The sequence below is a fragment of the Eucyclogobius newberryi genome, unplaced genomic scaffold (assembly GCF_026437365.1).
Source record: "Eucyclogobius newberryi isolate DKJ021-1_F unplaced genomic scaffold, fEucNew1.0.hap1 SCAF_1, whole genome shotgun sequence".
NCBI lineage: Eukaryota > Metazoa > Chordata > Actinopteri > Gobiiformes > Gobiidae > Eucyclogobius > Eucyclogobius newberryi.
In genome coordinates, this window is record NW_027315723.1 from 19,309,696 (window position 1) to 19,450,288 (window position 140,593).

At 46.3% G+C, this 140,593-nt stretch overlaps 3 protein-coding genes across 5 annotated transcripts; 1 reads left to right on the forward strand and 2 right to left on the reverse strand.

Annotated features, from left to right (window-relative positions):
• Positions 1-3,531: 3,531 nt before the first annotated feature.
• On the reverse strand, positions 3,532-23,022 carry LOC140354805 (uncharacterized). 3 transcript variants are annotated; one of them, XM_072440047.1, is made up of 7 exons: positions 14,444-14,651; positions 10,979-11,182; positions 10,291-10,399; positions 7,332-7,430; positions 5,876-5,907; positions 5,686-5,712; positions 3,532-3,909 (listed from the first exon to the last, which is right to left on the reverse strand). In XM_072440047.1, exons 1-7 carry the CDS (start codon positions 14,625-14,627, stop codon positions 3,623-3,625), a joined length of 942 nt encoding a protein of 313 aa, XP_072296148.1. In that variant the 5' UTR covers positions 14,628-14,651; the 3' UTR covers positions 3,532-3,622. The 3 variants fall into 3 exon arrangements, with proteins under 3 accessions (XP_072296148.1, XP_072296140.1, XP_072296157.1); XM_072440039.1 differs by having other exon boundaries at positions 3,537-3,909; positions 7,332-7,433; XM_072440056.1 differs by lacking the exon at positions 14,444-14,651 and adding an exon at positions 22,816-23,022 and having other exon boundaries at positions 3,569-3,909; positions 7,332-7,433.
• A 13,339-nt stretch (positions 23,023-36,361) lies between these two features.
• Positions 36,362-99,529, reverse strand: LOC140354940 (uncharacterized). Its single transcript, XM_072440119.1, has 9 exons — positions 99,465-99,529; positions 50,006-50,805; positions 48,809-49,312; positions 47,615-48,110; positions 46,929-47,296; positions 44,927-45,086; positions 43,545-43,624; positions 37,680-37,771; positions 36,362-36,637 (listed from the first exon to the last, which is right to left on the reverse strand). The coding sequence occupies exons 2-9, from the start codon at positions 50,783-50,785 to the stop codon at positions 36,445-36,447; spliced, it is 2,673 nt and encodes an 890-aa protein (XP_072296220.1). The 5' UTR covers positions 50,786-50,805; positions 99,465-99,529; the 3' UTR covers positions 36,362-36,444.
• A 34,689-nt stretch (positions 99,530-134,218) lies between these two features.
• Positions 134,219-135,157, forward strand: ora6 (olfactory receptor class A related 6). The gene has a single exon (XM_072449249.1). It carries the CDS (start codon positions 134,219-134,221, stop codon positions 135,155-135,157), a length of 939 nt encoding a protein of 312 aa, XP_072305350.1.
• Positions 135,158-140,593: the final 5,436 nt, after the last annotated feature.

The following is a 140,593-nucleotide window of genomic DNA, read 5'->3' on the forward strand; positions in this document are numbered from 1 at the left end:
GCCGTTCATTTTACCTTTCGCCTGTAATGCCCACATTTCCCCAAGAGATGGCACTGTAACAGTGCCACTGTTCCCTCTAAGCTGCGCCTGCGCAATTGCGCACTGCTCGCACTTAGCACACAAGAACATCTAAGAAAATAAAATTCACCACAAACGGCCACCGGGGGCAATCAAGCAGGAAGCGCCAGAGTTTGACACACTGTAGAAGACTCTTGTGGACAGTAGAAGCACTGTCCAGGGGACACGTCGTGTTCTCTATAGTTTTAGTTTCAAAACGCTGTGTGTTTTATTACAATCAGAATCATATTCACTGAGAAATTAGTCTTATTAGTCCCGCAGCGCAGGGGACAGCGGACGCATTCAGAAGACTGGCGTGTCACTATTGTGTCAATGAAACTTTTTTGGCCAGACCTGACTCACAAGTCAAAAGACACATGTGCATCATTATCTGGACCAATTTCTGTGTAAATATCTCATGTCACAACGTAACAGTCACTCGATGAGTACGTGCTCAGGAGCAGATGATCCTGATGTGAAGACACAGGTAAATCAGCCACACAGAATTATCAAGGACAGAGGACATGCGGTTGTAGTTGTAGTGAGACTGTCATCATGATTCTGGAGAGATTTTCTGTCTCGCAGCAAACAGTCTACTAAATGTGTTGGCCCAGCGGTTAGAAAAACAGACCAGCATGTGTGAAGTCTAGAGTTCAACTCCTGCTTTTGGCACAGTTAATTTTTTTTTCGGGTTTAAACATTAAGGTTTAGGCGTTAAGGTTAAGGTTAGGGTTAGGGTTAGGGTTAGGGTTAGTTCTGTCTCACTACAGCTTCATGTGGACAGAGGGGACACTAGAGACAGCTGTGATTTGTTCTAAAGCAGGTCTAAAGCGGACAATTTGTACATTGAGCCTTGCATTTGTTTGCTTTGTTACAGGTCAAATCTTGCGTGTAATTTATAGTAATTAGTTCACACAAACACACCATATTTTCCTGGCCCGGCCCCCCGGTCAAATTTTAGAACCCAATGTGGCCCTCGAGTCAAAAAGTTTGCCCACCCCTGGATCAGACCCTAAAGTAGCTCAAGTTATAGACAATCTAAAACAGAGAACAGGGACAGGGGGAGGGACCTGTTTGAACCAGCACACAACTGTTTCTGTGAGTCAGCTGCTGCCCTCTGGAGGACACATGTGGATTCATCTCCTGGGTCTTTCATATAGTGGAGACTTAGAACCTTCTTCTCTCTCATTTTACCTTATACTGTTGGTCACAATGAACATAACTCTCACTTGACTCATTCACTGAGATAAATGACCACTTCATGTGGATGGAAGGCTAAAGAAAGACAATGGTATTAAAAATAAAGATTACTTTTAATTTCCTGAATATTTCTCAGAAAATGGCAAACAAGTGATAAGATAAAACGGTCTCTTTTTATTTAGAAAAATCAGGCAGTTTAAACCATCACTCACCACCAGAGGGCACACTTGTCCCTTTATGATATCAAATCAAATCAATTTATTTTTGTAAGGCCCAAAATCACAACAACCGTTGCCTCTGAGGGCCACAGGGAGAAATGAATGATACTCGGCATAAAACTTGGCTCGAGGTCATTTTCAATTATTATTCCAAACAACTATTAGTGTTTTCTGTGTACATTTGTTGCAATCTAAGAAGAAGACAGAAGTCTGAAGAGAATAAAAGTTTATTTTTACGAAAGTGGAGTCCCAAACTAGAGAGATAAAGTCTATCATCTGCACATTAACAGAGAAGAAGAAATGTAGAGGAAGAAAACACTTCAAAATAAAACAGAACACACAAAAACGACGCAGAAAACTAAACAAGATAACAGATGAAATAAACACATTTAAACACTACACCATGACAATAAAATACTGTTTAAGCTACTAAGTCAAACCAATCATTCTATTAACTAGCACAAAAGACATTATTCCATTTTTACTTCCTCTCCACGTTTTCAGGCAGGTGGAACCAACAGAAAACTATTCAAAACTAATAGATCACATGGTAAATCTGCCTCTTAATAATACATTTTTAAAACGTTTAATTGGACCACCTCATACTTGATGAATATGTGATTGGAAAAGCGTTTCAGTGAGAACCAGACCCACTTTGCCAGCAAAGTGAGTTTGATTTTAGATCAGAGTTTTATCATTTATTAGTTAGATAAAACACACATGTTTCAAAGTGGCATTCAACCTGAGGCACAAGCTTTCAAATATGTGTCATGTTTTGTCATTTTAGGAGAACACACTGAAAGAAATATCACTTCCATCTTTATAATGACGTACTTTTAAATATTCAGTTAACTAGACGCACTTTATTTGCTTAATTTAGTTTGACCGTCTCAAGCAGAATGACCAGTGGAGTTAAAGAAAAGCACTTGAAATAAGGTGAAATTCTCACAACAGAAACGTTCTGATTAGCTATTTAAACCTCGTTAAAGTGACATACAAAACTATCTTTTGTTTGTTGGTCAGTTTGCTCTCTCAACAGGATATTAGTTTTCACTTGTAGAAAAAGACTCAGTTGTATCATCTGGACACTATTTTTTTTTAGAAAAACAAGACGTTTCAACTCTCATCCAAGAGTCATTTCCAATCTGCAGATTTAGTCTAAGAACTAAATTTAGATATTTATTCTACTCTGAGAAGGCCCTGTAGTGTATTCTGTCCAATGCAGTGAAGAAAGTTATAAAGAGCGTAACAGATCAGACTAAACAGCCACTGCACAAGAAGACACTAGAGTTCAGGACCACAGAGCGCCGTGCCACCGCCACAAACCACTCCTTTGAAGACAGTGAGGAGAATATTTTTGTTAATAAATAGAATCCCTCTTTCAACTGAAAAGGAGGTTTAAGGTTCAACCTTCAGGTCGTATACAATAGCGTGTTGAAGCCCTGGAGCGGGAGACGCCCGGGGAATTCTGATGCTAATCTGGTACTCATACTCATCAGTGATGAGGGAATGAAAGCCAGTTTACAAGAGGATTTGATCGCCTATTACAGGGCTGTTAGGATACATTTTCAGGAGGCTCCGCCCAGTGGGCGGGGCTTACTCAGATGAGAAAAAATATCTGAGTTCTCAGACTAGATCCACAGATTGAGAATGACTCTTGGGTGAGTCGAAACGTCTTTTTTTCCTAAAAACAGTGTCCAGATGATACAACTGAAGCTTTTCCTACAATGGACCCCTCCTGGACGAATGAGGAATTACACCGACTAGTTTTAACTTATTCACAACATTGTCCAATCTGCACCTAAAGTTGTTTTATTCTTTTATTTAATCAACTTGAATCCATAGATTATAATTGAACTGTGTCATTTCAAAAGCCGTTTTCTCAAAATACCTTTTTCGTTTTTCTGACATAAAGGTGAGAAGCATCTACAAACTTTAAACTTTATAATCTTGTACTTTTACAGAAGGATTTGTTGATATCTACTGTAATCCAAAGTTTATTCAAATCAAAACCCTGAGTTCATGTGATTTATAGATATATTTTGCTTTTAAGATTGCCTTTCTGCTTGGACAAGGCCAGGATATGGAAAAATCTCTCATGTCTTCACATTTTCTTTATATCATATTATCTTTCCTCTGCCTGTCACTCAGTAGCAGATCTGGAAGTACTGACTGGGCGACTTGACGGGGCTTTGGTAGCTGGACGTCTCCTGAGGCGCGCTGTTGCTAACGCTAGTGCTAGTTTTCTGCAGGTTCAAAGTGAATGAAGGGTTGGACTTTTTCTTCTCCGCTTTCGTGCCGTTACTGCCAGTGCCGCTCCTCGTTTTGGGCGCGTTGGGCGGATTGGTTTTGGTCGTCACTGTGGTCGCGGTTTTGGCCACGTCAGAACATCCAGTCTTTTTTGCGAGGGGGCTCAGATAGATCTGCATAGTCACTAAGTGAAGAGGTGGAATGAGGAGGAGACGAGAGACGAGCGATCATGGGATGTGACCAAAGGAGAGGCACGGGAAGAGGAACAGATTTTATGGTGAGATACGGGGAAAATGAAAAATGGCCATAAAATAACACATCACAACAGAATTCATAAAGATCAGCTGAGGAATTGTTGACTTTGGATAAAAACAACAACAACAACGACAACAACTTTGAATAAATGTATTTTGATTCCAATTTGACTTATTGATTTTTATCAAAAGCGACATAAAGATAGAAGTGTCTAATGAACGCTAATGTTAATGCTAATGCTAACCTAAATCAAATGTGAAGAGGAAAAGAAACAATGGGCCTTTTTCACAAACTTACAGTTGGATAATCACAGTCACATGTTCAGACCTTTAGTACCATTTAAATACTTCATCTGGAGACTTTTGTCTCCAAGTTAATCGTAACATACGATAAATGTTGAAATAACGGCACAAACAAAACTAATCTGTTTACAAAGGCCGTGGCTGCAGAGCCGCGGTCAAATAGTCCAGCAGTTTCAGGAGCCGTGGCACAAAATAACATGGCAGTTCCGCGGCTCTGTAGACACTCCCGTTTACAAAAGCACTCCACATTGCATTCTCTATACTTTCATCAAGTTTGTTCTATATTTAAGTGTGTTAGCCTTTAGCTTTGAGACAAAAACACTTTTAAAAACACGTAGGTTTCCACTGGTGACAAATTTACATCATACGTAGAAGTCTTAACCCGCTGCAGTAATTATCCATCTGTAACTCGCTTTCTGCTGTCAGTTCTTATTTTATTTTCAGGACTCGGCTAATTGACACTGATCTGCACTGTTACGGCAACAGGAACTAGCCGGGCGTATTGTTATTAAAGATACACTTGGTCGGACAAATCAACTGTTTTAGTTTGCAATTAATTCAGACGGTGGCGCTATTTCAACTTAAATATTTGGACTTAATTCAGGTTAGCATTAGCATCGAAACGCTAACACTAACCAACCACAATGAACAACGACATTGTCTATTCTCCGCTGACGTTCTTAACGCGCCGTCTGTGATTGTCCATCTGTAACTCGTCCACGGCGTGCTCTTTCACTCTTGTGCCTCACTCAAAGATAGAATATGTATTTAAAACAAACCCGAGGGGGGAGGGAGGTGTTCTACTACAGACACAAAGATAGAGATCATAAGAAACAAAGAGGGCAGGAGGAGACAACCAGTCAGCGGAAGTGTCGCTGTGCAAAGAGACAACATCTCCATGGAGACGAGGAGGTGATACATTTAAAGTCAACATTTCATATTTAGATTTTACTACTACATAACACTGCAAGAAAATCTATATCTACAATAAAGGAATTTAAATTATTTTGATTTAACCTTCTTGATTTGAGTTTGACGAGTTTAGAGTGACTTGTTTTCAATGCAGTGCTTCATGTGCATTTTTATCATTTTTAATTCATTATCAGAATTTAGGGGAAATTATTTTTGTTACAGATGAATAAAAAATGGAAAACAATGGGAAAAAAAGAATCCGTCTGTTTTCTCAGCTTACCCCACTGGTCAAATCAAAACACATTCACCTTTTGACTAGGAACCAATTTTTTGTGTAAAATAAGACGGAAATTGATTTAAATGTTAATTGACTTCATCGCATTAATCCAAACTACAGTCAAAACATCTCAAAAAGAAGAACAAAATCATCTCAATCCCCTCAGTTCTTGCAGTGTGCCGCGCTACACGCTTCTGCGATCATCCGTTCCTACCTTTGCAGTGCGTGACACGTCTCGTCCCTGCAGCAGATAAAGGATGGATAAACACCGGGAGACACAATGTTATTTTGGAGCTAAATCTCTTATCTGTCCTTTCACTATGACGGATGGAGAGCGGGGCCGCGGCTCGCAAATCTCATCCGATCAATAAAAGGCCTTTTGTGTGAGAGATGGAGACTCTTACCTAGCGCTACCGCGGCCTCTTTGGGTTTAGCGCTGCGTGGACAGAAACACAAAGGAGAAAAGACGATGAGTGGCACATAATGTACACTGAAAATGATGTGCGCGAGTCAAGATCCCAGGGGTTTGGCTGGATATCACTTGCAAAAACATCATCCAATCGGGGTTGTCAGTTTTTTCAAGCAACCGACAAAAATAAGCCCAAAAACGAGATGATTAATGAGGTGTGCGCCTGTTAAACTGCATATTTGACATTAACAACGTCTTTTAAAACGCTAACGACGTGCGTTTCGGCCATGTCTGGGTCTGTAAACGCCAAGAAGAACTGCCAAAATGCAACACGCGACTTCCAAAAAGTGTTATGGCTGCGTTCAGGTTCTGGTTTTAGACTCCTGTTCTAGTCCTGGTTTTGTTCTGGTTCAAGTTTAGTTCCAGGTTTAGGAGAAAAAGAGGGGAGGAATTAAACCAGTACCAAATCGTCGCATATTGGACCTTTAAGTCATTTCAGATATTCAATTTTTGCAGTGGCGTAACGGAACCATTCAAGCTGACAGTCTGATTCATAGAAGAAAGAAAAACAAAGGCCACGGCTCAATAAACTACATATCAAATACAAGTGGATGTTCTATCAGTCTAGGATTCAATGACAAGGCCAAAGAAATCCAATAATATTAAAACGTCTAAGACGTTTGTACCTTGGATGTCTTAAGAGGTCACACTTCCACTTTTTAGGCTTTTATAGGTTTCTAGAACTATCTTTACGTCTCAAGCTTGGCAGTGGGACCACACCCCTTTCACGCTCCGCTTTCGTGACTTCAGGACCTTCGATCGACGATTGCCTAGTCTTCCCCTCTGCTGGGGCACCTCCGCGATCCTCCAGGACGGGACGTGGCGCCTCCCCTCAGGACCCGCCCCCTCGCTACCGGACGAGGCCAAATCGCATCCGTTTCCGGCCTCGCCCCTTCCTTCGAAAGTCGATCCACGAGGAGTTGTTGAATCATGGGAACGCTGGTCCTCTACGGGCTTCGAGGTCTACGCCCACTATAACCTCCACGACCTCCAGTCCTTCAGTTGGGCTTCTCCTGGAGGTATCGCAGCCCTCATCGCCAGAAACCCCAGAACGACATCCACTTCTGTACATTTGTGTTTTTCATGTTTCTCATATGTCAATAAAACACTTTGCGTCCAAAATGTTGTTGTCCTGTCGAGTGAACGTGAGCCTAGCTGAAGAGTTCCTCGTGCTTTGAGTTCTTACAAGAGAAAAAGTCCCTCTCACTATCGACACTCGCCGCTAAAGCTCGTATGTCGTATGTCGTGCCGTCCATATCCTCTTTATACAGTTCAGAATGTTGTGAAGACGTGTGAACTAAGGTGTGTTTTAGCAGGACACGGGAGCTTTAAACACATGTATTTGCCTCTCAAACGCACTCTGAATTTGAAACACGTGCAGTCGTTCTCACCTCTCCTGGTCGGACTTCTTGCAGGAGGAAGCGGCGGAAGAGGGTCGTGTTCTGGCTTTACACGGACTGTCCTTCACGCTGCCCGGAGGACTCCTCACGCTGCTGCAGAACAGGACACGTTCAGCCATCACCAATCAAACAGGACGGAGTTTATTAGTCCGGTCATGTCTAATTATGATTATTTACAGGCAAAATGCTCTCCACGGGGAAATTTACAGCCGTTTTGACCTTGTTTGTGGTTCACATCTTTGTAAATACTGGATTTTCCTCGAGTTCATTGTCTTCTCCGTCAGCATAAATAGGCTAAAGTATAATTTTCTTACATTAGCTTCATAAAGTTTAATTTTTGTCAGTTCAAAGGACTTTAAGCCAGAATATTAATGAGATTCATCCCTGGAGCCAGTTCCTAATGAATAGTATTGACATTTCTTTAAAAAAAACAACTAAATCTTCCATCGAGTTTTGCCACTGTGACGTCGTTAAATCAAGAACGTGAACTCAACCTATGGCAATTGTCTTCATCAATATCGTCAAACAATATTGTCAATATCTTTCGGTTGAGTTAGATTTGTCGGCAGAGTTTGACCTCGTGATCTTTTAAAGTCCGTTTGACACATTCGACAAATAGAATGTGATTATATTTAAGACATGACCGACATTCTGCCTGTTTTTCTCCAATTTAGCATTTTTTGGTGACGTTTATAATGTCACTTCCTGGTTTGAGGTTACTTAGCTACCAGATTGTAAACAAGAGACAAAATCCATTTAAATCATACAACGGTTTTGATTTGACAAATAATTACAGCTGACGGCACCTTTATTTTGTTAAATGATCGTCATGAAAAAGTTGAGTGCAAATTGTCTCTCATTTTGGATGGGATGGCGCTTTTTGATGACATCACAGAGGTTGTACTACTTCCTGTCATTTTTAACTTTCAACTTGTCAAATTTTCCTCACAAATGTCAACTTGACTGATGAAAAACCGCGATAATCATCCACCACAGGGACAAACTCACCGAACGACGTAGTAAATCAAAAAAGTAAATCAAGATGTACTTTTAGAGCGAGAAAGTAGACGCTTCTCAGTCAGATTTGCAGAACTATTAAAGCGTAAAGTACATTGAGCTTTAAAAGGCACTGATTGGAAAATGTTTAGATTTCTCACATCTTACAGCGCAAAGTTTGGTTCTCTCAAAGTCGGGACTCAAACCACAGAGAAATACGCCGCCGTCGTTAAAACGCGTCGCGGCGTAGAAAGCGCAGAAGCTCGCACTCAAACGCAGCGAGTTAAAGTGAAGTACCGACGCCTAAACACACATTTAACCGGAGTGCGTTTAGCGCGTCGGCGGCGTCGGGGGGAGAGACTCTGTCAGCGGAACGAGTCGCGCCACGAGCCGTTAGCTAAACACAGCGCCTCATTCACGCTCCGGCTCGTGCGGCTAATGGCGGGATTATCGAGAGGCAATAGAGAGGAAGAGAACAGTTTTCTGCTGCTTTGAGAGAGAGAGATGGTAATGGGATGGTTATGGCGCATCTGTGGAGGGCGGCGTGTCCGTTTCCATCAGGGAATGATACAGGCCACATCCTGAGCGACAGATTATCCGATGGCGGTCTAAAAATACTATTATTGCAGTAATTAAAATGTGACTTGTGCTGTTTTGTCACGGTGCAGCGCTTTAGCCGGAGCAAGTGAAGTACAAAACACTTTAAAAGTGTTGATAAAAAGGAATAAAGAAACTGCGCCGATAATGAAGGGCGGGACCGATGTTATAAGTGGCGTTATGTTCAGGAGAGTTTTTATTATTTGCATGCTCTCTCTGTGTCTTGATTTTGTTTGTTATTTTATTTTCTATTGTTAAAAGACACAACGCAGCAGTTATGTTTAAATCATTGTTACAGTGTTTGTCGAATTTGACAGTTTTATTAATATAATGTAAGTCTTGCATTGTGTTGATGTCATTTAGTAATTGAGCCCTGTCCTTGAAGCAGAACTAAGTAGTTTAGAGCGCCCCCTGCTGCTACATTGTGAAAATACACTGTCAGAGAACTTTTTTCTTTAATAACCACGTACAAAAACATTTAACGTTGCCGATATAAAGGAAAAAAATGAGCCAGTGTTTCCCAGAACAGTTGTCTTTGGTTTGGCAAATGTTGCAAGACTGGTTTTACACTTAGAGACAGCAGGGGGCGACGACAGACACTTCAAACGCCCCGGAAATCAGATGTGTAATCAGATGTGTAATGAGATGAGTAATGAGGTAAAAGCGTTACTTAGTTCTCCATCAGGAGTCGGTTCTGTCTGAGTCCTTCGTTTCTTTGTAATCGCCTTCTTTCCCGCTGCCTGAAGCTCAGTAAACTCCAATATCCATCTATTGAATCCATGGCAGGGGTTTTGTCCCAAATACATTATTTGTCTTTGTTTGACAATGTCTTGTCTTTACTCCTCATGTTCATTTGGTCCTGTTCCAGTCCTGGTTTAGTTCCAGGTTTAGTCCCAGTTTGGATTTTAGAGTGTGAAGATATTTCCGGGTTGTTTAAAATATTATAATTAATAAAAAATAAAAAAATTACAAAGAAATGTATTCATAATTTTCTCAGTTTTGAGTGTCAATACGTTTTATTCATTATTATAATTTATTTAGTATTTAGTAGTAGTAGTAGTAATAGTAGTAATAGTAGTAGTAGTAGTAGTAGTAGTAGTAGTAGTAGTAGTAATAGTAGTAGTAGTAGTAGTAGTAGTAGTTGTCGTTTTGATATTCTTCTTTGCTCGTTTATAAAGACAAAAAGACAAAAATAGGTTGTTTTTTTATCTTGACATGTTTCTTTCACCTCAGAAATGTTTCTTTATCTGACACTTTTACATTACTTAAATATTGTCTTAATCTGTAGCTGTTTTCTGTACTTCCTCCTGCACTGGCTCAAAGTCACATGGAACATGAAACACTCTGTGGGACTGACCTGGAGGACGGCGTGGGGCTGTAGGTCCGGCCTGCGCCGCTGGAGGGCGCCGTAGAGCTCTTCTTAATTGTAGTGGATCTGGACGGAAGCGCCAGAGACACAGGTCTGGCTGAGGACAGAGGACAAGACGTGCTTTAAGCTGGAGCTGACCAAGGATCCTTCCTCTGTTTGGTCTTTCATCATCATTTTATTATCAAACCACTTTTTACTCTTTATTTTCTGTCTGGTGTTGTTTGAATCTCTAAACTCTGACACATTATGACTACAAATGTCAAGACGATGCAGCCAATCGATCATCGCGATTAATCAGTCACAATCACAGGGCTCAAATATAATCATAACCGCCATTTTAAAAAGCAGAATTTAGTCTCATAATTCAAGCCGCACTCCAAAAACTCCCTTTTTATGTGACTTTTTCTGTCACATAAACTTTACCATTCAAACGTTTGATTTCTTAAGGAATGGTAAATCTTTGAGACATCTGTAAAGAACATGGGGTCTTAATGTGCAATAAACATTTGGAAATGTTATGTTTATGTTATTTATTTTACCACTAAAATGTGATATAGTGACATCATCATCATACAGGATTCTTTAGGTCTTTTATTGTGAAGAGCTGTAAATACTAAGCCGCATGAACACATCTGCCAAAGCCGACAGAGCTGAAGGTCGTTGTACTCTCGTGTACCTTTGGCCCCCGCCCTCCTCCCGGTTGCCGTGGCAGCAGAAGAAGCAGACGCCTGGTGCTCCTCAGTGATGTTCAGCCTCTTCAGAACATCTGCCAGAGCCATCTTCAGCAGCTGGATCTCGTCCTCCTGCATCTGCATCCTCTGCTCCAGGTACGTCAGCCGGTCTGCCACGTCCAGGCCCGAGGCGGCGGAGCTGCGGCCGTCTGCAGAGGGACACATGAGGGGACACACATCAGAGATACAAGAGGGGACATGTCAGGGGACACATCAGAGACACATGAGGGACACGTAAGGGGACACATCAGGACACATCAGGGACACGTAAGGGGACACATCAGGACACATCAGGGACACGTAAGGGGACACATCAGGACACATCAGGGACACGTAAGGGGACACATCAGGACACATCAGGGACACGTAAGGGGACACATCAGGACACATCAGGGACAGCTCGCTCACATCGAAAGCCTGTAAATGACTCTTTGTCTCGCTGTGTTTGTAAATAGATTTTAGTGCAATAAAAAGTGTTCTTTCCTTGAGCAAATTCACTCTGCTTCATTAACGATATAAAAGAAGATGAACAAATGTGACACGTTTTCAAAACTAAATGAACTCTTTTTGTATTTGTATTTGAAGTCTGGAGATTATAACGATGGACATGAAACAGTTTGAAATCAGGCTTCCTGCACTGCACTTTTCTGGACCGAGATGTCTGATGTTTTTCCTGGATCTGCTCAAGCCATTCCTCCAGTTTGGGGGTCACTGCCCCAAGAGCTCGATCACTACAGGCACCACCGATACATTCACGCTCCAGGCCTTCTCCAGCTCCTCTCTTGAGGCCTTGGTATTTCTCTAGTTTCTCATGTTCCTTTTTCCAGATGTTTCCATCCCATGTACTGCAATGTCCACCACCACGTCTTTCCTCTGACCCTTGAGACCACCACTATGTCCGGTTGATTCGCCATTACCATTTGGTCTGTCTGTATCTGGAAGTCCCAGAGGACCTTGGAGGTGTTTCCCACTTTGTCCTTGGGGTCTCCAGCCCGTGCTCTGCACAGATGTTTCTGTACACTATGCCAGCTCCTGGTTATGGTGTTCCATGTATGCTGTCCCTGCAGCATCTTACACCCTGCAATATATATATATATATATATATATATATATATATATATATATATATATATATATATATATATATAAATATATATATATATATATATATATATATATATATATATATATATATATATATATATATATATATATATATATATAATAAGATAAGATAAGATATAGGTTGCACACAAGATTCTAATGATTTGGGAGAAAGAGAGAAGCATTTTCTCTATAATAATAAAACCTACATTGATTTCTGTGGCTTTAAGTGACTTCTGCTGATTTTTGTTTTATATTTTGAAAAAGTAAAGGACAAAACACTTGTAAATAATTGTTAAAATGAGTTTGAACTTTCTAAGCCCAAACCTTCTCTATTTGAGTGATTTTCCCTTCAGATGTGGTCACATGACCTATAGCCCGCGGCGTCGCAATCACGACACAATCGTCTGAACCGCATTCAAATAAAAACACTGTGAAACAATACAGAAAATGACACGGGCCAAATGCCAGCGCAGCCTTCGGAGACAGCGCCGCGGTGATAATCAGACATCTTTAACATTTAAAAGCAGCACTCGCTCAAACTGGGATAATGAGGTCAGTGCACAGCTGGGCCCTGATCTTCTGCTCGGCCGTGTAAACAAAGACCCCCCTGAACCCCCCTGAACCCCCCGGAACCCCCCAGAACCCCCCTAGAAGCGGCACAGTCACACCAGACACATCCAGGTTTGTATTTACTCTTATTAAACTATGACTTTATTTTACATTCTGCACATTATAAACGGCTAAATCGATCCAAAATGGGTTCGTATTTACAACTGGGACAATCGACTTTCTGTTCAACTAAATCTCCAATGAGCAGTGACTTTACATTTACTTGGTTTTATTGTTGTAAAACGGCTACACAACATTTCTGAACCTTGTGTATATGATCCAGACTCACATTTAAATATATATATATAAATAAATAAGTCGTGGAGCAGGTGAAAACAGATGCATTTTCTGAGCACTCGAGCCCTAAATACAACTTTGACGACACTAATGATGAATAAACACTGTTATAACGAGACTAAAAGCTCATTAAAGCTGATTTAGCCTGATATGCATCCTTTAGATAGACATAGGCAACCGTTGTGGCCATGGTAACGACTAATGATGAATGTACTTTATGCCACAGAGACACGAGCGAGAAGCGGGAGGATCAATAATAATATTATTCATGGTAAATGCACACGATTGTTATGTTAAAAATGATGGACATGAATATCATCGAAACAAAAGAAATATAATCGCAATAATCCACAATATATCACTAAAACCTGAGTTAGAATGAGATCTTAGTGAGTGCTCCAGTGCTTTATCGTACGAGAGTCAAAAAACAATACAACAACAACAAACAAACAATAAATAAAAAACAAATTGTTCTTTCTATCGTACATTGAATCATTATTATTTATGTGCAGCATTGATGACACTCGGGACAGTTTAAAGGTGCACTACGTAGCTTTTCCTGGTACACCGCAAGCAGAACCGCTTCTGCGCAGATCTGACATGTAAGTTACAAAGTGTTAGAAAAGATAACGTTCTGAAATAAGAGTTCAAGAAGAAAAACTATGATTTGTCCACAATGAAGAAACAACAGAAGAAACAAGAGCAGACAAGGTAAAAACAATCACGGTTTTAGCTTCCTGCTTCCTGTTTCCAGCTTCCTGTTTCCTGTTTCCTGTTTCCAACTTCCTGTTTTCTGTTTCCTGTTTCAAGACATTTTCACTTTCAAACAATATAGTATTTTGTTATAAAATAGTAAGGGACATAAAGTAAATTTCCCATCATTCTGAATCTTATTTCATCCAAGTTTAAATAAGTGACGAGAACATCTATCTCCATTTAAAATATACATATTTTTTTTTTTTGGGGGGGGAAAGCTGCGACTAAAGATGACTTTCGTAGTCGATTAGTCAGTGGTCATTATTGTATTAGTCGAAAAGCCTCTCTATTGTATAATAATATATTTAAATCTAATTTCAGACAAATAAAGGTTGAAATATAATGACTGACGGCCGCTGGATAGAGAATATTTACCCAAAAAGAAATACAGTATCATTGATCAAAATCCAAAATCCGTTGTCCAAAATGAAACCGTCGCTGTCTATCAAAGCTCTTTCATCACGTGTCGTAGCGTCTGTATTTTCCCAGATAACGATGATCAAAACACGACTATGCTTCAGATTATCCCGATTAATCGCTGCAGCCGTACTTTTCCGATACCGTACTAATGACATCATAGTTGAACTCTCCACGCATTCAGGTGAGTACGACACAGCTGTAAACAAGTGTAAGCGTTGTACCCTGCTCGTCGCCGAGCGGCCAGTGCGGATTTGTCGGCCTGTGATGCCCCTCGTCTCCCGCCATCGCAGCAGTGGTGATGGTGGCGGTGGTGGTCTTCCTCCTCTTCCTCTCCTCCCTCGAGCACAGCCGTTCGTTCTTTCTTCCCCCTGTAGCGCCATCTGCCTCTCTCTGACGTCGCTCCATCACGTCCACGAGCTTCTCATGCTCTGCACCTCCAGACTCGAGGTGGACGTTCTTCTCCGTGTGACGGCAGATCGGAGGTGGATCGGGATTAAATCTGCGCTCCGGACAAAACTGCGTGTGTGTGTGTTTGAGGGAATACAATGATAATCCCACGGACTGAGCCCCTCAAACCCCGCCCACGGACGTATAATCCCATCGAACGGCACAAACCAGCGACGGACCGGGACGAGGAAGAGCCTGTCCTGCTGTTTGAAGCGGAAATATGACGTGAAATCAGCTTTAACGAGCTTTTAACTGTGTGAATAATAATCCTTTGTGTTGTCCTGGGTGCTCGGATAAGTCCTGTTCTCACCTACCCCTTATCTCCTCCCCCCGTATGTGTGCTTTGTTGTGATTATTGGAAAAATAAAGACTCTGAGTGACACGTGCAAGGTTTCGACACAAAACAAAAACTTATAAATAAGGATGTATCAGTGACCCAAATGTCATTGGTTTGTTTTGCAGCAACAGATATATAAACAAACTACATAGACCATGATCCTTTGCGACATTTCAGTGCAAAGACATGAAGAAAGTACAGTTTTTAAGCAGTTAATTCCCTGGAAAATGATTCACACAAATGCTTGTTGGGGCGTTTTGGATGGACAAGTAGTATTTCTACAATATCACAGTAAATATCGCACCGTGACATTAATATCGTGATAATATCGTACCATGACGTTTGCATATTGACATATCACTACATATAAATGATAATATGCAGCTGGTTAAAGGCTTGCCTGTTCTGCAGTTTCGAACAGGAAGTCGATGGAACTGTTTCTGAAATGAAGCCGTTTTGGATCAATATTGTTGTTTATAATGAACAAAATATAAAATGATACGTCTCCTTTAACTTTAAGGGCCTTGTCTTGTGGATGTGGTCTCGCTTTGCCCAGAACGTTCCGCAGTGTGGCATTAACCACTTCTGTCTCGCAAGTGTTTTACGGCTCAAAAACATTATTATTGGATGAGATTTGACTTGTGAGTTGACGGTTGTGTCGCCAGTTTTAATGTCCTAACGTGGAACATTCCAGGCAAAGCTACGTCATCTCCACCAGGGGCAGCAGCGAGTCAACAGAACAACTGCAACTTGACAACTTCAGCTATGACAATAACTGCAGTTGTACTTTAATCATTGTAATTATCTAAAATATACAGCTAAAAAAATGAACTTTTATAGCGAAAAAAGTCCATTATTAAATAAAAAGGTCAAAAAAATTATCTATTATTTCAGATTTTCATTGATAATACAGTTTATTTGCGCATATTCTTCATCTAGAAGCCTTTAGACTCTACATTTCAACCTCAATTTGGTTAGAAATGAATTTTAAACATCTCTAAATGTACAACAGACATAATCTTTTGACTTCACAAGCGGTGGACCCTTTAACTGCACTTTTAAATGCAACAAAAACGCTTGAATTAGTCGTGCGTTGTCCGCTGTCACCGGGGAAACCTACTACGCGCTCACGATAACTAATCTTGAAGCGCAATTTATTCATCTAATGAAAAACACTGCCACAAACGATGACGAAGAGACAATAAAGCCGTTCAAGATAATCCACGAGCCGCAACGAATAAACAAATAAACAGCAGAACGAGACGATAATTAGCCATCAAAGTTACTTATTCCACAGCTCAAATCTTACATAACTCTCCCAAAGATATCTCGTTCCATCTGCCGTCAACAGGAAACCCAAATCCTCTTCTCTGTTGACGGGGAAATCAGAATTCAGCGCACATTTTTGACCCATCGGTGAGCAGTAAATATGAGATAAATAGACGTTGTATTTTCTCGTTTGACATGGTGTTTTGGAGGAAAGAATCAAAGTGCAACGTCTCTGTGAGTGACGAGGTTTCAAAGGCGCTGGAGTGTTTGCCTGTTGTATCATCGTGGAAAGACTGAACAGAGGCGATAATAAGTGAGATTCAAACTTCAAAAAACTGTGTTAAATAGAAGTGAGAATCTGTAGGAAACGCTGCATCTGGACAATATTTTTTTAAAAACCCTTACGCTTGGGGATTATTTTTCCTATAAAGCCTGAAAAAATGAGCCCCAGATCTCTAATAGAATTTTCAATTCTAATAGAATTGAAGACGACACCGTTACTTTTCGTAACAAGAGCAACACAGATTTTGGGAACGGCCAAGGTTCCGCTGTTCGCTACAGTTTTGAAATGTTCCGCTTCACTGACCATCCCTATGATCTCTTTGATTTTAATGACTAGTATCAATGAACCTTTTGTTATCATGGGGTTTGAATATCTAATTAAATAACAATGTAATGTATGTAATGATATTATTGTGGGCTGCCGACAGCACCTTCTGGCAGCTTCTTATGAGCACTAGATCTCATACAGATACAGTCGGATTCATGAGCTGAGCCAATCCTAAAGTTGATTTGCTTTTGGTCTGAGACACTACACAAAAATGTCTGTTCAAAGTACATTAACCTGGCCTGTGAGTTTGAATCTCAGCTGACAATTTGCTGTATGTCCTCCCTTCTCTCATCCCCATTTCACGCTAACACTGTCTGTTCTGATGAAGACTGAACCACCAGTAGATGTAGCATTCAGAAAGCAATATTTCCCAATAACGCTTTTTGTTGTTGAACCAGATTGTATCTTTTCAACATTTTATTTGGCATTAGATATATCTTGTATTCAACTTTTTCTATTTTGCAGGTTATTTATTTACGGTGCAGTTTACTATTGGATCTAGACTGTGTAGATAGACATTTTAATAGGAAATGTGAAAATATGCAATAACTCCACTTGTTTGTCACTCTCTGTACACTGCACACTTTAATGAAAGATGTGCTCACTCATTAAAAAATAAACAAATAAAAAACAACGAGCCCCATTTCAAACTGAAGCTGTTCCTAAACATTTTGGAGCACAAACGATTGTCTGGAGACTTCGTGAAGCTGAGATTTTGGACTTTGAGGTCTGTTTTACTCTAATTATAAGTAAAACCAAGCTGTGCTCAGAGGAATTCCGACCGTTTCAATCTGAAGGACTGTTCTCTCCTGAGCTCTGATTGGTCCAGGCCAAAGGGAGGAGTTACAACTGAAACATGCCCATAAATCTGACCGTTTGGGTCGTTTCGATGGAGCTCTGATCATCTTTGAGTTCCGCTGAGGTTTTATCAGGCTGTTGTAGACTGAAGGGAGGTTAGTTAGAGTAGTTTATTTCAAATACAGGTGTTTTTGGACATAAGACTCAGAACTCATGTATCTGCTCAAAGTTATGCATTTATACAAGGTCTAACTCCACAATACAATCACATTTTATAATATTTTGCTGTACTTGTTTCTTGAACATTTCCATCTCTGATTTTGACCATTTTCAACAGTGATTTTGGCTTTTTTTCCTTCTCGATTTTAAACTTTTTTTCCGACTACTTTTGAATCCTTTTCCAACGCAAAAACGCTCCCGGACAAACAAGGAATTACGTGCACTTTGTCATCAACAGGGAGACGTTTCCAGAAAGCCTCGTAAACAAAGCGTGGCGAGCGTTTTCCCGCGTTTCTTTGACCTTTTCCGCGTTCCCAAATGTCAGCGTTCAATACACATCTCTCACACAACGCCGTAAGTCAGCGTCAAATTGACCTCGAACTCGCCACGTTTACAAGTTGTCAAAGCATTTTTACTCAACCGTTATCCGTCTACTCGAGCGGGCGTTTGGATAACCCGCTTTGTTTCGCCGAACAGTCTGTTACATTCCAGAAAGTGCCAGAAGTGGATTGGTGCCTGAGCCGTTGTAGAGAGTGGAGAAACGCGCCGGTGTTTGCGGCTCGTGGTGGAGGACGTCTTAATCTGGTCTCCAGGGCCGCGATGACATCACCCTCGTGCCTCCTCCACACGACACATACGGGATTGGGATTAGCATAGAGCGTAATCCCGGCACCGCGGAAGGGAATTAGAGAGCAGCGAACGCTCGGTCTCTCCCTCCGCCTCATCGAAAAGGCACCGGCGAAACTGAAGGATGTCACGGTTTATCTTCATTAGAGCAGTTTATCTGTAGAGCGCAATTCATACACCAGTCAATTCAACGTACTTCACACAACAAGAGAAATATACATTCAAATCACCCAGAGTCAGGACTAAACATGGACCGGCCTCCTGCTGGTGCCAGAGTCAGGACTAAACATGGACCGGCCTCCTGCTGGTGCCCAGAGTCAGGACTAAACATGGACCGGCCTCCTGCTGGTGCCCAGAGTCAGGACTAAACATGGACCGGCCTCCTGCTGGTGCCAGAGTCAGGACTAAACATGGACCGGCCTCCTGCTGGTGCCAGAGTCAGGACTAAACATGGACCGGCCTCCTGCTGGTGCCAGAGTCAGGACTAAACATGGACCGGCCTCCTGCTGGTGCCAGAGTCAGGACTAAACATGGACCGGCCTCCTGCTGGTGCCAGAGTCAGGACTAAACATGGACCGGCCTCCTGCTGGTGCCAGAGTCAGGACTAAACATGGACCGGCCTCCTGCTGGTGCCAGAGTCAGGACTAAACATGGACCGGCCTCCTGCTGGTGCCAGAGTCAGGACTAAACATGGACCGGCCTCCTGCTGGTGCCAGAGTCAGGACTAAACATGGACCGGCCTCCTGCTGGTGCCAGAGTCAGGACTAAACATGGACCGGCCTCCTGCTGGTGCCAGAGTCAGGACTAAACATGGACCGGCCTCCTGCTGGTGCCAGAGTCAGGACTAAACATGGACCGGCCTCCTGCTGGTGCCAGAGTCAGGACTAAACATGGACCGGCCTCCTGCTGGTGCCAGAGTCAGGACTAAACATGGACCGGCCTCCTGCTGGTGCCAGAGTCAGGACTAAACATGGACCGGCCTCCTGCTGGTGCCAGAGTCAGGACTAAACATGGACCGGCCTCCTGCTGGTGCCAGAGTCAGGACTAAACATGGACCGGCCTCCTGCTGGTGCCAGAGTCAGGACTAAACATGGACCGGCCTCCTGCTGGTGCCAGAGTCAGGACTAAACATGGACCGGCCTCCTGCTGGTGCCAGAGTCAGGACTAAACATGGACCGGCCTCTTTCAGTTTTATGGAGCTAAAATCTGGAACATTCTTCCTGAAGATGTGAGACAGGTTCTACTCTGTAATGTTAAAAACAGTTTTGTTTAGCTGTACATATGACTGAAAGGATTTTTCTTTTCTCTCTTAAACTGTTTTGCACTTTGAATTGTCTTGTGTCTGAAATGTGCTCTACAAATAAATTTGCCTAAATGTTTCCTTTGTTAATAAACCTGTTGTTTCGGAATATAAATACTATTAACGCTAACATTAGGTTTGTAACTCTTCTGTTGGAGAGTCCGCAACCTGCTTGAGATGTTATTGTGTTGCCTGAAATGCTCCTTAGTACACTCTGCTTTAAAACGATTTATCTCCATGGAAACCGGCAGCTGACCCCAACCGACCAAGTTACAAGTGAGATCTGCGGAGAGGCAACTTTCCGAGGGTTGGGACTAGGGTTAGTTTAGGAACCGTTAATCTGTTTAAGGTTAAGTCTTTAGGACAGGCTAGCTAGCTGCATCCGGCTAGCTCACTGTTAGCGCTAATGCTCGATTTGAAGCATTATAAATATCAAAATAACGTCACAAACTTAAGTAATCTACATATCAAAACAAACAATTGGTCAGACTTTGCGTTAATGCTTTAATACTTTATACTTTACGTTTGATATAAATTAGCATTAGCATTGAGACACAGTGAGCTAGCCAGCGCACAGACCCGATTGAATAAGATGCTAGAAAGTTTAATGGCATATTGTGGAAGATTCCAGGCAGAAAAGTAACAACTCCATGAAGAAAATAAAGCAGAAGACCCTTCAGCAGAAAAGTCACATGACGTTTTCTAGTTTTAGGCTTTTTCACTTCGTAATATTTGTTTTTTATTTGAAGCTAAATGATCAACACTGCAGCTTCAGCACTGGCACTCCATTTAACTTTGGAACAACACATCCCAGGTACAAAACTCCAGCAATGGAAGCAATGAGTAGAATAACCAAAACACACAACAACCGTTATTTCCACTGATTGAAGACTCTCAGGTTATATACTGCACTCTACTTCATTACCAGCGCTTTTTACTATTTTATCATAAGCAGTTGTGACTTTTTAAAATCTGGTCTCCCTAAAATGGATCCCTATAAACAACAAGCAGTAACAACGAGACGAACGAGAGCGATGGAAGCGACTCTCAGGGACTGGACTGGAATGCCTTTGGACATGTATGAAATGGACTGACAAATTAACCGGACATCGGAACGAACGAAACGGAAACGTGTTGCTCTCTGTATCTGGTTCTGTTCGGGGTTTTTCTTTTTTGGTTTATGTTTAATTCTAAAACAATAAAAAGAAGTTGTAGGCCCGATTGTGCTGCGAACACTCTCTAATGTCTGAACAGAACTAGTAATTTTCACCTTTTTGCAGTGCATCGGCAGATCTCCCATAATGTTCTTGTATCACATAAATGTCATGGCAACAGCAGACATTAGCAGCACATCTCTGACATGTTTAAAAAGCATATGGCCGCTTTATGTCTCGGCTCAGTGAAATATGTCGGCCCAGAACATGCTTCACAGATGGTGTTTTTGGATGAAGACGCAGCGTCTGTCGCCTCAGAACGGCTCCTGTTTGACCGTACACGAGGTGATCCGGTGTTTGGTGATCCTGTGTTTGGTGATCCTGTGTTTGGTGATCCAGTGTTTGGTGATCCTGTGTTTGGTGATCTTGTGTTTGGTGATCCAGTGTTTGGTGATCCGGTGTTTGGTGATCCGGTGTTTGGTGATCCTATGTTTGGTGATCTGGTGTTGGTGGTGTTTGGTGATCCGGTGTTTGGTGATCCTATGTTTGGTGATCCGGTGTTGGTGGTGTTTGGTGATCCGGTGTTTGGTGATCCTATGTTTGGTGATCTGGTGTTTGGTGATCCTATGTTTGGTGATCTGGTGTTTGGTGATCCGGTGTTTGGTGATTCTATGTTTGGTGATCCGGTGTTGGTGGTGTTTGGTGATCCGGTGTTTGGTGATCCTATGTTTGGTGATCCGGTGTTGGTGGTGTTTGGTGATCCGGTGTTTGGTGATCCTATGTTTGGTGATCCGGTGTTTGGTGATCCTATGTTTGGTGATCTGGTGTTTGGTGATCCTATGTTTGGTGATCCGGTGTTGGTGGTGTTTGGTGATCCGGTGTTTGGTGATCCTATGTTTGGTGATCCGGTGTTGGTGATCCTATGTTTGGTGATCCGGTGTTGGTGGTGTTTGGTGATCCGGTGTTTGGTGATCCGGTGTTGGTGGTGTTTGGTGATCCGCCGGTGCTGATGTGGCGTGGGGACGAGCGGCGGTTTGGTTTTTAAAATCTCATGCTCTACATCTGGTGCAAGAAAGGTTTATGCAGCGGCTCAAATGACTGTCTTATAAAAGTCTGAAGAAATATCACAATAAACCATGATATAAAAGTACATTACACTTTTGATATAATAACCCAGTGATACTTTATAGTGTCACAAGACTACATGAACAAGACTTAACTCGTAATGAATAAATTGTTTATTAAGAATTATCCAGGCTTAATTACTGCATAATTAATACTCTTAATCTGACTCTTAATCCTTTTAATTAAGTCGTTACTAAGCCTGAATTATTTATAATAATCATCTATAATTTAACGCTGAATCTTAATAAATTGTTAGTTAGTCAGTTAGTTAGTTAGTTAGTTTGTTATGAATTAGGTCTTCATTCATGCTTTATTAATTATATATAATATTCTAATATAAAGTTAAAAAACATTGGGTCAAGTAAATGTAAAAAAACGAGTTGTTATGTAGCATCAATAATGAGTGGTGAATGTATATTACTCTTCGTTCTACAAATATAGTCATGTAAAATAGTACGAAAAATGAAGAAAATGTTTCCCCTTTAATGCATTACAATAAAGTTTCCCAAAAAATATTGTTTCAACTTTTGTTGAGACTCAGATGTTTGTCTTTTAGGCTTCAGTCTCATCTTCAGCCGGTGCGTGGGGATCGTTAACACGACGTAAAAACATGATCAATATTAAAGGCCATTTTGTCTTCTCCAGGTGGGTGCACAAGACTTCCGCTGTATGTCTCTCACCCCCCGTCGCGCCCCGTTTGCTCTCACCCGTCATGAAGTCTGCGTCCGGGGCCAGCAGGGAGTCGCTGTGGACACTCTCCTTCAGCGAGAGCCTCCTGTCCGGGCTGCTCCGATCGTCCCCCAGATCCACCAGCAGCTCCATGTTTGGGCCCTCGTCCGCCGCTCCCTCTGCCATGGCCTCGCTCCGACTGCCGCCTTATCCCGCCGTGAGCCTCCTGTGCTGCCCCCTAAGCCGGCGGGTGACACTCGCCCCCACCCGGTCCTTCTGCGTATGGGATTTGTACATCAGTGCGCTGAACGGGGTGATGTCACAGATTAAGGGCCCGTTAAGCATCTGAAGTCATCTGGAGACAAAGCTGGACCGGCCGGCTGTTTGTGTGGCCCGCAAAGCCTCCTCTGAGCTTTGCTGCGTCGGCATCAGTTTCATACAATCAAAAGTAAATAAAAATGTCCCGTCGTCGAAAACGTACCTGGAGTTTAGCTTGTTTTGGCGAGTTTGATGAATCTTCAGAACGTCTTCTCCACTTCCGGCGACAAAAGCATTGTTTTTAGGTCCATAAATCACGGTCAGACTCGTTTTGAGCATTTCTGCCTCAAATCATGTCAAGAAATTACACATGAATCAATGCTATTATTTAACAGTCAGAGAACATAATTCAACTTAGAATATTAAACGACACAGAAACGTCAGTCTTTTGTGTGGCTTGCAAGGGAGAGGAAGGCTTAGCCGAGTCAAGATGTTGTAGGCAACCTGAACGACTTTCCAAAATCACTCTCAGCGTTCCTCCCTCTTACAAGTCATTTTATTAAAATCACACATAAAAAGGAGGCGGGTCACATTTCTCATTGGTCAGCTTCACATCAAGGCACTTGTCTTTTACGACTCTTTGGTATTATCTTTAGAGATAACAACCTTGGTGAATGTTCTACCCATCTGGTCCCCAGGATGGGAGGAACATTCCTCACGGCTGCTTCTACAACATCTTCACACATGTTATTAGAAATACATGCCTTTCCCTCCCCCCAGGCTAATGATGCAGATAACTTTTAACACACAAATATAATCATATATTTACATTTTATCACAAATCATGATCATTACAGCTGCGTGGCTACGTTAGCATTCCCGATGTATGTTCCCTCTGAAGCCAGCAGATGGTGGGCAAAGGTCGTTTCCTGGCGCGGGAAAAGCTAGACTGACATGAAGTAATTTGTTTTTTTGTGTTTAATTATCTTTTTGTTCTAAAACATGACGCCAAAGTAAAGTATACTCAAGATACGAAGGACAAAATCATGCATAATATTTGTCCTTTAAGAAGAGTTTATTCCTTTTTGTCCAACATCCAACAAAAGAGAATTATCAAGCAAATGAATGTAAAAAAGCTCTTATTTCCTGTCAAATCAATCCTCAGAGTCAGGTGGCGGAGTCTCCACCACAACAGTCTCATGAGATGTAACGTAGTGCAGCTTTAACACACCTGTACAAAAATAAGCCTAAAACGTGTAAACATTTATATTGGCCTTTGTCCCTGATACTGACACTGAAGCAGCTTTACTCTTTATATTTACCCTTAGATTGTTTGTTTGTTTGTTTGTTTGTTTGTTTGTTTTGGAGGACTGAACTGACAAAACCAGCATTTCTTTGGTTTTGACCAGTGCCGTTCCAACACTTAAGCATACATGAAATAAGAAATAAGAGGCTCGGTGCTGCCGGTGATGCAGTGGTTAAGACACATATGCCAGACTCCAAGTGCAGCCAGCCGCAGTGTCCAGAGTACAAATCCCAACTCATGTCTCTCCTCTCTCTCATCCCCCATTTCACACTGTCTTTTTCTGTCTAATAAAGGGCAAAGAAAAGAGATTTCGGGACTTGTATTATAGATGTTTTTTGTTCCATACAGAATACTTACATACGGTCTATTAAAGTATATTTTTTTTATCTGTGTGTTTAGATTATCTATCCCAGAATGATAAATCTGACTGATGTTTGACGTGAGTTGGACAAAAGGGAATAAATACAAACAGACACACCTTAACAGATGTGTCGTAAGAGTTCATTCCCCAATGTGAAAGATTTCAGCCATAAACTTAAAGAAAAAAAGCATTTATTTCATTGTGAGAGTTTTTAATTCATTTCATTCTTTCTTTTTGAAACGGGCCCAAACCCCCTGAAGCTCGCCGCGAGGCTCGTCTCCCCGCGGACCCCCTGACTGTGAGGATCTTTCAGGTGCTCCTGATCCAGCAGGAGCGGCCGCACGCGCACAAACTGCTCCGCCCAGAAGAGCTCACGCGTCCGGCCGAGAGGGCGTGTCCCGGGATTAGAGCGCGAGGAGGGCGGGGCCTGGACTGGGAGCCGGACGTGCTGATTGGACGAGCAGATTAAGATGGAGGCGGTCTATGAGGACGCTCGTCTGCTCTTTTCTGTCAACAAGATCCAAATATGTGCTGACGTCATGACCGGAAGTGTGGAGTCTTATCTCCCGCGAACTCTGACAAACCAACCAGCTGGTCTCCATGGTGATTGTATTGTTTTTGCCTTGAAAGCTCCACAGTGCGGCATTAAACTTGTCCATGATGCATTTGTTCAACTGATGATGCAATTCTCCACAGATCTGACGTGTAACTTGGGCTGTTGGTGGCATCTGCTTGTATGGGAAAAGAAGAACGACAGCAAGAAGGAAAGAAAGAAAGACATACGGAAAGAAAGATATATGAAAAGAAAGAAAAAGAGATATACAAAAGTAAAAAAATAAAAAAGCAAGCAAACGTGAATGAAAAAAAAGCAAGAAAAAAGAAAGGAGAAAGAAAGAAAAAGAAAGAAATATAGCAAGAAAGAAAACAAGAAAGTAAAAGCGAGGAAAAAAGAAACAAAGAAAGAATGAAAGCAACAAAGAGGGCAAGAAAGAAAAAGCAAAAATGGAGATGGAGAGAGAGAGAGAATGAATTAAGGAATAGAAGAAGAGAAGAAGTGAAGAACAGAAGAAGAAAGGAACAGAAGAAGAGAAGAAGAAAGGAACAGAAGGACAAATGCTGGAGTGAAAGAGAGATCAATACCCGGCACAGCAGCACTGAACAGAGATGAAGGACCTTTAACACTCCCTCACGTCTCCAGAGACCACCGGGCAGCAGGGGGCGTGGCCAGTCCGGCACACATCTGTCGGATCAGCTCACAAAAACAACACTTTTCCCCGTCTTAATAAAGGTTAATTGTGTTAATTTTATTTGAAGTTTATTGTTGTATTTTTAGGTTATTTTTTTTTTCATCCTTATTCAATATTACAGTTTTCCCCTGCAAAATTATAATATAGAAGAGACGGACAGAGTGAGAGAGGGAGATGAGGAAGAGAGAGAAAAGATAAAGAAAAGAGCAGAACGAAGGAACGCCAAGTGTGATGAACAGAACGGGGGAGGAAGAGGAGAGAAAGAGGAGGCGAGAGGAGAGAGGGGGAGAAAAGGGGAGGAGGGGGAGGGAAAGAGGAGAGAGGGGGAGAGAGGAGGAGAAAGGGGGAGGAGGGGGAGGGAAAGAGGAGAGAGGGGGAGAGAGGAGGAGAAAGGGGGAGGAGGGGGAGGGAAAGAGGAGAGAGGGGGAGAGAGGGGGAGGGAAAGAGGGGGAGAGAAATAGAAGGAAAGAGGAGAAGAGGGGGAGGAAGAGAAGAGAAAGAGGAGGGGGGAGGGAGATCAGGTAGAGGAGAGAAAAGATAAAGAAAAGAGCAGAGCGAAGGAATGCCGAGTGTGATGAACAGACTGGGGGAGGAAGAGGAGAGAAAGAGGAGGAGAGAGGAGGGAAAGAAGAGGAGAGAGGGGGAGGGAAAGAGGAGACGAAGCAGAGGAGAGAGGAGGAGAGAGGGGGGGAGAGGGGGAGGAGCGACACAGGGGAGAACCCTCCTCCTCCCGCTTCATTAAAATGAACAGATGAGGTCGTGCGGGGCTCCATTGTGAGGATCGCCCCGCAGAGGTCACGGCGCTTGACCCCCGGCTGGGCGTCCCGTCTCAGTGCCATGCTCAGTGCTGACCCCCTGTGGACGCGCGTGCACACGACCGGCAAAGGCGGTGATAGCGTCATAGCAACAGGTCAAAGTATAAGACGCGCCTGTGGTCATAAATCTGAATATTCAAACTGCAAATGATCACACAGAAAGGAATATAATTAATACTCTGATTAGGTTAATTAGGACGTAGGATGTAATGATGCAATCGTCTCCGAATCCAAGAACTCAAATGAAACCAAACCATTTCAAGTTTCGTCAATTCATTATTTTCTTTTAGCTTATTCTAGTTTATTTAGAGTATATTATCAATCTAAACTCCGGAACTTAGATCTACTCTCTCCACTTGTTTCATTCACTTATTTATGTTTAGTTTTTTTATTCAATGAATAGTTTCAGTCGATGAAAATGTATGTAATTTAAGTTGTCGCTTTAGTCATTGTGAGGTTTTTTCACTAAATTGACTGACAAAAAACATTGTAGTTGAGGAAAAGAACGCGAGCGTAGAACCTGGAACCTTCTTGCTGTGAAGCGAGAGTGCTCTTGTTACACGTGCAGAGGCTTTTGAACAAAAGTGTGTTAAAGTGCAAATATGTAACGTAAAATGAATAAAAATGAATAAAAAATAAATAAAATAAATAATTCAAGAAAAAACAGTCACAAGCCGATTTTTCACAAAGGACTTCAAATTTATAAATATTCTTTCCATGAACAGTAACTCAGTGGGGATCTTCAAAAGGAAGTGTGACGTTCTGACACACACATACGTCTCTACTTCCAAAAGTATCTAAATAACTTTATATAGTGCCTGTTTCTCTGCAAATACAGTATTCCAAAATATAAGTTCCACACAATAAGCATCGATACAGAGCAGCAAAGCAGAATGACACAGGTCAGAGCAGTTCGGGTGAAAATGGAACAATAATGCAACATCTGCTTCAGTTTGAATGACTTATGGTTAATAATGGCAACGTTTTATAATAACTACACTTTAAATAGCCTTAATAAAGCATGAACAAAGTTATTATTCAGGCTTAGCAACGACTTCACTCATACTCACAGTTACTAAGGCATAAACTCTTAATTAAGTCTTTGCTCATGTTTTATTAAGGCTAATTAAACGTCACCGGAATATTTATCTTCAGCTGTTTTGACAAGTTAGACATAGAAATGACAGAGACATGTAGGAAATAAATAAATCTTATCCAGTAAAAGAGTAATTTAGGGATTTGCGATCAATTGAACCGATGTATGTGTTTATTCTGTTGTTAAAAGTGCTTGGCGACGCCCTGATTTCTTTGTTCTACTTTTGTCAAAACAATGGGACAACGTGAGGACGGGTGAGAGGAGGTTCGTTATTGTTCTAGAGCAGGACGTTTCCATGGCGTTGGGAGAGCGAGCGTCCAAAGGTGTCCTGCTCTCTAGGGGTCCAACACCAGCGATGCACTTCTGGGAGAGGCGGAAAAAAGACGTGATTTGTACTGTATGTGGAGCGAGAACGATAATCGGAGGCGAAATCTGCTCAAAAAGGACTTTTAGGACTCGACAGGTCAAAATAATTAATATGGCGATTTTAATTACTTCACATCACATTATACAATACTTTTAGGAAGTCAATATTTACCATAGATGTGGGCAATATGTAAAAATTTAGATGATAACCTTAAAGTTAAGATAAGATAAGGTTGATATTTCTGCACTTTTGTGATTCATTTTCAGACATTTCACGTTTGTCTGACGCTTATACCTCGATTAATAGTTTTTTTCTGTTGGATTGACTGAATCTCGTGTGAATATTATCAGGATACTTCTGGCATACGTGTGCTTCTTTTCTTTCCGTCGACAGGGAACTTTTTTGTCATTTTTTAAGTTGTCGAGGGTTAAAAAATTTACAAATATGACTCATAAATTATATTAACCAACTGTTTTAAGTGGTTTCATTCTAATATTCATTTAAAAAAGGTCGGTTTTCACATGATTGAACAGCGGAACGTTCCACGGGATTTGAGCGCGGCCGACGTCGGAATGGAAAACGTTTTTTTTGTCGTTTCAGTTTTTGCAGCCACGGTGGGTTTCCTATGTGCGAGTCTCTCCTCCGGTAAGATTCACTCTGTGGTTCATTTGGAATTGGGTCAACTGGGATTAACCGGCTTTTATGGGTCAAAAGGTAGTTTCAATATGATCTTTTATCGTGACATTTCCTGTAATAAAACATCACACAGCAACATTTTGGTAACACTTTAGAATAAGACATAGATCCAAAACATAAATAAATGTTTGTTAATCATCTGATGTTTAATCATTTACATTATTTACTAAGCGTGAACAAAAATAAACTAATGATTAACATTACTAACTAGAACTAACCCTAGTTTTCTTCTTCCCGCTCCTTTTCGAGCTTGAATTATTGATTATGTGATGGGATTATATTATTATCAAATAACTGGTTTGTCAAAGATTCATAAATATTTATAAATGCTTTGTATCTAAGCCTTATTCTAAAGTAATACCAAAATTATGATCGTGACGAAATGTTAGTTTCCCAATTACTACAAGTTAACTAATACAAACTCCAGTCCAATAACAAGACAGTCCTTCTAGTTTAGTTTAGTTTAATTCAATTTAGTTAAGTTTAGTTTAGGCAGTTCAGTTCAGGTAGTTTCGTTTAGTTCATTCAGTTTAGTTTAGTTTAGTTAATTGCTTATCTAGTTTAGTTCAGTTTATTTAGTTCAGTTCAGTTTAGGTAGTTCAGTTTAATTATTTAGTTTAATTTAATTTAGTTGATTTCAGTTTAGTTTAGTTTATTTAGTTTAGTTTAGTTCATTCATTTTCATTTAATTTGACATATTTACACAGGGTTTTACACGATTTTCATGTTCAAACACCAAACACAGGACAAACTTCTGATTCAGTCCCAACTAATTTAGACACGGACAAAACAAATGGAAGTGAGTTTTAGTCATTTGTTTTATTTATTTATTTATTTATTATGGAGGTAATTTAGAAATGTCTCCTCACAAAAAAAATCCACAAAAAACATACATCTGACATTGTGACATCCGTTCGTATCGGTGCGTCTCCCTCAAACGGTACAAATCAATTAAACACGTCACCGCCGCGTCTCCCAAATGTCATCTTTAAGGTTACTCGGGTGGAAGTCGGATTACCATCGGTTTAACTCTGGTTTGGACAGGATTTGAAAGGGCATCGGACCAGCGACATTCTGGACACATTACGCAAGAGAAAAAAACATTATTGGCTTTAATTCCACCGCGAACATTTCAAAAATTTTAGTTCACGCTTCGTTCTTTAGTAAATTTACTGCTTTTTCTGACCTTTTACTGACCTTTAAAGCCGTTTCGCGATCTAATTTAAGTGTTTTCATAACATTTTTGTGATATTTTCATACTTTTTAAAGCAGATCAAAGTAAAAATTAACTTGCGGGCCAATAATATTAATCTCAAAAGTTGATTAATACTCAAGTTTTGCCAAAATGTCACTCCCGTCCGGCCTTAACTGATATAATTGAACTTTAATAATCTTCCTCTCGCGTTGCCAGCGTGTGCTTTGGTCTGGTCTCCACCTCTGACAACCACAAATCCATAATAAACATCTAAACAATTAAACCAATCAACATTTCTCCTTAATCTCTAAATTCATAAGTTACAAATAAACAAATTATTTCTATCTCGCCACAAAAAAACAAACATACTTTTTTTTTTCTTCCAATAAGTTAAATTGAAATCTTAATATAATGTATTGTTTACTCCATTTAAATATTTCATCTTATTTAAATATAATTATTACAGAAAAATACTACACTGTGCATTGGCTTTTCCCGCTCGCTGAAAGAGTGTCCGGTACTTCCTGGATCCAGATATGTACATTTCATTTGTGAGATCTTTCAAATCAGGGGCGTCCAAACCGCTTTTTTCGCCGACCGACTTCGCCGCGATTCCGTTTCAGAACCCGTTTATCGCCAAAATGTTAGAATCTGAAGTTAGAATGGCAGAGAAAAATTGCTGTAAAGAAAACAAAAAAAAAAACATCTAGAAATAAGGATAAAGCCTGAGGGCCAAGGAAAACTGGTCCGCGGGCCGCATTTGGCCCCTGGGCCGTGGTTTAGACACCCCTGTTTGAACAGAAGGAAATCATGACGTCATCTGATTTGGTACACTCTAAAGGAATCGAACTCAAATCAAATTAAAACAATGGATATTCTCTTCTTTTCGCGAATCTCCAAAAATAGTAATTCTAAAAATATATTGCATATGCCATCTTAGGAAAATCGATATAATAAAATATAATGTCATAAGTTATTACAGGGCGTTGTGGGACGTTGTCCAATCGTTGAGGAATTGTTTTTGGGGAATGATCCTTCGTGATAATCTAAATTTGAGCAAAAAAGGGGTCAAAGTTGTGTAAGAAAAGCAATCGGGAAGTGTAACAGTTCAACGGGGATGAATAGAACTCTAGAGCGCGATCACGGCGTCCATCTTGTGACACTTTGCGGGTTGTAAAGGCGCGTTCCAGGCAGCTGAGGGCGCTTGTTTCGCATTTGGAGATCACAAATATGTAAATATGTAATTCACCGTAATGGGTTTATAAGAGCTTTAGCACAAACTTTCAGAGGCAAAAGAGGCGTTTTGCCATCACGCTAATGCTAACAACAACTAGCATGCTAACAGCGCACCGTTCAGCGCCATTTCCTGATTCGTTGCGGTTTAAATAAATCAAAAACACTTTATATTTAGATGCAGACGGCACACAGCGGTCTCATTTTCACCTTAATATATCGGTAATATATCTGTACTTCAAAGGAAAACTAATATTACTTGATTTAAATTATTAAAAAGTTGAAACAGCCTCTTTAACCTGCTACTGTACATTTACAGAAATAAATAGCCCAGACTTTCTTCGTGAGGCATAAATTAAATTACACTAGAGCATTTTATAGTATAACTACAACCACTATCTTACCACTGTCAACAACATTAGAGTTATTAGAGAAACATTTCAGATTTTCCTGGTTTGACAGTTTTACATACGGTTTAAATTTGACTGGAACGCACCAAACATCAACACACATTTAATATTAAGTCATAAATTAGATAGTCGTTCATAATGTATAATAAATTGGAAGTGCTGCGTGAAGAAATAAAGGGGAACTGACTAAATAAATTAAGAGAAAGCCAGAGTACAGCCTCAAGATGGATTTAAGTGGCTGTAAATCGCAGTCAAACGTCCGCTCTAGAGTCCCAGTCATCACAGCGCTGCGACAAACCAACGTGACGGTAGAACACAGAATAAAACGTACTCCTTCCTCCTCTTCGCGTCATCAACGACGTTTGGCGCGGTGCTACGTTTGTCTCTGCGCAAAGCCAACTCTCCCTCGAAATCTAATCACATCGAACGTTGCGGGTACGGTACGTAAAAAGCGTGTAAACCCTACGGTCTATTCAAAGTATGACCAGGGTGGAATGATTGAACAGCGGTACATTCCACGGGATTTCGAGCGCGGCCGACGTCTCTATGGGCGACGGCGGAATGGAAAACGTTTTTTTTGTCGTTTCAGTTTTTTGCTGCCATGGCGGGTTTCCTATGTGCGAGTCTCTCCTTCCGTAAGATTAGCAGGTGGGTTTGAATAAAAGTCGCACGTGGTAATTAAGGAATGGATTAGTGCAATATAATGAGGGGTCGGGGGCGGGGGAGCTGACAGCGAGTGGGAGGGCGGGACCATGTGACATCCTTTGGTTTAAATCGGGACGGCGAGGGGGACGGCCGCAACGGGAGCTCGGGAGAAGGCGGAGCCCGGAATGTGAGGCGAAACAGAATGCAACGAGCGGCTCAGTGCGTTTAACGAGGCCGAGAGAAAGGAAGGAAGTCCAAATATGGAGCGTTAAATTTGTCTCTGCGCTTTACTCATGTGTTCTTTTAGATTGGGCCTGTGAGTGTCAGAACCGGGAAGACAAATGTGCAGGAAGTCAGATCCATTCGTTATAGTTTTGAGACAAATCTGTTCAACAATATTATTATAGTATAGTATATAGTATTATATTTTGGTTTATTTAGCATACCCTGCCATTGTCGTTTAAAGATTGTGTGATTTTGCATTGAAGTTATCAACCTACTTTATGTAATATTTTAAAGACTTTATTAATAATAAATAATATATTAATAATGTTTTTATTATTAAATATTGATTGCTTCGTATAATTGATCTGATGAGCACAGAAATATGGGACTCTCCAGCTTAAATAAAAGTTAAAAATGAAATAAAATATTTTTATGGAATTTAGTCCCTTTAAGCCTGGTTTATAATATAACTTCTACTTCCTTTAAGCCTGGTTTATAATATAATGTATACTTCCTTTTAGGCCTGGTTTATAATTGAATTTTCACTTCCTTTAAGCCTGGTTTTTAATAGAATTCTACTTTATTTAACCTTGGTTTAAAATAGAATTCTACTTCCTTTAAACCTGGTTTATAATAGAATTCTACTTCCTTTAAACCTGGTTTATAATAGAATTTCCACTAAACTGCACATGAAGCATCGACGCGCTCTTTTCGCAAGTCGATTCGCTGCATTCTGTTTTCACTTTCATCAAGTCCATCGTTTCCAGTAAAAGAAAAGTGAGTTTTTAAACAGGCGCTCCCCGGACACGGCGACGGTTCTGGTGGCTGTGGTCACTCGCTCTGCCCGTCAGCAGTTCTGGCGATGTCGCACCGTAAATCTACGCATCGCACTACCGTGTTCGTAAAGTGACACTAGCTGCCTAAAGCTCTACCTGCAATGTATAAGGCGAGTCGCAGGAAAACTAAGTACGGAACAAAAGGAGCGCGTCGACCCCGCAGCACGGGCCGTTTCTTTTGGGCGAAAGGTCCGGAACGCCAGCCAATCACCGCAAAGTCATCAGAACAAGTTAAAATGACTTGAATTCAGATTATTTTTGTCGTTTTGACTGAATTCGACCCATTTATTTAGTGATTTGATGGCGTCAAGCTCAATCTGACTGACCTCGATGCATTTTTCACTTAGTTTAAAGCTGCACCGTATCATGTTCCACGATACGGCATTAATCTCAGTTTCATTTTGCTCGTATTCAGTGACATAATAAGAACATGTTTGGCAATAAAGAAGATATCTAAGTTCAGTCAAATTATCTTGATTTCAAAAATAAAAAGCGTAAATGAGAATTCACCGAAATGTTACGTGATTCTTTGAAAGTCGAGGGTCACATTTCTGTAATCAAACAGTAATCTGCAGTCAAACAGTACGATCAATTTAGCAGTTAACAATGAACAAAATGTCAAAAATAATGGTCTAAGCATGCTGTATGTTCAAAAGGATAATGTGTCTTCTTTGCTTTAAACGATCTACCACTTGATAAAGACAATAAAGATGAAGCGATTTGATTCTGATTCCAAGTCATTGTAACTCGTGCATGTATCGTTTGGACATCATTCCATGCTTCTCGTCCCCTCTCAATCTCCTCTTTCAAAAGCAATAGAAAGATGAGGAAACGCCTCACTAGCCTCGCCTGCGCCCCCTCCTGGTCGGTAAGCGCAAATGCTGATCCGATAAGTCTTAGGCAGCAAAAGACGTCCCAAAGTTATAACGACAGATTCAGAGTAGATCTTGATTTTTGTCATGAATAACTGTTTTACTGGAATTTCCATAAGGATCAATAAAGTAGTCATGTATCGATTGATCGGTTTAGAGTTTTATGCTCTTGATTTAAGTCCTCTTAAAACTTAAAATGTCGACAAAATTCTACAAAAAATCTCGATGAACAGATAACTTAGCTGGAAACAAATTGTACTGAAACAAGCTTGAAATAAATTGAAACGAGTAAAAAAAAAAAAGAATCTAGTCCTAAATATAAATAATTTAAAAAACAAGATTTGATTGTTGGATTTGTTTCAAGTTAATTCCGTGGAACAAATCCCCCCCAAAAAATCCAATTAAGTAAATAAAAAAAGATTGATATTCTGAATTCAAGTCATTTTAACTCTTCTGTGCTTGTTGCCGCGCTCTCGCTCTCCGGAAGCCGCTTCGTTCGAAACCCTGAGCTTCACAAACCGACCGAACGCAATTGTGCCACAACGCTTTGGGGGCGGGGACAGTTTGCTGCCAGGGAAACCGCCAAGAACGACCTCGTCACGCCGCGAAAACCAAACATCTGCCCCTCACGAGAGCACGATCCAGAGATGAGCCGGATCCTTCGAGCCGAGTTCACCTCGGGCTCGGCGACGCCCAGAAAAAACATTGTCTGCTCTTGAGAGTTCACTCTTTGCTGTGATTGGTTTGAGCCACTCAATCGAAGCGTGGCAGAGCGGGTCAGATAACAGATTTTTACCGCCATATCGCCCAGCCCCAAGTTAAAAGTATGTATTTAACAGGTTTCTACATTACTCTGATATTCAATTAATACAGCAGTTATTATTTTTGATTAATCGCTTGGTTCTTTTGATCGCACAGAACTTGAATAGAGACCATTTACCAATTATTCGAACCAGAAAAAGCGAAAGTGAAGCAGACTATATCGGGTTTTCATAATATTTCAAATTTCTTGTGTCATTTTTGCTTTGTCTGAGCCATGAGACCTCTTTTCGCGGCTCAAAGACAGGTTTTGAAGTCTGCTCGTTGTCCAGGTAACGATTACGCGATTGCCAATGTGGTCGGCGTTTGTCCCGATCATCATTTCATCGCGATTGATCCGTTAGACATTTTTGAGGGGAGTAAAACATCAAAGTTCATTTTTCTCTCATTTCAGGTGCAGTTTTCTAACTACTGCACCACGCCTTTCACTCTGATCAAAACAGCGGATGAAGAGGGTGAAGTGTCTCGCCGATGGACACGAGCGCAGTATGTGAGGTTTAAACGTCCTACTCAAATCAAAACACTGAATTCAAGTCATTTAAGCTCATTTAGATATTAACGTTTTGCAGTGTATTTACCTCTTTATAATAATTACACCGTATTAAGTCTTAATAAAGCATGAACAAAGGCTCCAGTCATAATGAGCAAATCCTTAATTGAGAAGGATTCCGGCTTAGCAACTACTAAGTTTACTTTAATGAAGTAACTTTTTCAGTACCGGTAAATTCTTTCTACTTTCACTACATTTGAGAGCAGGAATATGTACTTCTACTGCACTACATTTTTAAACTGGACTGAAAGTTTTTTTTGGGGATTTTCAGAAAAGGCTGAGCAAAGAAAAATCTAAGCCAAAAATTGACCAGGAAAATTGCTTCTGATGATCAATAATCAGGACTATTTGATGCTAGTTTTCTAAATCTTTGAGAATTACTTTCACTTTTGACTTTATGTACTTCAATACTTTTACTTCAGTATGTTTACCTCCTGTATACTGCAGTTTCTGAGCCTGAATGTCTCTTCATAAAGTGCTCATGCTGAAGGCTGTGCTCATGCTTTGTTATAAGTGTAGTTATTCTAAAGTCTTTCCGGCTCTGGAATGCCCTGGACAGTCTAAAGGGATCTGTGCTTCATCTGTTTGCGGTCACTTGGTCCTCAGCGTTGGGCCGGCCTCTCGACGCGCTCCTTCAAGCTCCTGGGGCGCCCGGGTCGCCCGCGGAGCCAAACGCGATGATTCGATTCATAAATAGTTGAGAATCCGTCGGCGCTCGCTCTCGGTCGCCGTGGTTTTACTGCAGGTTCTTGAGGATGCGTCCGTAGCGGAAGTCATAAACATGGCGGCAGAGGTACACCAGGTCCGGGTCGACGTCGGAGGGCACGCAGCGGTGAGTGGGCGGGGCAAAGTCGGGGCGAGACGGCACTAGGCGCCCACGGCAACCGGGGGGAGCGCCTTCAGCACGTCGCTTCACCAAGGCACAAAATCTGACCAGAAAAGAGAGACAGATTTGTCATCACAGTTTCACACTTAAAAACATGAAATGACTATATTTAAATAATATAAATTTCTCTATATTAAAGCCCCAGTACGTCACTTTTAGCCAGGAAATAGACTCCTCCTGCTCGTTTCTACAGACATCTTGTTCCTTTGGATATAATATTCCACAGTGTGGCATAAAACGTATCCATGGAAACTGTAGCATGGGTCTTGATTTCACTTTCTTTCCCCATGAATCCTGCAGGTGACATGACACCTCAAGAAAGTAACAAACTGTTTACTTACTAATTTGCATTGATTATCTTAAAATCTAAATGATTGAACTGAATTATTGACATAATAAGATGGAAAAGGTGAATAATATATATATAACATTAGATAAGATATTCCTTATTCTAAGTTCTAAGACCTTGAGGTTTATTCTGTAATTGGTTCTGAATCAACCTACCCAGATAAATAAAAGTTGAATAATGATTTTTGTTGAAGGATGGTTTTTGTTGTTATGGATTTCATTATAAACTAAGTGCTAACTGTAAACACTTAAAAGTAATGTCCTCACCTATAATTTAACAATTTAAAGTAATATAAAGCTGTATATAAACATTTAAATATGATTTAAATAAGATGAGTATGTCTGCATAGTGTTGACACACTGTGTCTGATGATCATGTTTGTGTCACTGTGGTTGATATAAATCTGTTGTTCAAAAACACGGCTCTTTGTGGTTTCTTTGTGACGTAGTTTTCTAAACCCCGATGACTAAACTCTAAATATAACGGCTCATTGTGTAAATGCAGCTCATGCAGTGAAATCAAAGACATTTCTATCCTCGCTCTGAAAACACACAATGATGTTCCAGAGTCACATTCAGCTCCATCAGTCTAACCAGTGCCCCTCGTCTCTCGCGATGGGCACTTTCCTACAGTACTGGGCGAGACACGAGGGATACACTTGCCTACAGTACTGTGCAAGGGGGGGAGGGGCACACTTACCTACAGTACTGGGCGAGGGGGGGAGGGGCACACTTACCTACAGTACTGGGCGAGGGGCAGGACATAGCATCTGTCTTCGATACAGGCCACACTATTCTCATCCTGATGCCGCGAGGCGAAAATCTCATTCTGAAACAAACAAAGTAAGAGTGTAAAGGCTGCAGTTTGCGCCGCGGCCACAGCACGGCGCTGTCTGAGTCACAACCGCACTCTCCTGAACACGGAGATAAAACATTCTCAGAGAACCTCATTTGATTCATAAGGTACGTGATATTCTGATCGTGAAAGGAGGAAGTAGATATTTGTACTATCTAGTTCTTAAAGGGGATGAATACTGAAATACTGATAATGACTAAATGACTAATGACTAAATTTGGTAACCCCTAACCTTAACCTTAACCCCTAACCCAAAGTTTTTGTAGTAGTTAGGAGAAGAGGGGAAAAAAGGAACAAACTAGACTGTGCAATCTATAAGTTAAAAAATGTAAGCACAAAAAAAATTAAGGGTCGGAGTGGTAGTCGAACCCAAAATCTACAGCATGGCACACAGTGATTCAAAACGCTGGGTCAAATGATCAGGAAATTTCCTGCTGCAAGACAGAAAATATACCTCGCGTGTGATCTGCCCGCCACGAGGGCCACCAAATTTGTCACTTCCGGGACCGAATTCGTCACTTCCGTGAGTTATGAGTGTATGACCTAGTGCTGACCGTTTGTGGAGTTGTTTAGAAGTGACACAGAGGAAGAAGAATTCAATGGATTTAGTGATTTGGGGTAAAACTGATGCTTTGGTAAACTTGTTAGCATGTTCTTTATGCTATAGTTATCTGAATAACGGTTCATATGTTACGTTAACATACCAGACACTTACCACAGTTCTGTCTGTGCCTCATGTAGCTGAAGGTGTTAGCGTTAGCATACGTACACCTATTCACCATGTTCTCTAATCTGTTATTATTTTAAAATGCATTTCAAGATGAAACGTCTGTTCTTGGTCTTGGATTTGATCAAATAAATTTCCCCCAAAAAATGAGACTTATACTCCAGTGCAACTTATATGTATTTTTCTTCTCTATTATGCATTTTTGGCTGGTATACTCCAGAGCGACTTATCATCCGGAAAATACAGTATAGGTTATTACAAGTAATGCTAAAATGACTAATTACAAGAATATACGCCAGTTATAAGAAGTAAACGGATTTGTCCAACAACCCATCACAGTCGGTACAGGATTCATAGTAATTTACAAATTTTGTTTTAGGATTCAACGATTCATTTAAACTTCAAATTAAAATTGCAAGTTGGTCACGGTTAGAAAATTGTTAAGACTGCTGTAACACTCTGATGTAACGGTCACAACTTACAACTCAAGAAGAAGAAGTGTTTTCCGTTTAAAATTCCCAGTAAAGCCTTTAATTTGAATAATTACCATCACGTTGCAGAGAATGAAGATAAACGTCCTGAACAACAGTTATTTCTTCACGGAAACGGAGCAAAGGATCATGGTCTGTGCGGTCCCATCTGTTTTTAAGAAGTCGATGTAACAAAAGGGGGCTCAACGATATTACTGTATAGTATATTTCAGACTCTAACGGGCTCGTATCATGTTCTTTAGAGAGAGAAAGAGTCAGAGGAGAGAGAGACGCAATGGATAATGACGTCTCTCCAGCTGTAACGCAGATTCTCTCAGTTTGCACGTTTTCACCTCCCCCTCGGCCATTGTTCCACGGTGACGCCGCGGCTCCTGATAATTACCAGCTCAATCGTTACACGTGCTACTGCGAAACGACCGCGCGCACTTTCATTCCACAGCCTCAAAAACAACCCTAGAGTTCGGTTTCGACAAGTAATTATTGAGATAAAAAAGGTGTTTAAATGAGTCGGGAATAAGCCGGAGTGGCATTTCACCCGTTGCGGCGAGCGTGTCTTGCCCAAGGACGAAACACCAGTGTGCAGTTCTGACAGCTGGAGAATGGAGGCGCCGTCCTCCAGGTCAAAGGGCAAACGTCTCTGCTCGTTTCAGTGTTTTTATGAGATAATCCCGTTCCAAATCTGGTAAAAATGTTCACGTGAGATAAAAAGGACAACGCTGCTGGTACTTATGTCTGTAAACTATATTTTAATGAAAAATACTCTCCAAGAAGTAAATAATAAGCATTTTTAATCGTTAGATTTACTCTTTACGGCTCTGCGTGTGTCGTTCACTTGCTGAATGTTCATGACATCCTAAATATTCACATTAAGATGAGTTTGTGAGCACTTTTCATGAGTCTTTGAGCCCAGAATGAGTTTTAATGTCTTGGATAAAGCTGAAAAATATATATATATATATATTTATCTATATTATAATATTTCCGACCTGTTTTTTTTTCTTGCATGAAATGATATTGGGTACAGCAGGCTTAATCAAGATTTTAAATTCAAGCCATTTTAAAAACTGAATTGACTGTAAAGTGGGTATGATTTTTATAAAAATTACAGGTTTCCAATGATGAGGTATGGAAAGCTAATTATGTTTGTGCTGCAAAAGAAGAATTAAAACAGACTTTAATTATACATAAGTTTAACTTTAAGTGTATGTGACAGGTTAGACTGCGCGTTACACTCAAATGTAGTCGACAGGATTATTACGTTTAAGATTTAGCTTGGGGAGTAGGGTCAAAGTTCATAATTGTACTTCCTGGTGGGACATAAGCAGCAGATGTGACACACACAGAGGTAATTACATAACTGTTACCTAGTAACCAGACTGTAAACAAGAGCCAACGCTCGTCTAATTCACACAATAGTTATTTCAGGACGAGTAAGAACATATGACAGTGCCTTTATTTTCTCAAAACTGTCAGAAAATCCTTGCTTGTAAATGATCTCTACATTTTGAATAGAATGTTGTGTATTGATAATAAAGAGGGGATCGTTTTGTTTTTTTTGACTCTGGAATTTTAAACTTGTTGTTTTGATTTTCTCTTCACAAACTGCCACTCAACTGATGTAAATATGATAAATAGTGGAAATAGTTGAAATATCTATAACACGTTCTGACAATAACGGGACAAGTATAAATCACCCAGTTGTATTAATGGTCCAGCCGCTCTCTTTGAAACACTGACAAAAGGTGTTGGAAATACAATGTGTTGTTCTTTTCTCCAGCGTCACATCCATCACTCAGCTGCAGTTTGGCAGCTTCACTCTCGCTCTCAGAAGTCATTCAACACAGAGGCACAAGCGGCAGGGTCAAAGCCAAGGCCAGAGTTTTTTAATTTATTGTTTCACAGACTTTCCTTGACGGAATAAAAACAAAATTTTATTTTCACATTATCAAATCACATCTCTACCATCCAGAAGTCGGAGTTGAATTTAAAAATAACATTTTATTCTAAATAAATTTCTTGGATTCTTAGAATATAGGCCCAACTCCCACCTCTCTACATTATTTACAAAATTATAGTTATCAATACAAGACATTTAAAATAATAAACAATATTCTGAAGTAAAAATTATTCTTTGAGAAACTGGTCATTTTAGACAGAGCTACAAGATCTCTTTGTTTTTATTTTCTTTTAAATTTACTTTGATTCACCACTCAACCCCTGGAGCTAACAGCTTAGCCCCCGGGGCCCGAACTCAGCCTAGCCGGAGGCAAAAGGCAAAAACTAACACCAAACCACCATAGAACACACCCCACACGACCCACGGGTCAAGAAATATAGAACACCGAAAAATAAGCCGCAGAGAGGCCGAAGAAGAACAACGAAGAAGGCACTAGCCTAGCCTAGCTCCCAACTTAGCTTGCAGCAAGTGATCTCGGAGTTGGAGTTGCCGGTGCAGAATAAATTTTCATTTTAATTTTGATTGAGGTTTTGGCCAAAATAACTGCGGAAAATCCGCGGAAACAGAATATTTATTTTATTTTAAAAATGTATTTGTTTTTTTTACATCGACAGGCTCGCGAAACAATGGATTAAAAACCTCTCGCCGAAACTGAACCGGAAATTATTATTATTACTATTATTATTATTGTTATCATATTATTATTATTATTTTTTATTATTTGATTATCATATTGTTATCATTATTATCGTATTATTTTCATCATTATTTTATTATCATATTATTATCATTATTATTATATATCATTATTGTTATTATTATTATTATGTTATTATCATATTATTATTTTATTATTATTATTATTATTATTAAGGTCAGTAAAACACAATTGGTTTCATCAATCCCGCATTAATTATATGGACTTTTGGGAGGAAACTGGCAGAAGGAGTTTCCACACAAGTTGAACTAAACGTTTATCTAAAACAACTGCACGTTGAGAGTGCACTGTTGACTGATCGAGTTTGACATTTAAATAATGTTAAAACCAGTAATTTATTATAGTTAAAAAAAAAGGGTGCAAAAGAAGGAGATTTTGTTACAGATGAAGAATGGGAACATATTTATTATAAATCTCAATGACGATATGAACACATTTCAAACCACTATTTTAGAGAGTAAAACGTGTTGCTGGAGAAATGGTCAGTGACTGTCATGTGACCCATCATTACCATTTGTTTTGTGATTGTTCAAAAATACTGGACTGAGATTAATAAATACAGCAAACTTTTTTCAACATTAACATCCCAATTGACTTGCAATGGAAACAATAGATGGATACATTTGGCACAAGGAAACAATGCTATCATAAAGAAATGGATAACACAGAAAGGACCACATGTCAAGGACTGGGCTCTAGACATTTGTAAGGTCTCTAATTTAGTTCTAATCTATAACTGTGGATCATTATGTTGTATTTTAGACATCTTAAAATCACAATATTGATCTAAAACAACTTAAAAAAACAAGCGAATAGAGGAATTTATTCAATTTGTGTCAAAATGTCCATGTGACGCTGCCGAATCCTACGTGTGTCACTAAGAACATGAAATTGCTGAGTAAATGTGAGTGGGCGTGTCACGAGGCACGGCGTCTGGTCAGATGACTCACATAGGCATGAATCACGGTAAATACGGCTTCCAGTCGTTTAATGACATTTTAATACGGTTAAAAGCACAGTTTGAAACCGTTTTCCCAGCATTTATTCACGCTGTAACCGTGTTAAATCTGATCTTAAAACATACTTGACGTCTGTACAGTTATAGCTCAAAAGCACTGCACAAACGCGAGGCACACGGCTGATTCATGCAGCTCACAAGTTCCACCATGTGATTAAGCATCACTTTTCTACACAAAAGGCACATGTATCAAAGGCACCTCGTGTGCTTTTAATTCACATTTACGCTTTAACGCGTTTACCTGATGGAAGAGCATGACTATGGCGAAGATAAGATCGTATTTTAGTTTTTCCTGCAGCTTCAGACCCGGGCCACATCTTTACAGACGCACTCCACGCAGGACTAGAACACGTTTAATGTGAGATTGCACTCGAGGACGATGGCCATGTTTGGATCATATTCGCCGTGTGACTGGATGTGGAGTTATTATGAAGCACTGCACAGACTTCAGACACAAGGCTTCGCTCTGAACACTGTATATTCTGTAGTTTCTTCAGCTCTTGTGTTTACTCTAAGAGCAAACACAGAGCTTTGTCTGGTGTCAGCGCTGTTTGTTTTTTTGTGTTGTGTTTGCTCATTGACGCGGATATATAACGCCAAGGAACTGGAAGCTACCACGTGTCCAAGCAGTACTGGAACCGAAAGAACTGTATTCCTTCAGGTTCCAGTACTACTTGGACCTTTTCGAGAAACAACAGACAAAAACGTGCAATCTTGTGTGTCATCGTAGTACATAGACTTGTATCATTAGATTTTGCTTTCATTCAACACAAAGACCTTTCCACGTTGTGTATCAGACAAATGCGTACGACATGATGTGTGTGGGACCCCTCACCTCGCAGTGTGCGCTGGGGTCACGACCTCCCTGTGTGTGCTCCGGTCGATAGTACCAGAACAGACTCATCATCAGCTCCCCTGTAACACAGACAGACGCAGCACGTCAGACTCACACACTTTAGTCAAAGAAAACACATCTTTCACGGCAAGTTTACTTCTCAAGCACGACAAATCCCTGAAAGACTCGAGCGGAGAAGAAAAGGGAGGGAAAGAAAAGAGATCGACTTTGTGAAGCGTTTCAAATGAGGCTCAAACTCGCCCAATAATGTCCCTGCACATGATGTAAGGTTTAAGTGCAATAAGAAAAAAAAGTGCACACGTGTTGATGCAGTGACCACCAGGATTCTTTGGTCACGGTGATGTTGATTTTAACGCACTGTGGGTGATGCTGTGACCTCTGTCCCAGGACAAATACAGCATTATCTTATCTTAAAATATTCAGGGGAAAAAAGTACTGTTCTACTACTGTTCACACTAAAAATACTATGTTTTAACTATCTTTTTGGCATTGAAAAGGGTGATTATTCAAGCATGTTCTTAATATCCAAAGAGTTTGAAATGTCATGATCATGAAAACTCTTCCAGGGACAAAACAACAGTACGTGTGACTTGAACTGGCCACTCTCTGATTGGTGTCTGAACACTTGACCCACTGCACCACAGCCACCTCACTTACCTAATCAATAGCTAAGAATTCAAGTTCCTTTAGTTATTTTTAACTTTGAACTAATTTACTTTATCAGGGACTATGCACAAAAACTCACTCACATATCACACAGTCACTCAGCGTTCACACATTCACTCACATATCACACAGTCACTCAGCCTTCACAGTTCAAAGATTCACTCAGCATTCACACAGTCACTCATATATCACACAGTAACTCACATATCACACAGTCACTCAGCATTCACACAGTCACTCATATATCACACAGTAACTCACATATCACACAGTCACTCAGCATTCACACAGTCACTCATATATCACACAGTAACTCACATATCACACAGTCACTCAGCATTCACACAGTCACTCATATATCACACAGTAACTCACATATCACACAGTCACTCAGCATTCACACAGTCACTCATATATCACACAGTAACTCACATATCACACAGTCACTCAGCATTCACACAGTCACTCATATATCACACAGTAACTCACATATCACACAGTCACTCAACGTTCACACATTCACTCATATATCACACAGTCACTCAGCGTTCACACATTCACTCATAGTTCACACAGTCACTCAGCGTTCACACAGTCACTCATATATCACACAGTCACTCATATATCACACAGTCACACACATATCACACAGTCACTCACAGAAAGCCCTTCTTTCTGCCCCCGGTGAGCTGTACCTGATTTGGGGTCCTCCCACAGGGCGGAGATCTTGGCGACGTAGGGGAGGGACTTCTTTCGGGGGCCGGAGCGCAGCAGCACTGTGTCCCGGATGTGGATCACCTCTCCGTCCCGCTCCACGCCCTCGTAACACTGGCGCAGGGCGGTCTCATCTTCCCCCTTAGAGAAGACAACCGCACATTGTAAATCATATATTCTTGCGTTTATGGATTTCACTTTGAGCAGACGCACATTTGACTCTCGGTCTGACGGCATCACCAGCTTATCTCCATAGATATATGTTTAATGGCATACTGTGGGACACTCCAGGCAAAGCAATAACGTCTCCATGGAGACAAGGAGGAGGCGTACTACCTCAAAAGTGACAGTGCACCTTTTAATTTAACTTTCTGATTTGAAATGGTTACATTGTACTCGGAATGATATGGATGTGTTCAAAGTGAATGCATCAGTTTAGTGCATTTTTCAGTCCCTCCTCAGTAAAAATCATGAAGTATTAGTATTTGTGTATATATATAATCTATATATCTATACCAGAACCGCCCTGGGGCAGACTGACAAGAGGCCTGACTCTGACCCTTCACACCATAACTCTCCAAACGTACTAATAGAACTTCGCACATGAAACTACCACAACATAGTAAACAGTGCTTCTGTTCTCTCATTGGCTGCTGTAAAGTGATCATGGCTGGATCCGTGTTTACTGGCCTCACATTGAAATGTAAATGAGTCATGAAAAGAGGAGTTAACTGTCGTAATATACACATATTAATTACAGCAAATTCACTTCAATCGTTTAAATCTGTCTAAAAGACAAACTTTCAGCCAATACAATTCACTGTTAGTCGAGAGTTTTTTAATTTGTTGTTTCACAGATTTTCCTTGGCATTTTTAAAAGGGGAGGACGGAATAAAAAAAAATATATATATATATATATATATATATATATATATATATATATATATATATATATATATATATATATATATATATATATATTTTCCCATCATCAAATCACATTTCTACCATAAAAAGTCGGAGTTGAATTTAAAAATAAAAATGTTATTCTAAATAATTTTGGGATTCTTAGAATATAGGCTCTACTCCCACCTCTCTACATTATCTACATATTTATAGTTATCAATGCAAGACATTTAAAATAACTCTTATTATACTGCAGTGTACAAAAGTACATTCAATGTCATAAACTAACCCAGACTGAGCTTCTCAGAAAATGAATCATCCCGTGACTAAACAAGTCGGTTTGATAAACTTTATTGAGTCTTGACAGGAACACAAAGTGTGCAATGAATGAAAATGTCTTATTGAGCTTAAATTTGGCCTCGGGATTGGGACAAATAGCGTCCTTACAATGCGATCAGAAGAGAACGTGTGACAGACGAGCTGGACATGTCCACATGAGGAGGACTTGTACTACTTAAATGGCAACGACAAAACTATTCTGATATAATCGGTCAAGACTCGTATTCTTCATTTCCTTGTAACACACCCCGTGTCCTTCATGTTGATCTACCGGTCGACCTCATGGATCTAGGAAGCTGTGAGTTGCGAGAGTTTTAAAGCTCTGACGTTCGGGGTCGTGCAGATTAGAATATCCGTTTTTGACGGGCTCGCGAAACAACTTATTAAAAAACTCTCGCCTCAAGAGGCAGAAAAACAGTGAATCGCCTCAATAAACCCAATTTAAAATGAATAGACACAATTTTTACAACCAAATGCCTATGAACTATTTATTTTACATGAACAAATATATCTACAGTTATAGCGCTACCTCCAACTTCCTTATACATCGGCCTCGTATTGGCCCAACCAAAATCCACATCGGCCGGGCCCTACATGAAGAATATACACATACTAAAGTACATTATACATGATTATTCTTTTTCTCTCATAACAGATGCCTCGTCTGACATATATAAACTGAAGTGCGATACAAGCTATAAAACAACTTCTCCATCGGGGCCTCGTGTGTCAACTCACTGCGATGAAGACCTCCTTCTCTGTAGGCACTCCCACGGGCCTCCAGCCGTTGGTGGCCCGGCGGCGGCTGACCTTCTTCTGTTTGGTGGAACCCAGGGCGGCGGAGGCGGCGGGCGACGGCTGCTTCTGTGACAGCCGCGTGCGCCCCATCGACAGGGAACCGTTGGACGCCGCCGAGGGGGGTTTGGTGGGGAATTTGGTGGATGTTTTGGCAGGTTGTGGACATTCTTTGGCCAGTTTTAAGCGGGCCGGGGGCTGGGGCGGCAGCAGCTGTGGTTTGGTGTTTTGGGTGGAGGAGGGCGCGGTGGAGAGGGGGCAGTTGGAGGAGACTAACAAGGAAGGGTCGCCCTGAGGAGATGAGTAGCTCTCTGCGAAACACAACTGAATTAGTCACGTAAACTGATCAAAAGAACTTGTTTTTATCTTATTTAAACAGTTCGACTATAAATAAACACATTATCTGTGATTATCTGCCCTCGAGCTGAGGACGTTCAACAAGAAACACTAGAAGAGAAACAAAACACATTTGTTGGGCCCCAGATTTAAGATAATATAATATGAGATTACTATGAATAAGTAGTAATAGTAGTAAGTAGTAGTAAGTAGTAACACAATCAAGCGGTTACATTTCATCCTAGTTTGTGTTCAGACAAAGTACGGTCCATTGCTACTGTCCAGACACTCACCTGTTTTGATGCTGTGTGTGCACCCGGTGCATCCCGGGCTGAATGTGCACCCCCTGCTGGCGACCGGGGGCATGGCTCTGAACGTGCACCCGCCCATCCTGCAGGCCTCTCCGAAACACGGTGACCCCACAGAGTTACAGTAGGCCGGGTGCGCCAAACCCGAGCCTCCCTTGGACCCACTCATCTGCCCCGAACACAAGCCGGACGGGCTAAAGTTCAGCGATCGCGAGGCCATAGTCGGTGATGTGTTCCCGGCGTGAGGCGGGTGGGTGATGTGGACGTAGTAGCTGGAGAAGCAGTGGTCGGCGGTGCACAGACACGGGTGCGGGCTTAGGGTGAGCGCGGTGTGCGGGTGGGAGTGGGCCAGCGACGGGGACGGCACCAGGCATTCGCGTTTCACAGGGGTCAAGGCCGATTTGAGCTGCTGATTGTTGGATTCGCTGTACGGCTGCTGGCCCAAGAAAAACGCCAAGCGGTGGCAGTACTCCACGGAGCCCTTCACACAGAAAACAACAGTTTACAGTTTTCCCCTGAAGACATAGGAAAACCCTTTATTACCTCAATATATTATCATCAGAATAACTAGTTTTCCTCCAAAGTAAATAAATACAAAATTAAACTTCAAATCATGTGATCAGTTATCATTTAATCCCCTTTGTCAATCAATAAAAAAGGCAACTATCAAGCTTCTGGACATGCAAAACATACAGTTATAACCCTCTTATTTTGTCAAATCAGAAAGAATTGTGATCAGTTTGTACTTCAAACACCCAAAACAAATAAGACCAAATTAAATACTTGTTTTTTTTAATCACAACTTCTTAAATCATTCTTGACGCATGCTTTTAAAGGAATTATCAAGAGCCAAAAAACACTGTCGGTGAATCGACACCACCCAACAGCAGCTTTACTCATTATATTTACCCCCAAAAAAATCAAGGAGGAATTTGAAATCTGATGTTCCAAGACGAGGAAATAAATCCGACAGCAGGGGCCAAAACGGCAGAGTCTCAGCTTCACTCAGAGCCAGGCCATGTCTTTGTACTCCAACGGGTCAAAGGACAGCCTCCGTTTTAATTGGAGCTTATTTGGGTCAGGCGATTTGGGGAAAATCAGCCGGACCTTTATGTATTTTCCAGTGACATCTCCAATCTCACACACACACAAAACAGACTTATTCCGAACGCGTCTTACCTTCGGGGGGCAGCAGTAGTAGGGGCCGAGTTCCGCCTCCATCTGCTCCTCTTTCACCTGCTTCAGCGGGTACGGCATCATGCTTCTCGACTGGTATCCCGGTTTGGTCAAGCGATGCGTGCAGCTGTTCGAGTCCCACTCCACCTTGGGCTCGAAATCGCTCTTCTTTTTACAGGCCGAGCAGCTGAGTTGAGACGCCGGTGCCTTCTTACCCTTGAGTTTCGGTGGCCTGCCCTTGTATTTGACCCTCGCGTGCTGCTTCATGGTCATAGGAGCTTGGGTCTTGCAGTCGGATGAAGTAGCAGCATTAGTAGTGGTAGTAGTAGTAGTAGTAGTTGTTGGAGTGCTCTTTACCCTTTGTTTAGCAGTAGCGGACGTGCTCGTTAGCTTTAGCAAGGCAGCAGCATTGAGCCCCGCTAACCGTCTTGGCGCGGGAGCGTCTAGACTCTCCTGACTTAAGAACTCAAATGGATTTCTTCTCATTTTCACTTTGACTTTTTTGGCCTTCAGGTTTTGGCACATTTTTGGAGCGAGCGGCACTTTACCAGCTTGTCCAGGTGAATTTGTCTTTGTAGTTGATTTTGTCTTTGTAGTTGAATTCGTCCTTGTAGTTGAATTTGTCTTTGTAGTTGAATGCGCTTTCAGAGTAGAATTCGCCTTCGTAGTTGAATTCGCCTTCGTAGTTGAATTCGCCTTTGTAGTTGAATTTGCCTTCAGACTTGAATTTGCCTTCAGACTTGAATTTGCCTTCAGACTTGAATTCGCCTTCGTAGTTGAATTCGTCTTCAGAGCAGAATTCGCCTTCACAGCAGAATTCGCCTTCAGAGCAAAATTCGCCTTCAGAGCAGAATTCGCCTTCAGTGCAGAATTCGCCTTCAGTGCAGAATTCGCCTTCAGTGCAGAATTCGCCTTCAGTGCAGAATTCGCCTTCGTAGTTGAATTCGCCTTCAGAGCAGAATTCGCCTTCAGAGCAGAATTCGCCTTTAGAGCAGAATTCGCCTTCAGACTTGAATTCACCTTCGTAGTTGAATTCGTTTTCGTAGTTGAATTCCCTTTCAGATTTGAATTTGCCTTCAGATTTGAATTTGCCTTCGTAGTTGAATTCACCTTCGTAGTTGAATTCGTTTTCGTAGTTGAATTCCCTTTCAGATTTGAATTTGCCTTCAGATTTGAATTTGCCTTCGTAGTTGAATTCACCTTCGTAGTTGAATTCGTTTTCGTAGTTGAATTCCCTTTCAGATTTGAATTTGCCTTCAGATTTGAATTTGCCTTCAGATTTGAATTTGCCTTCGTAGTTGAATGAATCTTCATTGACGTCTTAGCGGTAGCACCTCCCTCCGCGGCGCCCCCTACAGTCGCAGCCTCATCCTGTCTTCGGGCCTGTTTAGCAGCGGGTTGACTGTCCCATGGTCGCTCGAGCAGTAGACTGTTGACGGCCTCTGCGTTGAGCGAAGCCAGTCTGCGCTTGCGCGGCTGAAGTACCTGCATGAAGTCCGCAATATCAGCATTGTTAGGTTTTGATTTGTGTTTTGCTAACGTCTTAGGATCCTTCTTGGCTTTTCTACCCTTGCGTTTGAGAGATAAATGTCTGTGGTGGCCGTCCTTCCGTGTTTTACGCTCAGAATCTTGGCTCTCCTCCAATCGTGTTAAGATCACGTGACAGCTAAGCCCCTCCCCCTCTGAACCCGCCGCCCGCCCTCGCAGCGGGTACAATTTCCTGTTGCGTTTCTTCTCCCGCCTTCGGTCCAGCTTTTTGTGTCGCTCTGATGAACCTTTATCCTTCTTGTCCGCCACGATCTTTCTCCTCTTCTTGGTCCTTTTCATGACTTGGCCTATCTTTTTCGTCCGGCCAAACCGAAGCGAGCGCTCAGGCCAGGGCTCGTCCATGGCGCCACCATGTGTCCAGAGTGGGGACTGGTCCACCCACTCCGCGGTGCGCCTCTGCTGGAGGGAAGCCTTCTGCCGAGCCTGAGTCATCACATGCTTCTCTCGACGGCCTAGAGCAAAGAGAAAGAGGACGGGTTACGAAAACTAGAGACAAATTGGCGAACTGCAATTCAACCAAAATCACAGTTTCAATGGTGGAAAAAATATTTTTTTGTATTATCCTGACGATAAGCAAGTGGTATCATAAAAAATAATCAGAAATGTGCTAAAACACCTATAAATGTGGTGGTTAAGGTAAAAAAAAAAAAAAAAAAAGCACTGTCAAATGAACCGCTAAAGTGCAGAAATAACCTTTAAACACTTTTCAAACCTTTAAAACACTTTAACACAACACTTCATACCGCTAAGATTATCCTGCAAGTTTATTCCCCTCTTTTTTTTGTCTTTTGTCTTTTGAACCGAATATATCCTCGACAGTGGAACGTTACATATCTCCAGATCAACAATAGTGATTTCACACCATTTGTCATACATTTCACTGGCCGGGAGACATAATGATAAAAAACACATTGTGCTTCGTCTTAATTTGTGACAATGTGCCACGCCTTCTATTGGTCAGCCAGTGTCATGCTCCGAGTGGATTAAAGCAATCACAGTCGAGCGTGAAGTAGATAGATATCGCTCCCTCTTGAAGGCAATATAGAGCTACTACTTTATGGATTAAATTGTAACGTAGCGTCCTAATATCCTGTATCATTAAGTAGATAGAAGCTGATGACCTTAGTTTTAGATCACCTCAATATACAGACTCCGATGCATTTGATTCTTGTTCTGGACGCTGCATTTAAAGACGGTGCATTTGGACGCTCGCAGCACTCCACATCACACGTCTTATTCACTCATAAAAGATAAGCACACACTCAAACTGCTGTATCACGGCAGGAAGCAGCTTGGTTTGACTCCACTTAAAGTAACTGTATACGACTGTACCAAAATGCAGACGGAAAATAAATACATAAACCGGACTAAATCGGCTCTTTTCTGAAATGTTTTAGAATTGTCTTGCGCTAAATCTGAAATAGTAAAAGTACATAGTAATAGATATTGCAGGGTTCAGATTAAGGATTTTCACTTGTATAGCGGTGCTGCTAAACAATCCGTTAATTTTTCGAAATTTGTATAGCAATTTCATAATTGCATAGCAAAACACGAAAGTGACTAACAATCAATATTTTCCATTGATATAACATGATCATTTATTTAAAATGTATTTGTAAACATTCTATTTAAAGAAAAACTCTTAACAAATTAACTTTTAAACACTTTTTAAACATTTTTTCTTTAAATAAAACAGAAAACTTGCAAATAAAATGAGTTGTTGAGCAAATTAATCAACACAAAGTCAGATGGCCTCATTTACAACTTTCTTCCATATTATCATCAATCAGATGACTATTTGCATGAGTCTCATTTACATATTAATTGTCATTACACTCACAAAAAATATGTGTTAAGCTTCTGATGGAAAAATAAAGGTTGCTGTGGTGTTTCCATCATGGTGTATTTTATGTGTTATTCAAATTGTACCGCTCTATTTGACGTTCCATTCCATTTTTCGTTTTGCTATTTGATGACGTTCCCTAAGCACTCGTCTCAGCTCCGGCTGCACATTCGGAGCCGTGTAATTCGCTGCGCCCAAATTACGCATCTGATTGTTAAAAACGAGGTTGTGTCACTTGGCAGTGTAAATATGAATATTTTGGCTGTGTATGATCTGCAAAGACTTGCGTTTAGGAGATATTGACCTCGGAAGTCTGAATCTGACGCTAACTTTAGCGCACGTGGCTCCTCCCACTTTCAGACTCGCGGTCTGAGGCCGCAGCGGGACTTGTCATTAGAGCTGGGTTGAAAAAATAGATTTTCAGATTTTTAATCGATTCGCATATTAATGACCGATTATCGATTCGTACATCCAAAGATCGATTTTTTTTAATTAAAATTATTTTTTACATTTCCCTCAGTGAACTTCAATCTACCTTCAAGAAAAATAATTCAGGACTCCTGGATTATCTTTCTTGAAGGTAGATTGACCCACAACCTTTTCATCAGTCTTCCATCAGTAACTACCAATACTTGTAAGATTTGCTGTTTAATATTGATATAATACTAGTTAGGCCCGAGCGCCACAAGCTGGCGAGAGGCCTATTAATCTCGTAAGGCCGTGCGAAGCACGGCTGCGAAAGTGCGCACGTAGTGCGCACGAAATCGAGCGCGAAGCGCTCGCCCACTTCCAAACACTCACTAACGCACTCCTCCACTCATGCACGCCCCGTGCATACTAATTAGTTGTAGGAAAATGGAACATTACCGTTGTAAACGGGCGAAGCCCGTGCAAAGTTCGCACTAAACGAGCACTTTACATTGGGATGACGACCGCGAAGCGGTCGTCATCCCCATATAAAGCACTCATTTGCGCTAAGTAGCTCACGAATACGTTCCCCATCTCTTGCATGTTCCGTGCATATAAGCATGTAATGCAAAAATTGAACATTATTACTGTATAGAGGGCCAAAAACACAAAGTGGGCGGAGCCCACTCAAAATTATCGAAAGTACCCGTCAGTGACCAGGGACCCACACCATGAGGTAGGAAAGCGCGAGCGCTTTCCGAAAATGTATAGTTTATGATATTTGAAAAATGGGAAACATTGTTTTCGCATCGGAATATTATTCTTTCTTTCTTTCTTTCTTTCTTTCTTCTTCTTCTCGGGACCAACCCCCCTATTTTTCACCCAGTGAACATTGACGAAAAGTCACAAAAATTTGCACACCTCTAAAAATCGTGCCTCTCTACATTCTGGCTATTTCCCTTTTCTAAAATAAAAAAAATTGGCGCGTCAGCGCCACCAAATGTACCAAAAATGCATTGAGAGATGGGAAATGACCCAAAAAAAATCTGATCGTAGAATCATGAAATTTGGCGCAGAGGTAGATGGTGACAAGAGAAGTAAAAAATATTATTACGGCAACGCCGTCCCCCGAACCAAATGTCGGCCATATTGCTTCAAAAATGGCTAAACATGACTTCGGAGTCTTTCCAAACGTCGTACTTTTGCGAACTCCTCCCAGGGCGTTGGCCCTAAAAAGCTGAAATTTGGTGAAAATGCTACTGAGGAGTGGGACATCAAAAGTTATCCAAATTACATTGATACCTCTCACGGTCTCTGTGCGGCGAAGCCGCAAACTGTAACTAAAATTTCAGAAATCTCCCATATTTAAAATTTCTGCCGTTTGCGCAGATAAAGTCCGAATTGCGTCAAATTAGAATCAGTTGTTAAACTCTTTGCCCTAAACCTACTTGAAGTGAAATAAATTCATTTGGCGCCACAGCGCCCCCTACAGATTTTATATGGAGGTTAAATGTTTAGTTTTGCGAAATTATATGAAATTTGACACACAACTCAATTTTAGCATCCCCATCAAAAAAGTCAATGAGACCCATGTCATAATTGTTATGGCGTTGCCGTAACGATGACCGAAACCTCCCATGTTATTCCAATGGGGCCAGAACATGTTTACACTTTAGACTTTCACAAACTCCTCCCAGGGCGTCAGCCCTATTAACCTGAAATTTGGTGAGACTCATCTTCAGGACCATCAAAAGTTATCCACATTTTCATTCAAAGAGTCACGGTGTCTGTGCGGCAAAGCCGCACATTTTGCCAAGAATTCAAAATAAAATTGCTTTTTGATGGTAAAACAAAGGGGAGAACATGTGACAGCGTCACAGATTCAGCAGTAGGCGTGATAAAAGGACAATTGGGGCGCGTTAGCGCCCCCTCCTCTTGCGCCGTGGCGGCGGTGTGGCGGCGGCGTGGCGAGGGCCGATCATTGCCGCTTGCGGCTATATTTTTAATATGTTGCTTCTCTACACAGTCATGAAATGAAGGAAACGGTTCAAATACATTTTTCATTTTTAACAACATTAACCCCCGGATCAAATCATAAATCAGATCGAAATCGGAGCGAATCGGGTGGGATCTGAGAAATCGGAAAAAATCGATTTTGAAACGTAAAAATCGGAATCGAATCGATTCTTGAAATTTGAATCGAAACCCAGCTCTACTTGTCATGTCAACACAGCGTCCTACATGTGTCATGCCGTTATTGACGATCGATACTTTTAGGCGCTTTGGTTATACAATTGAACACGCATTTTTGTATCGCAAAAGCTGCGATACAAACACACTTTTTTCTGACGAATGCATCTCATTTGAGAGAAATTGCGTCGCATTTTGCGATGCGATACCGCTTATTCTGAACCCTGCTTTGTGCCCCCAGAAATGTACATTTAATCAACATTGTGGTATCAAAATAGAAAAGAGTATCCTATAAAATAACACAAAAACACAATCCAAACAACTTCCTGCCCACTCAAAGACAAGACAAAACATACAAAACGTTACCATTAGGACAAACTAAATAAAGCTGTAAACAGATTCAAGTCCATAAACAAATGTTCCCCCTTTGTCTGTATAAGCCAAACATACGTACATTCTCCCACACTAACATACACAATAAACTAGGGCTGCAACGATTACTCTAGTTAATCGAATAATTAGATTACAAAAATATAAGATAAGATAAGAGAATCCTTTATTGTCCCACATGGGGAAATTTCATTGCTGCAACGCAGGAAGATACAGAGGTAGATACAGAAGAAAAGAACAGATCACTTCAGTGATCAGTGAAAAAACACTCTCAGTAGAAGATCTCCTATAAACAAAAACTCCCATAGACAAAACCTCCCATTACCCAACAAGGGATGGAGGTAAAAAAAAGAATAAAGATTAAAAAATAATAATAATAATAATAATAATAATAATAAAATAAAAATAAATAAATAAATAAAAAAGCTTGGATTATTATTTTATTGCCTCGATGCTACGTTTAATTTACATATTTTATCAAAAACACGTGAATCTGTGGCACGCGGAGCACACGGAACGTCTTGTGGCACTTTTGTTTCCCACGGAGCTAGTTCCTGAAGTAACTGAAGCACAACAGAGAGAGCGGCGTGTTTTAAACTCATGAGTGCAACCCATGGATGTATTATAGGTGCGATCCATGGATCTATTATAGGTGCAACCCATGGATCTATTATAGGTGCGACCCATGGCTGTATTATAGGTGCAACCCATGGATCTATTATAGGTGCGACCCATGGATGTATTATAGGTGCGACCCATGGATGTATTATAGGTGCGACCCATGGATGTATTATAGGTGCGACCCATGGATGTATTATAGGTGCGACCCATGGATGTATTATAGGTGTGACCCATGGATGTATTATAGGTGCGGCCCATGGATGTATTATCGGTGCAACCCATGGATCTATTATAGGTGCGATCCATGGATCTATTATAGGTGCGATCCATGGATCTATTATAGGTGCGATCCATGGATCTATTATAGGTGCGATCCATGGATGTATTATAGGTGCGACCCATGGATGTATTATAGGTGCGACCCATGGATGTATTATAGGTGCGACCCATGGATGTATTATAGGTGCGACCCATTGATGTATTATAGGTGCGACCCATGGATCTATTATAGGTGCGACCCATGGATCTATTATAGGTGCGACCCATGGATCTATAATAGGTGCGACCCATGGATCTATTATAGGTGCGACCCATGGATCTATTATAGGTGCGACCCATGGATGTATTATAGGTGCGACCCATGGATCTATAATAGGTGCGACCCATGGATCTATTATAGGTGCGACCCATGGATCTATTATAGGTGCGACCCATGGATGTATTATAGGTGCGACCCATGGATGTATTATAGGTGCGACCCATGGATGTATTATAGGTGCGACCCATGGATCTATTATAGGTGCGACCCATGGATCTATTATAGGTGCGACCCATTGATGTATTATAGGTGCGACCCATGGATCTATTATAGGTGCGACCCATGGATCTATTATAGGTGCGACCCATGGCTGTATTATAGGTGCGACCCATGGATGTATTATAGGCGCGACCCATGGATGTATTATAGGCGCGACCCATGGATGTATTATAGGCGCGACCCATGGATGTATTATAGGCGCGACCCATGGATGTATTATAGGCGCGACCCATGGATGTATTATAGGCGCGACCCATGGATGTATTATAGGCGCGACCCATGGATGTATTATAGGCGCGACCCATGGATGTATTATAGGCGCGACCCATGGATGTATTATAGGTGCGACCCATGGATGTATTATAGGTGCGACCCATGGATGTATTATAGGTGCGACCGTGAAGAGTTTTGTTGTGTAAAAGAGCACGGTGCCGCGAGCTGCCGCTCTAACCACCACAACGAGCTCCGCGCGCCGCCCACCCCAGCACCCCCGTCCTCACCACGCCACCGCAGACCCCCGCTCCACACTCGCGCTCGCGCTCCCAACTCTGCTTCCCTGTCACACTAAAACATGCCACACGCTCCTCTGCGGCGCCTTGAAACGGCCAATACATCTGGAAACAGCAGGAGGACCGTGACCGTGTTATAATAATCTGATGTGAAACAGAGTCCGCGATGACACGGAGCCAACGCCATAAAGTGACAAAATGCAAAATGTAGAGCCACCGCTCCAAACACCAGCATCACTGTCCCACACACAATGTTTTACAAACTAATATCTTATTTTAAGTCATGTGACAGAAATGCAAATGAATTCATACTGTAACTGTTACAAACAGTCTGGTAACAAGTTAATTAGCCCTTTTTATATATTCTTTATATATTTTTTATATACAAACATAACACTTTGGACTGGTGAAGTGAAATGTTGCTGTTTTGGGGACAAACGTCTGTGAAATTAAGAATAAATGTGTTTTTTTTAGGCAGAAACTCAATTTGTTATTTGTTTATATCGTTAAAAAAATTATTTAATATGCTTTTAAATGGTTTACGGAATGTACACAAAAAATTGACAGATTAATCGATTAATGGAAGAAAAAAATCGATAGATTAATCGATTACTGAAAGAATCGTTAGCTGCAGCCCTACAATGAACCAGTGTTCCTCTTATGATGAAAATACAGAATGTGCAAATTGATAATACACCTAACCAAATTGGAGATTGATATCCAGCGCCAATATAATAATTTCAAGGAACATTATAATATTTGGAATTATAACAGAGATATTACCATTGGTTTAGTTTCCATGGCCACAATGGAAAAGTATCCCCGTTACAAAAAGTTAAATTGCCAGTTTGTTACATTTGAAGTAATATTACAGTGCCCCCTTCTTGAGGATTGATTAAGATGTTGCTCATATGGATTCACGCATACAGTGAGGAAAATAAGTATTTCAACACCCTGCAATTTTGCTTAGAAATAATGGAGGGTCTGAAATGTTCATCGTAGGTGCATTTCCACTGTGAGGGACAGAATCTGAAAAAACGAATTTGGAAATCACGTTGTATGATTTTTAAATAAATAGATTTGTATGTTATTGCTACAAATAAGTATTTGAACACCTGCCAATCAGCAAGAATTGTGGCTCACAAAGACATGTTAGTCTGCCTTTGAAAAGACCACCTTTTCTCCACTTATTCAGCGAAATTAGAGGCACCTGTTTGAGCTTGTTAGCTGCATAAAGACCCTGTCCACATCACAATTAGTCAGATGCCAACTACTGCCATGGGCCAGACCAAAGAGCTGTCAGAAGACCCCAGAGACTAAAGTGTAGACCTCCACCAGGCTGGAAAGAGCTACAGGGCATTTGACAAGCAGCTCTGTGAAAAACTATCAATTGTTGGAGCAATGAATAGAAAATGGAAGAGGCAAATGATGACCGTCAATCTCCCTTGGACTTGAGCTCCATGCAAGATCTCACATCGTGGGGTCTCATTGATAATGAGGAAGGTGAGGAATCAGCCCAGAACTATGGGAGGAGCTGGTCAATGACCTGAAGAGAGCTGGGACCACAGTTTCAAAGGTTTCTATCGGTAATACACTTAAAATCATGCATCGCACAGAAGGATCCCCTGCTTTAGTCAGGCCCATCTGAAGTTTGCCAATGACCATCTGGAGGATCCAGGGAGAAATCCATGGGATAAATAATACTCGCCGTATTTGGAGGAAGAAGAAGGATGAACACCATCCCAAGAACACCATCCAGACTGTGATGAATGTGTGGAAACATCATGCTTTGGGGGCGGAAACATCATGCTTTGGGTGTGCTTTTCTGCACAGGGGACAGGGAAACTGCACTGTATTAAGGACAGAATGAATGGGTATTTGGACAACAACCTCCTTCCCTCAGTCAGAGCATTGAAGACGGTTCATGGCTGAGTCTTCCAACATGACAATGATCTGAAGCACACAGCCAAGAGAACCAAGGAGTGAGAAGTAAGAAGCACATCAAGGTTTTGGAGTGGCCTGGCCAGTCTCCAGACCTATGGAAGGGAGCTGAAACTCAGCTCAGCGACAGGCACAAAATCTGACAGATCTAGAGAAGATCTGTGTGGAGGATTTATAGCTTTCTACGGTCAAAGCGAGAAAAGTTACAGGGCGCACCAGTAAATACAAGTTAATGTTTTTTCAAATACATTTATTTTCTCTATGGCACATTCACTTCCTCATCTCCTCAGCATGAAACCAGCCCCTTGTTCAACGACATTGTTTTGCTGTCAGCCGCTGTCAAAACCTCACACCAACCGCAAATTCAGGACGCAAAAAGTACAACAAATTTACCTCACTTTAATTACAGTATCACGCCGTTCTCTCGACGTGAGCGCGTTACGTCTCGATTGCACTCGCACATCCATTTGACTGTCGCTCGCCGTGAAGCTCCTCCATAATTAAATTTAATTAGCGGCAATTGTGCAAGAAGCTGCCCGTGTGTTAAAGTGCAACGCGTCAATACAAACACAGAGAAATGGCGGTTTTCGTAAAGATTTATTGTCAGATGAACGAGTTGGGGGATCCATAAACGCGCTCCGCTCCGGCAGATGCACTTGGGAAAACGCAGGCCGTCGTCTTGCATGATAAGCATAAATCCAGTACATTACGGGACACGTACTGATAATTATGGCCTCTTAAAATACCTCGTCGTCTGCTTTGATTTTTAAGGTTTTAAGACTTAAAACACTGGAAAATAATTGCTCTTATGGGGATTATGTTGCATTTGGTTCTGTTTGTGACCATCAAAATAAATAAAGGTTATGGATTGCTCTGTTTTTGTGTAAAATAATAATAAAACGGTAAGTTTCCCAATGGCTGTAATGAGTTCTTTATCCTGGACCGGCTCCACCTGCTCGTCTCTGCGGCGTCTTTATTACATTTCCATTGATTCTGTTCAAAGCTACAAATCTGAAGCATCTGTTGAACACGAGAGGAGTTCTGACGCTCTGGATTCCTCATTCTTACATGTGCACGAAACAAATGTGAACCAGCAACGGAGAAAATAAAGCAGGAGTTTTATTGAAGTGGATATTATACGCAAACCGATTATAATATTCTTTTTTATTTTATTTTTTTTTACCATAAATTGGGTTTACATTTTGTATTTAAAAGGTGAATTTCGTAACCTTTCTGTTGGAGGGTCACACAATTTCCACAGTATGGCATTAAAAGTATGGAAACAAGCAGGTGATGCCACCAGTAGCAACAAAAACCACTGGTACATATAATGCCATGTTGTGGAACATTTCAGACGAAGCAATGCCATCTCCATGGAGACAAGTGGGTGACAGACCCTCCAACAGAACAGAACACACGTTTAAAAAAAAAAAAAAAAGTGGTTTGGTTTACATGCAAACGTCAAATTTGATCGTTATTTGATTTATGATGCGAGTAATCTGATTTATTTCTGATTGTTCACACTTGTGCAGGTTTTGATAAGAAAAAATAGGCAAAAACTAATGTCACAAAGAAAAAAATTAAAGACAAAATGTTCAGGTTTGACTAAAGAAATGCCTTTTCGATCGATTATTTGACTAAACATAAACACTTTCTCTATGATCTGACCATAACTGACCCAAACTGCCCTCACAAAAGCACAACCGCCCAGGGATCCAGGCCAAACCAAACCATTTACATAGAAAACATGTAAAAATATAATTATAGTCATGACTTTCAGCTGTATCTCACTTCCTCTGTTGTGTAAATCCTTATAATCTCAATAAAACGGATAATAATTAGTTGACAAATATAACTGTTGGTGGAAAAAAGCCACCAATCCGTTAATGGCCAAACAAAAAATGTCCGTCCGACAGCCCTCAAAATGTGAAATATTTAAAAATGCGTTGCACTTTCCTCTCTAGAATATACTCTGCTACACAGAATACACCCTAATATACCCAAAAACTCCAGAAAGGTGTTTCTGGCGATCAGACTTCGCATCTGATCCGATTACGCCACTCGAGCAAGAAAACCCAGAATCCTCTGCAGCGTTGGGGCGTCTGTAAAAACAGCAGCGGCGCTCAGGGGGAAAAGGCGTCTGATTCCTGTCAGCGCCCTCTTGCTTCACACGGACACATCTGACACATCAGACAAACGCCGATACAAGTCTGTCATTCGCCATTTAACCGAGGAGAAGAACAACTATAAAGAACCACAACTGCCCTGGACCCCGGGGAACTTTTCACTGTGTGCGCGATGCAAAGACCGACTACTACGGCAACCGACTGAAGTACTAGGAAACTGCATTCAGAAAAAGGCAAGTTAAACTGTTAAATCTTCAGCTCTAAATCCTTATAATCTACATCCATTGGACTTACACGACTTAAGGTTCAGCCCTACTGTGTCCTTAATGAACATTTAATTGAGATCCAAAGCTTTTTAATTGAGATTATTGTACACAGTCGGTCGTCAGCCGATTCATTTATCATAGCGCCAAGCATTATTGTGAGAAGAAACGTTTCAAACTACACATTATAAGTACATCTGCTTCCAAACTGTTAGCCTAAGTTGCTTTTGTATGCATTTATTTGATAGCCTTTAAACATGCTGGAGTACCTTTGCTTTGGCACCTCATGTTTTAGACAGCGGCGTGCGGTCAGGGCAATCAAGGCAAGCAGTGATTGACCAATAAAATCTGAAATGACCGTGTGTCACAACAGCTACCGGTATATATGAACTTATCTTATCTTATCTTTCTGAAATATATCCAAATAAGCCCGTTTTCCCCTCATTTCTGCGGCTGAAGCTCGGTTGAAGTCATGGTGTGTTTCAGTGCCCTCTACAGGCCGCTGAGCAGTACTGCAGGAAGCTTGGTTCTTCTCACGCAGCTGCTCAGTCTATGGCCGTGCTCAGAGGCCTGTTCACGCGCCGCTCTCTAACATAAGCTTTTAGAACCAGAGCGGACAGCAGCTTGTTTTAGAGCTGAGGACAAACCCAGGGATCTGAGCAGAAACCACGCACTAACTGAGCATGTGCAGAGGAGAAGTGAAGCCCTAACTGAGCATGTGCAGAGAAGTGAAGCCCTAACTGAGCATGTGCAGAGGAGAAGTGAAGCACTAACTGAGCATGTGCAGAGAAGAGAAGCCCTAACTGAGCATGTGCAGAGAAGTGAAGCCCTAACTGAGCATGTGCAGAGGAGAAGTGAAGCCCTAACTGAGCATGTGCAGAGAAGTGAAGCCCTAACTGAGCATGTGCAGAGGAGAAGTGAAGCTCTAACTGAGCATGTGCAGAGGGGAAGTGAAGCACTAACTGAGCATGTGCAGAGAAGTGAAGCCCTAACTGAGCATGCGCAGAGGAGAAGAGAAGCTCTAACTGAGCATGTGCAGAGGAGAAGAGAAGCCCTAACTGAGCATGTGCAGAGGAGAAGTGAAGCTCTAACTGAACATGTGCAGACGAGAAGTGAAGCTCCAACTGAACATGTGCAGAGGAGAAGTGAAGCTCTAACTGAGCATGTGCAGAGGAGAAGTGAAGCTCCAACTGAACATGTGCAGAGGAGAAGTGAAGCTCCAACTGAACATGTGCAGACGAGAAGTGAAGCTCCAACTGAACATGTGCAGAGGAGAAGTGAAGCTCTAACTGAGCATGTGCAGAGGAGAAGTGAAGCTCTAACTGAACATGTGCAGAGGAGAAGAAGCAACAACAGCGCCAAGTTTCAACAAACAGACTTAAAAACTATCTTTTAGTGACAAGTCTGTGTTTGTAGCTCAGGCTCTGTTCACCTTTCCAATAATTAGACGTTAGTTAGAAATACAGGCAGAATTTTAATAACAGAGCGCTAGATTCCGAAGTGAGACTGTTTAATCCATTCAGCGCTTTTCACAGATAAGGGAGTTCAGCTCAGTAGAATAGGTGTTTGCCCTTCACGCAGGAGCCTGGGTTAAAAATTCACCCTTTTTGTGTTCGCCACTAGATATTGATGAACGGCCGAAGTCTGCTTGGCCATCCATAAAAGTCACCACACGCTACTGGATTTAGAAGTTAAAATAGTGTATCTCGGCCTACTGAACGCATACATCACTGTACTTGAGACCTTCATCGACTGGACTGGCAGTGGAGGGAATTATGAGTGAATACACAAAAGCTAGCGTGCCCCGACATACGTAAGCACCCACGATTAGACTGCAGAAACGCTCAGAAAGAGTGCGATGATTATTTATGCGCTAAAAACAGCTCAGGAGGCATCGGGATCTCCACCTGGGAAATGACCAAGTGTTTTTATGAAGCTCTACTAAACACGATTGAGCAAACTATGAATGAAGCGGATGCAGACAATAAACTCTCAACGAACGCGCACAAGAGCAGACAAATAAACTTAAAGCCAGATTGTCATTCGTCTTTAGAAATAAAAAGTGTTTTCCTCTTAATTGTAGAGAACGGCTAATTTTCTCTCAGTGCTGGATTATGGAGATTATGGAGTTTTTCACTGAGCATTAAGGTTGATTACAGAAGGATACAGAACACTGACTTTAGTTTGCCAGATTATTTAACATGTTTTGTTTGTTGAACTTCAGATCAAGTATTCACTGCTTGAGATCTCAGGATATTCTTATTTGAGAGTCGCACAGAGAGTTAAATATAATTATTTTGTGTCTTTTGATGGTTTTAAAGCTCTGGTTCAGGACTATCCGCATCATTATTTTTTCTTTACATTATATTAACCCATGTTATGTGTGTAAGTGTATTTTAGGTATTAATTATTATTATTAATTTTATTGATTGTTTTTTGATTGTTTTATTGGCATTTTATTTGGATATCCTGTGTTTGTTTATTTTGTTAAGGAATAACCACGCACTGAGGATCTGTGTGAGGAACAAGGACACACTGAAGATCTGTGTGAGGAACAAGGACACACTGAAGATCTGTGTGAGGAACAAGGACACACTGAAGATCTGTGTGAGGAACAATGACACACTGAAGATATTTGTGAGGAACAATGACACACTGAAGATATGTGTGAGGAACAATGACACACTGAAGATCTGTGTGAGGAACAATGACTCACTGAAGATATGTGTGAGGAACAATGACACACTGAAGATCTTTGTGAGGAATAATGACACTGAATATATGTGTGAGGAACAATGACACACTGAAGATATGTGTGAGGAACAATGACACACTGAAGATCTGTGTGAGGAACAATGACACACTGAAGATATTTGTGAGGAACAATGACACACTGAAGATCTGTGTGAGGAATAATGACACACTGAAGATCTGTGTGAGGAATAATGACACACTGAAGATATGTGTGAGGAACAATGACACACTGAAGATCTGTGTGAGGAACAATGACACACTGAAGATCTGTGTGAGGAACAATGACACACTGAAGATCTGTGTGAGGAACAACGACACACTGAAAATCTGTGTGAGGAACAATGACACACTGAAGATATGTGTGAGGAACAATGACACACTGAAGATCTGTGTGAGGAACAATGACACACTGAAGATCTGTGTGAGGAACAATGACACACTGAAGATATTTGTGAGGAACAATGACACACTGAAGATCTGTGTGAGGAACAATGACACACTGAAGATCTGTGTGAGGAACAATGACACACTGAAGATATGTGTGAGGAACAATGACACACTGAAGATCTGTGTGAGGAACAACGACACACTGAAGATCTGTGTGAGGAACAATGACACACTGAAGGGAAATAAACCAGCAGAAGCTTATTGAAACTACTCTTTTTTTTTTAGACAGTGTTAAAACAACATAAACTCACAAACAAGCTCAAACAAACAAACATGGATGTCTCAGCGATGCGGAAACATGGGCAGAAGTCAGGAGTGTGTGAGTTATAAAATAAAGGAAATAAGGAGAAGAGGAGGGAGCGCAGAAGCTATTAAAACTCCGCCCTCACAAAACACAATCATAATCTCTGTGACGAATGGTTGAAAGCTCAAAAGTGTCAACGTGTCCTTCGCAAAATTATAAAGCATGCGTCGAACGGAAAACAAACTGACAAGAAGTAGAAGGCCAGCCAAGTCTGACGTACTTTTCTAAAAAACAAAACTATTCTAAAATGTTGTGAACCTCAGAAAACAGAGGGAAAGATGAAACTACGACACCGAAAACGAGCTAGTCCATTTTAAAAAGGACGTTATGTATTTTTTTCCTCTGTCGCCAACTGTGCAGAGCTCGGCGGTTAAACGCTGCCAAGGGAATGTCGAGACTCAAAAGCAGAATCTTTAACACAAGTCAAAAAGAAGATACGACAATATTCAGACAGAGCAAACTCATCAGATGAACTAATAATGCTACGCTGAAGGTTCCTCCAAGGCCAGAATCAGCATGTCATTTCTCTTTGTTCTCTTAACAAGATTTGAATATTACTTTTCCTATTCAGGCGATTGCTCAAGCTATTTTACTCAATTTTACCAACTTAAAGTACCGCATTTTCCAGACTATAAGTCGCACCTTTTTTCATAGTTTTGGCCGGGGTGAGACTTATACTTATATCTATACTTATACTCCGGAGCGACTTATATGTGATATTATTTGTTATTTTCACACTTGCAACTGCATTTCATACTCCAGTGCGACTTATATATGTTTTTTTCTTCTCTATTATGCATTTTTTGGCATTTAGTCAGTTAGCTAACAGAGCGCTCTCGAGGGCCCTCCCTGTATAAATAAAGGTTTTATTATAAATATACACATGTTAATAGCCCATTATATTTAGTTATATTTGGAAAATTCATTCAGTCTCCTTTTTTTTAAATTAAATTGCCCTTTTCTTCAAAATATGGACAGGAGAGTATTGAAATCAGGAAGCGACGCGCACGGACCGTCAACCGAGACGAAGGGGCATTCACTTTGTCTCACATGTGCAACTCACTTCTCCAGAGACCACCAGGGGGCAGGCGTGGCTGAAACTCCCCTCTAATCTAATGTCAATAGCCCCGTTACAACGATTGATTTGTACATTATTTGTCAATGACCGCGACAAACGTAATCGAGTTGTCGCTTCAGTTTGATTTTGCCACATTTTGGCTCTGTACGTGAAGAGTCGTGTGTGTTTTAGTTGATTCCGTTCTACGATTTACAGCTCAACATTTATTATTCCATCTGTGAAAATAAGTCGTTACTTCAGCTTGCAGACATTTCCACTCAGCGTGTGTCATGAATCGTTTGATATTATTGACTCTCGTTTGCTCCTCTTCCTCGCTGGCGTCGGCGGCACAGAAGCTCCGCCCCTCGCTCTCCGCCCCTCGCTCTCCGCCCCTCGCTCTCCGCCCCTCGCTCTTCTTTCTGATCCCTGAATACATACTTAGAGTCTTTCCGTTGCCTTTTTAACGACGCGTCGAGCCAAAAGCAGTTTGAGAGCAGTTAGTGGTTTATAGTGTGTCGTTCCCCGGTCCATCAACGTAAAATAGTGTCTGAAAGATTAAAAAAATAAACCTTAGAGTTTCTATGGAGCTTTTACTACATTTGTGAAGGACAATCGGATTCACCTTCTGCACTAGATTTATTTTGAACAAAACGGAACAAAATCTAATCAAAAAGTGTGATCAATGAGAGAAATTAAGTTCTTTGTTTTTGTTTTAAGCCCTACATTCACTTCTTCACACAGTTTGAGGAGAAAACTTCACGCTTCACTCTCCTCAAAACACATAACTCATCACGACTGTGTAACTGGAGCTGGTCGCTGCGGCGTCAAAGGCTTTAGCTCAAGTCGAAAACATGGACGCGACGCGGCGTTTAAGCGTACAAGAACAGAACAATAACGCGCATAAAACACGCATGTGACACTTGGGTGCTGAAGCGCAGGAAAACTAAACACTCGGCTTCAAAAAGTTCAAGTACAAGCGGGAAATGACTCAGAAGACGCAGTAGATCGAAGAATACAACAGAATAACAATGTGCAAAGAGCAAATAGAACAGCAGTAAAACAATAGTATTAGAACAGACTAACAGAGTATTAGAGCAGCGTAAGTGTCTTTGCCCCAGTTCTCAAAAACAACAGAAGAAAATGAGATTTAAATTGTGTGTTTGAAGGTGACACGTGTGATGTGGGGGTTTGTCGGGGTACGTTTGTTTAGGAAGCGTACGTCGGTTATGAGTGACAACGCCGGGTTTCCACGATATTGGTCCAGTATCGAAAAGACAGAGCCCAGTTTTAGTCCCAGTTTTTCCCTCAGATTTGTCTTTTTAAAACAGCTAAAAAATGCCAATCAGGCTCAACAATGTGTGTGTGTTTTGTTTACATTCTTTTTTACCAGAAGTAGTTTTAAATTCCAGATACACCCATTTTGTTGGGCGGATGTGAATTAGCTTTAATCTGACATATTTACATTTGTTATGGTACATTTATGACTGAAGTGAACAGTTAATATGTGAACTTTTCTCATTTATACTACACATTATCAAAACAATAGATATTACATTTCCCTGTCACGGCTTCATAACACGAGTGTGAGCATGTTTGGACGGGGAAAGAACCGAAAATGCCTGATAAATGAAAGAGAAAATGATGGACAGAGTTAACGGGAGGGAGCAGCTTTTGTTTGTTGTTTATTCATGTCTAAATTTAAAGTGTTTTATGTTAAATTGGTTAAAGTGCCCCCTACAGGTCGGAAGACTCACTGAATTAAAAAGCAGTTAAAATAAACATATTTTGAATTTTGCAAAAAAAATGTAAAATGTTATCACAGCAAAGCACATTTTTTAGGTTTACGATTTCACTTCCTGTTTATAATCGATGACACACTAGGAAATTACCCAGCAAGCACTGGGCCAAAACTCACCTAATGTCACCATTATTTTATTTGACAAATGAAAATATGAGAGCGACTATTTTGTTGAATTTATGTTTAGAGAGTCAAAAAAGTTGTTTCTTTGTGTAAATTATGCATAAACTTTTCTCCACAAATACCTGCTCGATTGGTGTAAAACTATAATTTATATTAACAACAGATATAAATACACAAAATAAATCACAATTTGAAAATGATAAAAACCTGTCATACGTCACTTTAAAGCAAGCCTCACTGGTTTAGCTTTTTTTTTTTTTTTTTTTAGTTTATAATTGTTTTACATATATCAAACCAAAGGCACATTTGAACACAAATGCCACAACAAATTGTCGGGATTCAACAAATATTTCTGGAAATCCAAGTGGTTTGGCCTAATAAAACAATCCAAAACAAATTTGACAATTTAGAAAATATGGCATTTTGAATAATTTTTCCCTCCTGAAAGTGTAACAAGCAAATCATATCGTTATTTTTGCATTTAAAAAGCATGTATGCTTATGTAGTAGGGCTGGGTATTGCCAAGACCCTCGCGATACGATACGTATCCCGATACAGGGGTCACGATACGATGCGTATCCTTATACTTGTCTATTTTGATACAATTCCCTCATTACGATACGTATCCCGATACAAATTTCATGTTTATCCACAAAGCACTTATTTATAAGTCCATTCTGCTCTAATAACTTCATACATCCAACCAACTGATCCAAATAGAAACATAAGGAACACATTCTAGTAAAGTATTGCATGTTTCTTGCCAAACAATTGGCATGTTTTTTTTGTTTTTTTTTTAATATTATTGAATATTTTGAACACAGCCCTACCATCGTCTCGGCAGATCTGGTCCATAACCTGCTTAATGCCATATTGTGGAACATTCCAGGCACAGACGTTAATCCTTTAACGTCTTTTAGCCTTTAATTCATCTTGAGATTTAATGTCTTAATGTTTTTAAGTGGGAGCTGTTGTGTTGTCCATAAAACACTGACATACACATCAACACAACGTTTAATGAACAAAACACAAATGTTCTGCACTGGAGCCACAGGAGCAGCTGTTTCCAGAGCTTTTAATAAAGTTTAGAAAGAGTGCACCTTTAAATGACAGAAGGAAGTAGACGGGGGAGATAATTAGTCTTGTAGTGGACTTTAATTAAACATTAGATTAAAGGCTCACAATGTTATGACAATAGAATATTATAGTAGGTCTGGAGTTATTCAATAATCACAGTTACATCAAGTTCAGTCCATTCTCTCTCCGTTCCAGTAATTTTCAACAAAACCAGTCGCTAAACTTGAAATACGATTGAAATATGTTTGGCCCACGTTTATGCAAATACTGAGTAAATGATTCTACTCCACTGAAGCTCCAGGATCAAACGACTCAAACAGGCAGCTGGAAGTTCAATAAAACGCTTTCCCGTGACCAGCAGTGCTTTTTCTCTTATAAAACATGCCTGCCGACGTTACCTGGAGATTTACATGTATTTATTCAAACAAGCGGCGTCTCATTTTAATATATACAGTGCTGAACGTGCGGCTGACACAGACCAGCTCAACCACGTTTCCCTTCAATCCCCGACTAACAAGTGCCGCCTACAAGGGCCACGCCCCTGCGAGGGCCAGCGCCTACGAGGGCCTCACTCTTCCTGGGAGCCCTCGGTCTCAGGGTGAACTCTACACACTTTCTGAACGTCTCACTCCTTCACCTCTTTCCATTCATCTCGTTCTCGTTCGACGCGTTCTACAAGGACAAAACACTGGAAAATTCCACTATAAGATGTAATAATGCATTAAGCATTCCACCTTAAGTACTGTTTCACTAATGTTTACACATATTTCAGATTTGGTATGAACAGCCACTGCATTTTAGACTTTGAGTGGAGTTTTATGTTAATATACATGATTTATCACCATATTTATTACATACTGCACAGGTTGCTCACAATTTAAAAGTGATTATGGATTAATATTTTTCATTTTAATATAACTTTCAACAACAATCTAGGGGAGAACATCATTATCTTTGTTATAATCAAAAAAATAATAATTCACAATAAACGGTGTTATTGTTTACTGTCCCTTATCCAGTGTACAGTAACTACATGTATTCTGTCCTTGCCTTTGATTTTATTCAGTTATATTTATAACTCCTTCTTCAAACACAGTATAACATCAGCTCTTCGTTTATCATGACGCTTTTCACGCACTTTCCCGTTCAACTGTTTCAAATCCATTCTGCTCGCCCCATTTCCACGGCAGCACGTGCTTTTTCCACGGGCTCGTGCCTCGTGCTGACGCCGGCTCTGTCGCTATCCACGCTCAAATCCCGCGATGTCCGCTCCAGCCGCGCTTTCCCTTTAAGAACATTTATCACGCGTTTGTGGAAAGACGCCGTGGATTTATTCACGCGCATTTAAACGCATTCAAACGCTCACTCGGGGGTAAAAGATAAGACTGGCACGGAGCTTGACGTAGCGTGCGGCGTGCCCATCTGAAGTGAACTGGCTCCAAATGTGGGGAGGAAGAGGAAGAGGAAAAGGAGGAAGAGGAAGGAAGAGGAAAAGGAGGAAGAGGAAGAGGGGGAAGCTGCTGCTGCCGCTCCAGCTCCTCGCGCAAACGTCAAATACCGAAAGCGAAAACCAAAAGAAAAAAACGCTCTTCTAACGGACGTGTCGCACGCCTTTCCGCGCTCCCGCAGCCACACCGACCCCGGCTCGTCCCGGCGCACGCGGAACCGCGGCAGGAGCCGCCCCGGTCGGTCGGTCGAGTATCCGCTGGAGCACGAAGCGGCGGATACTCGCGCGCTCGGCTCAACTTTAAACAACCGAACGCGTCGATTTAGAAAAGGAAAGAGGGAACTTACGTGGCCGTGGGAGAGAGAGAGAGCGCGTGCGTGTGAGGGAGAGCGAGAGAGAGAGAGAGACAGAGAGAGAGAGAGAGACAGAGACAGAGGACGAGGCTGTACACGCGCTCTTCCTGGGCCTTTTCCACACCAAACTTCCCCAGACCCGAGTGTAACGGCTTTTTTAGGGGAAGTGGGAGTAACGCGCGGCCGCCGCACCGTTATCCGGCGTCGTGGATAAAGTTGGATTAGAGCGCACGGGTGGACGTGCCCCCCCACCCCCCCTTCCTTCCCCTCGCTGCCGTAGCCTAGTAACGGTATCAACGGCGTCCCATGTGCTGCGGCAGAGATAAGGACGAACTTAAAACTCTTAAACATTCTAGACTATTGCCAAAATACTCTAATCTCTAGTTTGACTCACTCTATTGAGAAGGATATGTATTTATTATGAGCATTTTACAATCTTCTTTTTCATACATATGGATCATATTAGAGGATTTGATTCAGAGGAATAATTTAGGCAATTAAACATATACATATGTAAACCCGAGATTATTCAGGTCAAAGATCTGTTTATATCTGACACATTTACTTAATTTTGTCTTTCAGAAAGTTTAGTTTCATAAAGCTGCTCCTAATATTGAGGGTTAGAGACAATGAGAATTAAATAGAAATATAGCCACAAGCGGCAATGATCGGCCCTCGCCACGCCGCAAGAGGAGGGGGCGCTAACGCGCCCCAATTGTCCTTTTATTACATCTACTGCTGAATCTGTGACGCTGTCACATCTTCTCCCCTTTGTTTTACCATCAAAAAGCTATTTTATTTTGAATTCTTGGCAAAATGTGCGGCTTTGCCGCACAGACACCGTGACTCTTTGAATAAAAATGTGGATAACTTTTGATGGTCCACCCCTGAAGATGAGTCTCACCAAATTTCACGTTGATAGGGCTGACGCCCTGGGAGGAGTTTGTGAAAGTCTAAAGTGTAAACATGTTCTGGTGATTTCCCCATTGGAATAACATGGGAGGTTTCGGTCATCGCTACAGCAAAGCCCTAACAATTATGACATGGGTCTCATTTACTTTTTTGATGGGGATTCTAAAATTGAGTTTTGTGTCAAATTTCAGATAATTTCGCAAAACTAAACATTTAACCTCCATATAAAATCTGTAGGGGGCGCTGTGGCGCCAAATAAATTAATTTCACTTCAAGTAGGTTTAGGGCAAAGAGTTTAACAACTGATTCTAATTTGACGCAATTCGGACTTTATCTGTGCAAACGGCAGAAATGTTAAATTTGGGAGATTTCTGAAATTCTAGCTACAGTTTGCGGCTTTGTTTGAGACCGTGACAGGTATCAATCTAATTTGGATAACTTTTGATGTCCCACTCCTCAGTAGCATTTTCACCAAATTTCAGCTTTTTAGAGCCAACGCCCTGGGAGGAGTTCGTAAAAGTACGACGTTTGAAAAAACTCCCGAGTCATGCTTAGCCATTTTTGAAGCAATATGGCCGACATTTGGTTGGGCGGACGGCGTTGCCGTAATAATATTTTTTACTTCTCTTGTCACCATCTACCTCTGCGCCAATTTTCATGATTCTACGATCAGATTTTTTTTGGGTCATTTCCTATCTCTCAATGCATTTTTGGTACATTTGGGGGCGCTGACGCGCCAATTTTTTTTATTTTAGAAAAGGGAAATAGCCAGAATGTAGAGAGGCACGATTTTTAGAGGTGTGCAAATTTTTGTGACTTTTCGTCAATGTTCACTGGGTAAAAAATAGGGGGGTTGGTCCCGAGAAGAAGAAGAAGAAGAAAGAAAGAAAGAAAGAATAATATTCCGATGCGAAAACAATGTTTCCCATTTTTCAAATATCATAAATTATACATTTTCCATGGTGTGGGTCCCTGGTCACTGACGGGTACTTTCGTTAATTTTGAGTGGGCTCCGCCCACTTTGTGTTTTTGGCCCTCTATACAGTAATGATGTTCAATTTTTGCATTACATGCTTATATGCACGGAACATGCAAGAGATGGGGAACGTATTCGTGAGGTACTTAGGGCAAATGAGTGCTTTATAAGGGGATGACGACCGCGAATGTAAAGTGCTCGTTTAGTGCGCACTTTTGCACGGGCTTCGCCCGTTTACAACGGTAATGTTCCATTTTCCTACTACTAATTAGTATGCACGGGGCGTGCGTGAGTGAAGGAGTGCGTTAGTGAGTGTTTGGAAGTGGGCGAGCGCTTCGCGCTCGATTTCGTGCGCACTACGTGCGCACTTTCGCAGCCTTGCGAGATTAATAGGCCTCTCGCCAGCTTGTGGCGCTCGGGCCTAATAAATGATTTCACATTCTCAATAATCGTGAATAATCGTTAAATCGTGATGTTTTCCTCACAACAATAACACTACATGTTGACACAGTGATGTCTCTAGACCACAGCGTCATGTGATCGTTGGTGAAAAATTACATTCTGCTTTTATTATATTAGAACTGAGCCCGTGTCTTTATGGTCAAATCCCCCGGACGCTGCCCTCGACCCGGTGTGTGCGGGGGTCTTGTACTGTACTGTGTGTGCGGGGGTCATGCACTGTGTGTGCGGGGGTCTTGTACTGTGTGTGCGGGGGTCTTGCACTGTACTGTGTGTGCGGGGGTATTGTACTGTACTGTGTGTGCGGGGGTATTGTACTGTGTGTGCGGGGGTATTGTACTGTACTGTGTGTGCGGGGGTCTTGCACTGCGTGTGCGGGGGTCTTGCACTGCGTGTGCGGGGGTCTTGCACTGCGTGTGCCTTGCACTGCGTGTGCGGGGGTCTTGTACTGCGTGTGCGGGGGTCTTGCACTGTACTGTGTGTGCGGGGGTCTTGTCCTGTGTGTGCGGGGGTCTTGTCCTGTGTGTGCGGGGGTATTGTACTGTGTGTGCGGGGGTCTTGTACTGTGTGTGCGGGGGTCTTGTACTGTGTGTGGGGGTCTTGTACTGTGTGTGCGGGGGTCTTGCACTGTGTGTGGGGGTCTTGTACTGTGTGTGCGGGGGTCTTGTACTGTGTGTGCAGGGGTCTTGTACTGTGTGTGCGGGGGTCTTGTACTGTGTGTGGGGGTCTTGTACTGTGTGTGCGGGGGTCTTGCACTGTGTGTGGGGGTCTTGTACTGCGTGTGCAGGGGTCTTGTACTGTGTGTGCGGGGGTCTTGTACTGTGTGTGGGGGTCTTGTACTGTGTGTGCGGGGGTCTTGTACTGTGTGTGGGGGTCTTGTACTGCGTGTGCGGGGGTCTTGCACTGCGTGTGCGGGGGTCTTGTACTGTGTGTGGAGGTCTTGTACTGTGTGTGCGGGGGTCTTGCACTGTGTGTGGGGGTCTTGTACTGCGTGTGCGGGGGTCTTGTACTGCGAGTGTGGGGGTCTTGTACTGTGAGTGTGGGGATCTTGTACTGTGAGTGTGGGGGTCTTGTACTGTGAGTGTGGGGGTCTTGTACTGTGTGTGCGGGGGTCTTGTACTGTGTGTGTGGGGGTCTTGTACTGCGTGTGCGGGGGTCTTGTACTGCGTGTGCGGGGGTCTTGTACTGTGAGTGTGGGGGTCTTGTACTGTGAGTGTGGGGGTCTTGTACTGTGTGTGCGGGGGTCTTGTACTGTGAGTGTGGGGGTCTTGTACTGTGTGTGCGGGGGTCTTGTACTGTGAGTGTGGGGGTCTTGTACTGTGAGTGTGGGGGTCTTGTACTGTGAGTGTGAAGGTCTTGTACTGTGTGTGCGGGGGTCTTGTACTGTGTGTGCGGGGGTCTTGCACTGTACTGTGTGTGCGGGGGTATTGTACTGTGTGTGCGGGGGTCTTGTACTGTACTGTGTGTGCGGGGGTATTGTACTGTGTGTGCGGGGGTCTTGTACTGTACTGTGTGCGGGGGTCTTGCACTGTGTGTGCGGGGGTCTTGTACTGTGTGTGCAGGGGTCTTGCACTGTACTGTGTGTGCGGGGGTCTTGTACTGTGTGTGCGGGGGTCTTGTACTGTGTGTGCGGGGGTCTTGTACTGTGTGTGCGGGGGTCTTGCACTGTACTGTGTGTGCGGGGGTCTTGCATTGTGTGTGCGGGGGTCTTGCACTGTACTGTGTGTGCGGGGGTCTTGCACTGCACTGTGTGTGCGGGGGTCTTGCACTGCGTGTGCGGGGGTCTTGCACTGCGTGTGCGGGGGTCTTGCACTGCGTGTGCGGGGGTCTTGCACTGCGTGTGCCTTGCACTGCGTGTGCGGGGGTCTTGTACTGCGTGTGCGGGGGTCTTGCACTGTACTGTGTGTGCGGGGGTCTTGCACTGTACTGTGTGTGCGGGGGTCTTGTCCTGTGTGTGCGGGGGTCTTGCACTGTGTGTGCGGGGGTCTTGCACTGTGTGTGCGGGGATCTTGCACTGTGTGTGCGGGGGTCTTGTACTGTGTGTGCAGGGGTCTTGTACTGTGTGTGCGGGGGTCTTGTACTGTGTGTGGGGGTCTTGTACTGTGTGTGCGGGGGTCTTGCACTGTGTGTGGGGGTCTTGTACTGCGTGTGCGGGGGTCTTGCACTGTGTGTGCGGGGGTCTTGTACTGTGTGTGCAGGGGTCTTGCACTGTACTGTGTGTGCGGGGGTCTTGTACTGTGTGTGCGGGGGTCTTGTACTGTGTGTGCGGGGGTCTTGTACTGTGTGTGCGGGGGTCTTGCACTGTACTGTGTGTGCGGGGGTCTTGCATTGTGTGTGCGGGGGTCTTGCACTGTACTGTGTGTGCGGGGGTCTTGCACTGCACTGTGTGTGCGGGGGTCTTGCACTGCGTGTGCGGGGGTCTTGCACTGCGTGTGCGGGGGTCTTGCACTGCGTGTGCCTTGCACTGCGTGTGCGGGGGTCTTGTACTGCGTGTGCGGGGGTCTTGCACTGTACTGTGTGTGCGGGGGTCTTGCACTGTACTGTGTGTGCGGGGGTCTTGTCCTGTGTGTGCGGGGGTCTTGCACTGTGTGTGCGGGGGTCTTGCACTGTGTGTGCGGGGATCTTGTACTGTGTGTGCAGGGGTCTTGTACTGTGTGTGTGGGGGTCTTGTACTGTGTGTGCGGGGGTCTTGCACTGTGTGTGGGGGTCTTGTACTGCGTGTGCAGGGGTCTTGTACTGTGTGTGCGGGGGTCTTGTACTGTGTGTGGGGGTCTTGTACTGTGTGTGCGGGGGTCTTGTACTGTGTGTGGGGGTCTTGTACTGCGTGTGCGGGGGTCTTGCACTGCGTGTGCGGGGGTCTTGTACTGTGTGTGGAGGTCTTGTACTGTGTGTGCGGGGGTCTTGCACTGTGTGTGGGGGTCTTGTACTGCGTGTGCGGGGGTCTTGTACTGTGAGTGTGGGGGTCTTGTACTGCGAGTGTGGGGGTCTTGTACTGCGAGTGTGGGGGTCTTGTACTGTGTGTGTGGGGGTCTTGTACTGCGTGTGCGGGGGTCTTGTACTGCGTGTGCGGGGGTCTTGTACTGTGTGTGCGGGGGTCTTGTACTGTGAGTGTGGGGGTCTTGTACTGTGAGTGTGGGGGTCTTGTACTGTGTGTGCGGGGGTCTTGTACTGCGTGTGCGGGGGTCTTGTACTGTGTGTGCGGGGGTCTTGTACTGTGAGTGTGGGGATCTTGTACTGTGAGTGTGGGGGTCTTGTACTGCGAGTGTGGGGGTCTTGTACTGTGTGTGTGGGGGTCTTGTACTGCGTGTGCGGGGGTCTTGTACTGCGTGTGCGGGGGTCTCGTACTGTGTGTGCGGGGGTCTTGTACTGTGAGTGTGGGGGTCTTGTACTGTGAGTGTGGGGGTCTTGTACTGTGTGTGCGGGGGTCTTGTACTGTGTGTGTGGGGGTCTTGTACTGCGTGTGCGGGGGTCTTGTACTGTGTGTGCGGGGGTCTTGTACTGTGAGTGTGGGGGTCTTGTACTGTGAGTGTGGGGGTCTTGTACTGTGTGTGCGGGGGTCTTGTACTGTGAGTGTGGGGGTCTTGTACTGTGTGTGCGGGGGTCTTGTACTGTGAGTATGGGGGTCTTGTACTGTGAGTGTGGGGGTCTTGTACTGTGAGTGTGAAGGTCTTGTACTGTGTGTGCGGGGGTCTTGTACTGTGAGTATGGGGGTCTTGTACTGTGAGTGCGGGGGTCTTGTACTGTGAGTATGGGGGTCTTGTACTGTGAGTGTGGGGGTCTTGTACTGTGAGTGTGAAGGTCTTGTACTGTGTGTGCGAGGGTCTTGTACTGTGAGTGTGGGGGTCTTGCACTTTGGTTTCTCCCGTCAACCTCAAACAAGCGCAATATATAAACCCTTAAAGCTACAGTCCTGACCAAGCTCAACCTTTACACGAGTCCAGCCCTAATTACAGCAAAACTTACCATTTATTTGGGGTAGCCTGAGGAAAAGGAGAAAGTGTAGCAGCTTTTGAAGGTTAAGTTAAGGTCAGAGCAAACGGACTACTGTGACACCATAGCAGAAAACAATACATTTCGACTCTCATCCAAGAGTCATTCTCAATCTGCTAATCAGGAACCGGAACTCAGATATTTATCCTACTCTGGGTAGGCCCTGCCCACTGGGCTCCTGATGAAAAGGTGATAACACCTTTTCAGGGCATTCGGATGTGAGTCAGGGACAATAGGAAGCTTATAGCTCACTAAAGGACTGATGGGAAACAAAGAGGTTTAGTTTCTGGTGAAACCAATAACACCTTTTCATCAGGAGGTCCCACCTGGTGGGCAGGGCCTACCCAGAGTAGGATAAATATCTGAGTTCCGGTCTTGATTTGCAGATTGACAATGACTCTTGGATGAGAGTCGAAACGTATAGTTTAAAAAGTCCAGATGATACAACTGAATCTTTTTCTACATTTGAATACAACGTTACGATCCAGTCGCTCTTCTCAGCAGACCTTTTCACGCTCTTTTCTTCTTAGTGGAGGCACAGCGGTTACGGTAACGACACGTTTAGCGGCACATCTCTAGCGCTGCTCGGTGCGCTGACCTGCCGCGGCGCTGCTCAGTGTGCGCTGTAGTCACGGCTTTAATTACATCGTACGAGGATCACACATAAGCAGCATTTGGAAACACGCTATAATCAAGCCGTTCTGCCAGTGCCTCCTTTCCTCCAATACTGTCACGCTTACGAACCAAGACAGCTGCGGAATATGTGATTATTTATGGGGTTTTGGACTAAATCTGATTCAAATGTTTAATAGAAATGTTTAAGAAGGACATGAAACAAATAATGATGAAAAAGAAAATTAGGTTTTTGAGAGAAAGGACCGGGAATCTGTTTGCAATGTATTTGTCTATGCTATTTTATGGCAAATGTTTATTGTAATGCGTTTTAAAATGTTAAAATGTGTTAAGTACTAGTTGAAAAAGGTCAAATAACATAAGATTTCTCTTCTCTCTCCCTTTTTCTTTCATTCTTTGAGTAAAAGTATGTCACTGATCATGTATTTTAGAAAAATGTTAGAAAATAAATAAAAATATAGCCGCAAGCAGCAATGATCGGCCCTCGCCATGCCGCCGCCACGCCCGCAACGCCGCCCGCACTGCCGTCCACAACGCAATAGGAGGGGGTGCTAACCCCTTTCATTCCACCTACTGCTGAATCCGTGACGCTATCGCGTCTTCTCCCCTTTGCCCTACATATAAAGTGAAAAGTTTGCGGCTACGCCGCACAGAGACCATGGCTCTTAGAATAAAACTTTGGATAACTTTTGATGGTCCACTCCTGAAGATGAGTCTCACCAAATTTCAGATTAATAGAACTAACGCCCAAGGAGGAGTTTGTAAAAGTATAACGTGTCAGCATGTTCACATTTCAGAGATCTAGCGATTTCCCCATTGAAATAACATGGTAGGTTTCTGTCATCGCTACGGCTACGCTGTAACAAATGTGACATGGGTCTCTGACTTTTTTGATCGGGATGCCAAAATTGAATTTTTGTGACAAATTTCTTCAAATTTTGAAAAACGAAATATTTTACTCTCCATATAGAATTTAATTTCACTCTGTAGGGAGCACTGTCGCTGCAAATTAATTTGATTCACTTCAGGTAGGTTTAGGACAAAGGGTTTAACAACGGATTAAAATTTGACACAATTCGGAATTTATCTGCGCAAACGGCAGCAAATTTAAAATGTGGGAAATTTCTGAAATTCTAGCTAGTTTGCCGCTTTACAGAGTAACCTTAACAGGTAACAAAAGTAATTGGGATAACTTTTGATGTCCCACTCCTCAACACGATTTTCACAACATTTCAGCATTTTCGGGACAACGCCCAGGGAGGAGTTTTAAAAGTACAACGTTTGGAAAAGCTCCAGAGTCAAGCTTTGCAAATTTTGATCCAATATGGCCAACATTTGGTTGGGCGGACGGCACTGCTGTAATAATATTTTTTACTTCTCTTGTCGCCATCTACCTCTGCGCCAAATTTCATGATTCTACAATCAGATTTTTTTGGGCCATTTCCTATCTCTCAATGCATTTTTTTGTACATTTGGGGGCGCTGACGTGCCATTTTTTTTAATTTAAGAAAAAAGAGCCAGAATGTTGAGAGGCACGAATTTTAGAAGTGTGCAAATTTTTTTGACTTTTCGTCAATGTTCACTGGGTGAAAATAGTTGGTCCAAGAAGAAGAAAGAAGAAGAAAGAAAGAATAATATTCCGATGCAAAAACAATGTTTCTCATTTTTCAAATATCATAAACTATACATTTTTGGTAAGCGCGAGGTGTGGGTCCCTGGTCACTGACGGGTACTTTTGTTAATTTTGAGTGGGCTTCGCCCACTTTGTGTTTTTGGCCCTCTATACAGTAATAATGTTAAATTTTTGCATTACATGCTTATATGCACGGAACATGCAAGAGATGGGGAACGTATTTGCGTGCAGCTTAGCGCAAACGAGTGCTTTATATGGGGATGACGACCATGCAAAGTGCTCGTTTAGTTAAAGGTGGTATGGACGATTTTTTTCAGCAAATTTTTTATCATATTTCCTCGTGGCGTGGATAAATCATTTGTCCTGCCACGTATCAATCATAAAACGCACCTATCGCTCACCTGCAGCCGCGTGCGGTTTCTCCCCACGTTTCCGCGTGCCTAAGCGCATGGATCTATCATAATATAGTTCCCTCAGTGTACGGGACAAAATGAAGACGGAGATAGACAGTTCGAGCTGGTTCAGAAGAGACAGAAATCTACGGGAGACGAGAGATGTGATGCGCTCCGTCGCGCTAATAAACAAACACACGTGTGTGTTGTATCAGTCCGCACGGGGGAGTGCGCATGCGCACTTCCGCCTGCGTTCTCAAATCGCCGAAAAATCGTCCATTGCGCCTTTAAATGATATTCATAACTAAACGACTAGAAAAGTATCACCAGGCTTTATCTGCCATAAAATATGAACATACAAAGCACCAGCAGAGGGCGTAAGAAATGCATTGGTCCAGAGGAGAGAATATCAAGTTACAAACAAGGATAATTAATGTTAAAGCTGCAGTGAAGGCCATTTGTGCCCGTTTTGTGAACGTGACAAACACAGAAGAGCGTTTTAGAGTCGGACAGACAGAAATGCATGGTGTGTGACTCTAAAAACAACACTCAAGGTGCAGCATGTTTTTGACATTATAGAAAGTCATACAATAAAACATGACACAAAATGGATTTGATCAGAAAAATTTGAATCAGAAAAGTCTTAACGAACGATCAGATCACAAAAGTTAATTTAGTTTGTAACATGAAGTCCTCTGGAAATAAAGACTTTCACAATTTTGGTCAAAAATCCAATTGTAGTTTCAATTGGATTTGCAAATTATGATTTTGTTAAAATTATGATTATGGTCAAATTTCACTAATAAGAGAAGATTATTAGAACAGAAGAATATGAGCAGCTAAACTAAAACATCGTATGTATTTCAGAGCATATTGTAGAAGTCTAAACTAAGTCCTAAACAGAATAAGACTCTATATTTTATTCTTTGCATAGGATTGTGTTACTTCAATAATATTCGTGATTTGCTAATTGCAGCAATTCAAATTCGATTTATTTGCAATATATCTTCCAGCCGTACACAGAATAATAAAATATCCAGTCTGAATAATGTATAAAACCTGCTAGTTTAGACTTCTGAAATGCATTGGATTCTTGTATTAGTTTAGCAGTTCTTATTTCAGTCTCTCAAATGATACGGAAATCAAATTGTCAGAAATAATAAAGCAACCAGATTTTTTGTTTTCTCAAACTGCAGCTCAAACTTCATGTTCAGTCCTGGTTCAGTCCTGGTTTAGCCCTGGTTAAGCCCTGGTTTAGCCCTGGTTTAGCCCAGGTTTAGCCCAGGTTTAGCCCAGGTTTAGCCCAGGTTTACTCCTGGTTAAGCCCTAATCTAGCCCTGGTTAAGTCCTGGTTTATTTCCGGTTTGGTCCTGGTGTAGCCCTGGTTTAGCCTTGGTTCAGCCCCGGTTAAGCCCCGGTTTAGCCCCGGTTAAGCCCCGGTTTAGTCCCGGTTTAGCCCTGGTTTAGCCCTGGTTAGGCCCTGGTTAGGCCCTGGTTAGGCCCTGGTTAAGCCCTGGTTAGGCCCCGGTTTAGTCCTGGTTTAGCCCCGGTTTGGCCCTGGTTTAGCCCTGGTTAGGCCCTGGTTAAGCCCTGGTTAGGCCCTGGTTAAGCCCTGGTTAAGCCCTGGTTTAGCCCTGGTTAGGCCCTGGTTAGGCCCTGGTTTAGCTCGTCAGTAACTGCACAACTTGGGTCCTTCTTGGGGAGTAAGTCGACCGCACATTGCTCAGTGGTGCCATTATAAGCCGAGGTCAGCGTGTTCTCTCGTCACTGCCATTATGTGACCGCAGCTCGCACAAGTGATCGAGACGCGGCGTTCTGTGCCATAATCGATGCAGCCACGCACTTTCAATACGACCCGTGGATAACTTCTTCTCTATATGTTAGCATTTGCAGGGTAATGATTTTCCAGTGGAGTAAAGCCGCGTTCAGATCGCTGGACACGGTTTCTGACAAAAAATAATATGCACCGGGGTTTGTTTGAAATGTCTATACACAAGGCGGCTGAATTTAGCACTTAGATCTAAACTGCTCGACCATATTTTACATGATTTATACTCCAGGTGCAGAAGAGAAGCCAAACGGCGTGACATTGTTTCAAGTTCATGTAATTGGAAGGAAAAAAATATAAAATAATGCCCAAATACTGTCAAATAAGGATGTCGAGATTATTCAGGTCACAATTTATCCGAAAATAAATAAATGTGACTATTTAGAAGCAAAATCAAATCATTTCAATTCAATTTGAACTCCAAAAAAGTGGATCTAAATGTATAGTGCTTACTATGTCACACTAACTTCACTTTTGCATTCAGAAAGAAAAAAAAGGTTTTCACGTTCGATTTTTGTGTCTGTAATAGTAAATTATAGTTATATCATGATGATTCCTCTCACTATAATCGTAACACTAAAATGTGATATTATCCCTGTTGTGAAAGGATAGTCCATAATACTGGAAAAAATAAATGTTTGAAGAAACAAACCATTTAATATTGGTGGAGTTTATGAAGTGCCATTCATAAAAGCTTGCAGTTTGCACTTTGTTTTCAAAAGCCAAAATAGTATTTCATCCGTCTTTCAACAAATCCACTCAACATTATTTGAATAGATAGATCCGTAGAAGATGTTAACAAAAAGAAAAACAAGCCTTTTGACAGCTTTTCAAAATGAAGAAATCGTTTTTTGTGCAATTGAGCTCGTCTCTTGAAGATTCAGTCACAGCGGGAAGAGGCACAAAACCCCTTTTTGCACTCTCAAATGTATTACGTGTCAGAAAGTAACTCAAAAAGTACCATCTGATTAAAAAGTTACTAGTAAAGTGTGAAAGTGTCACGTGGTACATCTTTTGTACCAAACTTGATTCTGACACTTTAAACTCTGGGAGAGAGTCGTTGTCCCAGTCGCAGTGATTGGACAAATTTTGACACAAATAATTTGTACTAAAATTTGCAAAAATTATTGAGAAAACTATGATCAAATACAGTCTAATTCCCCCGCAAACAGAGCGGAACATGCTGCGTTTTTCTGACTCAAACAATGTTAAAAATGTAGTAGCAGTAGCGGTAAAAGTACCGGTAGCAGTAACAGTAACAGTGGATGTAACAGTAGCAGTATTTTGCTTTTAACTTGTGATCCATGTGAAATATTGAGAGATGTTGTGCGTCTCCATAATATCCTTGTGTATTGGATTTACGCATGTGTTTTTTCACAACACTTTGTCTAAACTGTTCCGACAGCGCTTGTTTTCTCGCTCTGCTGTTAAGGATCAGATACATTCAGGCTCTAGTGGGTCTCGTCTGTCCCAGCTCCTTCCTGCTCTGTGCAGTAGTAGTGAAGCCCAGGTTAGCTTTTTAGGAATAACAAATAGCGCAGAAGCTTCAGAGTTTGGGATTAAAGCATCCTGGATCCTGCAGGAGCAACGCAAGAGCAACACAGGAGCAACGCAGGGTGAACGCGCTCTGGACGTCTCCAGGTGAGGACACAAAGTACACAAAGGACAAGTGTCTACCAGCCGAGTTTTTACAAAAAAAGGCTCCGATGCTTCAGACGAGTTTCATGGAGCGTTTGGATCAGACCCACTCGCTCCCGCTGTAGACTGAGCTTTGATCCGGGGCACGTGCCTCAGAAAAAAGGGTCTGGCGACGCCCCTGCACCAGACCCTAAAGTAAAGTTTACAAATACACAAAAAATTACAGAATCTATTCATCTGGAATATAAAATAATTTGTTGTATAATTGTGTCAAGGTGTGGACATATTTTTTGCCTAATTACTTTTCTCTTTCTATTTTGTTCATTACCCTGTTAAAAGAGAAGAAAAGAAAATTAGAGAAATATTTGTGCCAAATTAGCCAGTTTTAATATCGGCTGATGCTAATATTAGTGAAAATCTTTACATTTTCAGTCTAGAAATGAAAAATTCTTAAAATATTAAAATAAATGCACAAATGTTGATGTGGCTAAAATTGTGAATTGAACAGATTAGTGTGAATTACATCTAAATCTTGTCTTGTTCTCGTGAGAATTGTGTCTCATGCCGAGTAAACAAACCTAAACTCCAGAACTGAATCATTTCCTTACTGTCAATATTCACATGTATTTGTCCAGCACTTTCCAACAGCCTGAGGAACATGTACGGTAGCCTGTAGGAACATTTTGTGGTCTGTAAACAAATGTGGCGTAAAAGGTCAGCCCACTTGAGTAGTTCACTGCTCACAGATGTATAATTATAGAAATGAGAAGTCAAGATTGAGAATGACTCTTGGATGAGACTCGAAACATTTTGTTTTTCTGAAAACAGAGTCCAAGACAATACAAAGGAACGACTGAGGATTACAGCGACTTGTTAATGAGAAGTAAAGGCGTATATTGTGCCGTATAAATCGAGAAATACTGGACTTTCAGTGAGCATGAACAGTGGAGTATGAAGTCAATAATCAGATTCATTAACAGCACATTCACTGGCTTTAGTTCAGTTTATATGTACAACAACAATAATGCATTGGACCTTAACAGCCAAAGTGCATTATTCATTCATTCCACACTCACTGGTGTTTACTTCTGAAGCCACAGCTGCCCTGACGGAAGTGTGGCAGCCAATCTGTGCAATCGGCCACTCAGACCACCACCAGCACCAGCACTCACTCACTACATACTAGGCCAGGAGGGGGAGGGGTCTCGCTCAAGGAGAGTTTACAACAGAAACAGAGCCAGAGCCAGAGCCACAGCTGAGCCAGAGCTGAGCCAGAGCCACAGCTGAGCCAGAGCCAGAGCCACAGCTGAGCCAGAGCTGAGCCAGAGCCACAGCTGAGCCAGAGCCAGAGCCACAGCTGAGCCAGAGCTGAGCCAGAGCCACAGCTGAGCCAGAGCCAGAGCCACAGCTGAGCCAGAGCTGAGCCAGAGCCACAGCTGAGCCAGAGCCAGAGCCACAGCTGAGCCAGAGCCAGAGCCAGAGCCACAGCTGAGCCAGAGCTGAGCCAGAGCCAGAGCCACAGCTGAGCCAGAGCTGAGCCAGAGCCACAGCTGAGCCAGAGCCAGAGCCACAGCTGAGCCAGAGCCAGAGCCACAGCTGAGCCAGAGCCAGAGCCACAGCTGAGCCAGAGCTGAGCCAGAGCTGAGCCAGAGCCAGAGCCACAGCTGAGCCAGAGCCAGAGCCAGAGCCACAGCTGAGCCAGAGCTGAGCCAGAGCCAGAGCCACAGCTGAGCCAGAGCAAGAGCCAGAGCCACAGCTGAGCCAGAGCTGAGCCAGAGCCAGAGCCACAGCTGAGCCAGAGCCAGAGCCAGAGCCAGAGCCAGAGCCAGAGCCAGAGCCAGAGCCAGAGCCAGAGCCAGAGCCTGAGCCAGAGCCACAGCTGAGCCAGAGCCAGAGCCACAGCTGAACCAGAGCCAGAGCCACAGCTGAACCAGAGCCAGAGCCACAGCTGAGCCAGAGCCACAGCTGAGCCAGAGCTGAGCCAGAGCTGAGCCAGAGCCACAGCTGAGCCAGAGCTGAGCCAGAGCCACAGCTGAGCCAGAGCCAGAGCCACAGCTGAGCCAGAGCCAGAGCCAGAGCCACAGCTGAGCCAGAGCTGAGCCAGAGCCAGAGCCACAGCTGAGCCAGAGCTGAGCCAGAGCCACAGCTGAGCCAGAGCCAGAGCCACAGCTGAGCCAGAGCCAGAGCCACAGCTGAGCCAGAGCTGAGCCAGAGCCAGAGCCACAGCTGAGCCAGAGCTGAGCCAGAGCTGAGCCAGAGCCAGAGCCACAGCTGAGCCAGAGCCAGAGCCAGAGCCACAGCTGAACCAGAGCCAGAGCCACAGCTGAGCCAGAGCCAGAGCCACAGCTGAACCAGAGCCAGAGCCACAGCTGAGCCAGAGCTGAGCCAGAGCCACAGCTGAGCCAGAGCTGAGCCAGAGCCACAGCTGAGCCAGAGCCAGAGCCACAGCTGAGCCAGAGCCAGAGCCAGAGCCACAGCTGAGCCAGAGCTGAGCCAGAGCCAGAGCCACAGCTGAGCCAGAGCTGAGCCAGAGCCACAGCTGAGCCAGAGCCAGAGCCACAGCTGAGCCAGAGCCAGAGCCACAGCTGAGCCAGAGCTGAGCCAGAGCCAGAGCCACAGCTGAGCCAGAGCTGAGCCAGAGCTGAGCCAGAGCCAGAGCCACAGCTGAGCCAGAGCCACAGCTGAGCCAGAGCTGAGCCAGAGCCAGAGCCACAGCTGAGCCAGAGCCAGAGCCACAGCTGAGCCAGAGCCAGAGCCACAGCTGAGCCAGAGCCAGAGCCACAGCTGAACCAGAGCCAGAGCCAGAGCCACAGCTGAGCCAGAGCCAGAGCCACAGCTGAACCAGAGCCAAAGCCACAGCTGAGCCAGAGCCAGAGCCAGAGCCACAGCTGAGCCAGAGCTGAGCCAGAGCCAGAGCCACAGCTGAGCCAGAGCCAGAGCCACAGCTGAGCCAGAGCCAGAGCCACAGCTGAGCCAGAGCCAGAGCCAGAGCCAGAGCCAGAGCCAGAGCCAGAGCCACAGCTGAGCCAGAGCCAGAGCCAGAGCTGAGCCAGAGCCAGAGCCACAGCTGAACCAGAGCCAGAGCCACAGCTGAGCCAGAGCCACAGCTGAGCCAGAGCTGAGCCAGAGCTGAGCCAGAGCCACAGCTGAGCCAGAGCTGAGCCAGAGCCACAGCTGAGCCAGAGCCAGAGCCAGAGCCACAGCTGAACCAGAGCCAGAGCCACAGCTGAGCCAGAGCCAGAGCCACAGCTGAGCCAGAGCCAGAGCCACAGCTGAACCAGAGCCAGAGCCACAGCTGAGCCAGAGCCAGAGCCACAGCTGAGCCAGAGCCAGAGCCACAGCTGAGCCAGAGCCACAGCTGAACCAGAGCCAAAGCCACAGCTGAGCCAGAGCCAGAGCCACAGCTGAGCCAGAGCCAGAGCCACAGCTGAGCCAGAGCCAGAGCCAGAGCCAGAGCCACAGCTGAGCCAGAGCCAGAGCCACAGCTGAACCAGAGCCAGAGCCACAGCTGAGCCAGAGCCAGAGCCACAGCTGAGCCAGAGCCAGAGCCACAGCTGAGCCAGAGCCAGAGCCACAGCTGAGCCAGAGCCAGAGCCACAGCTGAGCCAGAGCCAGAGCCAGAGCCAGAGCCACAGCTGAGCCAGAGCCAGAGCCACAGCTGAACCAGAGTCAGAGCCACAGCTGAGCCAGAGCCAGAGCCACAGCTGAGCCAGAGCCAGAGCCAGAGCTGAGCCACAGCCAGAGCCACAGCTGAACCAGAGCCACAGCTGAGCCAGAGCCACAGCTGAGCCAGAGCCAGAGCCAGAGCCACAGCTGAACTAGAGCCAGATCCAGGTTTAGATTGTGCCACGTGTGAAAACACCACAAAACCTGCTCTAACTCTACTTCTAATACTATTTCTGTTCTTGTGCTATATTATGAAGTGAAAGTGCACGTTACTGTTACAGCGCTGATTGTGGATTAATTCAATCATCAAAATGAAGCTTTAACGGTCGGGAGGTTGTTCGAGGTTAATGACTAAATTAAACATTCAGCAGAGAGTGAGCGCAGCGCCGTTTAACACTTTATTCAGTCCATAACGGAAACGACACTCACGGAACACGAAACAAAACAGCATAAAGAAAGAAACTCATGTTTATTTAGCCAGTTTTAGAAAATACATCCACGGCAGCTGTCCAGGAGGAAGAGAAGACAAGAAGGCTTTGACTCAATAACCGATCATTGACTTGTTCGCCGCCGATCAAGGAATTAGGAATTAATTATGAATTCTTCAGGTTTATGTGGGAAACAGTGTGAGTACGAGCCGCACGGAAAAGCACGAGCTGCACAGAAAAACACGAGCTGCACAGAAAAACACGATGTTGCACAGAAAAACATGAGCTGCACAGAAAAACACGAGCTGCACAGAAAAACACGAGCTGCACAGAAAAACACGATGTTGCACAGAAAAACATGAGCTGCACAGAAAAACACGAGCTGCACAGAAAAATACGAGCTGCACAGAAAAACACGAGCTGCACAGAAAAACACGATGTTGCACAGAAAAACACGAGCTGCACAGAAAAACACGAGCTGCACAGAAAAATACGAGCTGCACAGAAAAACACGAGCTGCACAGAAAAACACGATGTTGCACAGAAAGACACGATGTTGCACAGAAAGACACGAGCTGCACAGAAAGACACGATGTTGCACAGAAAGACACGAGCTGCACAGAAAAACACGATGTTGCACAGAAAGACACGAGCTGCACAGAAAGACACGATGTTGCACAGAAAGACACGAGCTGCACAGAAAGACACGAGCTGCACAGAAAGACACGATGTTGCACAGAAAGACACGAGCTGCACAGAAAAACACGAGCTGCACAGAAAAAACACGATGTTGCACAGAAAGACACAAGCTGCACAGAAAAAACACGATGTTGCACAGAAAGACACAAGCTGCACAGAAAGACACGATGTTGCACAGAAAGACACGAGCTGCACAGAAAGACACGATGTTGCACAGAAAGATACGATGTTGCACAGAAAGACACGAGCTGCACAGAAAGATACGATGTTGCACAGAAAGACACGAGCTGCACAGAAAGATACGATGTTGCACAGAAAGACACGAGCTGCACAGAAAGACACGATGTTGCACATCTACCCAGGAGCGGCTCAGACACAGATTCTCACTTTGGTTCGATCAAGAACTACAACAAAAGACAATCCTCAGTCCGACCCTCGTTAGCGTTCACGTCAAGCGTGTGGAGCGCTCGTAGACGGTTTGTTGGACTCGATGTGCGAAGCCTGCAGCGCCTCTCGTGTCGCGGAGCCGTTGCAAAGACGATTTGCTCAGATATCGTTCCTCCAAAGCATAAAAGAAGCTCCAACATGTGTGTGTGTGCGTGCCTGTGCCTGTGTGTGTGTGTGTGCCTGTGTGTGTGTCTGTGTGTGCGTGTGCGCGTGTGTGCGTGTCTCTCTCTGTCTATTATTACTATTATTGGATTATCGGTGACAGATATTCTTGTGCATCCCTGTTTGTAGTCAGATTGTCCTTAGTTCACCAAAGATCTGATCGTTATCTGATATTATCCGAGTTATCCGATTATAGAAAGGAGGTTTTCACATGTAAAATAATGTAAGAAAGGGCAAACTACTGTGCGAAAGACAACCATTTAAGAGAAAGAGTGTGTCATCATTGTACTTTTTCGTCCAAATATAAAATGATGATTTATCTTGTGCCGTAAAAACACACTAAAATCTGATCAAAGTCTTGAATTCGGATTATTCTGCTTTTATTCTGCCCGTGTAAACAGTGTTGGGACTAACGACGTTCAAGTATAACCGCTCTACCGTTATTTTCATCCGTAACGAGTGCTCTAACGTTTGACCCTTCCCTCTGTTATAACACGTCACCGTTAAAGCTCGTTATTTCACCTCGAGTCGCAGCGCTGAGGTTTTATCAGAAGTAAACAGGCGCGAGCAGGAATGACAGGTTTGTAGAACGTGACCGTAAAGAAGCAGAAGCAACGTTTGGCAGGTGTAAAATCTTTCCCCGTTTCACGCGTCATTTCAACGGTAACACGCTGTAATCACTGATCGTAATGGACGTAACGCTAACGATTTATTCCTTTTTATTCATTCGAGCGGCAGTTGACGATTTAAAAAGAAGCATTGGATTAATGTGACGTACAGAGTTGCCAGATTGGGCGGTTTTCTGTAGGTCTAAGAGCCCGTACTGCATCGTTTTGGGGTCATCGATGAGGAGGACGGGCGAAGAGGGCGAGTACCATTGTTCAACCCGTCAGGCCACAGGATGCAGCGGTGAGAAAGTTAAATACATTAAATACATACAGACGTTAAATTGAGCGCGGCGAGGGAGGAGGGAAGACACGGTTTGTGAGCCAACCCTTTAACGTGTTAGATTTGATAAAGATAAGTCGTTTGTGGGACCTTTGGTGTTTTTTATTAGTCAGGTTTTATTAGGCCTCTTTACATTCGCTGTGTTCCAGTGCGTCGTGTGTCTCGCCACGTCGAGGACGAGACGTTTTCATCACAGAAATGCAGCGTGAATGATGCGCAGTACACCTGATACAGTATGTGCGCGTTCTTTACAGTATGTGCGCGTTCTTTACAGTATGTGCGCGTTCTTTACAGTATGTGCGCGTTCTTTACAGTATGTGCGTGTTCTTTACAGTATGAGCGTGTTCTTTACAGTATGTGCGCGTTCTTTACAGTATGTGCGCGTTCTTTACAGTATGTGCGCGTTCTTTACAGTATGTGCGTGTTCTTTACAGTATGAGCGCGTTCTTTACAGTATGTGCGCGTTCTTTACAGTATGTGCGCGTTCTTTACAGTATGTGCGCGTTCTTTACAGTATGTGCGCGTTCTTTATAGTATGAGCGCGTTCTTTACAGTATGTGCGTGTTCTTTCTTGACAACTGATGGAATATAGTTTATCAATGAAATCACATTTTCATTTGGGCATGATCTGGGGGGCGTGGCACTCTTCAAATACATTTCCTGTGTATTTTAAGCTCAAATCTAGTCACAGTTGAGTCTTAATGGAGGTTGTTGACCCGGTGTCATCTCAGAAAAGTAAAGAGACCGTTCTGTAGATGTTAAAATACAACAGGCCGTGTTAGCGTCAGCGTTTAGCCTGAAGCTAGCGTTAGCATTCTTGGATAACTAGCCACATTTGGAGCCGTTCGTACCACTTTATTCTTCTCCATGTTTTGAGTCTGTATTTGGTCAAACAGAACTCCTACATCCCACATACTCTGCATTTGCTCTTGCAGTTGTGCAGCAGTGAGTGACAGCAGCTCCTCTACATTGAAATTAATGGATCACTCCTGTTAGTGAACGTAACCGCGGATACAGACTGTATCTATCAGCAAACGTCAAGTCCACGATGTTCAAAAGGAGCAAGAGGAAGTTTTAGAACGTAGTGTCCTAGGCCTCTCGTCTAACATGTATTTACCCAAGCGACGTCACTAAATGAGTTTATGGTCACTACATTTTCACTTCCTGATTCATGCACACATCAAATACAAACGTTTCTACTGTGAAGATCCAGCACGTACTTTCACCCATCGATATCATGGCAAATATGATTTTATTTATAGTGGATTATGTATTTTACCTAAATTGAGTTCAGTCAATATTATGTCAGTTCTACAAAAATGTGTTGAAACATGTCTTTAAATGTATTAGTTGAATTTTAATTATCAGACAAATGTGAAATGTTTGTACATTTTATTGCAAAAATGCAGCAATATCACCTAATTTTGTAAACTTTAAACATATTTTTATTTTTAAACAGCTCACTTGGTAGAATTTTACTAAAAACAACATTGATATATACATGTTGCATCTCAACAACATTTACCTACATTTGGAAATTATAAATAATGTTAGTCCCTTTTATATTAAAGTTGCATTTAGTGGTGGAAGTAACTAATTACAAATACTCAAGTTTGTGGGTGATTTTGAGTACATTTTTATACATATGTCTCACCTCTGTCTCACCTCTGTTTCACGTCTGTTTCACGTCTGTTTCACGTCTGTTTCACGCCTGCTTCACCTCTGTTGCACGCTTCTTTCACGCTTGTTTCATGCCTGTTTCATGCCTGTTTCCCGCTTGTTTCACGCTTGTTTCGCGCTTGTTTCACCTCTGTTTCACGCTTGTTTTACGTCTGTTTCACGCCTGTTTCACGTTTGTTTCACGCTTGTTTTACGTCCGTTTCACGCTTGTTTCACCTCTGTTTCACGCTTGTTTTACGTCTGTTTCACGCCTGTTTCACGTTTGTTTCACACTTGTTTTACGTCCGTTTCACACTTGTTTCACCTCTGTTTCACGCCTGTTTCACGTTTGTTTCACGCTTGTTTTACGTCTGTTTCACGCTTGTTTCACCTCTGTTTCACGCTTGTTTCACCTCTGTTTCACGCCCGTTTCACTCCTCTTTCACCTGTTTCACTCCTCTTTCACCTGTTTCACGCCTCTTTCAGCTCTGTTTCGCTCCTGTTTCACTCCTGTTTTACCTCTCTTTCACATCTGTTTCACCTCAGTTTCATGCCTGTTTCACGCCTGTTTTACGTCTGTTTTACATCTGTTTTACATCTGTTTTACATCTGTTTTACATCTGTTTCATGTCTGTTTCACGCCTGTTTCACGCCTGTTTCATGTCTGTTTCACTCCTGTTTCATGTCTGTTTCACTCCTGTTTCATGTCTGTTTCACTCCTGTTTCACGTCTGTTTCATGTCTGTTTCACTCCTGTTTTACCTCCGTTTCACTCCTGTTTCACCTCTGTTTAAACCCCTGTTTAACGCCTGTTGTTTCACTCCTGTTTCACCTCCGTTTCACCCCTGTTTCACTCCTGTTGTTTCACTCCTGTTTCACCTCTGTTTCACCTGTTTCACTCCTGTTGTTTCACTCCTGTTTCACTCCTGTTTCACCTCTGTTTCACCTCTGTTTCACTCCTGTTTCACTCCTGTTTCACGCCTGTTGTTTCACTCCCGTTTCACCTCTGTTTCACCCGTTTCACGCCTGTTGTTTCACTCCTGTTTCACCTCTGTTTCATCCCTGTTTCATGCCTGTTGTTTCACTCCTGTTTCACCTCTGTTTCACGCCTGTTGTTTCACTCCTGTTTCACCTCTGTTTCACCCCTGTTTCACTCCTGTTTCACCTCTGTTTCATCGCTGTTTCACTCCCGTTTCACCTCTGTTTCACCCCTGTTTCACGCCTGTTGTTTGACTCCTGTTTCACGCCTGTTTCACTCCTGTTTTACCTCCGTTTCACTCCTGTTTCACCTCTGTTTAAACCCCTGTTTAACGCCTGTTTCACCTCTGTTTCACCCCTGTTTCACTCCTGTTGTTTCACTCCTGTTTCACCTCTGTTTCACCCCTGTTTCACGCCTGTTGTTTCACTCCCGTTTCACCTCTGTTTCACCCGTTTCACGCCTGTTGTTTCACTCCTGTTTCACCTGTTTCATCCCTGTTTCACGCCTGTTGTTTCACTCCCGTTTCTCCTCTGTTTCACCCCTGTTTCACCCCTGTTTCACGCCTGTTGTTTCACTCCTGTTTCACCTCTGTTTCACCCCTGTTTCACGCCTGTTGTTTCACTCCCGTTTCACCTCTGTTTCACCCCTGTTTCACGCCTGTTGTTTCACGCCTGTTGTTTCACTCCTGTTTCACCTCAGTTTCACCCCTGTTTCACGCCTGTTGTTTCACTCCTGTTTCACCTCTGTTTCACCCCTGTTTCACGCCTGTTGTTTCACTCCTGTTTCACCTCTGTTTCACCCCTGTTTCACGCCTGTTGTTTCACGCCTGTTGTTTCACTCCTGTTTCACCTCTGTTTCACCTCTGTTTCACCCCTGTTTCACGCCTGTTGTTTCACGCCTGTTGTTTCACTCCTGTTTCACCTCTGTTTCACCCCTGTTTCACTCCTGTTTCACCTCTGTTTCATCCCTGTTTCACTCCCGTTTCACCTCTGTTTCACCCCTGTTTCACGCCTGTTTCACGCCTGTTGTTTCACGCCTGTTGTTTCACTCCTGTTTCACCTCTGTTTCACCCCTGTTTCACCCCATTGAGTAAATGTTTTGCCATGTAAGTGTACTTCCACTTGAGTACAAATTTGCAGTATTCTTTCCATCACTGTTTATCCATCAAGTATTAAGTTACTGGTGGAAGGTATTATCATAGTAGCAGCAGTAGTAGTAGTAGTAGTAGTAGTAGTAGTGGTAGTATTACTACTACTATTAAATATTTAATTCATACTTTTTTACATTTGTGGTTTTATTAGTAATTATCGGCAAATGTAAATTTCCACTTTTAATATTGCCAAAAAGAAGTCATTATTATTACGACAGAGAAAATAAAGATTTGGTGAATATCTAATCCTCTGTTTGATTATTCTGCCTGTTAAACTTTAAAACTATTCAAATGGAGCTTTTTCATTCAGAATTCTGCTCTCCAAACTCTTCAAACTAATCTGAGGGTTTGGCAGGAGTCGCTGATAAGCTTTTACATATTATTTTAATGGCCCAGTCATTAGCAGTGGTCCAAGTGTGAATCATTACGCTCTTTTATGTGGGATTTTATGACATTTACGCACATTTAGTCACAGATCAAATTAGATGAAAGTGACGAGCAAAGAATACAAAGATTAATGTTCAACCAGCTGCAGGGTTAAAGAGTAGACGCTTGTTTTCTGAATGCTCAAAGCTTTCACACCGAGTTAAAAAGAAATAAGACTGAGCAGCAGGACTAAACCAGGTCTAAACCAGGACTAAACCAGGTCTAAAGCAGGTCTAAAGCAGGTCTAAACCAGTGCCTTAAAGTGCCTATAACCGTTTTTTATGATGTTCTAATTTTGACTTTATTTGGTGTATTTGTACCTGTTGTACATATAAATTATAGTTTCACACCAATCAAGCAGGTATTTGTGGAGAAAACGTTGAAAAATCGAGAAAATGGCAGGAAGTGACATCACACCAGGGACACTCATTCCAGTCACAAGAAACACATTTTTTGACTCTCTAAACATCTATTCAACAAAAGTGACATTAGATGAGTTTTTGCCCAGTGTTTGCTGGGTAATTTCCGACTGTGATGTCATCAATTCCAAACAGGAAGTGAAATTACAAACCTAAAAAATGTGCTAGTCAGCGATAACATTTTATCATTTTTAGCAAAATTCTAAATATATTCATCTTAACTGTATTTTAGTTTAATGAGTCGTCCGACCTGTAGGGGGCGCTTCCTTTTGTGCAGGTTTGGCGTTTAAAGGCCCTCTGTGGAACTACGTCACTTTTTCTACCACACGCTCGTCATCATCAAGGTTTTATTGCTGTCAAACGATGTCAATGAACTGAACTCCTTTGCCTGTATTCAAACCGGCTGCTGCGTCGCCGAAAAACAAATGACATGCAAAACACCGTATCCTTCCTGTGAGCGGGCCGGGCTCGCCCCTCCTCGGATGTGACTTGTAACTCGGACCACTGCCACCAGAAATGTTACAGAGAGCGTCTTTAAGTACGAATGAGACCAGAGTATCTCGAAAAAAGAAATCTAGAGTAGTGATGAGGTCAAAATTGTTCGGTTTATCAATAATCGTGATTATACAGGTCACAATATAATCATAAGAGTAAGATAGTAATAATAATCGCGAAACAAATTTAAGTAGTTTTTGTTCACTATACAGCCGTATACAATAGACGTAAGTGTACCAAACGTTTTGTTTATCCGGCTGTTTTTGTCACATTTAAATGTATTGCGTCTTTCAGAAAGTAACATTTTGTAAAGCCGTTCAAACTTCAGGAATAGTAACACGTCAAACCATGAAAATCGAAGAAACTTAAAGATTTGACAGTTTCAATAATCGTGAGTGATCATTTAATCGTGATGTTTTTTCTCGCAGTAATCGCAACACTTTCACATCGCAACATCCCCACTTAAAAGAAATATTGTACGTGTTAAAATGTGTATGATATGATCTATAAAAACACCATCACTGACACGAGATCAAAGCCGATGGGGAAAGACACGCCCCCTTTGATCACTCGAATAAAAGGGAGCAAATTGAAGATCAAGTATTTCAATAATCCGTCCATAAATCTGACCCACAAAACACACGTGCATAACAGCTCGACGTACAGAAAACTACCAAGAAACTCAAAGCATGTATATGTAAAAGAAGAACAGAATGAAAGGACAGTTGTCTTTAGAATCCCAACCAAAAAGTCGAGTAATAAAAATGTTGGTCAACGAAGACGCCGTCGATCGACTACTTGACAAACCAGGCAACAAAAACGCCAAACTGGCACAAGCACAAACCAGACTTAACAACTGTCACTAAAAACACTTTTTACGTTTCTTTGGATCATTTTCTCCCACAAAAGCGGTCTTCACTCCAGCACAACCGTGAGAAAAAACAACACTGCACGTTCATGCGAAAAACACAACAACCAGGATTAGCCGGGCGATAAAAAAACCGTGCACGCTTTGTCGGTATTGTGGCGTCACGTTTTGATCTGGTTTGGCGCCGGGTTACAGTAGCGGGGGCCGGATGACTGAGAACATTGCCCTTCAGAGCGAGCGGCTACATTAAATTTGCATCCGGAGCACTGCGATCGGTGACCGGCTTAATGTCGGGTGTCAGGGCTGCTCCGCTCGCCGGCGTTCTCCGACCGCACACAAATCAGAAGAAAGGCACTCTGCGGAACCTCTGAGCGCTCGTTCTAGACTCGTTTTGTGATAAGAAAGACTTTTTAGAGCTCATAATACAGACTTTTAGTGCTCATTCTTGACTCGTTTTGTGATAAAGACTTTTTAGAGCTCATTCTTGACTCGTTTTGTGATAAAGACTTTTAGAGCTCATTCTTGACTCGTTTTGTGATAAAGACTTTTAGAGCTCATTCTTGACTCATTTTGTGATAAGAAAGACTTTTTAGAGCTCATTCTTGACTCATTTTGTGATAAGAAAGACTTTTTAGAGCTCATTCTTAACTTGTTTTTGTGTTTTTTCATTCAATCTGTAATATTTTCTGTTTACTATTGGTTTACCTTTATTAACATTGTTAAACGATTGCCATGGGGTGATTAAATGTGATTATATTGCAGATTTCTTTTATATATCCATCTTTTTTCCTCCATTTGTTTATAAACAAATAAACAGAACGAGTATGAATTAAAAAAAACACAAACAGACATGAACTAAACACAAATACCAACACAATCACTCTATAATCTCCTGTTAAACGTTGTTGAATTAAAACAATATTGCAGATTTAACGAGTAGATTTGATTAAACATGAAATATGAAGTATGTAGAGCTGTGCATTGTCGACTAAACAAAGCACAGAATTAGCAAAAGCTCTACAAAAAATCTCTACAATCCGACGGTTCGCGAACAGGAAAAGTACTAGTACTAGTACTTGGATTGTGTATTTCTGTGTAAAACGATAGATTAAATTCACAATTCGCTCCTAAATTGCCAGCTCCTCTTTCCTGTCGCGCTCCACCATGATGTCATTACAGCGTCGTTTATCGTGCGTTTATCGTGCGTTTATCGTGCGCCCGTCGCTTAACGAGGCGACGCTGTGGGTCAAATGCTCTGGCAAGTCCCACATTTCCGTCAAACTCATGCTCTTATTTTATTTATACTGTTAATGTTATTGCTGTAAAGAAGCTGTAGAGATGAAGCGATTGTAGCGTCCCGCAGCTGGACACCCATGTGGTTTCTGTGTTAATGTTTGTTCGTTTTTTTGAGCATTTTTTTCGTGTTTTTTGTTGTTTTTGCATGTTTCGGCATGTTTTTTGCTTGTTTTTGTGTGTTAATGTGTGTTTCTGCATGTTTTTCGCGTGTTTTTTGCATGTTTCTGCATGTTTTTCGCGTGTTTTTGCGTGTTTTTGCTTGTTTTTGCGTATTTCTGTGTGTTTTTGCGTGTTTCTGCATATTTTTGCGTGTTTCTGTGTGTTTCTTGTGTTTCTGTATGTTTCTGCGTGTTTTTGCATGTTTCTGTGTGTTTCTGTATGTTTTTTGCGTGTTTTTGTGTGTTTCTGCGCGTTTTTTGTTGTTTTTGCATGTTTCTGCATTAGAGGCAGTTTGAGAGCGGTTTGGCTCATGATATTTCATAAGTTTGAGCTCTAAACGCCATCATCTCCTCGTTTAGAAATCCCAGAGTTCCATGCTCTGATCCACAGCCTGAGCACACTCTGACCTCTCATCATGTTTTGTGAGTTAAATGTCACTTTTATACTTCAAAGAGAAGTGTGACGTTGTGTGAGTTTGTAGGGCGCGGGCCAAAGCAGGACAGGCAAAGCGAGGCAGGTGGTCCTACAATGTTAGATTGTGCTCATACATATTCATATACATATATTCATACAGTCATGTTACGTTTAATGGGATGCAGTGCTTTTTCGGTGTGTGACACGCCTTTGAAGCAAAGCACGAAAATGATTTTTAGAAATTACAATTTATTTATTTTTATAAAAAATGAATAGACTAATCAGTTCTAGAACAAGCATAAGAAAGTTTTTCTTCAGGCATCGCATCATTTGAGAAACTCTTTAGTCTTAGGTTTTTAAATGTGCCGTAAGCTTTAAAACAAGGTTCTGTGATAAACTATTTATAAGATGTTAATAATCACTTATTTTATTATAAACACTTACTAGCATTTATAGATATATAAATATAAATATCCATAAGCCAAAATTGTGTGTTCAAACCATGTTCAAAGTGTTGTAAGAGCATTCATAAGCTCATAAGACATCAAAGTGGTGCATTTTCTCTAAGAACAGAAGTATTTTACAACAATAATTAATATTCCTTGAATCCTTGTGATTAAAAAGCTCGTCCTGGTGACGAGTTCCTTCTAGTTTTTGAGTAACATTTAAATGTGATGTTTCCTGTCACACTGGATTACAGCCTTTTTAGACTTAAAGTGGAGATAAAAGTTTACGCCAACGTCTTTATCAAGTGCGTCTGACACTGCGACCTCACTCCAGTCATAGTCGCGGGACAAAACACCAGTGTCCCGGGACGTTTAGAGATTCTGTCCACGCCGAGTTTCAGAGGAAGAAATACATTCATTATAAAGTCATTTAAAGGAGCATTGTCGGAGCATCCACCACATGTCCAGATGAAGAACTCTCCCACAGAACGGACCCAACACGTTTATCCTGCTTCCTGCTTGCCTCTCCGCCGACCTGACCTGTAACTTGCCTCCACTGAGCGACCTGCCCACTCGGGAAAAGTTCCACGGTGCCCCTTTAACCCCGATAACGCGCACGGTTGACGTAATCGCCCCTCCAACTTCAACTTCAATCATCATTTCACCCGACATTGTCACGCGCGTCGCCAATCACCGCGCGCGCGAGCCCCCCCCCGCCCCGATCCCGCCCACTCGCGAGTCAAACGCATCCCGTGAAGTAGTTCACACTCTCCCCGCGTCCCCTCCCCCTCCTCCTCCCCGCGCGCGCGTCCAGGTGACCCCCTCATCCCGCTCATCACGGTGTCCCCCCGCACCACTCACCCCCGCCCACACACCCACCCGCGCGCGCTCCGTCCCTCCCCCGTTGACCTTGCGCGAGCTCCAACGCGAGGACAGAGCGCTATTATCCGCGTTATTATATGTCACTGCGCTCGGTAACGACGCCGCCGCTGGTGGTGGTGGTGGTTGATACTGGGAGAAGGGAGGAAGAGGAGGAAGAGGAGGCGAGGGAGGAAGAGGAAGAGGGGGGGGAGAAGAAGAGGAGGCGAGGGAGGAAGAGGAAGAGGGGGAGGAAGAGGAAGAGAGGGAGGAGGAGGAGTGGGGGCCCATGCACATTACGCACACATTCGTTGCAAACTGCCAGTCCGATCGCGAGAAGCCAACCACCCCAGCACCCACCCCACCACCACAACACCACCCCAGCACCACAACACCACCCCAGCACCACAACACCACCCCAGCACCACAACACCACCCCAGCACCACAACACCCAACCACTCCCTGGGCATTCAACATCACAGCCACGAGCGGATATCGGCCCGGGGAAAGCGGCACGCACGCGTCAACTGCGAAACGATCACGCAAAAAAAACAACAACAGAAAAAAACAAGTCGAAGCGGCGGCAGCGGGAAGAAGAAGAAGAAGAGGAAGAAGAAGAAGAAGAATATAATACAAGATAAGCAGTACTCTGGCTGCACTTACCGTCTCGTAGCTTTCCGCGGCAGCCACTGATATGTTATGTACGTGCGGTTTTCAGAGGAAGAAGAGTGGATCGTCCGAGCGCGAGGAGGAAAGCAGGACGTATTATGATCTCTCCCCCCGAGAAACAGGCAAAGCGAAGCGGCGTCCGAGCCACTGCCGCCGGCGCTGCTGGTGACGGCGGCTCCCGCAAATATCAAAAACCCAAATTGCAAAAAAAAAAAAAAAAAAAAAAAATTGCAAAAAAAAAAAAAGGAACGCAAGTACGAGGAGGAAATACGCACGAGCCTCGCCGCTGTGTCGCCGCCGCTCGTACGACTCTCCGCCGCGCCGCTCGTACGGTTTTTTGGGGCTGAACGCGCCTGCCCCAAAAACGATTCGACGGAAGACAACAACAACTCCGCGAACGGCCGGATTCTCCGCGACGTTTCCGCGATACGGTCCGCGGGTCCAACTCGTGCCGAAGCGCAGCACGTCCGCGAGCGAGGCTTAACGCACTTCTCCTCCGCCTCCTCCCGCGTGTGTGTTACGGTGGCTCGCTCGCTGGGTTCGTTCGCTCGCCCGCGCACACGCGTACATACACGCGCACACGTTACGCACGCACGCCAGCACGCACGCACACACTTTACGTACGTACGCACACACACACGCGCGCGCACACGTCGTCGCCGGATCCGTCACTTCGCCGGAGCAGTGCGCAGTCAGCCCGCAGACCGCGCTCTCAGGACCGCGCCGACATGACCGCGCGTTCTGCGGCCGTTTGTTTGAGTTCAAAAAAAGTGATTGATCGGTTACTCATGACGAGTCGACTGTGAAATGTGTTTGATCGTCATGATGTGGACGACGCGAACTCGAAAACAAGGAATAATCCTGTCCACTTTCATTATATAGCACCTTTTAATAAACTGAAACACACAAACATGAAATACACTTGCTCCAGAGCTCTTAACCATGATGATAACAAATATAATATATAATACAATAAAAATAGTACAATAATAAATAGATTATTCAATATAAATTTCAAAAAAGACCAAGAGATTCTGATTTGTATCAATAAACCACATGTCAAACTTTATTTGGTTGATAATATATTTTTTACAATTCCAATAGAAATAATTGTTTGAAAAATCGGCAAATCAAAAATGTAATCAATAGTTGCAGTAGATTCTTCGCCTTTATCTAATTGGATGATATTTTTCGTAGAACTGATGCTTTTACGACGAGGGCAAACGATATGGAACATGTGGGACTATTACATTACCATCTGGACTTTCCATCTATGGTCTGCTGCTAGTATGTTCTGAAGGTGGCATGTCACCTGCATGAAGTTAAAACTCTACAGTGGAACATTTTCCATGAAGACAGAGGCTGTGGAATATTAGAGCCAAAGTGGAGAAAAAAACCTTCCTATTTGTGTTGAACTGCTAAAATATCAAACTCGATGTCGATACAAAAAACATAAAGACAAAAGACATTTTCAACATCAGATAATAGTTTCTTTATATTTCCTCGTGATATTGAACTAGTTGAAGCTCATTCCAAAACGGTTCAGGAAAAGTCCCGTTTGTCCCGTTTAGACGTCTTTGTTCAGCGTTCAGCGATACTTCAAATGAGCATCTAGTTTCGATACTCGTTTTGGCATCTGATTTTCGATGCGTTTGGCTAGCCTAATTTCCATGGAAACAAGCCGGAGTACGAGTCAGGTTTGTGAAGATGCAAGCCACAGCTCACAACTCGTTTTTGTTTTATTCCGTGCCATAAAAATGTCAAAAATGAGAAATGTAAGTGTTTTTTTGCACAAAAATTTTATATAGTGGCCCTTTACTAACATTCACATTGCAGCAGTGTGCTTGGAGTTATTTTTTTTATTTTTGTACAAATAACTGACCAAAAAAGCGCCAGAAGAGTGGCCCCTGCGCGCGGTCGTGAGAGCGCGGCCTCCGAGTGCGCAGGTTCACAATTGGCGCGCGCAGCTTTCAGTTCAGCGCAGGAGGCAGGCTCGTCAACGCGATTAAGGCAGCGGCGTGAAGAACTCACGCGGAGGCCCACGTGGAGGACCCGGCGGCCGGTTCGACGGTTCGGGCGTCTTTAGATGAGAAACACGGCCGCGGGAAAAGTCAGAAATGAAAATGAGAGTGTTTGCGTAAGGCCAAAAAAGAACATCCTCGTCCGACTTTCTGCGCTGGAGCATGTGATGGCAGCGTGGCGAGGCCGTTAAAGGGGCATCCACGCGTGACTGTCCCACCCGGTCCACTCCGCTTTTCACGCGCGGGTTCGGACGGATCGACCACGTGGTGACCAGTGTGACATGTACACACGTAATTCTGTCAAAATGTGTGTTGTGTGAGGCAAATCAAAACCGAAAGTTTCAACATAAAAACAAAAGAAACAAAAGAAAAGGTGATGAACTGTGTGAAACAAAAGAGATGGAGCTGGAAGAGCACGAGCTGAATGTTTGGCTTTGTTTGAAACGTTTTAGATTCTGTTCTTCTCATCAATGTCACAACGAAGGCTGTAAATAAATGTTGGTGAGTCTGAAAATGAACAGACGACGCTCAAAGAAAAGACAATATTGAGATTAATTTAATGTCACGCGACCTTGTTCATGGTGAATACTATGTTGGATCATTTTGAATAGATCATCTTAAAATCTAAATTATTTTTATTTTATTTCTTTATTGAATCATCACCTTTTTTCTATTCTTTTTTAAATATGTACAAATAGAAACAAGAAACAGAGAGCTGGACAACAAAATTCAAGAAAAAAATAAAAATAAATAATGACAAATAAAATTAAGGCACAGCAAGAATCATCATTAAATACTTAAATACAAACTTTAAAAGGTGATTTTCTTGTGTGTTTTCTCTCTGAGCAACTCTATACGCCAATTCTCACTCACTCACTGCTAAAGTTTACTCCAAATGTTCCTGTCGACGTTACATATGTCTCATCTGCAGTTTTAACGTGCGTTAAACTTCAGTGCAAACTACCAAACCGTTTAAACAAAGTGTCAGACACAGTTCAAAACCCGTGAACTGCAGTCACTGCTTTGAAGACGGCAACATATGCATCCAGTTTACGTTTGAATCTGTGATCATGGCAACGCGATCGTCTTTGGACTGAATACCTGCACCTCATTTGCACATAGGGCGCATCTTCTTCTCTCTTACGTCTTTCGGAGAATCGGCGGCTTCGGCTTACGCCCTCCAGCCAAAAGATCGACGGTTTGATCCGAGCTCTGAGCAGTGAAGCTGCTGCGTCCTCGGGAAACCCACTTTGCCTCTGAACGTTGTGAGCGTTTCGTGTAACTCGCGAGAGTGGAGCTATCGGAAAAAACGCATAAGTCGCTGAGTCCGACTTAAATCGATTGTCCGAAGAGCGTGTAAATAAACCCTAGGAGTTCCCAACCTCTTCTTGTGCGTATTCAGATAAGTGTGAACTGTGCAGTTTGACAAAGACGGGAAAAAACACTAGGAAGAGCGTTCAGCTGCGTGGTGAGAGTCAGATCTGGGGAGATGGCGCACTACGGACCCTTTCGTCGCAGACTGGCAGCGGTAAAATGGAAGTGAATGTGTTTTTTCTTTGCGCTCTGGAGAAATCACGCATGAGCAACACATTTTCTAGCACGTCCGATACATATCTATATTGGACAAAAGTGTTGGATCATTTTTATCAGCTGCTAAATTACAAGTCGACCCTAAACGTCCCTCAGCCCCGAGCGCACCACTTAGGTTCTTTTTTAGCTGCATGTAAAGTGGGATGAGGCGACGTCTTTCATTACAATTGTTTTGAAGTGTTAATACTTTTATACACATGTTTAAAGTCCATATGACACATTAGACTACACTTTTCAGTAAAACAGAGGGAATATGATTAAATTAGAATAATGATTTTACCATACGTTTTGCCTGTTTTTCTCCAATTTGGCAATTTTGGTGACGTTCATTATGTCATTTCCTGGTTTGACATGACCACCAAATATGACATCGGCAGAGGTAATTCCACAACTGTTACTTAGCAACCAGGTTGTAAACAAGGGCCAAAGTCCATTTCAATCACACAATAGTTATTATTTGACTAATAATTACACCTACACTTGCGTACAAATTCTCTGGTGTGATGGCGCTTTTTGATGACATCACAGAGGACTGTTGTGGAACTCAGCTCTACTTCCTGTAATTTCCAATTTTCTTCACAAACTGCAACTTGACAGAGGAAACACTATGATAATTATTGACCACAGGGACAATCGCACCAAGCGGGGGTCAGCCCTATGTTCCCCGGTACCTATCGTCCCCGGGGCCTGCATCCTGAATATAGGTACACACCCGAACAACGTCATAATTAGAAAAAACATGAGAATCCGCTATATGGACAATGTTTTTGAGTGGTGACACACGTTTTTGTGGATATGATGCCAAAGGACGCCATCTGTGAATGTTTTGAATAAAGTTCCATTTAATATTTTATTTTTTTTGTGTGGCAAATGTTGGTGTTGTAGTAGTTTTGAGTGCAATTCTGTTTGGTTGTTTTGGCCCACATAAAGCTGTAAGTTACGATTTCAGTTTATATTTTGTGTAACATGTAAAGAGGTTTCAACTCAACATGTTCATTTGTAAGTGTAACTTGGCCTCTAAAATGTTGTTGATGTTACAAGAGTTTAGAAGAAGAAAACGTTAGCATATAGCATTTAAGCTAGCGGACTTTTGACATGCTAACTAGCTACCCAATGTGCTATAGTTTACTTCTTTATGTTCATGTAATTAACACGTCTTATACATTGCTTTTGATCTCGGGATGTGTGCATAAAGTAAGCACTAATTTAGGCAATTGATACTAATTTTTGTCCGTGTTTTACAGCGTTACAGTTTTTGATAGATGGTGATTAAAGGTCATCAAACAAAACCATTTATCTGTTAACGGTCTGTCCACTAAAGCATTACCATAGCGACTGTTACCATATGACTTCAGTTAGACCAGAGAAGAGTAAATAATGTCTGTGTCACTGTCTGGCTCTTAATATGTATCACTTGTGTCGTTTGTTGTTGTCAAACTGGCAGATGGTGGAGACTGCCAGCCTTGTCTCCGTCAATCTGTCCCAGGGCAGCTGCTGCAACAGAAGACGTTTACCACAAACAATTAATTTAATTAAGTGTTTTTGAAAAATGTATATATAAAATGAAAGTATTATTAAGGCCTTTTAACTATTATATATCTCACCTACAGAAGTGTTACTGTCCATTCCTTCATTCCGTGAGTCACAGAAATATGTAATTTTTAATATGATTTAATATTAAAGGGGTTAAGTGTGATCCCTCGTTCATCCAGGAGGTGGTCATCAGGGGTCTCCTTTAAAAAAAAAAAGAATATGTGCAATTCTTTCTAAAAATGTACACAAACTTCTTCAGACTTGCAAACTTCATTCACCTTCTGCTTAATTTCTGAAACCCTTAATACTAATCTGTGTTCAGGATACTTTTCAACTAATTTCTATGTCGGCTGTTTATTTTATAGATCAAAACGTCCCTCACACAGGCAACATTTTTGTACATGCACGCTTTATAAACGACACCACAGGACATTGTTTTTGAAGTCAAGACATTTTAACTTCCATCCAGAAGTCATTTCCTTTTTCCTTTTTTTCCCTTTCCCGCTAACATTTTCAAATATAAAATATAACATAAAGAACACAAAACACGACCAAAGAGAGGTCATTTTAAGTTCTAAGTCAGTTATAATATCCATTGTTTTCTTTTCTCATCTTTGTCAATATCTTCGACCGCGTAATCGGATCCAGTATGCCATTAACATTAAAAGATGCTGTGTGTAACCTTTCAGACGCCATTGTTCCACGGCTCTCTGGTCGAACGCAACGCACAAACATAGGAACCATGACAACCGAACACAATAGAACAAACAAACTGCAAAAAAAAAGAAGAGCTTCTACCAAAAAAGTCTAAAGAGGTCACAAAAATATATCAGAGGGCGGAGGCAAAAGCATTTTCTAGATTAAAAAAAAAAAGGCCCTCCTGTACAGTTATTAGGGTTATACGTTTTTCACCTGGGCATTTACAAACCAACACTGGAGCACACTGGCCCACACACTGGCCCACACACTGGCCCACACACTGGCCCACACACTGGCCCACACACTGGCCCACACACTGTCCCACACACTGGCCCACACACTGGCCCACACACTGTCCCAAACACTTGCCCACACACTGGCTCACACACTGTCCCACACACTGGCCCACACACTGTCCCACACACTGTCCCACACACTGTCCCACACACTGGCCCAGACACTGGCCCGCACACTGGCTCACACACTGTCCCACACACTGGCCCAGACACTGGCCCGCACACTGGCCCACACACTGTCCCACACACTGGCCCACACACTGTCCCAAACACTTGCCCACACACTGGCTCACACACTGTCCCACACACTGGCCCACACACTGGCTCACACACTGTCCCACACACTGGCCCACACACTGTCCCACACACTGGCTCACACACTGTCCCACACACTGTCCCACACACTGCCCCACACACTGGCCCACACACTGTCCCACACATGGCCCACACTCTGGCCCAGACACTGTCCCGCACACTGTCCCGCACTCTGGCTCGCACTCTGGCTCGCACACTGGCTCGCACACTGGCCCGCACACTGGCTCGCACACTGGCCCGCACACTGGCCCACACACTGTCCAACATACTGGCCCACACACTGGCCCACACACTGGCCCACACACTGGCCCACACACTGGCTCACACACTGGCCCACACACTGCCCCACACACTGGCTCACACACTGGCCCACACACTGGCCCACACACTGGCCCACACACTGGCCCACACACTGTCCCACACACTGGCCCACACACTGGCTCACACACTGGCCCACACACTGGCCCACACACTATCCCACACACTGGCCCGCACACTGGCCCGCACACTGCCCCAGACACTGGCCCGCACACTGGCCCACACACTGGCCCACACACTGGCCCACACACTGTCCCACACACTGGCCCACACACTGGCCCACACACTGTCCCACACACTGGCCCACACACTGTCCCAAACACTTGCCCACACACTGGCTCACACACTGTCCCACACACTGGCCCACACACTGGCTCACACACTGTCCCACACACTGGCCCACACACTGTCCCACACACTGGCCCACACACTGTCCCAAACACTTGCCCACACACTGGCTCACACACTGTCCCACACACTGGCCCACACACTGGCTCGCACACTGGCTCGCACACTGGCCCGCACACTGGCTCGCACACTGGCCCGCACACTGGCCCACACACTGTCCAACATACTGGCCCACACACTGGCCCACACACTGGCCCACACACTGGCCCACACACTGGCTCACACACTGGCCCACACACTGCCCCACACACTGGCTCACACACTGGCCCACACACTGGCCCACACACTGGCCCACACACTGGCCCACACACTGTCCCACACACTGGCCCACACACTGGCTCACACACTGGCCCACACACTGGCCCACACACTATCCCACACACTGGCCCGCACACTGGCCCGCACACTGCCCCAGACACTGGCCCGCACACTGGCCCACACACTGGCCCACACACTGGCCCACACACTGTCCCACACACTGGCCCACACACTGTCCCAAACACTTGCCCACACACTGGCTCACACACTGTCCCACACACTGGCCCACACACTGTCCCACACACTGGCTCACACACTGTCCCACACACTGTCCCACACACTGCCCCACACACTGGCCCACACACTGTCCCACACATGGCCCACACTCTGGCCCAGACACTGTCCCGCACACTGTCCCGCACTCTGGCTCGCACTCTGGCTCGCACACTGGCTCGCACACTGGCCCGCACACTGGCTCGCACACTGGCCCGCACACTGGCCCACACACTGTCCAACATACTGGCCCACACACTGGCCCACACACTGGCCCACACACTGGCCCACACACTGGCTCACACACTGGCCCACACACTGCCCCACACACTGGCTCACACACTGGCCCACACACTGGCCCACACACTGGCCCACACACTGGCCCACACACTGTCCCACACACTGGCCCACACACTGGCTCACACACTGGCCCACACACTGGCCCACACACTATCCCACACACTGGCCCACACACTGGCCCGCACACTGCCCCACACACTGTCCCACACACTGGCCCACACACTGGCTCACACACTGTCCCACACACTGTCCCACACACTGTCCCACACACTGGCCCACACACTGGCCCACACACTGTCCCAAACACTTGCCCACACACTGGCTCACACACTGTCCCACACACTGGCCCACACACTGTCCCACACACTGGCTCACACACTGTCCCACACACTGGCCCAGACACTGGCCCGCACACTGGCCCGCACACTGGCTCGCACACTGGCCCGCACACTGGCCCGCACACTGCCCCACACACTGTCCCAAACACTGGCCCACACATTGTCCCACACACTGGCCCACACACTGTCCCACACACTGCCCCACACACTGGCCCACACACTGTCCCACACACTGGTCCACACACTGGCCCACACACTGGCCCACACACTGGCCCACACACTGTCCCAAACACTTGCCCACACACTGGCTCACACACTGTCCCACACACTGGCCCACACACTGTCCCACACACTGGCTCACACACTGTCCCACACACTGGCCCAGACACTGGCCCGCACACTGGCCCGCACACTGGCTCGCACACTGGCCCGCACACTGGCCCGCACACTGCCCCACACACTGTCCCAAACACTGGCCCACACATTGTCCCACACACTGGCCCACACACTGTCCCACACACTGCCCCACACACTGGCCCACACACTGTCCCACACACTGGCCCACACACTGGCCCACACACTGGCCCACACACTGGCCCACACACTGGCCCACACACTGGCCCACACACTGGCCCACACACTGGCCCACACACTGTCCCAAACACTTGCCCACACACTGGCTCACACACTGTCCCACACACTGGCCCACACACTGGCTCACACACTGTCCCACACACTGGCCCACACACTGTCCCACACACTGGCTCACACACTGTCCCACACACTGTCCCACACACTGCCCCACACACTGGCCCACACACTGTCCCACACACTGGCCCACACACTGGCCCAGACACTGTCCCGCACACTGTCCCGCACTCTGGCTCGCACTCTGGCTCGCACACTGGCCCACACACTGGCTCACACACTGTCCCACACACTGTCCCACACACTGCCCCACACACTGGCCCACACACTGTCCCACACATGGCCCACACTCTGGCCCAGACACTGTCCCGCACACTGTCCCGCACTCTGGCTCGCACTCTTGCTCGCACACTGGCTCGCACACTGGCCCGCACACTGGCTCGCACTCTGGCTCACACACTGGCTCGCACACTGGCCCGCACACTGGCTCGCACACTGGCCCACACACTGGCCCACACACTGTCCAACACACTGGCCCACACACTGGCCCACACACTGGCCCACACACTGGCCCACACACTGGCTCACACACTGGCCCACACACTGCCCCACACACTGGCCCACACACTGTCCCACACACTGGCCCACACACTGGCTCACACACTGGCCCACACACTGGCCCACACACTATCCCACACACTGGCCCACACACTGGCCCGCACACTGCCCCACACACTGGCCCAAACACTGGCCCACACATTGTCCCACACACTGGCCCACACACTGTCCCACACACTGCCCCACACACTGGCCCACACACTGTCCCACACACTGGCCCACACACTGGCCCACACACTGGCCCACACACTGGCCCACACACTGTCCCACACACTGGCCCACACACTGGCCCACACACTGGCCCACACACTGTCCCAAACACTTGCCCACACACTGGCTCACACACTGGCCCACACACCGGCCCACACACTGTCCCACACACTGGCTCACACACTGTCCCACACACTGGCCCAGACACTGGCCCGCACACTGGCCCACACACTGGCCCACACACTGTCCCACACACTGGCCCACACACTGTCCCAAACACTTGCCCACACACTGGCTCACACACTGTCCCACACACTGGCCCACACACTGGCTCACACACTGTCCCACACACTGGCCCACACACTGTCCCACACACTGGCTCACACACTGTCCCACACACTGTCCCACACACTGCCCCACACACTGGCCCACACACTGTCCCACACACTGGCCCAGACACTGTCCCGCACACTGTCCCGCACTCTGGCTCGCACTCTGGCTCGCACACTGGCCCACACACTGGCTCACACACTGTCCCACACACTGCCCCACACACTGCCCCACACACTGTCCCACACATGGCCCACACACTGGCCCAGACACTGTCCCGCACACTGTCCCGCACTCTGGCTCGCACTCTGGCTCACACACTGGCTCGCACACTGGCCCGCACGCTGGCTCGCACACTAGCCCACACACTGGCCCGCACACTGTCCAACACACTGGCCCACACACTGGCCCACACACTGGCCCACACACTGGCTCACACACTGGCCCACACACTGCCCCACACACTGGCTCACACACTGTCCCACACACTGGCCCACACACTGGCCCACACACTGTCCCACACACTGGCCCACACACTGTCCCACACACTGGCCCACACACTGGCTCACACACTGGCCCACACACTGGCCCACACACTGAATCACACACTGGCCCACACACTGGCCCACACACTGGCCCACACACTGGCCCGCACACTGCCCCACACACTGTCCCACACACTGGCCCACACACTGGCCCACACACTGGCTCACACACTGTCCCACACACTGTCCCACACACTGTCCCACACACTGGCCCAAACACTGGCCAACACACTGTCCCAAACACTTGCCCACACACTGGCTCACACACTGTCCCACACACTGGCCCACACACTGTCCCACACACTGGCTCACACACTGGCCCAGACACTGGCCCGCACACTGGCCCGCACACTGGCTCGCACACTGGCCCGCACACTGGCCCGCACACTGCCCCACACACTGTCCCAAACACTGGCCCACACACTGGCCCACACACTGTCCCACACACTGTCCCACACACTGGCTCACACACTGTCCCACACACTGTCCCACACACTGCCCCACACACTGGCTCACACACTGTCCCACACACTGTCCCACACACTGCCCCACACACTGGCCCACACACTGTCCCACACATGGCCCACACTCTGGCCCAGACACTGTCCCGCACACTGTCCCGCACTCTGGCTCGCACTCTGGCTCACACACTGGCTCGCACACTGGCCCGCACACTGGCTCGCACACTGGCCCACACACTGACCCACACACTGTCCAACACACTGGCCCACACACTGGCCCACACACTGGCCCACACACTGGCCCACACACTGGCTCACACACTGGCCCACACACTGCCCCACACACTGGCCCACACACTGTCCCACACACTGGCCCACACACTGGCTCACACACTGGCCCACACACTGGCCCACACACTATCCCACACACTGGCCCACACACTGGCCCGCACACTGCCCCACACACTGGCCCACACACTGGCTCACACACTGTCCCACACACTGTCCCACACACTGTCCCACACACTGGCCCACACACTGGCCCACACACTGTCCCAAACACTTGCCCACACACTGGCTCACACACTGTCCCACACACTGGCCCACACACTGTCCCACACACTGGCTCACACACTGTCCCACACACTGGCCCAGACACTGGCCCGCACACTGGCCCGCACACTGGCTCGCACACTGGCCCACACACTGGCTCACACACTGTCCCACACACTGTCCCACACACTGTCCCACACACTGGCCCACACACTGGCCCACACACTGTCCCAAACACTTGCCCACACACTGGCTCACACACTGTCCCACACACTGGCCCACACACTGTCCCACACACTGGCTCACACACTGTCCCACACACTGGCCCAGACACTGGCCCGCACACTGGCCCGCACACTGGCTCGCACACTGGCCCGCACACTGGCCCGCACACTGCCCCACACACTGTCCCAAACACTGGCCCACACATTGTCCCGCACACTGGCCCACACACTGTCCCACACACTGCCCCACACACTGGCCCACACACTGTCCCACACACTGGCCCACACACTGGCCCACACACTGGCCCACACACTGGCCCACACACTGGCCCACACACTGGCCCACACACTGGCCCGCACACTGCCCCACACACTGTCCCACACACTGGCCCACACACTGGCCCACACACTGGCTCACACACTGTCCCACACACTGTCCCACACACTGTCCCACACACTGGCCCAAACACTGGCCAACACACTGTCCCAAACACTTGCCCACACACTGGCTCACACACTGTCCCACACACTGGCCCACACACTGTCCCACACACTGGCTCACACACTGTCCCACACACTGGCCCAGACACTGGCCCGCACACTGGCCCGCACACTGGCTCGCACACTGGCCCGCACACTGGCCCGCACACTGCCCCACACACTGTCCCAAACACTGGCCCACACACTGGCCCACACACTGTCCCACACACTGTCCCACACACTGGCTCACACACTGTCCCACACACTGTCCCACACACTGCCCCACACACTGGCCCACACACTGGCCCACACACTGGCCCACACACTGGCCCAGACACTGTCCCGCACACTGTCCCGCACTCTGGCTCGCACTCTGGCTCGCACACTGGCCCACACACTGGCTCACACACTGTCCCACACACTGCCCCACACACTGGCCCACACACTGTCCCACACATGGCCCACACTCTGGCCCAGACACTGTCCCGCACACTGTCCCGCACTCTGGCTCGCACTCTGGCTCACACACTGGCTCGCACACTGGCCCGCACACTGGCTCGCACACTGGCCCACACACTGGCCCACACACTGTCCAACACACTGGCCCACACACTGGCCCACACACTGGCCCACACACTGGCCCACACACTGGCTCACACACTGGCCCACACACTGCCCCACACACTGGCTCACACACTGTCCCGCACACTGTCCCGCACTCTGGCTCGCACTCTGGCTCGCACACTGGCCCACACACTGGCTCACACACTGTCCCACACACTGCCCCACACACTGGCCCACACACTGTCCCACACATGGCCCACACTCTGGCCCAGACACTGTCCCGCACACTGTCCCGCACTCTGGCTCGCACTCTGGCTCACACACTGGCTCGCACACTGGCCCGCACACTGGCTCGCACACTGGCCCACACACTGGCCCACACACTGTCCAACACACTGGCCCACACACTGGCCCACACACTGGCCCACACACTGGCCCACACACTGGCTCACACACTGGCCCACACACTGTCCCACACATGGCCCACACTCTGGCCCAGACACTGTCCCGCACACTGGCTCGCACTCTGGCTCGCACACTGGCCCACACACTGGCTCACACACTGTCCCACACACTGCCCCACACACTGGCCCACACACTGTCCCACACATGGCCCACACTCTGGCCCAGACACTGTCCCGCACACTGTCCCGCACTCTGGCTCGCACTCTGGCTCACACACTGGCTCGCACACTGGCCCGCACACTGGCTCGCACACTGGCCCACACACTGGCCCACACACTGTCCAACACACTGGCCCACACACTGGCCCACACACTGGCCCACACACTGGCCCACACACTGGCTCACACACTGGCCCACACACTGTCCCACACATGGCCCACACTCTGGCCCAGACACTGTCCCGCACACTGTCCCGCACTCTGGCTCGCACTCTGGCTCACACACTGGCTCGCACACTGGCCCGCACACTGGCTCGCACACTGGCCCACACACTGGCCCACACACTGTCCAACACACTGGCCCACACACTGGCCCACACACTGGCTCACACACTGTCCCACACACTGTCCCACACACTGTCCCACACACTGGCCCAAACACTGGCCAACACACTGTCCCAAACACTTGCCCACACACTGGCTCACACACTGTCCCACACACTGGCCCACACACTGTCCCACACACTGGCTCACACACTGGCCCAGACACTGGCCCGCACACTGGCCCGCACACTGGCTCGCACACTGGCCCGCACACTGGCCCGCACACTGCCCCACACACTGTCCCAAACACTGGCCCACACACTGGCCCACACACTGTCCCACACACTGTCCCACACACTGGCTCACACACTGTCCCACACACTGTCCCACACACTGCCCCACACACTGGCTCACACACTGTCCCACACACTGTCCCACACACTGCCCCACACACTGGCCCACACACTGTCCCACACATGGCCCACACTCTGGCCCAGACACTGTCCCGCACACTGTCCCGCACTCTGGCTCGCACTCTGGCTCACACACTGGCTCGCACACTGGCCCGCACACTGGCTCGCACACTGGCCCACACACTGGCCCACACACTGTCCAACACACTGGCCCACACACTGGCCCACACACTGGCCCACACACTGGCCCACACACTGGCTCACACACTGGCCCACACACTGCCCCACACACTGGCCCACACACTGTCCCACACACTGGCCCACACACTGGCTCACACACTGGCCCACACACTGGCCCACACACTATCCCACACACTGGCCCACACACTGGCCCGCACACTGCCCCACACACTGGCCCACACACTGGCTCACACACTGTCCCACACACTGTCCCACACACTGTCCCACACACTGGCCCACACACTGGCCCACACACTGTCCCAAACACTTGCCCACACACTGGCTCACACACTGTCCCACACACTGGCCCACACACTGTCCCACACACTGGCTCACACACTGTCCCACACACTGGCCCAGACACTGGCCCGCACACTGGCCCGCACACTGGCTCGCACACTGGCCCACACACTGGCTCACACACTGTCCCACACACTGTCCCACACACTGTCCCACACACTGGCCCACACACTGGCCCACACACTGTCCCAAACACTTGCCCACACACTGGCTCACACACTGTCCCACACACTGGCCCACACACTGTCCCACACACTGGCTCACACACTGTCCCACACACTGGCCCAGACACTGGCCCGCACACTGGCCCGCACACTGGCTCGCACACTGGCCCGCACACTGGCCCGCACACTGCCCCACACACTGTCCCAAACACTGGCCCACACATTGTCCCGCACACTGGCCCACACACTGTCCCACACACTGCCCCACACACTGGCCCACACACTGTCCCACACACTGGCCCACACACTGGCCCACACACTGGCCCACACACTGTCCCACACACTGGCCCACACACTGGCCCACACACTGGCCCACACACTGGCCCACACACTGGCCCGCACACTGCCCCACACACTGTCCCACACACTGGCCCACACACTGGCCCACACACTGGCTCACACACTGTCCCACACACTGTCCCACACACTGTCCCACACACTGGCCCAAACACTGGCCAACACACTGTCCCAAACACTTGCCCACACACTGGCTCACACACTGTCCCACACACTGGCCCACACACTGTCCCACACACTGGCTCACACACTGTCCCACACACTGGCCCAGACACTGGCCCGCACACTGGCCCGCACACTGGCTCGCACACTGGCCCGCACACTGGCCCGCACACTGCCCCACACACTGTCCCAAACACTGGCCCACACACTGGCCCACACACTGTCCCACACACTGTCCCACACACTGGCTCACACACTGTCCCACACACTGTCCCACACACTGCCCCACACACTGGCCCACACACTGGCCCACACACTGGCCCACACACTGGCCCAGACACTGTCCCGCACACTGTCCCGCACTCTGGCTCGCACTCTGGCTCGCACACTGGCCCACACACTGGCTCACACACTGTCCCACACACTGCCCCACACACTGGCCCACACACTGTCCCACACATGGCCCACACTCTGGCCCAGACACTGTCCCGCACACTGTCCCGCACTCTGGCTCGCACTCTGGCTCACACACTGGCTCGCACACTGGCCCGCACACTGGCTCGCACACTGGCCCACACACTGGCCCACACACTGTCCAACACACTGGCCCACACACTGGCCCACACACTGGCCCACACACTGGCCCACACACTGGCTCACACACTGGCCCACACACTGCCCCACACACTGGCTCACACACTGTCCCGCACACTGTCCCGCACTCTGGCTCGCACTCTGGCTCGCACACTGGCCCACACACTGGCTCACACACTGTCCCACACACTGCCCCACACACTGGCCCACACACTGTCCCATACATGGCCCACACTCTGGCCCAGACACTGTCCCGCACACTGTCCCGCACTCTGGCTCGCACTCTGGCTCACACACTGGCTCGCACACTGGCCCGCACACTGGCTCGCACACTGGCCCACACACTGGCCCACACACTGTCCAACACACTGGCCCACACACTGGCCCACACACTGGCCCACACACTGGCCCACACACTGGCTCACACACTGGCCCACACACTGTCCCACACATGGCCCACACTCTGGCCCAGACACTGTCCCGCACACTGGCTCGCACTCTGGCTCGCACACTGGCCCACACACTGGCTCACACACTGTCCCACACACTGCCCCACACACTGGCCCACACACTGTCCCACACATGGCCCACACTCTGGCCCAGACACTGTCCCGCACACTGTCCCGCACTCTGGCTCGCACTCTGGCTCACACACTGGCTCGCACACTGGCCCGCACACTGGCTCGCACACTGGCCCACACACTGGCCCACACACTGTCCAACACACTGGCCCACACACTGGCCCACACACTGGCCCACACACTGGCCCACACACTGGCTCACACACTGGCCCACACACTGTCCCACACATGGCCCACACTCTGGCCCAGACACTGTCCCGCACACTGTCCCGCACTCTGGCTCGCACTCTGGCTCACACACTGGCTCGCACACTGGCCCGCACACTGGCTCGCACACTGGCCCACACACTGGCCCACACACTGTCCAACACACTGGCCCACACACTGGCCCACACACTGGCCCACACACTGGCCCACACACTGGCTCACACACTGGCCCACACACTGCCCCACACACTGGCTCACACACTGTCCCACACACTGGCCCACACACTGGCCCACACACTGTCCCACACACTGGCCCACACACTGTCCCACACACTGGCTCACACACTGGCCCACACACTGGCCCACACACTGGCTCACACACTGGCCCACACACTGGCCCACACACTGGCCCACACACTGGCCCACACACTGGCCCGCACACTGCCCCACACACTGTCCCACACACTGGCCCACACACTGGCTCACACACTGTCCCACACACTGTCCCAAACACTGTCTCACACACTGGCCCACACACTGGCCAACACACTGTCCCAAACACTTGCCCACACACTGGCTCACACACTGTCCCACACACTGTCCCACACACTGTCCCACACACTGGCCCACACACTGGCCAACACACTGTCCCAAACACTTGCCCACACACTGGCTCACACACTGTCCCACACACTGGCCCACACACTGTCCCACACACTGGCTCACACACTGTCCCACACACTGGCCCAGACACTGGCCCGCACACTGGCCCGCACACTGGCTCGCACACTGGCCCGCACACTGGCCCGCACACTGCCCCACACACTGTCCCAAACACTGGCCCACACATTGTCCCACACACTGGCCCACACACTGTCCCACACACTGGCCCACACACTGGCTCACACACTGTCCCGCACACTGGCCCGCACACTGGCCCACACACTGTCCCACACACTGGCTCACACACTGTCCCACACACTGTCCCACACACTGCCCCACACACTGGCCCACACACTGTCCCACACACTGTCCCACACACTGGCTCACACACTGTCCCACACACTGGCCCACACACTGGCTCACACACTGTCCCGCACACTGTCCCACACACTGGCCCAGACACTGTCCCGCACACTGTCCCGCACTCTGGCTCGCACTCTGGCTCGCACACTGGCCCACACACTGGCTCACACACTGTCCCACACACTGCCCCACACACTGCCCCACACACTGTCCCACACATGGCCCACACACTGGCCCAGACACTGTCCCGCACACTGTCCCGCACTCTGGCTCGCACTCTGGCTCACACACTGGCTCGCACACTGGCCCGCACGCTGGCTCGCACACTAGCCCACACACTGGCCCGCACACTGTCCAAGACACTGGCCCACACACTGGCCCACACACTGGCCCACACACTGGCTCACACACTGGCCCACACACTGCCCCACACACTGGCTCACACACTGTCCCACACACTGGCCCACACACTGGCCCACACACTGTCCCACACACTGGCCCACACACTGTCCCACACACTGGCCCACACACTGGCTCACACACTGGCCCACACACTGGCCCACACACTGGCTCACACACTGGCCCACACACTGGCCCACACACTGGCCCACACACTGGCCCACACACTGGCCCGCACACTGCCCCACACACTGTCCCACACACTGGCCCACACACTGGCCCACACACTGGCTCACACACTGTCCCACACACTGTCCCACACACTGTCCCACACACTGGCCCAAACACTGGCCAACACACTGTCCCAAACACTTGCCCACACACTGGCTCACACACTGTCCCACACACTGGCCCACACACTGTCCCACACACTGGCTCACACACTGTCCCACACACTGGCCCAGACACTGGCCCGCACACTGGCCCGCACACTGGCTCGCACACTGGCCCGCACACTGGCCCGCACACTGCCCCACACACTGTCCCAAACACTGGCCCACACACTGGCCCACACACTGTCCCACACACTGTCCCACACACTGGCTCACACACTGTCCCACACACTGTCCCACACACTGCCCCACACACTGGCCCACACACTGGCCCACACACTGGCCCACACACTGGCCCAGACACTGTCCCGCACACTGTCCCGCACTCTGGCTCGCACTCTGGCTCGCACACTGGCCCACACACTGGCTCACACACTGTCCCACACACTGCCCCACACACTGGCCCACACACTGTCCCACACATGGCCCACACTCTGGCCCAGACACTGTCCCGCACACTGTCCCGCACTCTGGCTCGCACTCTGGCTCACACACTGGCTCGCACACTGGCCCGCACACTGGCTCGCACACTGGCCCACACACTGGCCCACACACTGTCCAACACACTGGCCCACACACTGGCCCACACACTGGCCCACACACTGGCCCACACACTGGCTCACACACTGGCCCACACACTGCCCCACACACTGGCTCACACACTGTCCCGCACACTGTCCCGCACTCTGGCTCGCACTCTGGCTCGCACACTGGCCCACACACTGGCTCACACACTGTCCCACACACTGCCCCACACACTGGCCCACACACTGTCCCACACATGGCCCACACTCTGGCCCAGACACTGTCCCGCACACTGTCCCGCACTCTGGCTCGCACTCTGGCTCACACACTGGCTCGCACACTGGCCCGCACACTGGCTCGCACACTGGCCCACACACTGGCCCACACACTGTCCAACACACTGGCCCACACACTGGCCCACACACTGGCCCACACACTGGCCCACACACTGGCTCACACACTGGCCCACACACTGTCCCACACATGGCCCACACTCTGGCCCAGACACTGTCCCGCACACTGTCCCGCACTCTGGCTCGCACTCTGGCTCACACACTGGCTCGCACACTGGCCCGCACACTGGCTCGCACACTGGCCCACACACTGGCCCACACACTGTCCAACACACTGGCCCACACACTGGCCCACACACTGGCCCACACACTGGCCCACACACTGGCTCACACACTGGCCCACACACTGCCCCACACACTGGCTCACACACTGTCCCACACACTGGCCCACACACTGGCCCACACACTGTCCCAAACACTGGCCCACACACTGTCCCACACACTGGCTCACACACTGGCCCACACACTGGCCCACACACTGGCTCACACACTGGCCCACACACTGGCCCACACACTGGCCCACACACTGGCCCACACACTGGCCCGCACACTGCCCCACACACTGTCCCACACACTGGCCCACACACTGGCTCACACACTGTCCCACACACTGTCCCAAACACTGTCTCACACACTGGCCCACACACTGGCCAACACACTGTCCCAAACACTTGCCCACACACTGGCTCACACACTGTCCCACACACTGTCCCACACACTGTCCCACACACTGGCCCACACACTGGCCAACACACTGTCCCAAACACTTGCCCACACACTGGCTCACACACTGTCCCACACACTGGCCCACACACTGTCCCACACACTGGCTCACACACTGTCCCACACACTGGCCCAGACACTGGCCCGCACACTGGCCCGCACACTGGCTCGCACACTGGCCCGCACACTGGCCCGCACACTGCCCCACACACTGTCCCAAACACTGGCCCACACATTGTCCCACACACTGGCCCACACACTGTCCCACACACTGGCCCACACACTGGCTCACACACTGTCCCGCACACTGGCCCGCACACTGGCCCACACACTGTCCCACACACTGGCTCACACACTGTCCCACACACTGTCCCACACACTGCCCCACACACTGGCCCACACACTGTCCCACACACTGTCCCACACACTGGCTCACACACTGTCCCGCACACTGGCCCACACACTGGCTCACACACTGTCCCGCACACTGTCCCACACACTGGCCCAGACACTGTCCCGCACACTGTCCCGCACTCTGGCTCGCACTCTGGCTCGCACACTGGCCCACACACTGGCTCACACACTGTCCCACACACTGCCCCACACACTGCCCCACACACTGTCCCACACATGGCCCACACACTGGCCCAGACACTGTCCCGCACACTGTCCCGCACTCTGGCTCGCACTCTGGCTCACACACTGGCTCGCACACTGGCCCGCACGCTGGCTCGCACACTAGCCCACACACTGGCCCGCACACTGTCCAACACACTGGCCCACACACTGGCCCACACACTGGCCCACACACTGGCTCACACACTGGCCCACACACTGCCCCACACACTGGCTCACACACTGTCCCACACACTGGCCCACACACTGGCCCACACACTGTCCCACACACTGGCCCACACACTGTCCCACACACTGGCTCACACACTGGCCCACACACTGGCCCACACACTGGCTCACACACTGGCCCACACACTGGCCCACACACTGGCCCACACACTGGCCCACACACTGGCCCGCACACTGCCCCACACACTGTCCCACACACTGGCCCACACACTGGCCCACACACTGGCTCACACACTGTCCCACACACTGTCCCACACACTGTCCCACACACTGGCCCAAACACTGGCCAACACACTGTCCCAAACACTTGCCCACACACTGGCTCACACACTGTCCCACACACTGGCCCACACACTGTCCCACACACTGGCTCACACACTGTCCCACACACTGGCCCAGACACTGGCCCGCACACTGGCCCGCACACTGGCTCGCACACTGGCCCGCACACTGGCCCGCACACTGCCCCACACACTGTCCCAAACACTGGCCCACACACTGGCCCACACACTGTCCCACACACTGTCCCACACACTGGCTCACACACTGTCCCACACACTGTCCCACACACTGCCCCACACACTGGCTCACACACTGTCCCACACACTGTCCCACACACTGCCCCACACACTGGCCCACACACTGTCCCACACATGGCCCACACTCTGGCCCAGACACTGTCCCGCACACTGTCCCGCACTCTGGCTCGCACTCTGGCTCACACACTGGCTCGCACACTGGCCCGCACACTGGCTCGCACACTGGCCCACACACTGGCCCACACACTGTCCAACACACTGGCCCACACACTGGCCCACACACTGGCCCACACACTGGCCCACACACTGGCTCACACACTGGCCCACACACTGCCCCACACACTGGCCCACACACTGTCCCACACACTGGCCCACACACTGGCTCACACACTGGCCCACACACTGGCCCACACACTATCCCACACACTGGCCCACACACTGGCCCGCACACTGCCCCACACACTGGCCCACACACTGGCTCACACACTGTCCCACACACTGTCCCACACACTGTCCCACACACTGGCCCACACACTGGCCCACACACTGTCCCAAACACTTGCCCACACACTGGCTCACACACTGTCCCACACACTGGCCCACACACTGTCCCACACACTGGCTCACACACTGTCCCACACACTGGCCCAGACACTGGCCCGCACACTGGCCCGCACACTGGCTCGCACACTGGCCCGCACACTGGCCCGCACACTGCCCCACACACTGTCCCAAACACTGGCCCACACATTGTCCCGCACACTGGCCCACACACTGTCCCACACACTGCCCCACACACTGGCCCACACACTGTCCCACACACTGGCCCACACACTGGCCCACACACTGGCCCACACACTGTCCCACACACTGTCCCACACACTGGCCCACACACTGGCCCACACACTGGCCCACACACTGTCCCAAACACTTGCCCACACACTGGCTCACACACTGTCCCACACACTGGCCCACACACTGTCCCACACACTGGCTCACACACTGTCCCACACACTGGCCCAGACACTGGCCCGCACACTGGCCCACACACTGGCCCACACACTGTCCCACACACTGGCTCACACACTGTCCCACACACTGGCCCAGACACTGGCCCGCACACTGGACCACACACTGGCCCACACACTGGCCCACACACTGTCCCACACACTGGCCCACACACTGTCCCAAACACTTGCCCACACACTGGCTCACACACTGTCCCACACACTGGCCCACACACTGGCTCACACACTGTCCCACACACTGGCCCACATACTGTCCCACACACTGGCTCACACACTGTCCCACACACTGTCCCACACACTGCCCCACACACTGGCCCACACACTGGCCCACACACTGGCCCACACACTGGCCCAGACACTGTCCCGCACACTGTCCCGCACTCTGGCTCGCACTCTGGCTCGCACACTGGCCCACACACTGGCTCACACACTGTCCCACACACTGCCCCACACACTGGCCCACACACTGTCCCACACATGGCCCACACTCTGGCCCAGACACTGTCCCGCACACTGTCCCGCACTCTGGCTCGCACTCTGGCTCACACACTGGCTCGCACACTGGCCCGCACACTGGCTCGCACACTGGCCCACACACTGGCCCACACACTGTCCAACACACTGGCCCACACACTGGCCCACACACTGGCCCACACACTGGCTCACACACTGGCCCACACACTGCCCCACACACTGGCTCACACACTGTCCCGCACACTGTCCCGCACTCTGGCTCGCACTCTGGCTCGCACACTGGCCCACACACTGGCTCACACACTGTCCCACACACTGCCCCACACACTGGCCCACACACTGTCCCACACATGGCCCACACTCTGGCCCAGACACTGTCCCGCACACTGTCCCGCACTCTGGCTCGCACTCTGGCTCACACACTGGCTCGCACACTGGCCCGCACACTGGCTCGCACACTGGCCCACACACTGGCCCACACACTGTCCAACACACTGGCCCACACACTGGCCCACACACTGGCCCACACACTGGCCCACACACTGGCTCACACACTGGCCCACACACTGTCCCACACATGGCCCACACTCTGGCCCAGACACTGTCCCGCACACTGTCCCGCACTCTGGCTCGCACTCTGGCTCACACACTGGCTCGCACACTGGCCCGCACACTGGCTCGCACACTGGCCCACACACTGGCCCACACACTGTCCAACACACTGGCCCACACACTGGCCCACACACTGGCCCACACACTGGCCCACACACTGGCTCACACACTGGCCCACACACTGCCCCACACACTGGCTCACACACTGTCCCACACACTGGCCCACACACTGGCCCACACACTGTCCCACACACTGGCCCACACACTGTCCCACACACTGGCTCACACACTGGCCCACACACTGGCCCACACACTGGCTCACACACTGGCCCACACACTGGCCCACACACTGGCCCACACACTGGCCCACACACTGGCCCGCACACTGCCCCACACACTGTCCCACACACTGGCCCACACACTGGCTCACACACTGTCCCACACACTGTCCCAAACACTGTCTCACACACTGGCCCACACACTGGCCAACACACTGTCCCAAACACTTGCCCACACACTGGCTCACACACTGTCCCACACACTGTCCCACACACTGTCCCACACACTGGCCCACACACTGGCCAACACACTGTCCCAAACACTTGCCCACACACTGGCTCACACACTGTCCCACACACTGGCCCACACACTGTCCCACACACTGGCTCACACACTGTCCCACACACTGGCCCAGACACTGGCCCGCACACTGGCCCGCACACTGGCTCGCACACTGGCCCGCACACTGCCCCACACACTGTCCCAAACACTGGCCCACACATTGTCCCACACACTGGCCCACACACTGTCCCACACACTGGCCCACACACTGGCTCACACACTGTCCCGCACACTGGCCCGCACACTGGCCCACACACTGTCCCACACACTGGCTCACACACTGTCCCACACACTGTCCCACACACTGCCCCACACACTGGCCCACACACTGTCCCACACACTGTCCCACACACTGGCTCACACACTGTCCCACACACTGTCCCACACACTGCCCCACACACTGGCCCACACACTGGCCCACACACTGTCCCACACACTGGCCCACACTCTGGCCCAGACACTGTCCCGCACACTGTCCCGCACACTGTCCCGCACTCTGGCTCGCACTCTGGCTCGCACACTGGCCCACACACTGGCTCACACACTGTCCCACACACTGGCCCACACACTGTCCCACACATGGCCCACACTCTGGCCCAGACACTGTCCCGCACACTGTCCCGCACTCTGGCTCGCACTCTGGCTCACACACTGGCTCGCACACTGGCCCGCACACTGGCTCGCACACTAGCCCACACACTGGCCCGCACACTGTCCAACACACTGGCCCACACACTGGCCCACACACTGGCCCACACACTGGCTCACACACTGGCCCACACACTGCCCCACACACTGGCTCACACACTGTCCCACACACTGGCCCACACACTGGCCCACACACTGTCCCACACACTGGCCCACACACTGTCCCACACACTGGCCCACACACTGGCTCACACACTGGCCCACACACTGGCCCACACACTGGCTCACACACTGGCCCACACACTGGCCCACACACTGGCCCACACACTGGCCCACACACTGGCCCGCACACTGCCCCACACACTGTCCCACACACTGGCCCACACACTGGCCCACACACTGGCTCACACACTGTCCCACACACTGTCCCACACACTGTCCCACACACTGGCCCAAACACTGGCCAACACACTGTCCCAAACACTTGCCCACACACTGGCTCACACACTGTCCCACCACTGGCCCACACACTGTCCCACACACTGGCTCACACACTGTCCCACACACTGGCCCAGACACTGGCCCGCACACTGGCCCGCACACTGGCTCGCACACTGGCCCGCACACTGGCCCGCACACTGCCCCACACACTGTCCCAAACACTGGCCCACACACTGGCCCACACACTGTCCCACACACTGTCCCACACACTGGCTCACACACTGTCCCACACACTGTCCCACACACTGCCCCACACACTGGCTCACACACTGTCCCACACACTGTCCCACACACTGCCCCACACACTGGCCCACACACTGTCCCACACATGGCCCACACTCTGGCCCAGACACTGTCCCGCACACTGTCCCGCACTCTGGCTCGCACTCTGGCTCACACACTGGCTCGCACACTGGCCCGCACACTGGCTCGCACACTGGCCCACACACTGGCCCACACACTGTCCAACACACTGGCCCACACACTGGCCCACACACTGGCCCACACACTGGCCCACACACTGGCTCACACACTGGCCCACACACTGCCCCACACACTGGCCCACACACTGTCCCACACACTGGCCCACACACTGGCTCACACACTGGCCCACACACTGGCCCACACACTATCCCACACACTGGCGCACACACTGGCCCGCACACTGCCCCACACACTGGCCCACACACTGGCTCACACACTGTCCCACACACTGTCCCACACACTGTCCCACACACTGGCCCACACACTGGCCCACACACTGTCCCAAACACTTGCCCACACACTGGCTCACACACTGTCCCACACACTGGCCCACACACTGTCCCACACACTGGCTCACACACTGTCCCACACACTGGCCCAGACACTGGCCCGCACACTGGCCCGCACACTGGCTCGCACACTGGCCCGCACACTGGCCCGCACACTGCCCCACACACTGTCCCAAACACTGGCCCACACATTGTCCCACACACTGGCCCACACACTGTCCCACACACTGCCCCACACACTGGCCCACACACTGTCCCACACACTGGCCCACACACTGGCCCACACACTGGCCCACACACTGTCCCACACACTGTCCCACACACTGTCCCACACACTGGCCCACACACTGGCCCACACACTGGCCCACACACTGTCCCAAACACTTGCCCACACACTGGCTCACACACTGTCCCACACACTGGCCCACACACTGTCCCACACACTGGCTCACACACTGTCCCACACACTGGCCCAGACACTGGCCCGCACACTGGCCCACACACTGGCCCACACACTGTCCCACACACTGGCTCACACACTGTCCCACACACTGGCCCAGACACTGGCCCGCACACTGGACCACACACTGGCCCACACACTGGCCCACACACTGTCCCACACACTGGCCCACACACTGTCCCAAACACTTGCCCACACACTGGCTCACACACTGTCCCACACACTGGCCCACACACTGGCTCACACACTGTCCCACACACTGGCCCACATACTGTCCCACACACTGGCTCACACACTGTCCCACACACTGTCCCACACACTGCCCCACACACTGGCCCACACACTGTCCCACACACTGGCCCACACACTGGCCCAGACACTGTCCCGCACACCGTCCCGCACTCTGGCCCAGACACTGTCCCGCACACTGTCCCGCACTCTGGCTCGCACTCTGGCTCACACACTGGCTCGCACACTGGCCCGCACACTGGCTCGCACACTGGCCCACACACTGGCCCACACACTGTCCAACACACTGGCCCACACACTGGCCCACACACTGGCCCACACACTGGCTCACACACTGGCCCACACACTGCCCCACACACTGGCTCACACACTGCCCCACACACTGGCCCACACACTGTCCCACACATGGCCCACACTCTGGCCCAGACACTGTCCCGCACACTGTCCCGCACTCTGGCTCGCACTCTGGCTCACACACTGGCTCGCACACTGGCCCGCACACTGGCTCGCACACTGGCCCACACACTGGCCCACACACTGTCCAACACACTGGCCCACACACTGGCCCACACACTGGCCCACACACTGGCCCACACACTGGCTCACACACTGGCCCACACACTGCCCCACACACTGGCTCACACACTGTCCCACACACTGGCCCACACACTGGCCCACACACTGTCCCACACACTGGCCCACACACTGTCCCACACACTGGCTCACACACTGGCCCACACACTGGCCCACACACTGGCTCACACACTGGCCCACACACTGGCCCACACACTGGCCCACACACTGGCCCACACACTGGCCCGCACACTGCCCCACACACTGTCCCACACACTGGCCCACACACTGGCTCACACACTGTCCCACACACTGTCCCACACACTGTCCCACACACTGGCCCACACACTGGCCAACACACTGTCCCAAACACTTGCCCACACACTGGCTCACACACTGTCCCACACACTGTCCCACACACTGTCCCACACACTGGCCCACACACTGGCCAACACACTGTCCCAAACACTTGCCCACACACTGGCTCACACACTGTCCCACACACTGTCCCACACACTGCCCCACACACTGGCTCACACACTGTCCCACACACTGTCCCACACACTGCCCCACACACTGGCCCACACACTGTCCCACACATGGCCCACACTCTGGCCCAGACACTGTCCCGCACACTGTCCCGCACTCTGGCTCGCACTCTGGCTCACACACTGGCTCGCACACTGGCCCGCACACTGGCTCGCACACTGGCCCACACACTGGCCCACACACTGTCCAACACACTGGCCCACACACTGGCCCACACACTGGCCCACACACTGGCCCACACACTGGCTCACACACTGGCCCACACACTGTCCCACACACTGGCCCACACACTGGCTCACACACTGGCCCACACACTGGCCCACACACTATCCCACACACTGGCCCGCACACTGGCCCGCACACTGCCCCACACACTGGCCCACACACTGGCTCACACACTGTCCCACACACTGTCCCACACACTGTCCCACACACTGGCCCACACACTGGCCCACACACTGGCCCACACACTGTCCCAAACACTTGCCCACACACTGGCTCACACACTGTCCCACACACTGGCCCACACACTGTCCCACACACTGGCTCACACACTGTCCCACACACTGGCCCAGACACTGGCCCGCACACTGGCCCGCACACTGGCTCGCACACTGGCCCGCACACTGGCCCGCACACTGCCCCACACACTGTCCCAAACACTGGCCCACACATTGTCCCACACACTGGCCCACACACTGTCCCACACACTGCCCCACACACTGGCCCACACACTGTCCCACACACTGGCCCACACACTGGCCCACACACTGGCCCACACACTGTCCCACACACTGTCCCACACACTGTCCCACACACTGGCCCACACACTGGCCCACACACTGGCCCACACACTGTCCCAAACACTTGCCCACACACTGGCTCACACACTGTCCCACACACTGGCCCACACACTGTCCCACACACTGGCTCACACACTGTCCCACACACTGGCCCAGACACTGGCCCGCACACTGGCCCACACACTGGCCCACACACTGTCCCACACACTGGCTCACACACTGTCCCACACACTGGCCCAGACACTGGCCCGCACACTGGACCACACACTGGCCCACACACTGGCCCACACACTGTCCCACACACTGGCCCACACACTGTCCCAAACACTTGCCCACACACTGGCTCACACACTGTCCCACACACTGGCCCACACACTGGCTCACACACTGTCCCACACACTGGCCCACATACTGTCCCACACACTGGCTCACACACTGTCCCACACACTGTCCCACACACTGCCCCACACACTGGCCCACACACTGTCCCACACACTGGCCCACACACTGGCCCAGACACTGTCCCGCACACTGTCCCGCACTCTGGCTCGCACTCTGGCTCGCACACTGGCCCACACACTGGCTCACACACTGTCCCACACACTGCCCCACACACTGGCCCACACACTGTCCCACACATGGCCCACACTCTGGCCCAGACACTGTCCCGCACACTGTCCCGCACTCTGGCTCGCACTCTGGCTCACACACTGGCTCGCACACTGGCCCGCACACTGGCTCGCACACTGGCCCACACACTGGCCCACACACTGTCCAACACACTGGCCCACACACTGGCCCACACACTGGCCCACACACTGGCCCACACACTGGCTCACACACTGGCCCACACACTGCCCCACACACTGGCTCACACACTGTCCCACACACTGGCCCACACACTGGCCCACACACTGGCTCACACACTGTCCCAAACACTTGCCCACACACTGGCTCACACACTGTCCCACACACTGTCCCACACACTGTCCCACACACTGGCCCACACACTGGCCAACACACTGTCCCAAACACTTGCCCACACACTTGCTCACACACTGTCCCACACACTGGCCCACACACTGTCCCACACACTGGCTCACACACTGTCCCACACACTGGCCCAGACACTGGCCCGCACACTGGCCCGCACACTGGCTCGCACACTGGCCCGCACACTGGCCCGCACACTGCCCCACACACTGTCCCAAACACTGGCCCACACATTGTCCCACACACTGGCCCACACACTGTCCCACACACTGGCCCACACACTGGCTCACACACTGTCCCGCACACTGGCCCGCACACTGGCCCACACACTGTCCCACACACTGGCTCACACACTGTCCCACACACTGTCCCACACACTGCCCCACACACTGGCCCACACACTGTCCCACACACTGTCCCACACACTGGCTCACACACTGTCCCACACACTGTCCCACACACTGCCCCACACACTGGCCCACACACTGGCCCACACACTGTCCCACACACTGGCCCACACTCTGGCCCAGACACTGTCCCGCACACTGTCCCGCACACTGTCCCGCACTCTGGCTCGCACTCTGGCTCGCACACTGGCCCACACACTGGCTCACACACTGTCCCACACACAGGCCCACACACTGTCCCACACATGGCCCACACTCTGGCCCAGACACTGTCCCGCACACTGTCCCGCACACTGTCCCGCACTCTGGCTCGCACTCTGGCTCACACACTGGCTCGCACACTGGCCCGCACACTTGCTCGCACACTGGCCCACACACTGGCCCACACACTGGCCCACAATAGGCAATACTCACATGTCTCCAGAACTGTCCAGGTCCCTTCCATTGAAATAAAGAAAATAAAAGGAGAAAATGACAGACCAGATCCTGCATTGGATTGGCAAATGCTAATGCCTCTTCCGCTGAAGCGAATCCTTTTATTCTTCCGTTCATGTTGACCCCTCGCTGTGTGAAGGAGAGGTTTTGCAGGTCTTTCCTTCCTGCTGCTGTCAGACTTTACAACAAACACTGTTAGCCCTGAACATGTGTCATTCATCTTCAAAATCATATGCAATGCTGTCATTGCACATGAATATGACAGTATTGCACATGAATATTATTCATGTGCAATACTCTTTGGTGCGATATTCACTGTCCATATAACAGCTGTAAATAAGTCTTACTATTGTTATTCTTTTTTTACTTTTTATTAAGAGTATAAGAGTTTTTTTTTTTATAAGAGCTTTTCTATTAAGAGTCTTTAAAAAGTTTTTTATAAGTTATCTGTTCTCCATTATTTACTTATGTACATACTTTGTGTTGCAACACTGGAATTTCCCCACTGCGGGACAAATAAAGGCTTATCTTATCTTATCCTCAGCGTTGTAGGATAGAGAAGTACAGCAGTAGTTGCCCTAAAGCCGCCATCATCACCGGGTCTATCTCCACCACCCTGGAGCTGGAGCGGGTGCAAAAGGTGAGTTCTAGTTCGAGCTGGGTCCTGCGCCCGTGGGCAGGTGGGGGCTGGCGCTAGCTTGATTGTAGCATCGCTAGCCTGATTCTCTTGTGGTTTTTCTTCTTACTTTTCTCAGACAGACACGTCCGAACTAAGCCGCTATCATTCCGCCGTTTGCCCAGAAGTCAATTCCAAAGTCACTGAGCAGTATAAATTCCAGCTTCTCAGACCAGTACCTTCAGATTGAAATGATCTTCCAGATGGCAGTTGAAACACCTCAATTTAAAAGACTGGGACTACTTTGGAAAGCGCATGTTAAAGGTGCACTGCTTAAATTTAAAGTGTCTTTCCACCGTATGGCATCGCATATGGCAGACAAAGCTATAACAGCTCCATGGACCTTTAACACCTTTATCAGTGCTTTAAAATCAACATAATTATTATTCAGCACTGTGCCATTATCTGTATCAAAGAGCTGTTGCAACACAATACTGAATGTCATTATGTGGATCTATTACACGTCTATGATTGAACCTAGACTTGTATTTAACCTTGTATTGGGTCCGTGTTGTCTTCAGGAATCCTCTCTCTGCAGGAGATGTCTCGTGGGAAGACAGCGGTTTGAGAGAAAGAGCTGAAATACCTGCAAATTGAGTGTTAGCTGCAAAAAATCCTTCTCAAACTTTTGCTTCCTGCTTGAAATTCAGCCGTGTCCAGGCTAAAGCGAGTTAGATTCACAGAGCTCAGAAGTGACTGAACCTTTGCTGCACTTCATATAAAATGCAGCCTTGAGGATAGAATAAATGTGGCACACTGTGGTAAAATTGAGGAAATTCGATCTTGGTTTAAGACAATATTTTTAACATTGTCCAATTATTTTTCCTCAAAATCTCAACTCTTCTGAATTTTTCAAGCGCAAAGCAGTTAGTTTACCACAGCTGTTCTTCAGGGTTGGCGGTTTTGGTTAGCGTTGTGTTTTATGATGTCTAAGAGAGTTTACTCCCTCAGCACTGGACACTCAATGTTTCTTTGCCATTTCAATTATCATCAGTCTCTCCTCAGTCACACTCGGTGGGGCTTTTGGAGCCATAGAAGCCTGGGGCAGACCGATGAAATGTGGCTGCCAGTTTGTTCCTTCTGACCCGACCACATGTCCAGTCACAGTCACATAGACGAGGTGAGTGGACACGACGGCAACACCTTCCATTTATCTTATATAATCTTGTACCAGTCTTGACCATGTTCCACAGCATGGCATTAAAGTCAGGCGTCTTCATGGAGACAAGCAGGTGGCACCCCCAGGCCAAGGTAAAGGTCAGATCTGTGGAAAGGCCAGCATTTCCCCCAGGTATTTTCTGAGCAATACAAACTGTAATTGAACAAATGATATGCTGTATGCCTTACTGTAGAATATAACACAAAAGCAATGACATCTCCATAGAAACAAGCAGGCGTCTGACCCAGCAGAAACGCTGCATCTTTAAGCTCCGTTTTCTATCACATTGTTCTGAAGTTTAGAGTTTTTAGTCGTTGATCTCTCTGTATTAGGACATAATTATTCCATTCGTTAAGTACCTGACTAATAAGACGTGCTCTAAATCAGGCCAGCCTCATTACAACATCACAGCACAACATCACGCTTCACTTTAGCTCCTCCTAATTACTCGCACATGTATCCACACACTGGGATTCTCAATTAAGCTGAATCAGACCGAGCCGACGACGTAAACACGAGGCAAGCTTCGACACGACACGACCAACTCTCTGACCAGCGCCGCCTCTTGTCTCTTCAAGTGCATCTACTTTCCCCAGCAATTCTCTGGACTCTTCAGTCTGCCCGATGTTTCTATTTTACTGCAATTTGGTCCACTTGATTTGCCACATGCACAAAGGTCTGAATGTATTTGTGTACTTGAGTAAATAATGCACTCCATACACTTAGAAAGGGGTTCATCGCCGTCGTAAGTGAACAAGATTCGCCAAATGACCTGACCAGCCAAAACCAGATGCTTTGAAAATACTTTACAAAGACATTTTGGTCGGGAATTATGTCCTGTCTCCCTGGTTTCCAAAGCACATGATTGACAGGCGGATTAACCACTCAGAGAAAAGTATGGAGGACTGAGAAACGGCGCATTTTTAAGCAGTTAACAAGCGAAGCACCGAACTCTATAAAAACGGCTGTAATTACTGCAAGATATGTTTAATGTTATATTTTGAAACATTCCAGGCAGAGCAATAATATAGTTTGATCCGTCTTTGCAGCGTCACTCGACAGGTCAATCCAAACAGTGCACGCAATGGACACCAGGAGGCGCCGAGGGTCAATCAGCACCTTTAAATTATTAGATTTGTTGAAAATATTTGTAACAGTTTCCAAGTTGGTTTGTCTTTATTATGTTGCGGATACTAGTAGTTCTTTGTCAAACTTAAAGTGAGGATGGGTTGGAATACTCATTTCAGATGATAAGATAAGATTTCACACATTTGATCCTAGTTTGGCCATTTGTTTATAGTTTTTTTAATTTGACTCATGATATCACACTCATCATATAACTGTATCAAGTGTTGTACACTGGGATAAATCCTCTGTAATACATAGAAAGTGAAAACTATTCACTGACAAATACAGAAGTATGAGAACACCTTTATTTTGTTGAATTAAGGTTTAAAGGGTCAGAAGGGTCAGGTTGCATTTAAATTGTACCAAACATTTGGTGAAATTCTCCCTACATCAACGTCAGCCTATATCAATATATTTTAGAAAAGTTCTTAGAAAACGTTCTAAATTCAACCTTTATTTATTTAGAGTCCCATTGAGATTAAAACCCTCTTTCCCAAGTTTACCACAGTTACACATACAGTCAAATAACTTTATTTTCATTATTTAACTTTTCTTTTCACAAACTGCGTCCTGATTGATGTAAAACTATCATTGATATTTACAACAAGTATGATCACACTAAATAAAGTCAAAAGGATTATAAAACAACTCTCTGAAATCTCCTTTGTGCCGTGCAAGCAGCAGCACCGTGGTCTCCTGATGCTGGATTTAATGATCTCCTCCAACATTTTCCAGCTCCGTCTCCCGTGTTGCTATCCACGAAAAAAAAAACAGCGAATCACAGCATCGTCACCTTCTTATAACTCCATTTAAAACGTTGCTCTCACTGAAGCTACTCACAACTCAACCTCGCCTCAACAAAGACATTTACTTTTGTCTTAATTTTTTTACGATGGCGGAGTTTTCCCACATTCTTGTCATTCGGATCTTTGTCTCCTGTGTCGGCTGCATCGGGAATCTCATTCTCATATTCTCCATCACTCACAGCCACGTCAAAATGTCCTCCGTTAAGTCTTTTGAGGTGTTTCTTTTGGGCCTGGCCGTATCCAACCTGGAGGAAATCGTGATGGTGAACATGTACGACACGTTGAACATCGTCGTCCTCGAAGACCCGACCGCCCGAGCCGGAAACTGGCCGTGCCGCTCGCTCAAATTCCTGACAGTCTCGGGGGAACTCGGCAGCATCTTGTTCACCGTCGTCATTTGCATTTTCCGCTACGAAAAGTTGAGAGACGCGGCGGAACGGGTGAACCGGCCGACCCATCTCGACAACCTCACCGCCGCCGTCGTCGTCAGCGGCTTCTGTCTGGTTCTGTCGTTGGCGTTGAGCGCGCCGATTTTCGTCACGAGCGCCGCGCCCACAAAACCGGAGCGGAATTCGACCGGAGTGTACTGCCCCCCGGACTTCTTCCAGTGCGACGAGCACCGCTGTCCAACGCTGAGCTACGCCTACAAATACTTCTTCGTCGTTTTCTGCAACGTCCTGCCCATGTTCGTCGTCACGGTCACGAGTTGCCTGATCGTCGCCGTGCTGCTGCGCCAACGCCAGCGGGTCGAGGCGAGCGTGCACACGAGCGGGTTGGGACCTTTCGGCAAGACCAAAAACCGCCGCCGCCATCACAGAAGTACCGTGGCCGTGTTGGCGGCCATGGGCTTGTTCCAGGTGGATTGGAGTCTCTACCTGTTTCTCCAGCTGAATTCGCAAACCACCAACTTGGCGTTTTGGACCGAGATGAAGTTCTTTGTCTCGACGTCCTACACCTCCATCAGCCCCTACGTGTTCGGTATAGGAAACAACCTGTTCTCCGTCAAGCGATTTGCGAGAAAGTGAAAAGGCGTCCGGTTGTGTGATTGTGCGGATCGAATGTGTGAGAGAGATCGTTTGTGAGATTGTCACTGTGCGTTGGTGATAAGTCTTAGGTGTTCTGTCGGTGTTTGATTATAAACTGTAGTGAGTTTCTCTGTAAAAAGGGAGATTAAACTCAATTCACTCCCAAATCTTTGTTATTGTTTGATGTGTCACCTTGACGTCAAGTTTTTTTTAATTTTGCTCACCGACAACGGCAGTAAACCTTTTCTGACGCTGATACTATGTCTGACCATTGTAATTGTATTGTGTAACTGTAACTCTTTGACGATTTAAAATAATTTATGATTAATTTATAAATCTAGTCCATAGCTCGTGTTTTTCTAATTATGACGTTGTTTGGTGAGATTGTCCCTGTGGTAAATACTTATATTTCCATCTGTCAAGTAGCAGTTTGTGAATTACAGGAAGTAGAGCTGAATCTCTCTGTGATGTCATCAAAAAGCGCCATTCTATCAAAAAGAGAGAACGCAACTCACACCTTTTTATGTCAGTTCAAACAACCATTTAACAAAATAAACACGTTGTCAGGTGTAATTGTTTGTCAAATCATAACTATTCCATGATTTAATTGGACTCTGGCCCTTGTTTACAGTCTGGCTGCTAACTGACACTTGTGGAATTACTCTACTGATGTCAAACCAGGAAATGACATAATAAACGACACCAAAATTGGAGAAAAACAGGAACATTGAATCATATTTCCTTTGTTTTCTTGAAAAGTGAAGTCTAATGTGTCATATGAACTTAGAGGAATAAGGCTACGGGATTGTGTGTTAAGTGTGACATCATGAGTCCAAATGTTCAGAGCTCCAGGACTTCTTTGAGCCTAGCGACTTTAAGACAAAGTAGGTAACAAAACGAGCACCACGCTAAATAAAATCAGTTGGTGTAACTTTTTTTTAAGTGCCCCCTACAGGTCGGACAACTCATTGAACTTAAATGCAGTTAAAATAAATATATTTGAAATTGTGCTGGATTGCAGGATCACTTCCTGTTTGTAATTGATGACATCACAGTAGGACATTACCCAGCAAACACTGGGCCAAAACTCATGTAATATCACAATTTCTTTTTCTTTGACAAATAGAAATATATAAAGCGACTTTATTTTGTTGAATTTATGTTTTTAGAGAGTCAAAAACTTGTTTCTTTGTGTAAATTCTGCATAAACTTTGACTGGAATGGGTGTCCCTGGTGTGATGTCACTTCCTGTCATTTTCTACAGATTTTTCTACGTTTTCTCCACAAATAGCTGCGCTCGATTGGTGTAAAACTAAAATGTATACGTACAACAGGTATAAATACAGCAAATAAAGTCAAAATGAGAAAATCTTTAAACCCAAATCTTTATGGATGTATATATATTTATGTCCAAAAAGGATCTTTGGAGAAACACCAGACTTCACTGACCATTTTTGTGCAGTTTTACATTTCAGAACAGCTTTGACCCTGGAGCAGTTTTTAAAAATCAGCAAAACTCCATTATAATGAATATGACCGGACCCCGAAGTAAGACTGATGACTCCATGGATCTGTCTTATTACACTTCCCTGGGTTATGCACAGTCAGACATTCTTTAAATCGAAAAATGCTCCTCAACATTTCAACGAAGTGGCAGAATTATGATACCACAATTACATCTTTTTTTTGGGGGCCTTGGTTTTTGTCAATGGAGCTTTTGTTTCATTTGTGTTTTGTTTTGAGCTTCTACTGTAGAAAACTCACCATTGATTCAGATGTTGTGATGCAACGATGTGTTTTAGCTTTCCTGTATCTTTTCCAATTCAAAATATAATCATTTGTTTTAAAAATGATTCATCGCCATGGCAGCAGTCCTGATTTCTCATCACTCTGAACCCCAGAGCCAGCAATTTTACACTGCGCAATTCGGTTGTTCTTAATTGTTATTTATCTTGTACTTATGGGAGTGTGTAAGCTTTACGTTTAGGTTTTATAGAGACTACCAATGACAGTGGGCGAGTCAGGAGATCTGGACAAGGCTTCCTCGTTATGTTGGTAAAAAAAACACACTAAAAATCTGAAATTATCTGCACGTCAACTGCTGTTTGGTTGAATCTATCTTATTCCACTTTTTTTTTATATAAATTTTTTTTATTGAAAAAAAAATACAGACCAATCAAAACTTGTGTGTAAATAAAGATACAGTCCAGTAACATTGTCAACAACAGCAGCGGCAGGGAAAAGAAAAAGAAAAAGAGAGGAAGAAGAAGAAAAATAAATAAATAATAATAATTAAAAAAAACATAAAAGAAAAGAAAATTTTAAAAAGTGCGGAGTGGGCGGTACCAGAGAAAATAATGTGTGTATTGTTTGAGATGACTGTTTTTAGAATAATGCATCCAGATGAAAATAAAATACAAAATTAAAGCACACCGGATCCAAAATGTGAGTCCCATTTAGTCCGTTTTATGTCAAATTTCTCCATTTCCAAGTTCAGTACATACGTGATTTTTTCCATTTTCCGTATATCCATTATGATACCGGTCCAGTCCTTTATTGTTGGTACAGTTTGTTATTCCGCATTTTTCATCTGTAACTCATTGAAAAACGGAAGTGAAACTGGTGATTATCACATTTCTCAAAAAAGCGCGCAAAGAGCCTGAACTCTGAGCCTGAATTTATTTTATTTATTTTTTTGCATCGGGAATCATAATCGCGTGTTAAACCAGACACGTTTTTTTGATTTGTTTGAAGTTTTTATTTCGACATTGCAGCGTGACTGGCCGCCATGATCACACACGCGGCCCGTCGTGTTTGTCCCATGGATGTATGTCACGTTCCAGTGATGAAGCACGTCCTCCTCCTCCTCACTTTGCGCCTTTTTGACCCCGTTTACGTCCATAATTACAAACCGTTTATATTTCCCTCTGCCCGCTCTTTCACGCTAGACAACTTTTGTTTCATATTTTCGAACTCGTGAAAAAAATAGAAATAAATAAATAAAATAATCTCCCGATAACACCCTGCGCAGACGAGCGTGCGCACTGGCCACAAAGTACCGCCATAACCGCGTGACGTCAGAGCCCGTGCGCGGACGTGTGTTGCCCGGAGCAGAAGAGTCTGTCCACGGGGCGAGACAAGAATGGAACTGTGACCGCGGGAGGAACGGGACAAAAAACACACACACAACAACAAGGTGGAAGGACAACCGGAACGCGCGCGGACCGGAAGAGTAACGGAGCGAAACGTCTGCGCGTAAAGTTGCGGTGAGTCGCGCGGGATTGAGCCCGAGGAGTTCGCGGCGGGACTGGATCTAACCGTTGGGGATGTCGTCTCCGTCTCCGCCGCGGGGGGTGGAGGAGGTGGTCATGGTGGTGGTGGTGGAGGAGGAGGAGGAGGACTCCCGCTTCTCTCGCGCGGACGGCCCGGGAGTCGCGCGCCATTGAAAGCGGAGCGAAGCCCGCGCGTTGCGTGTGCGTCGCTTTAAAAGCTCGTGGTCATCGCAGCTCGGTCCCGGCGCGGCGCGGCGTGGCCCTTTTTCCCGAGTGTGACCGTTTTACGCGTGCAACTGTTATTTTTTGAGTCGGTTTCCCACGCGGGACGTGCACGTTTCCCCGTCCACGAGGTTTGCAGCGCGAGACGCGTTCAAGAAACATGCAACTTTTCCAACTTCAGGTCAGGAGAGCGCGGCCTTGTGCTCTGCCGTGTGAGTGCGCGTTCATCGCCGCGGAATCGGACTCGTCCTGACGTTTTCCGGGTGATTTTGAGCTTATATTTAAGAACAGTTGTCGGATTGAACGTTTTCGCTTTGATGTCTGCGGTAATGGATCGATAATAAGCGCGTGTCTGCCCTGGCGTGACCGGAGGAAGGGGCAGGACAATGAGGGGGACAACGCGCTTTAAAGGGGACATATGAGCGACTGTAAAGGGCCTCGAACCCGCGTCACGCCGGTGTTTCCACGTGATTTGTAATAATAATAATAATAATAATAACTTTTATTTATATAGCGCTTTTCAGTGACCCAAAGACGCTGAACATAATAAAAAAGGGGGGGGGTATTTACAGACAGGGGGGACAACACGTACAGAACACATTAATATACAGATAAAATGAACAAAACAGAAGAAGTAGAGAGAAAAAGATGGGGATGTAACAGGGGGTAGAAGAGTAGGCAATGGGGTAGAGGAGGCTAGGGGTAGGGGAGGTCATAGGCTTGGGTGAAGAGGTATGTTTTTAGGCGGGATTTGAATGTTGTGAGTGAGGGAGAGTGGCGGACAGGTTGGGGGAGGGAGTTCCAGAGTCGGGGTGCTGTTCGGGAGAATGCTCTGTCGCCAAAAGTTTTGAGTCGGGATGTTGGTGCAGTCAGGGTGAGAGAGGAGGAGGATCGGAGAGCTCGGGTGGGGCGGTGGGGGATGAGGAGGTCAGACAGGTAGGGGGGGGCAAGGTGGTGAAGAGCTTTGAAGGTGAGGAGGAGTATTTTAAAGTTTGTGCGCTGCTTGATGGGGAGCCAGTGGAGAGAGCGGAGAACGGGAGTGATGTGATCACGGGACCGGGTGTGGGTGAGGAGGCGGGCAGCGGAGTTTTGGACCATTTGGAGTCTATGGAGGGAATGGGAGGAGATGCCAGTGAGGAGGGAGTTGCAGTAGTCAAGGCGGGAGGAGATGAAGGCATGGATGAGGGATTCAGCAGCGGGGAGGGTGAGGCAGTGTCGGATTTTGGCGATGCGGCGGAGGTGGAAGTATGAGGTCTTGACGATGTGGCTGACATGGGGAGTGAAGGAGAGGATGGGGTCCATGATGACACAGAGATTGCGTACCAGGGTAGAGGGGGTGATGGTCGAGGTGTCGATGCTGAGTGAAAAGGGACCAGTTTTATTGAGAGTGGATTTGGTGCCAATGAGGAGGAGCTCTGTTTTGTCACTGTTCAGTTTGAGGAAGTTGAGAGTGAGCCATGATTTTATTGTAGAGATGCAGGTTTCAATGTGGCTGAGGGGAGGGTTTTGGGTGGATTTGGTGGTGAGGTATATCTGGGTGTCGTCAGCGTAGCAGTGAAAGTCCAGGTTGAGTTGGCGGAGGATGTGACCAAGGGGGAAGATGTAGCAGATGAAGAGGAGGGGGCCGAGGACTGAGCCCTGGGGGACCCCCTGCGTTACTGGGGAGAGGGTGGATGAGTGACCGGAGAGGGAAATGAACTCTTGCCTGTTGGTGAGGTAGGATGTGAGCCAGTCAAGTGCAGAGCCCTCAACACCCAGTTGGCGCAGCCTTTGTTGGAGGATGGAATGGTTTATAGTGTCAAAGGCTGCGCTGAGGTCTAGTTTGAGGTTGTAATACCTCAAAGATGTGTTTCGATTGATTCATGCATCTTTGAATTGTCCCGTTTTGTCTCGCAACTGAAGCTCAAGTGCTCGAGAAATTCCTGTTTTCCCCTGCCCCCTA

Coding starts and splice junctions, on each gene's coding strand:
- LOC140354805 (XM_072440039.1), bottom strand. CDS start 14,627: ATGGAGCGACGTCAGAGAGAGGCAGATGGCGCTACAGGGGGAAGAAAG. Junction 10,400..10,978: donor GAGGAGGGCGGGGGCCAAAG/GTACACGAGAGT, acceptor CTCTGTCCTCAG/CCAGACCTGTGTCTCTGGCG. Junction 3,910..5,685: donor ACGTGTCACGCACTGCAAAG/GTAGGAACGGAT, acceptor CTCTTCACTTAG/TGACTATGCAGATCTATCTG.
- LOC140354940 (XM_072440119.1), bottom strand. CDS start 50,785: ATGACTCAGGCTCGGCAGAAGGCTTCCCTCCAGCAGAGGCGCACCGCG. Junction 48,111..48,808: donor ACTACTGCTGCCCCCCGAAG/GTAAGACGCGTT, acceptor TTCTGTGTGAAG/GGCTCCGTGGAGTACTGCCA. Junction 36,638..37,679: donor CCCCTCGCCCAGTACTGTAG/GTAAGTGTGCCC, acceptor TTTTCTGGTCAG/ATTTTGTGCCTTGGTGAAGC.
- ora6 (XM_072449249.1), top strand. CDS start 134,219: ATGGCGGAGTTTTCCCACATTCTTGTCATTCGGATCTTTGTCTCCTGT.